The sequence below is a fragment of the Xiphophorus hellerii genome, chromosome 21 (assembly GCF_003331165.1).
Source record: "Xiphophorus hellerii strain 12219 chromosome 21, Xiphophorus_hellerii-4.1, whole genome shotgun sequence".
Taxonomy (NCBI): Eukaryota; Metazoa; Chordata; class Actinopteri; order Cyprinodontiformes; family Poeciliidae; genus Xiphophorus; species Xiphophorus hellerii.
Genome location: NC_045692.1, coordinates 23,787,915 through 23,918,367, shown reverse-complemented (window position 1 = coordinate 23,918,367; position 130,453 = coordinate 23,787,915). Strand labels below are relative to the sequence as shown.

General features: G+C 37.2%; 7 protein-coding genes and 1 non-coding gene across 9 annotated transcripts; 4 read left to right on the top strand and 4 right to left on the bottom strand.

The window, feature by feature from the left end:
- The first annotated feature begins 20,693 nt into the window (after positions 1-20,693).
- Positions 20,694-26,216, top strand: LOC116712281 (uncharacterized). Its single transcript, XM_032552161.1, has 5 exons — positions 20,694-20,898; positions 24,391-24,747; positions 24,795-25,124; positions 25,466-25,753; positions 25,856-26,216. Exons 1-5 carry the CDS (start codon positions 20,694-20,696, stop codon positions 25,978-25,980), a joined length of 1,305 nt encoding a protein of 434 aa, XP_032408052.1. The 3' UTR covers positions 25,981-26,216.
- A 5,651-nt stretch (positions 26,217-31,867) lies between these two features.
- On the top strand, positions 31,868-36,774 carry LOC116712123 (CD276 antigen-like). Its single transcript, XM_032551994.1, has 6 exons — positions 31,868-32,171; positions 32,282-32,548; positions 33,448-33,753; positions 33,888-34,166; positions 35,776-36,045; positions 36,148-36,774. Exons 1-6 carry the CDS (start codon positions 31,883-31,885, stop codon positions 36,270-36,272), a joined length of 1,536 nt encoding a protein of 511 aa, XP_032407885.1. The 5' UTR covers positions 31,868-31,882; the 3' UTR covers positions 36,273-36,774.
- Positions 36,775-40,883: 4,109 nt separating this feature from the next.
- On the top strand, positions 40,884-45,695 carry LOC116712280 (uncharacterized). The gene is made up of 4 exons (XM_032552160.1): positions 40,884-41,160; positions 41,208-41,534; positions 44,835-45,122; positions 45,225-45,695. Exons 1-4 carry the CDS (start codon positions 40,884-40,886, stop codon positions 45,347-45,349), a joined length of 1,017 nt encoding a protein of 338 aa, XP_032408051.1. The 3' UTR covers positions 45,350-45,695.
- A 155-nt stretch (positions 45,696-45,850) lies between these two features.
- On the bottom strand, positions 45,851-56,230 carry LOC116712152 (CD276 antigen-like). 2 transcript variants are annotated; one of them, XM_032552046.1, is made up of 8 exons: positions 55,607-56,209; positions 53,014-53,334; positions 52,664-52,927; positions 48,465-48,782; positions 48,124-48,387; positions 47,557-47,835; positions 47,246-47,460; positions 45,851-47,034 (listed from the first exon to the last, which is right to left on the bottom strand). In XM_032552046.1, exons 1-7 carry the CDS (start codon positions 55,677-55,679, stop codon positions 47,312-47,314), a joined length of 1,668 nt encoding a protein of 555 aa, XP_032407937.1. In that variant the 5' UTR covers positions 55,680-56,209; the 3' UTR covers positions 45,851-47,034; positions 47,246-47,311. The 2 variants fall into 2 exon arrangements, with proteins under 2 accessions (XP_032407937.1, XP_032407936.1); XM_032552045.1 differs by lacking the exons at positions 45,851-47,034; positions 47,246-47,460; positions 47,557-47,835; positions 48,124-48,387; positions 48,465-48,782 and adding exons at positions 50,694-51,745; positions 51,921-52,043; positions 52,180-52,264 and having other exon boundaries at positions 55,607-56,230.
- Positions 56,231-57,752: 1,522 nt separating this feature from the next.
- Positions 57,753-71,093, bottom strand: LOC116712279 (CD276 antigen-like). Its single transcript, XM_032552159.1, has 12 exons — positions 70,942-71,093; positions 67,460-67,777; positions 66,042-66,334; positions 65,701-65,964; positions 65,288-65,396; positions 65,110-65,169; positions 62,956-63,461; positions 59,609-59,926; positions 59,268-59,531; positions 58,880-58,988; positions 58,686-58,757; positions 57,753-58,249 (listed from the first exon to the last, which is right to left on the bottom strand). Exons 3-12 carry the CDS (start codon positions 66,322-66,324, stop codon positions 58,114-58,116), a joined length of 2,121 nt encoding a protein of 706 aa, XP_032408050.1. The 5' UTR covers positions 66,325-66,334; positions 67,460-67,777; positions 70,942-71,093; the 3' UTR covers positions 57,753-58,113.
- Positions 71,094-83,646: 12,553 nt separating this feature from the next.
- LOC116712159 (programmed cell death 1 ligand 1-like) lies at positions 83,647-87,889 on the bottom strand. Its single transcript, XM_032552054.1, has 6 exons — positions 87,774-87,889; positions 86,250-86,501; positions 85,585-85,842; positions 84,918-85,022; positions 84,772-84,820; positions 83,647-84,562 (listed from the first exon to the last, which is right to left on the bottom strand). The coding sequence occupies exons 1-6, from the start codon at positions 87,838-87,840 to the stop codon at positions 84,361-84,363; spliced, it is 933 nt and encodes a 310-aa protein (XP_032407945.1). The 5' UTR covers positions 87,841-87,889; the 3' UTR covers positions 83,647-84,360.
- Positions 87,890-92,623: 4,734 nt separating this feature from the next.
- LOC116712277 (uncharacterized) lies at positions 92,624-101,002 on the bottom strand. Its single transcript, XM_032552158.1, has 11 exons — positions 100,659-101,002; positions 99,452-99,769; positions 98,795-99,070; positions 98,613-98,704; positions 97,519-98,402; positions 95,925-96,055; positions 94,393-94,710; positions 94,053-94,316; positions 93,704-93,799; positions 93,189-93,228; positions 92,624-92,750 (listed from the first exon to the last, which is right to left on the bottom strand). Exons 1-10 carry the CDS (start codon positions 100,723-100,725, stop codon positions 93,191-93,193), a joined length of 2,484 nt encoding a protein of 827 aa, XP_032408049.1. The 5' UTR covers positions 100,726-101,002; the 3' UTR covers positions 92,624-92,750; positions 93,189-93,190.
- A 17,491-nt stretch (positions 101,003-118,493) lies between these two features.
- On the top strand, positions 118,494-118,565 carry trnat-ugu (transfer RNA threonine (anticodon UGU)). The gene has a single exon. It is a non-coding gene; the product is annotated as a tRNA-Thr (tRNA).
- Positions 118,566-130,453: the final 11,888 nt, after the last annotated feature.

Here is a 130,453-nt window from a genome sequence, read left to right as displayed (position 1 = left end):
TCGGTTAGGAATGTCGATGCTGGAGGTGGAGAAGGATGGGTGTCTGGAGAGCAGGGAGGGTGGAGAAGGGGAGGAGCCTGGTTGAGCGCGGATGGAAATGGATGCCATGGATGGAGGTTCTTATCAGCGGGAGCGTGGTCGGTGATCGGTCGGTGATTGGTCGGTGATTGGTCGGTGATCGGTCGGTGATTGGTCGGTGATTGGTCGGTGATCGGTCGGTGATTGGTCGGTGATTGGTCGGTGATCGGTCGGTGATTGGCCGTGACGTGGCTTGGAACGAGTCGCACCGATTGGATGATGCAGGTGAGGCTGGAGAATCTTCCGGTTTGAATTTTGGCCCAGGCTTCGTTTTACTACCAACCAGGCATGATGTCCAAACAGGAACTGGAGCCAAAAGAAACGAGAGAACAGATGAAGAAAAGTCAGGAACTGGTTTCATATCTGATTTTACCCTGAAGATCCGTTTGTTCATCAGATCAACATGTTGAAGCTGGAAATTCAGGAGAAGTTTTGTTTTGATTTGGTTTATTGTTTTTCTCACTAAAAGGAAACTTCTGCAGCTGCACACTGAAAAAAATGACTTCTGGTTATTATTCCAATTTTACAACAAATTATTATGTTAGCTCCTTTCTTTTAAAATGGCACATTATATTTATTGTGTTACTTTGAATTAGATTGTAATCTTAAAAAGACAAGCAAACTTCATCTATCATACCAAGTATTCTGCACTATTTTAATAAACTTCTAATTTAACAAATGCATGTAAAATGTAATTAGGTAACAGGAGTGAACCTTCATGTCCAACAAAGTTTTATTTGCAAAGTAAAAGTACATTTTGTGTAAATGTGCAAGTAAAATATAAAAACATCTTATTACTGAGTAAAATTAATTAAATTAAAACTGCAAAGAATTTCTAAGTGCAAAGTAAATTCACTTCAAATTAACTGGAGCAATTATTTTTAATGTTCATCTTATGGAGTAATTTATTCAATAATGTATCAAAAGTTAAGATTTATTGAATTAAATCATTGCATTTAGTTTTTAGATTCAGCTAATCAAAATAAATCTGCTTTAAAATGTAACTTAACAGACCAAATAAAGAGTTTATGAGTTGATGTTGTTTCTGGTGTGTTTGCAGAGCGACGGAGTAACGAGCGTCACGCAGCAGATGATTGTTGACACAACTCCAGTTTGTCCTCTATGGCTCCCATAAGGGAAAATTACACGCAAACATATCATATATTTGATATTGATCAGGAAAAACCAGTCCTCCAGAGACAAACTGTCTCTTCCCGTTGAATCTGGTCCATTTCTCCCAATCAGGTCTTTGTGTCGGATGAAATGTAGCAGGAAAATGTTGAGCTGCTCCGGATTTCTGCTGATTCTGCTGTTTCTGGGTCTGTGGGCCGTTTCCACTGGAGGTCAGTCAAAGTTTCACTGACGGAGGATAAATGTTACACAGATTATTAGAATAGTTCAACATCATGTTCTTTATTAGTATTAAAGTAACTTGTGATCTTAGCTCTCAATATATTTTTTAGTTAAATGTCCAAATGAGTTTCTGAGATATAAATTGAACTTAATCTAAATTTGTGACAAAAAACAGGAACAACAGATTTTATTTTAATGTTTGTTTATATTATTTTACTGTTTATTAATTTGACCCTGTCTAAGTTATTGTGTAATAATCTGGGGCAATAATTACAAATCTACACTACAGGCATCGACAAAAAGAGCAATATCAATAATCAATAAGGTCGGATATTTAGGAAACACCAACAGATTATTTGTAAAATCTAAGTTGTTCAAATTAATTTTCATAGTAAAACCACAGAAAACTCTAATTCTTCACAAAGCCAGAAATAAACAATAACCAGAAAATATTCAGGAGTTGTTTAATATGAAGGAGAATTTTTATGGGTTAAGAATTAAATCATGTTAAAATATTTAAATTCAGAATTACTAGAAAAGCTTCTGTGTATCAGTAAAGATGTGGATAATTTAACATAAACTGTTTATCATATGAACATCTGATTATTGCTGGATATGATTAATAATAATAGTAGTAAAATATTGTTGGTGTTTTTTATTTATGCTAGTTTTGTTTTTTGGTGAAATAATTGTTCATCCACTGAAACTAAAATTAAATAGATTTTATAAAATACAGATTTAGATGTTTTATGTCTGAATTTTACATGTAATAAATGTAATTTTATGTAAGAGGTTAAGAATTGGGAGCATTAATGTTTTTACTTCCACACTCAAATGAATATATAAAAATAAACATTTTGACGTTATGTAAGTATTTTATGTACATATTCAAAACATAAACAAACATTTGACTTATTACTGTCAGACCATGTTTAGTTCTTATTACTGTATTTATGAACCTGAATTAACTTCATTTTTAGTTAAAACCTGATATTATTTATTTCTTACAGCAGCTCTGCTTCCCTCTGGGAATAAAATCTTCCCAGTCGTGTCCAAACGTTCAGTTCATGAAGAAAAAATCTTCAACTTAGAATTAATTCTGCACCAAAATTAAATATTTTTATTAAAAATGTCCTGCTTAACAATAAACAAAGCATGCATTTATTTTTTAAGTAAAGTAGCCAGGTTTATTTTGTTAGCAGGACAGCTTTGTGTCTTTCTTAAACTGCAGTTGCGACCAAATCAAATCAGTCCAGGAGCCAGAATTGGCCCCCGAACCACACTTTGGACAACCCTGATCTAAACTAGAAGTAAAATTATAAAAATTTTATTTGTCCCTACAGAAATACAGCCAACATGTTGCACATTTATATTTAATCTCCTCATTATATCATGAAGAGATAAAAAAATAATTTTATTAATATGTTTATAATAACAGACCTTTGATTTTAAATGGGTTCTAACTTTAGACTTCTTGGTAGCTCCATATGAAACAACAATCAGGTTATTCTGTATGTTTAATCACTATTAATCACTATTAATCACTATTCGTCATGTCAGAATAAATAATCATCAGTTCTTGAGTAAATATGATCATTTTTCTGTTTCAGACGGTTATTGTTTCAGAACCGCCTCGGTTCGTCTCCAGAACAGATGAAATATTATCCTAAAGTCAGACATGCAACCAGTAAGAAAAGATTAAACACATTAAAATGAAACTGATGCTCTATTTAAGACTTGATTAAAAATGTCTTATTCTTCCCAAACTTATGAGGTGGTTCTTGAAACCAGCAGGTTATTTTCTCAGCCCTTCCTGGAACCTGAAGGTTCCTTTCAGGTGCTTAAAGATTCATTTCTCAGAACTCACTGGTTACTTCCTGAAACTTTTCTTTGTTTGAATTTCTCAGAGACTTACGACCTTCTGAAACCTGCATCTTGTTTGCTCAAAGATTAATTGGCCACTTTAACTTAAGTGCTGGAAACTTTGGAACTCGAAACATTTCATTTCATTGTGAAGCTCATATTTTTCACTCAAAGTCACAAGTTGCTGTTCAGAAATTACAAGTTACCTCTCATTCTGGAACTTACCTCTGCAGTAGCATTTCAGAACTTACAGATTACTTGATCAAATTTACTGGATCTTACGCTTGAAATCAGATTTTCACACAGAAACTTTGAGATTAAACTCCTGCTTCAGGTTCAAAATTATTTCTACAAGCTAACCAGCATGAGGAATGCTGATCTGAGCTTGTTGGAAGTCACAGCTCCATGTCCTCAGCCGGGCCAAGAGCCAAAGAACTTTAACTCTTGCCTTTAATAAACCTTTTTATTCTCTGTCTTTCTCGCCTGAGTGTAGCACTACTTAATGTAGTTAAGGGACTAGATGGCACATAACACCAGAAGACTAGATTCATCTACTGGAGCTGTTGTCAGTAATCAATAAAACAATACAAAAGAATAACTGCTTTCAATATTATGTATTTTAAAGAAAAAACTTAAGTGAGCACCACAAGACACAAACATACATGGAAACCAAAAAAAGAAATAAATACATACAATATATATATACAGTACTGCAGTAGATCTTCTATATAGATGTGCACAAAGTCCTAACTTTCCCCGCTGGTCAGCACATTGTCTGACCGACACACATTTAAAAGTCCATGTTTTAATTGTCCAGTTATTTGAGATGGAAAAATGTCCAAGTGCAATTTGTTTCCACCAGAAAAGAGATGAATAATGGATTATGTGTGTCTAGGTAGTGAGATGGAGGGGAAAATGTTATGGACCATCAGAATCCTACCAGACCAGTATGGAGTAAATTTCAGGTTCTCTTGGCTCCAGCCAGTGGTCAGAAACTCGCCATCCTTTAACCCTAACAGGGTCACCTGGCCTGTATTGGAATAAACAGGACCAGTAAATTACCAGCCTGCTAGTTAACTAGACTTGTTTCAGTTATTATATACAGAAATAAATGCAATTATATCCACAATCTAATCTTTCAGACAAATTAAAGATATCAGCATTCATCTCATTATCTTAAACACATATTGAATTTAAGAAGCTACAATTGATGATCAAACAATTAGCATTGGCTACCAAACAAACATTTGTGTTCACTACTCACCAATTCCATAAATAGTTCAGTGCATGACAACTTCATGGCTCCAAACTCACTGGATGTTCAGATCTACATGATTTTTTATATTATGAGTTTTAAAAGTGCATAATAAACAAAGAGATAAACTAATTGTTTGGAAGAACAAACCTGTGGCTCCTTTGTCTCCAGCTCTCCCCCTCACAGCTGACTGGGAAAGCTGGAGCAGGCCTGATTCAAGATGCAGTGATTGGCTGAATGCACTGTGTGACTGACTGTCACTCTAACCAATGGAGCACCAGAGGCGGGATTAAGATCAGTTTTTACCCTGGGTTACACGAGTCTCTCCAGATTGAAACTGTGTTGCAGTAAGAAAATCCTGCAGCGTAAAAAAATGATCTGTTTGATTGAAAGTGTAAATCCTGGAGCTGCTTCAGTGAAACTTTGTTTTCTGCTCCAAACTGAGCAGAAAACAAAGTTTGGTCTTTTTTTGATAAATGAATCACTGAACTGTAGTAGAAATGTGATCCTAAGGTTTGGTTGATAGAAGAATAAATGTAAATGTTTTAAAGTTAATTTGAAAAAGGAAAATGATTTAAGCATTTAGATCATGTTAGTTAAATTCTGCTGTCTGTACTTCAAAATCAAACTGAAAATTTTATTTTTATTGCTGTGAATAAAACAGCAGAGATGAAGAAAAATAAACTTTATTAAAAGACACATATTATATTACAAGTACAGGATAATAAAGCAAAAATATTTCCAGCTTTTGCATTTAAACTTCAAACAATCTTTGATGTGACAGATCTTTCCTCCAGAGTTGATTATTTCTTCTAAAATAAGGACAACATTCATCAAATCTTCAGTCACAGGACAAAATAAATCCACATTAAAAACACATTAATGAGAAAATAATCACAACATTTCAGGAAAAAATATAATTGAACAAATTATATAAACTTCAATTAGATTTTACAAAGATGTTTGTGGAGGTTTTCTAGGATTCAGCTGCTCTTGTAAAGGATAAAGCAAAACTGTGGAAAATGTTTTTTTTTTACATCTTTACATCGGAGCGCTGTGGAAGTTTTTATTTTCCTCTTCAAACAGACAGGAGTAAAATCAGCTAAATTAACCTTGTGGCAACAAAACGTTAATTGTGGTTTTGTGTATAAATTGAATTAGTGAATTTAATGTGTTGTTGCGCAACACCCCCCCCCTCCTTTCTCTATTCTCTTACTCTCTGCTTCCTCTTCTGAGAGGGGAGATGTGCTACCAGCTCTCCTTCTAACGGGTTAATTGAGTTTCCTAAATCTGCTGGGATTTACCCTGTCCAGGACTGAAGTAAACTCTGTTTAAGCTGGTTTCGAGAAACGATTCGCCTGGTTTTCTGACGGCCAACATCCAGGTGTCCCACCTTTCTTCCCCCTGTGAATTAGCCAGACTGAGCAGCCTACAGCCAGCTGGTTTCACAGAGCACACCTGTTAACGGTCGCTCGTTCTCTATTTTACAACTTGCATTTGTTATTGAACCAGGTAGGTTTTAGTGACTCGGGCGAGTCCCAAGGATGACGTTTTAAATTTGGACTACCAGCAACCTAAAAACATTTTCCACTTATTCAAACATCACAGCTATTTTACAACCATCAAAGAACTTTAAGGTGACTCATTAACTGAATGTCCACAACATCTTTTAGATTTTCTTTATGCTAAATATTTTATTAGTAAGGCAGTTTTGCAAGGGTCAGTACAGCTTAATTCAGTAGCAGAAATAATCAAATAAGTAAAATCAATCATCTAGTCTGTCTTTCCCTACTGCTGACACTGAGAACTAAAAAAGGGAACCTTTGAGAGAGACGGACGGAGTTTGGTGTTTCGAACCCCAGACCTGGCCTGATGATGAAGGTGCTGCAGCAGGAGGAAGATGTTGATCAGCGAAGGCAGGGATCTCTGTAGGTCTGATGAGCTTCTTCTCCGCATGGATGGTGAGGTCACACAGGACTTGGTGCTGGCAGGAAAAAAGGCACCAGTTCTTCTTCTTTGTCTTTGCCTTTGTCTTCATCTTTGTCTTTGGGGTCTGAACCCAGCCGATGAGAGAAGTGCGATTCAAAGCCACAGGTTGTGGGCCTGACGGGTTGGTCTCCATGAGCAGGACAGTCTTCAGCTCTGTGGCCCCGACTCTTCTTCAGCTGCAGAGTTCTTTGTCCATCTCGATCTTGGCTCGAAGCTGCCTGGAGGATCCAACTGAAGGTTCCTCTTTTGCTCCCACCTTTTATAGGGTTTATCCACCCATTTGGTGCGTTTGCATTGGCTGTCTGCTCAGACAGATGATCTCATATCCATCACTGTCTTACAGACATTTCCTGATGTCTGTGCTAATGTCAGGGTTGCTCAACCTCCTATGTCCCTTGCCTTTCACCTTTCACCTACCATCTACCTCCAACATATCAGTGATCTTTAATTGCAGTTACACCTTTTTTACACCATTTCAAGTTTAATGTCAAAATCACATTTATATCACATTTATTTTCTTTAGCTTCTCTGATTTAGCATTCATTTATAATTTTATAACCATAACTTATTAATTACTCGCATTATAATCCTAATGTGAGTTATTACAGATGTTTTTCTGAAAAGAAACCAAGAATAATCCATGATTCTAATTATTTGATACCAAAGTTACAGTTACTTGTTTTTCTTGTAAGTGTTCCCACAAATGTAACTGTAAGTATTATTACAAGTAAACCATTAATATAAGTATTTTACTTTGAATCTTATCAAATTACTCAAAATGTTTAGATTTAATTCTTTAAACTTTCATGCTTTAAAATAAGGAATAGTCTCAGCTATTTTTATAAATCTGCAGGCTGGAAACTTCCTCTTTTTCCAGGAAACCTGCTTTTCCTGTTTAATGACTCTCTCTGTCTGACTATGATTTCTTATGATTAGATAGAAAAAAGTAGAATTAAAGCAAAGTTTGTATGAGACAAAAACAACACACACAACCAGATTTATTTTATTGACACTTAAGTCTACTGTTGGGCCTTAATGTCACTTGAGTGATTCATTTTAAAGATAACTTTATTTATTATTACTGTTAAACTAAAATCTCCAGCATGGGGAAGTGGGATGAGCTCGGATTTTCTTGACAAATGCAACATTGTAAACCAAGTCTGAGCTGAGAATTTATTTTACTCACGATTTTGTGATATTTAAATGTTTTTAAAATATAAAACATGTTAAGTTTTCCTTCTTAAACCATAGTGGTTTAAAACTGACATGATATAAAGAAAACTTTAGTGCTAGGTTGGCAGTTCATCACAGGACAAACAACCACACACACACACACACACACACACACACACACCCCTACACACAACCACACACACACGCACACACACACCCACACACCACTACACACAACCACACACACACACACACACACACCCCGACACACACACACACACAGAGCAGTTAACAAAGCACCTCATGTTTTTGTACAGTGGAAGGAAACTGGAGAATTAAACCATACTGACTTCATGCATAAAGACTAAGGACTCAAACCCAGAACCTTCCTGCTGTGAGGCTGCAGTTCTACCCACTGCTCCACTGTGCAGCTTGTTCCTTTGACAGGAAACGTCGGGATTGTTCTGTCCAAAATACTAAATCTGTATTTTTATTGTGAGCCATGTAGCTTCTCTCATTGCTCCTTATTAGATTAATCACAAAAAAAGAGACAATTAAATTGTCAAAAATAATTTTCTTATTTTTACCAAAACGTCACTTATTGAAATCCAGGACTGCAGAGTTTTCATTCAGCTGCAGCTTCATGTGAACTTTCATGATTCTGAAGTTCAACGTCTCTGTGAAATTCAAGATTAAAATATTAAAATTATTCTCTGATCAATATCAAGTTTCCAAAAATTCATCTTAATTTTATTTACTTTATGAGTTTTAGCCTGAAAACATTTTTAGGACAAGAACTGTCCATCATCTGGTCATGAATGTGTAAAATCTTTACTCACTGTGCAGCTTGAGCTCCTCCTGCTGTGGAGATGAAAAAATAATGTTAATAATAAAATTATTAAAATACAGAAATCAATCAATTTGTTATTTTACCGTTTTTCCAGTATTTCTTATAAAATATTGTTGCTGCAATGATGATCAAAATGATCAAAACAACAACAACCACAGCGATGATGATGCCGTTATGACTCTCTGAAATACAAAACAGGAAAGTTTTACTGAATTAATATTTTTTATTAAAAAGTTAATGTTTGTAGTTTTCTGTCATTCAGAACATCATGACCTTTGACCTCACCTTGGTTTATCCTCACAGAGGTCTTTGTAATAATCGTCTCGTCTTGGTTGCTGAGTTGGCAGGTGTAGACCCCCTCCTGCTGTGATGTCATATCCTGTAAGGTGAGGCTTCCTGACCTTGACACGTCCTTCACATGTTTCCTCCAGGCCTCTGAGACTCTGGGGGAGACGCTGGGCTCCGTCTGACTCAGGATGCTCTGATTGTTGAACCTCCAGACCAGGCTGGCTGCAGACCAGTTGGAGTCAGAGCAGTGGATGGTTGTTGTCCTGTAGGGGGCGCTGGTCACTGCTGGAAGGAAGCAAACAGGTTGTAGAAGAAAGTTTAGAGTGAAAAGTTTTAATCCATCTCATTGCTGCATGTTTTGATACCATGAAAGGATTCTGGTAAAGTTTTATAAAGTAATCTTAATCTAAAATTAAAGTTAACAAGAAGCTTCATGACCAAAGAAAGTAAATACTCACATAGTTGCTTCACAGTAAATTTCTTCCTGTTGCTCCTGGTTCTGATGGTGCAGCTGTAGGACAAACCTGGATCTTCATCTGGAACCGTCAGAGAGCTGCTGATGTCATAAAGCTTCTCCTCAGTCTGATGGACTGTGGTTCTGTTCTGCAGAGTCGTGTTGGATGGAGGCTCAGTGGACCAGGTGAGTTCAGGTTGAGGGTAGATCCCCTCTGAGCTGCAGGTGATCCTGTTTCCATCCTGATGGATTCTGATGTCAGAGACTGGAGCTGCAGGAGAAACATTTGATTCAACCTCATCAGCCTTTTTCTTTGCATCTCAATGGATGAAGATACTTTCAGTAAATAATGCAGCTGCACTGCAAAAACACAAAATCTATCCAAGTATTTTTGGTTTGATTTCTAGTACAAATATCTTAAGACACTTGAAATAACATAAAACTAACTTACAAGAACATTTCAGCAAGAAATAGGAGCTTGTTTTAAGTCAATAATTTTTGAATATTGATTAAGTTCAATTCAACTGGCAGGTTATGTAACTTATTACAAGTTGTAGAGGGCGACACTGGGTTCCTAACTGTCTGACACCTGCTTCAATACACTCCAGGCCGCTTCTTGTAGTTGCAATCATCAATTTATTCCACTTTGACAGCCATACTTCAGATTTTACAAGGACTGACACATACTGGCCAGGCTAAACCATACAATGGTGCCAACAATAAAGCGACATTACAGCACAGTCAACAGAAATTACGACAACCACCGGCTCACCCGCTTCCTCATACATACAAAGCCAGCGCGCCAGTATGGCCCCCATTCATACCTTAGTAACAGTCACACCCACCATGACACTCCCACCACCCACGTGTCAAAGTCGTTTCTCCTGCCACTTCAGTTCAGGAAGTAATAAGCAAAATATTTGCTTATTTCAATCATATGGCTCTTACAACATTTTTACATGGTATAAGTGAAATAATCTGCCTGTGGAACTAGTACTTAAAAAATATTTATTAAGTTTTTATTGACTTAAAAAACCTCCTATCTTGCTGGAAAGTTACTTGTCATTTTGTTTTGTTTTATTTTAGCTCTACTGAGATTAGACAAAAACACTTGGTACAATTTACTATTTTTGCAGTGTTTAACATTTGGATCTCCATCTTAGCATCAACATTTCATCTCAGTAAATCTGAATCTGACCAAAAGGTTCATTTATTTCAGTCATTCAGGTCAAATTTCTAATTTGTATTTTGTATTCTTTTGCACTTTTGCTTACTGTGTGTTATCTTTGTTTTTTTGCCTGGGAGCTGCTGGTAACTTCAATTTCCTGAGGGAGTCTTCCCAAAGGATCAATAAACTACAAGTCTAAGTCTAAGTCTAAGTCTAAATAGGAAAATAACATTCAATTCATTAGAAACAGAAGCAGATGAATTAAAGCAGGGGTGTCAAACTCCAGTCCTCAAGGGCCGCTGTCCTGCAGTTTTTAGATGTGCCACAGGTACGAAACGCTGGAAGGAAATGGCTTAATTACCTCCTCCTTGTGTAGATCAGTTCTCCACAGCCTTGCTAATGACTTAATTATTCTATTCAGGTGTGGTGCAGCAGAGGCACATCTAAACGTTGCAGGACAGCGGCCCTTGAGGACTGGAGTTTGACACCTGTGAATTAAAGCATTAAATTCTGCTAGATAAATTCAGTTTAACCTACCATCAATGTTGAGGTTAATATTTGTCTCCTTGAATCCTTTGGTGGAGCTCTTGAAACATTTATATCTGCCTTCATCCTGAGGCTTCACTCCCGTTATTAGAAGTGAGAGGTTATTTCTGGGAAACTGGTCTTTGAATAGGAAGGTTCTGTTTCTATAGAGCAGGTTCTGGTTTCCCAGCTGGTCTTGGTTTTGGTAGAAGGAGTGAACATTTCGGTTTCCTCCTGTATAAAACCAGTGGAGAACTAATTCATCTCCATTCGTTAAAGTACAGGGGAGGATGCAGCTCTGCATGTAGAGACAGGACACGTCTGTATCTGTAAGACAGTAAAGATCAACATCAGAATGAAATCATGATTTATTCAGTTTGACTGAAGTGAATCAGATCATGAATAAAAACTGCTGTTGGTGCTAAATGTGTGAGTTTATTTGCCCTCTTAAATCTCTAAAAACAAAGAAAGAATCTCAGCTAAAATAACTTCACCAAATAAATAGAATATCTCAGCATGAACGAACGATGTTTGCATTTAAATTAAATGTAATAAACACATGTAGGGAAGGTCCAGATACGTTCTGTTTACCACTGCAGCCACATGGCGCCGTGCAGCTGAAACACCTTAATCCTTCACTGAGGATCAAACTCATCTAAAACTGGAAGCAGAACTGAAAACACTCACCTGCTGAGGAGAAAGTCGAGCAAAAAAACTTTGTGATCACAAGAATCACAAAGTTTTTCACTCCAGAATGTTTCCGCTGCATTTCATGAGCTGGTAGAGAAGAAATGTGCAGAAATCTCTTCCTGAAATCTCTGCTCTTCCTTCAGCATGTTGAGACTTGAATGGATTCAAACCTGTTAGGATGAAGTCCAACCCATTAAAAACCAGAAGGCATTATGGCTTTACTTTGTAAAAAAAATCAAATGTTACTCTATATTTAAAATAAGGGCCATTTTTATAGATCATTGTAATAAAACAGGAGAGATGATGAAAGAGAAACTTTATTTAAATCTACATAAAACAAACATTTTCAACATTTACATTAGAAACTGTAGTTTAAAACGCAGAATTGCATCCTGTGATTCAGACACTTTGGTTCTGAGCTTCAGTTCTTCTCTTAAAGTCCAGAACTGAATCATAAATGCAAATTATCTAAAGGTTTAATGAAAGCAAAAGGACAAAAAGAGTCCAGTATGGAAATTACATGAAAATCTGTATTTTGTTACAAATTTGCCCTTGCTGTACAGCATGTTATTCTTCATGCTTTATTTTTATATTTTAACACTTTATTTTTTTTGTGAAGCTACCTGCTTCATTTTCTTGTTCCTTTGCTGCTTTGTCACATGAGCATCACCTTCGGGACAACAAAAGATATGAGCTTGAAATAATCTGAACATGATGAAACCTGCAGACTGCATCCTGCTGCTGACTCAGCTGAAACTGAACACATGAAGGAAAAACTGTGACTTTTCTGTGCCATAATAAATCTATATGAGAGTTTATAACGTGGATTACAAAATATAAAACATTGAGTTATTTAAGTGTGTTTTTCCTTGTGTGTCCTCCACACATTTAGTTGATTTAAAGGATTTTAGTGTGGAATCCACTCTGGACAACGAGCTGCATCATCATTTCAATCATATTTACATCATTTCAACTGGCTGCTGTTTTTAAAGAGATGGTCAGTAACTAGGCAGTAAATATAAAGTTTAATGGCTCAGAGCTTTTAGTGTAACGTGTGAAGAAAGAGTTCAACTAAAACCAAACCTGATAAAGACCAAATGGACTCAGTGGTGCTGATTTTCTCTGTCCTGCCTGCTGGTTTTTTACAGGTTTAACAAAATCATAAAATCACTAAAAGTTTAAGTTAAATTATCTGGAAACGAGTTCTGCTATCATTTCCCATTATCTACTGAAAGCATCATCAAAAGCCTTATGCCTTATATAACACAGTTATATTTTAAAATGTATTTTTCTTTACTGTGAATTTATTTTTTTCACTATATCTTTTAAAATACCAGAATTTATTCATATTTATTCTCAAATTAAAAGCAAATGTTGTGATCAGTTTCTCATCATTCCAGACTTTTCACCAAATATCTTTAGATCCAAGAACTATTTTTGACTTTTACTCCAGTAAATATTGTAGTTTTATTCTAATCTTTATAGATTTTTAGCAGCTCCACCATCTTTTAAACACACCGTCTTCACTTTTTACAACAACCAACCTAAAGCAGAGATGTGTATCAATAATTCTTTCAAATCAGCATCTTTTTGTCCCACAACCTGTGAGGAGATATAAATTATCTCAGCAAAGCAGAAAAATTAATGTCCCAGATTTAGACAGATTAGTACAATGTCTAATGTAAAGTGCATTATGTATGTAGAAAATGTTTCTGATGTTTGAGTTCACTTCATAGCAAACTGGTATCAAAACAAAAAAACATTTGATTTCCACTTTTGGAAGTTTTTTCTTTTCTTTTTTAACCAAAGTGGTTTAATACTGATATGATTTAAAATAAATCGTGGTTTTAAAACGTCACTTATTGAAATCCAGGACTGCAGAGTCTTCATTCAGCTGCAGCTTCATTGGACCTTTCAGGAGTCTGAAGTTCAAGTCCTCTGTAAATTTAACAATAAAATATAAAGATTATTATCTGATCAATATCAGCTTTTCTTATTTTAGAGCTGACGTTTGTTCATGTTAATTGAGAGGAATATATTTATTCCTCTCAATTATTTATTATATTTATTGTTTTCATACCGTTTCTTATTATTACAATTCTCCCTCCGAAAGCAGGGGCTTTTTGGGGGCTTTATCATATTCAAAAACTCACCAAACTTGGCGGACGCATACAGCTTGTCTAAAATTGATGTATTTTAAGGTCGTTGCAATAATCGCAAAAGAAACGGCTCAACGGCGCCACCTAGCAACTCTCAAAAGATCCTCTGCTATTCCCTTACTTCATCCTAGAGACATGAAATTTTGTACGCTTGTAGAACTCACCAAGCCGCTCAGAATTTACAATTAATGTCATAGTGCAAGTATCACAGGAAGTCGGCCATTTTGCGCCCCCTAGAATATTTTAAATGATCAGCCCAGAGCCAAGCTTTAACCTAGAATTATGAAACTTGGTACACATATGTATTGTGTCAGGACGTTCAAAAAAGTCTCCGGGAGCCATGGTCTAAACCCAACAGGAAGTCGGCCATTTTGGATCAAAGCCGTCATTTTCTCTTTTTTATAGATGTCATATCTGATCGAACTCCTCCTACAGTTTTTCACATACAGACTTCACAATCACTTACCACAGTCTTGAGGGAGCAAAGGTCAAAAGTTATCAAAGTATTTCTCCTACATCAAAGCATGTGGGCGTGGCTAAGTGTCAAACTTTGACTTTTCGCTATGAAACATCAAGGCTCAATAACTTCCACATTGAAGCTGCATAAAACTTCATATGTCTCACTACAAACAAGTCCTGATCACAATGTCATGTTCAAATGATGACATCAGCTTAGCCCCGCCCACTTCCAACAGGAAGTCACCTGTATTTTCTGCTATATGTCTTACTATTACTGTATTATTTAAGTGGATTTAATCCTGTGCAAACTCACTTAAAATGATAAAATGATGAACTCCGTCAATGCTTTCTGAACTGTGTGGGCGTGGCCAAATGGCGACTACCAGTCCCTCGCCATATTCATACGATTGTCTTTAAATCACACATAGATCATCCGATTGGCAATAAACTCGATATGTAAGACCTTTGTTCACCTCTAAAGAGCCCAACAGTATTGAAATGTAATTTGACTCCACTGCGCCCCCTAGGTTAATACATCAGCTATATCTCCTCACTACATCGACCGATCTGCACCAGATTTTTTGTGAGTCGTTGGGGAGCGTTGCCGAACGCATTCATATGCATCGCCTGGTGGACGGGCGGGGAAAATGCGTGACAGCTTCTGAGGTGGCGAGCGGGCGGCCGTGCTGGAACCCCCGCGGTGGCCATTAGGGAGGAGTGGCACTGAGCTGCGAGGGCCATACGAGGCTGCTCGCAGCTTTAATTATGTTTATAATTGTACAGATTATCATTGCATTAAAACATTTTAGGATGAGAATCTCGTCATAAATGTGTAAAATCTTTACTCACAGGTTGGCTTGAGCTCCTCCTGCTGTGGAGAGGAAAAAATGATGTTAATAATAAGATTATTGAAATACAGGAAATCAATCTTCAGGCCATTTGTTATTTTACCGTTTTTCCAGTATTTCATCCGTAAGAATATTACTGCAACAATCAAAATAATCAAAATGATCAAAACAACAACCACAGCGATGATGATGCCGTTATGAACAACTCGATCAACTGAAATGCAAAAGAAAGTTTTACAGAATTAATATTTTTTATTAAAAAGTTAATGTTTGTAGTTTTCTAACTGTCATTCAGAACATCATGACCTTTGACCTCACCTTGGTTTATCCTCACAGAGGTCTTTGTAATAATCGTCTCGTCTTGGTTGCTGAGTTGGCAGGTGTAGACCCCCTCCTGCTGTGATGTCATATCCTGTAAGGTGAGGCTTCCTGACCTTGACACGTCCTTCACATGTTTCCTCCAGGCCTCTGAGACTCTGGGGGAGACGCTGGGCTCCGTCTGACTCAGGATGCTCTGATTGTTGAACCTCCAGACCAGGCTGGCTGCAGACCAGCTGGAGTCAGAGCAGTGGATGGTTGTTGTCCTGTAGGGGGCGCTGGTCACTGCTGGAAGGAAGCAAACAGGTTGTAGAAGAAAGTTTAGAGTGAAAGGTTTTAATCCAGCTCATCGCTGCATGTTTTGATACCATGAAAGGATTCTGGTAAAGTTTTATAAAGTAATCTTCATCTAAAATTAAAGTTAACAAGAAGCTTCATGACCAAAGAAAGTAAATACTCACATAGTTGCTTCACAGTAAATTTCTTCCTGTTGCTCCTGGTTCTGATGGTGCAGCTGTAGGACAAACCTGGATCTTCATCTGGAACCGTTAGAGAGCTGCTGATGTCATAAAGCTTCTCCTCAGTCTGATGGACTGTGGTTCTGTTCTGCAGAGTCGTGTTGGATGGAGGCTCAGTGGACCAGGTGAGTTCAGGTTGAGGGTAGATCCCCTCTGATCTGCAGGTGATCCTGTTTCCATCCTGATGGATTCTGATGTCAGAGACTGGAGCTGCAGGAGAAACATTTGATTCAACCTCATCAGCCTTTTTCTTTGCATCTCAATGGATGAAGATACTTTCAGTAAATAATGCAGCTGCACTGCAAAAACACAAAATCTATCCAAGTATTTTTGGTTTGATTTTATTATGAAGTTTTTATTGACTTAAAAAAGCTCCTATCTTGATGGAAAGTTATTTGTCATTTTGTTTTGTTTTATTTCAGCTCTACTAAGATTAGACAAAAACACTTGGTACAATTTAGTATTTTTGCAGTGTTTAACATTTGGATCTCCATCTTAGCATCAGCATTTCATCTCAGTAAATCTGAATCTGACCAAAAGGTTCATTTATTTCAGTCATTCAGGTCAAAAAGGAAAATAACATTCAATTCATTAGAAACAGAAGCAGAATTTAATGCTAGTTAAATTCAGTTTAACCTACCATCAATGTTGAGGTTAATATTTGTCTCCTTGAATCCTTTGGTGGAGCTCTTGAAACATTTATATCTGCCTTCATCCTGAGGCTTCACTCCCGTTATTAGAAGTGAGAGGTTATTTCTGGGAAACTGGTCTTTGAATAGGAAGGTTCTGTTTCTATAGAGCAGGTTCTGGTTTCCCAGCTGGTCTTGGTTTTGGTAGAAGGAGTGAACATTTCGGTTTCCTCCTGTATAAAACCAGTGGAGAACTAATTCATCTCCATTCGTTAAAGTACAGGGGAGGATGCAGCTCTGCATGTAGAGACAGGACACGTCTGTATCTGTAAGACAGTAAAGATCAACATCAGAATGAAATCATGATTTATTCAGTTTGACTGAAGTGAATCAGATCATGAATAAAAACTGCTGTTGGTGCTAAATGTGTGAGTTTATTTGCCCTCTTAAATCTCTAAAAACAAAGAAAGAATCTCAGCTAAAATAACTTCACCAAATAAATAGAATATCTCAGCATGAACGAACGATGTTTGCATTTAAATTAAATGTAATAAACACATGTAGGGAAGGTCCAGATACGTTCTGTTTACCACTGCAGCCACATGGCGCCGTGCAGCTGAAACACCTTAATCCTTCACTGAGGATCAAACTCATCTAAAACTGGAAGCAGAACTGAAAACACTCACCTGCTGAGGAGAAAGTCGAGCAAAAAAACTTTGTGATCACAAGAATCACAAAGATTTTCACTCCAGAATGTTTCCGCTGCATTTCGTGTGAAGCAGACGATTTCTAAAACTTTATCATCTGTTCTAGTTTCTGTTCTTCCTTTAATGAAACATGTTGAGACCTGAAAGGAATGAAAACAGTCTGTGGTTCACGTACCAATCAGGAGTCAGATTTCCTGAATCTCTCACTGACTTGGTTTTGCATGTTGACAGTAAAATATGTTTTGTTTTCACAAAAAAACAAAACATGTTTTATTGTGTTTTATCCTGGATTTCCAGGAAAAAACATGTTTATTACTGTTAGGTGAAATATGTATCTTTTCTGTGTTGTTCAACTTGTCTTTAATAGGTGTCAAACCTGACAATTACTCTACAAATGTTTTAAACAATAAAGCCCAGAATGACTGAATCCAATAAGTTGGATTCAGCTTAAATCCATTTTGTTGCAAACTCAGACGTCGGCACACCCACCCTGGACTGGTAGCTTTTCTGTTTTTTACCTCAGAGAGGCCAACTTTCTATTATTTCTTTCTCTATTTGATACAGAAGGGCCTCCCACACTTCCCAGATCTGTGCCTTCTGCCGATACAACAGTTTAATCCATCGCATGGCTGTAATATTCCTCAATTGATTTGATTACTTCGATTATTAAAAATTCCTCCAGGAAAATGTATCTGCCTCAAAGTTTCATTAAATTATGTTTTATTATTTACCGCATTGTGTTCCGCCCGGGTCGTTATTTGCCGTCACTTCATGAACCTAACTGAAGATTTGAGTAAAGAGCTGATATTTTAATATTTCAATAAATCCACATGTATAATAGTTAAGGTTCATTAGATGGTAAAAATCTCATATTCTAAACTACAAATGAGTCTTTAAGCTAAACTCCTGAACTTGTTTGGTTCCAGAGAATCTGGTGGTTCCTGAACTCATCAGACGGACGGTGGTTTGTGTTGTGATTGCAGCAGCAGCAGCTGGATTCATAATGTTCTACAAGAAGAAAATGGAGGAAAGTGAAGCTCTGCAGCTTTAACCCTTTCATTCACATTCAGAGAGTGGTTTTGTTTTAATGCCATTCTCACATTTTACCCGTCAAGATGATTCATGAGCTTTGATGTAGTTTCACAAAATGATCAGCTCTTCATGTTCTTCAGGTGATTCTCATGTTTGGAGACATTTCTGTTTTTATTTTTATGATGATTTCATCTCCTGCCCAGCAGGGGGCGCAGCTAAATATATTCTTTATATTCTACCAGCTAAACTTTCTCAGAACTTTATCAATAAAATGTTTATTTCTGTAGAAAATGAATTTTATTACATAAATAGCTGATATATGAGCTTTGATGTAGTTTAACAAAACAATTAGTTCTTCATGTTCTTTTGTTGTTTCTCACATTTGTAAATATTTGTTGTTTTTTTCCTAAATGTGATGATTTTATAGTTTCATCTCCTGCCCAGCAGGGGGCGCAGCTAAACATATTCTTTATATTCTACCAGTTTCTCATAAATGTATCAATAAAATGTTTATCTCTGAAGATTTTTTCTATTATTTCTTATGTTACATAAATTTTGTTCTTCAATAAACCAACTAAAAATTTAAATGTCTCATTTTTCTAACAATGTAACATCAATCATAAAAAGACATGAGGTTATAAAATTATAAAACGTTCATTATTTTGCTACAAAAAATCACTTGATCTATTTTTATTGAAACAGAAATATAAATCTTTCTCCTGTTATGAATAAATGAGGGAAACTTTAGATTCAACAACATCAGCAAACTCAGAAGAGAAACATTTAATTTAAAAGTGATGGAACAATAACAGATCACATCATAAATATGGAATAGTTAAAAACTGAAATGGTCATTAACATGAAAACATTATTTTTTTTGTCAGATTAAGTTTAGCTGTGAAATATTTCTCAACCTGCCAAATATTAATTTGACTGAAATTAATATTTGGTTCACAAAATGAAATAAATTAATTTTCCTGACTTTCTTCAGTGCAGCTCAGTTTGGTATATAACCATCAAACCAAAGAGAGATTATCTTCCAGATCCAGTCAAATCTGTTTGATTTAGATCTACAGTTTTATTTTAACTTTAAGAAAACAATCCTAACAGAACTATGGCTGGCATAGTTCCATGCCAGCCATACGCATACTATGTGTATGTGTACACACATATGCTAAATCATCAATCATCAATTGATGAGTTTGAAATCATCAATGATTGCAAACTCCAAACATTCACTATAAATGAGTATTTAGGGTTGGATCATTGATGATTTCAAATATAAATTTGGTTTCAGCTGTTGAGGGTTAACTGCATCACTTTAGTCCACTGGGAATAAAATGGAAAATATTCCTTAACAGTTTTCTTCATCACTGTTAAGGGAATCATAATGTTATAATTATCATTAACTTTAAATCTTAGACCAGCCTAAAATGGAAACTTCACCTCCAAACATCAACAACAGGTATGAGACCAGATCAACACAGCTGCCTCCCAAAGTGACCCAGAAACCAACATTTATGTCCAAAGTTTTAATAGTCATGAAATGAATGAATTGTTTGTTCAGTACAAACAGGATGAAAGTATCTGACTCAGTTATAAAGGCTCAGGTTTGCTGCTGCGCATCAACATGTCATGATGCTGCATGGTGCTGTTTGAACCTGAGGAGAGTAAGGGCGCCACCTGGTGGTGAGTTTTTGCCACATTAGGAGCTCCAGAGAAATGTGTTCCTGAGTGGTGCCAATGGTTTCACATGTTGTTGATGTGCGTTACTGACTTATAAAGTAATTCTTTACTATTCATTGTACTAAGGTAGTTTCTTCTTGTGTTGTGTTGATATTTATTAAACTGTTATTAGCATGCTATATAAAGCTTTCCACCCGTGAGCACATGTTGTGTAATTAGTGAAATATTTTGGTTATTTTACTTCTGTTTCTATGTGCTGTTATTAGTATTTTTTCTGCGTTGGTATGCCTGGTAAATATGACTTTAAGTCATTTAATCTGAGTAAACGCTTCCAGTTATCATTTGATGATAGTTAATGAGCGTGAAGTCAGTTTATGGCCAGCAGGTGTCGCTGCTGCAATTTGTATCTGATAATTACCCAATAGGTGAATTAAAATGTGCTTAATGCTGTTGAAGTTTAGACAAACACACCTTATTTTAATCTCTCCTTTTCTTCTGTACAACTGCTCTATCTGCTCAATAAAGATTAAAAGAATCACATTCATGTCCTGATCGACACCCAGTGCGAGTCCAATGCATCCAGCAGCTTTTTCTGTCGATCCTCATTTGTAGAGAACAACGTGAGCAGCAACATTGTTCCAAAACCACCCGATGAGCCGCTGGGTCCCAGGACTCCAGCTGGAAGCAGAGCTGGTGTGGCTTCATCTCCACTCCTCTTCCTCAACCCTCAACATCTACTGGGAGCTGAGATTGCTTACCAGAGCCCTCGCCTCCTCAAGGTCACGACGGCTCAGTAATTTTGAACTGAAGTTTCTGAGCTTCAGGCAGGAACTGGACCACTGCAGCATGTTCTACTGTAACAGAACCACCTGGTCCTTCAGGTCCACTCTGCTTATCTGAAGTCTGAGACGGGGGACCAGACGTTAGCTTAGCATCTGTGTTCCTCCAGAATGGGTCTGGCCCCCAGCAGTACAACACAGATCCCTATCAAAAACTAACAGAAGACAGAAAAGCTAAATGCAACGGCCTGAATTCAGATCTCAGATCGATCCGCTAACGCCGTCATTAACAGGAACATTGTTGGTTCAGTTCTTCACTGTCTGATAGGTATTTTGTGAAAGAACCACAGACAACGTTTATGAGTTTTCAACCAAGCTTCTGCAGAAGGAGGAAGCATAGCAGACCACTTCTCCAAGGCGTTTCCATGGAGATCTGATCCTGGAGCAGTGATGTCCGGTTCTTAAAGTTCTGGTTCTGTTGATCCAGATGAACTCAGAGTGAACCTCAGAGTTTCCAGCTGAAACTTTGATGATCAGAGTCAAACAGGAAGTGACAGAGAACCAAGCAGCTCTGTGGAAACACAGCAGACCTCTCTGTCTGCAACATGACAGCATCACATTAAAGACTTTTTTAAATGTTTCTAACATTTTTTATTTTTATGTGTTGCTGATGAAGTTCCATGTTTGTGTTTTTACTGAGATCCAGTTAAAGTGAAATGCAACCTGTAAAAAAACAAAGTGCTGCAAAATGCAACATGATTTGGTTTGTAATCAACATAAAACATTATAAACTGAGAAAAACAACAAATAGAAATAAACTCTGAGAAAAGAAACAGATAAAGCAGTAAAAGTTTTTATCTCCTCCATCAGACGGATCAGAAACACTCAGAACTTCATGTCAGATTTTATCTGCTGCTGAAAACATGAATCAACAAACTATCAGGAAACACAGAAACTTTATTTCTTCTTTTACCCAGAAAGTTTTACATTCAGATCACCTAAATTCATATAAAGCTAAAAGCTCCTTTAATCTGTTCAATTTGTGGGTTAGGACAGTTTATCAGTAGAACCAGCGCCATTAGAGGCGGTCCAAACTCCTCTGATCTGAATCTGTAAAACTTTGAGGTTTCAGCAGGAAGTCAGAGCTGCAGGTTGTTAAAATTTATCCTTAAACAAGAGAAAACATGCAGAGATGGTTACTTAGTAACTATAGAAAGGTGTAAATTGCTGTAATAAATAAAGATTTATCCACCACGTATTCAGAAAGGTCAGAATAATTTTAACGAACCAATTTGTTTGCCATCTGCCAATAAACACCAGAGAAGAGGAATCAGGAGTGGAAAAAAGGAGAACAATCAAAGCTTCCATGTTTTTGTCTGGAGGAAAACGAGACTGAGGAGGAAAAGTGTCTGTGATGTGACATTTTTCTGGCTTGCTAACGTTTAGCACAAAGCACAGTTTGTCTGTTAAAGTGTCATTGTGTGTGGATTAGGCTCAGGCTCGTTAATTAGATCTATAGATGATTTTAACATGTTAGATTTCAGGAAATGTCAAATTCTCTGAGTCTCACTTTCAACTTGTTTTAATGTGCAGGTTATAAATTACACAGCAGTTTTTAAATTACATAAATAGATAAAGTTGCAGTTATGCTAAAATAATTAAAATATTCTTTGTTCAGAAAATCAGAGAAATATTAAAATCTGACTATTCTGAGAATAAGAATGAGCTAAAAACACAACATTTGATCTCTGTGCTTCTGGACATTTCATATATTCCTCTAATAACTATGAGCTGCATTTTGTTTATTCAGGAACTTTGCTTTTGTTTCTGGTTTCTGGTACGTCCGTAAATCTGACGCACAAGCAGCGTCTGCTAACAGCGATGGAGGACAACGGCTCTTCTAGAAACGATCTGATTGGACGCTGGAATCAACTATTATGTTCAAGTTGTGCTAAAAGGAGTTAGCCTATCAGCAAAGCTGTTCAAGACTAAAATAGCATCTCAATGCTAACACTGTAGCAGCTAATGCTAATGTCAGCGTCCACAGGCCACATTTCTAAAGAAGTTCCTGAAGCTGTGGAAAGATGAATGGATAGAATAAAACTTTGCTCTGATCTGATGGTTAAAAAACCTGAAAAACAGATTAAAAACTATTAATATTTTTATTTTTGAGTTCTAATTTTTATTCATGATTTAGCAGGAAAAGGGGATTTTTGAATGGAAAATGTTGCTTATTTTGTCAATATATGGTTTTCAATTAAAACATGATAAACTAATTACAGCTCTGCAGAAACAAAAATTTTATCAAGTTTTCAAATATATTTTATGGTGAATTTGGGGAGAGAAATTAGCAGATTGATGTGCCTGAGGTCTTATTTTTAAGAGCGACAGAGAAAAGAAAATGTTGGAGGGAAAAAATTAACTCTTAATTTGTATTTGAAATTAAGAGTTAATAGATGAAATCAGAGCGATTATTTATCTATACATCTGTTTATTAAGTAAATCCACCAGGATAAATAATGCAGATTATTAATGAATATTTACTGAAATGATCTGACAGTTGAAAACTCCTCATCATCTCTAACTAATCTAAAACATTTCTTCCTCCTCCAGAGGTTTTATCATGAAAGCTGATCAGTACATTTATCAGAACAAACTTCCTCCTTCCAACCAGAAGAAACTCTGAGATTAATGAAGCTACATGTCATCAGAGTTATTCTGGATTAAAGACATTTTCTAAGAATAATTTACATTTTTAATAAAACTGAGGAGCAGGATCTATATATAGTTCAGTGTTTTAACAATCATTTGTTTCTTCATAGTTTTAGAGTAAACAACTGAACACTAGAACTAAAATGATCAGAACTACGATCTTCTTGTTTTTAGTTCTTCTACCTTTTGTGTGGGCTGGTATTGGAATAAGTGAGTAGAACATTTATTGTCAACTTTATTTTATTATTATTATTCAGATGCTAACAGTAATAACTCTGTGATCTCTGGTCTCATATTTTTGTGATAATTTACTCATCAAAATGTCTCATTCTGAGAAACTAAATCATGAAATTAAAATCTTGTTGTTTGTGAGAAGATTTAGCAAATTTAGAAACAGAAAAAACCTAAAACACGTTTCTGTTGGAAAAAACATAATTTTTCTTTTTCTTTCTTTTATCATATTCAAGAAATGAGACTTTTTTATTTGTTGCTTTTACAGATAAATTCAAAATTACTCACAGAACATTGAGGTTAAAACTAATATTTTATTTCAGCAAATGAGTTTTTTTCTTTCTGATAATAAAAAAGATTATATAGTATTTTTACATGTTATTATTAAACATAATATAAATAAACCAGGTATGTTTTTTTTACTGATTCTCCTTCTACATCAGAGTGATTCCTTCCTGTTTTCCTATCAGAACCAGAACTTTTGGTTCAGTGAACATAATCTGGATCATGGAGACTATTTGCTGAGATCTTGTTTCCAGGCAGGTTTTTCTATGATCCTTCAGAGGGATCTGGGTTTCCTCCTCAGCACCATTCAACTCAACTTTCATCTGTTTTTATTATTTCAGTGCCTGAGACCAGCATGTCCTGTGTTCTCAACCAGGACTGCATTTTACCATGTCGGATCGATGACAGGATTGATTCTGTACGTTGGTCGTATGAAAATCCACCGTCTGAGATTGTAAGTTATGACCAGGGTAACATCAGCTACTCTGAGAGCTTCAGATCCAGAGCGTCACTGTTTGAGGATCAGATCTCCAGAGGAAACGGCGACCTGCTGCTGAGAGGAGTGAAGGTTGATGATGAGGGAGGATATAAATGTATTCCTGTGATACCTAGGCAGCCCAGTGATCTGGAATTAGCTAAACTAGGAATAGATCCACCTGCCATGTATTATATAATTGTTGTTCACCTTGCAGTAGAAGGTAGGACATCTTCATTTAAAAACATTTTATTGAAATCATATTTTGAGAGATTTTATTTTTTGGTTCCTTCTTCTGCTTAATAATTCTTCATTTTCTCATATTGTCTGCAGCTCCAGTCTCTGACATCAGAATCCATCAGGATGGAAACAGGATCACCTGGAGCTCAGAGGGGATCTACCCTCAACCTGAACTCACCTGGTCCACTGAGCCTCCATCCAACACGACTCTGCAGAACAGAACCACAGTCCATCAGACTGAGGAGAAGCTTTATGACATCAGCAGCTCTCTGACGGTTCCAGACAATGAGACTGATCGGACCTACAGCTGCACCATCAGAACCAGGAGGAACCAGAGGAGAGCAACTTTAAATATTCCAGGTCCAGAAAGTTCTGATACCATTTAATAAACTTAATTTGACTTTTAATTGAAACCTCAACATGAAACATGCAGATTACTGCAATATTTACAAAAAGCTGCTTCATGAAATCATAATTTAATATCTTTCAATATTATTTATTGATGGAAACATTTTTAAATTGTTGCTGATTTATATAAAATTTGTAGTTAATGGCTCTGCAGATGATTTTATTGTTGATGTTTGTGCAACATTTTATTTATTAAAGATTTCGCTGATAATTTCTCCCTAAAAGCTGTTAAAGTTTCAAACTTTAAGTCTAAAATAACTCAGTAACTTTGAGCTTTTTGTTTTCCATTTCAGCCTCTGTTGATTTCTCAGGAGCTGAAGTTACAATCTGCTGCACATCTTCAGATTATTATGGAACCAGTTTGGTCTGGAGGTTCAACCACCATCAGATCATCCTGACCAAGACTGACAGAAACATCTCCAACATCTCAGAGGAGTGGAGGAAACATGTGAGGAATGTTTCAGCGTCCGGCAGCCTCACCTTACAGGATGTGACCTCAGATCAGGAGGGAGTTTACAGCTGTGAGCTCAGTGGTGATGAGGAGACGATTATAACTCACCTCTATCTGAAGAGGACTGGAGGTAACAGGATTCAGGATTTAAGGTTCATTAGATGGTAAAAATCTCATATTCTAAACTACAAATGAGTCTTTAAGCTAAACTCCTGAACTTGTTTGGTTCCAGAGAATCTGGTGGTTCCTGAACTCATCAGACGGACGGTGGTTTGTGTTGTGATTGCAGCAGCAGCAGCTGGATTCATAATGTTCTACAAGAAGAAAATGGAGGAAAGTGAAGCTCTGCAGCTTTAACCCTTTCATTCACATTCAGAGAGTGGTTTTGTTTTAATGCCATTCTCACATTTTACCCGTCAAGATGATTCATGAGCTTTGATGTAGTTTCACAAAATGATCAGCTCTTCATGTTCTTCAGGTGATTCTCATGTTTGGAGACATTTCTGTTTTTATTTTTATGATGATTTCATCTCCTGCCCAGCAGGGGGCGCAGCTAAATATATTCTTTATATTCTACCAGTTTCTCATAAATGTATCAATAAAATGTTTGAAGATGTTTTTCCATTGTTTCTTTTGTTGCATAAATATTTTGTTCTTCAATAAACCAACTAAATATTAAAATGTCTCATTTTTCCAAAAGTGTAACTGAAAATGAAATCCTGCAAAATGCAGCATGATTTGGTTTGTAATCAACATAAAACGTCTTGGATGAAACTAACAAAATGTAACATTTTCTTTAACATGTGAATAAAACATTATAAACTGAGAAAAAATAGAGTTAATACATTACAAGTTTTTATCTCCTCCATCAGTCAGAAACACTCAGAACTTCATGTCAGATTTTATCTGCTGCTGAAAATGTGAATCATCAAAATGTCAGGAAAAATAGAAACTTTATTTCTTCTTTTACCCAGAAAGTTTTCCATTCTAAGATATCAACCAAATTCATATAAAGCTAAAAGCTCCTTTAATCTGTTCAATTTGTGGGTTAGGACAGTTTATCAGTAGAACCAGCGTCATTAGAGGCGGTCCAAACTCCTCTGATCTGAATCTGTAAAACTTTGAGGTTTCAGCAGGAAGTCAGAGCTGCAGGTTGTTCAAATTTATCCTTTAACAAGAGAAAACATGCAGAGATGGTTACTTAGCAACTATAGAAAGCTGTAAATTGCTGTAATAAATAAAGATTTATCCACCACGTATTCAGAAAGGTCAGAATAATTTTAACGAACCAATTTGTTTGCCATCTGCCAATAAACACCAGAGAAGAGGAATCAGGAGTGGAAAAAAGGAGAACAATCAAAGCTTCCATGTTTTTGTCTGGAGGAAAACGAGACTGAGGAGGAAAAGTGTCTGTGATGTGATATTTTTCTGGCTTGCTAACGTTTAGCACAAAGCACAGTTTGTCTGTTAAAGTGTCATTGTGTGTGGATTAGGCTCAGGCTCGTTAATTAGATCTATAGATGATTTTAACATGTTAGATTTCAGGAAATGTCAAATTCTCTGAGTCTCACTTTCAATTTGTTTTAATGTGCAGGTTATAAATTACACAGCAGTTTTTAAATTACATAAATAGATAAAGTTGCAGTTATGCTAAAATAATTAAAATATTCTTTGTTCGGAAAATCAGAGAAATATTAAAATCTGACTATTCTGAGAATAAGAATGAGCTAAAAACACAACATTTGATCTCTGTGCTTCTGGACATTTCATATATTCCTCTAATAACTATGAGCTGCATTTTGTTTATTCAGGAACTTTGCTTTTGTTTCTGGTTTCTGGTACGTCCGTAAATCTGACGCACAAGCGGCGTCTGCTAACAGCGATGGAGGACAACGGCTCTTCTAGAAACGATCTGATTGGACGCTGGAAACAACTATGATGTTCAAGTTGTGCTAAAAGGAGTTAGCCTATCAGCAAAGCTGTTCAAGACTAAAATAGCATCTCAATGCTAACACTGTAGCAGCTAATGCTAATGTCAGCGTCCACAGGCCACATTTCTAAAGAAGTTCCTGAAGCTGTGGAAAGATGAATGGATAGAATAAAACTTTGCTCTGATCTGATGGTTAAAAAACCTGAAAAACAGATTAAAAACTATTAATATTTTTATTTTTGAGTTCTAATTTTTATTCATGATTTAGCAGGAAAAGGGAATTTTTGAATGGAAAATGTTGCTTATTTTGTCAATATTTGGTTTTCAATTAAAACATGATAAACTAATTACAGCTCTGCAGAAACAAAAATTTTATCAAGTTTTTAAATATATTTTATGGTGAATTTGGGGAGAGAAATTAGCAGATTGATGTGCCTGAGGCCTTATTTTTAAGAGTGACAGAGAAAAGAAAATGTTGGAGGGAAAAAATTAACTCTTAATTTTTATTTGAAATTAAGAGTTAATAGATAAAATCAGAGCGATTATTTATCTATACATCTGTTTATTAAGTAAATCCACCAGGATAAATAATGCAGATTATTAATGAATATTTACTGAAATGATCTGACAGTTGAAAACTCCTCATCATCTCTAACTAATCTAAAACATTTCTTCCTCCTCCAGAGGTTTTATCATGAAAGCTGATCAGTACATTTATCAGAACAAACTTCCTCCTTCCAACCAGAAGAAACTCTGAGATTAATGAAGCTACATGTCATCAGAGTTATTCTGGATTAAAGACATTTTCTAAGAATAATTTACATTTTTAATAAAACTGAGGAGCAGGATCTATATATAGTTCAGTGTTTTAACAATCATTTGTTTCTTCATAGTTTTGCAGCAAATGTTTGATAATTAGCAGTAAAATGATCAGAACCAGGAGATTCTTGTTTTTATTATTTTTACCGTTTGTGTGGGCTTATTATGAAGGTGAGTAAAACATTTATTGCTGCCTTTATTTTATTATCATTCAGATGTTAACAGATTATTGCTTTCAAAGTGAGGATGAAACAGGAAATGAAGTGAAAATATTAATACTGAAGAGATTTCCTAAGTCAAACCTAGTGGAATAATAACACTAAGTTTATTATTCCACTAGGAGTAAATTTTTTATTCACAAAAAATTTGGTGAGTTCTTTTTTTGTGGAAATTTACTCACCAACATTTCTCACTCTGAGTAATAATTATTATTGAAATGTATTGTTTGTGAGAAGATTTAGAAAACGAAAACACAGTAAACACATTTTCTGACATCATTTTTTTTAATTTTTTGACATATTCAAGAAATGTGACATTTTCACATGTTATTCAGTGAATTCACTGATACATTCAAAATTACTAATAATAGATTGAGGTTAAAACTAATATTTTATTTCTATAAACAAGTTTTTTCTATCTCACAGTAATATTTATATTTTATAGCAGAGCAGCAATAATCCAAACTAGAAGGTGATAAATGAAGGAGCTAAAGATTAGGGTGATGGCAAAGAGCCTCCGAGGTTTGGATTTCATCACTAAAGATAAATAATCAATACCAGCAGGAGCAACAGAAAACTGATCAATAAGAGTTTTATTGATGGAATGTCAAGAAATATTTTTTCATTATTATTGGGAAGATTATAGTACATCTCCTTGTATATATTTTTATTTTAATGATTCTCCTTCTACATCAGAGTGATTCCTCCCTGTTTTCCTATCAGAACCAGAACTTTTGGTTCAGTGAACATAATCTGGATCATGGAGACTATTTGCTGAGATCTTGTTTCCAGGCAGGTTTTTCTATGATCCTTCAGAGGGATCTGGGTTTCCTCCTCAGCACCATTCAACTCAACTTTCATCTGTTTTTATTTCTTATTTCAGACACTGAAACCAGCGTGTCCTGTGTTCTCAACCAGGACTGCATTTTACCATGTCAGTTCAAGAAGAGGATTGTCTACATGGAATGGTCTCTAGATAAAAGATCACATGTGATTGTACGATATGACCAAAGTGGCTCCAGATACTCTGAGAGCTTCAGATCCAGAGCGTCACTGTTTGAGGATCAGATCTCCAGAGGAAACGGCGACCTGCTGCTGAGAGGAGTGAAGGTTGATGATGAGGGAGGATATCGGTGTTATACACACATAAACCGCAGCTATTATTGTAATCTTATTAACCTTATAGTGGAAGGTAAGACGCCTTCATTTGAAAACATTTGACTCAAATTATAAGATTTTGATGGATTGTATTTTGCTGTTATAGGATGTCTCTTATGTGAAATTCTTCATTTTCTCATATTGTCTGCAGCTCCAGTCTCTGACATCAGAATCCATCAGGATGGAAACAGGATCACCTGCAGCTCAGAGGGGATCTACCCTCAACCTGAACTCACCTGGTCCACTGAGCCTCCATCCAACACGACTCTGCAGAACAGAACCACAGTCCATCAGACTGAGGAGAAGCTTTATGACATCAGCAGCTCTCTGATGGTTCCAGATGAAGCCCCAGATTTGGTCTACACCTGTAATATCAGGACTCGGAGGAACTGGAGAAGAGAAACTTTAAATAGACCAGGTCAGCACAGAAAGTTCTGATGTGATTTAATAAACTGGTATTTTTGTTTCTTGCTTACATTTAATTTGACTTTTTTATGAAACTTCATCATGAAATCTGCAGAGGTTTCTTGATGCTTCATTCACATTGAGATAGTGATTTTATCTTAATGCCATTTTTCTAAATCCCATTTTACTTATAAAGATGACAAAATAGACAAAGCTTAATGAGAAAAAATACATTCCCCTGTATAGTTACAAGTCAAATTGGAGTGTAAAGTATTTGTCCTAACATTAACACCGATGGTATACAGTGATCTAAAAGGCCTTAATTTTATTATTGAAATGTTAGCAGACTAATGTTTTTAATGTGAGGATGAAACAAGACAGGAAGAAAATATTCAGTTATGAAAAGTCACAATAACACCTATCATCTCTGGTCACAGAATTTGGAGATAATTTACTGAACAGATCTCACTTTAAGAAATAGTCATAAAACTGGATTGTGTTTTGGGAGGTGGGGGTGAGATTTAGAAAACTAAAACAATGAAAACACTGACCTCTGTAGGCAAAACCTTTATTTTTCTTTGCTGCTGCCATATTCAAGAAATGTGACTTTTCTACATGTCATTTGGTTCAGATAAATCCTAAATCATCCACAGATCTGGCAGATTAAGGCTAAAACTAATTCTATCTGTAAGTAATATTTACATTTCGGAGCAGAGCAGCAATGTTCCTAACTGGGATGTGATTAATGGTGGAAGGAGCTAAAGATTAGGGTAATGGCAAAGAGACCTTCTGTGAGGGACAGAGCTGGTCAGACATGATGACACAGTAGTAGATTTTCAAAGAACATGAATTTTATTGCTAAAAATAAAATTCAGACAATTATTATGGGGTCCTTAAAAGAAGTCAAATACAGAAAACTAGATTCAAACCAAAATCCACAATTTAACAACAAAACCTTCAAGCTAACTGTTCAAACAAAATAAACTGACCTGACACACAACCTACAAAGGGGATTTAAATACCTGGCTGATCGGACCAGACTGACACACCTGGTGAGAGGGAAAGGAAACATCGACTCACAAATGTAAAGATCCAATGCTATGCTTCTTTGAACAAGCTAGAATATGTTTGTGGCCTATGCAAAACATGTTCATTACATTTAATACATCAAATCATTCTCAGATATTGAGATTTCACCCAGTCAGTTCTGCCTGTTTTAGCAAAATGAAGCAATTGAGCTGCTGGTGGCCACGCCCCCTAAATCAGTGTTTACATTATTTGCCTCTCAGACAGTAGGCGCTAACAGTGAAAATGACGGCAAAGAGACACACAGTGGTACAAACATACATCTTTGATCCAGAAGCAACTAGTGGAGCCTCCTGAACATCCTTCAAACCTTTAACTTCTGAAAGATGAAACGCTGCGGATCTGACGCACAGTTACATCGTTATTACTTCACACTGAGGACTCTGCTTCATTTCAGCGCAGTGCGACATGATGTGAAGACAAGCAGCTGAAACCAGCACAATAATCCAGCAAAAAGACAGTTTTCACCACAAATCCAGCCTTTTTTTACAATATGTATTTACAAGGTTGGAGGTTTTGCTCTTGGACTGTTTCTAGAGATCCCTCTGATCTGAAACCCAGATCAGAGGGATCTGGGTTTCCTCCTCAGCACCATTCAACTCAACTTTCATCTGTTTTTATTATTTCAGAGTCTGAGACCAGCATGTCCTGTGTTCTCAACCAGGACTGCATTTTACCATGTCAGTTCAGGAATCGGGTCACCAACATGACATGGGAGCGTGAAAAATCTCTGATTGTAAGTTATGACCAGGGTAACATCACATACTCTGAGAGCTTCAGATCCAGAGCGTCACTGTTTGAGGATCAGATCTCCAGAGGAAACGGCGACCTGCTGCTGAGAGGAGTGAAGGTTGATGATGAGGGAGGATATCTGTGCACTGCAAAGATAAATGGCAGCTATTATAGACATTATGTTGACCTTACAGTAGAAGGTAGGACATCTTTATTTGAAAACATTTTATTCAAATCATCTTTTGAGAGATTTTATTTTTTGGTTCCTTCTTCTGCTTAATAATTCTTCATTTTCTCATATTGTTTGCAGCTCCAGTCTCTGACATCAGAATCCATCAGGATGGAAACAGGATCACCTGCAGCTCAGAGGGGATCTACCCTCAACCTGAACTCACCTGGTCCACTGAGCCTCCATCCAACACGACTCTGCAGAACAGAACCACAGTCCATCAGACTGAGGAGAAGCTTTATGACATCAGCAGCTCTCTGACGGTTCCAGATGAAAATCCAGGTTTGGTCTACACCTGTAATATCAGGACTCGGAGGAACTGGAGAAGAGAAACTTTAAATAGACCAGGTCAGCAGATGTACAGAAAGTTCTGATATGATTTAATAAGTTGGTATTTTTGTTTCTTGCTTACATTTAATTTGACTTTTTCATGAAACTTCATCATGAAACATGCAGAGGTCTCATAATGTTTGATTCAATCATATTCAAAGAGTGATTTTATTTTATTGCCGTTCTTCTGCGTTCAGACCATCAGGAGCTCAAATTGCTGAGCTCCTGTCATAAACTCTGAATGGCTTACATTCAGAGTTTATGTGGACCCGGGCCGGCCCAAGGCATAAGCAAACTAAGCAGCTGCTTTGGGCTCCTGGGCCACTAAGGGGCCCACACAGTGGAGCTGATTTATTTTTTTTTTTTATAATAATAATTTCTTTGTCATAATATCAAAAACACACAATTTCACTATGAAGTGATTAGTTTTTACAATAATATATGTAGAAATTATTATTTTATGGATAAAAATAAAATAAATAACTAAAATGCTCTTGGGCCCCCTGGTGGCCGCGGTAGGAACTGCACACTTCACAATATGAGCTGCTGTGCAGAGAAAATCCAAACGTCCAAAACTCCAGTCAGAAGATAAATAAGCAAAATAATGTCTCAAAAAAAGGATTAAAGGAGAAAAGAAAGAGGAAGAATATACATATACATTTCCTTGCTGTATGTTTTTTTAAAATAAATAAGCCAGCTGTGTTTTTTTATGTTTTTATTTCGACATCAGAGTGATTCCTCCCTGTTTTCCTATCAGAACCAGAACTTTTGGTTCAGTGAACATAATCTGGATCATGGAGACTATTTGCTGAGATCTTGTTTCCAGGCAGGTTTTTCTATGATCCTTCAGAGGGATCTGGGTTTCCTCCTCAGCACCATTCAACTCAACTTTCATCTGTTTTTATTTCTTATTGCAGATGTTCTAACTGGGGTCTGTATTCTCAATAAGGCCTGCATTATACCATTTCGGTTCAAGAACAGTATCACCTCCATCACATGGGAACGTGTGTATCCACCATCTCTGCTTGTAAAGTCTAACCAGACTAACTTCAGCTACTCTAAGAGCTTCAGAGGCAGAGCGTCACTGTTTGAGGATCAGATGATTACAGGAAACGGCTCACTGCTGCTGAGTGGAGTGAAGCTTGATGATAAGGGAGAATATAAGTATTCTGCACAGATAAACGGGATCCATTATTCTATTTATTATCTCATTGGAGTACATGGTAGGACATCTTCATTCGAAGAAAAAAAAAAAAACATTTTATATGAATAAGATCATAAAAGTTGTATTTTTATTTTGTGGTTCTAGGATATTTCTTCTGAAAAATTGTTCATTTGTTTAATATTTCTCTTGCAGCTCCAGTCTCTACATTCAGAATCCATCAGGATGGAAACAGGATCACCTGCAGCTCAGAGGGGATCTACCCTCAACCTGAACTCACCTGGTCCACTGAGCCTCCATCCAACACGACTATGAATGAAAGTACCAGGATCCAGAAAACTAAAGATCAGCTTTATGACATCAGCAGCTCTCTGACGGTTCCAGACGGTTCTGATCCGATCTACAGCTGCACCATCAGAGCTCATTTGGAGTTTGTCGGGACAAGATGGTGGAGAGCAACTTTAGCTGAACCAGGTCAGCAGATGTACAGAAAGTTCTGATATTTAAAATCTTTGGTACTTTTGTTTCTTTTTACCTTTAATTTTAATTTTATTTTAAGCTTCATCATGAAACATGCAAATAACTTTAATTTTCACTAAAAAGCTACTTTATGCCATGATAGTTTTCATAGTGAGGCATTACATCAAGAGCATCACAAACTGAACGTCTGCAGAATGGCAGCTGATTGGTTGGATGCATTTCCTGTTTTATGAAAATGAAACATCTGGTCCATGGATGAAGGTTTCCTGTCCTGGATGGAAACAGCTGGCAGATTTTAGTCCCTCAAATGTTTTTATCATCATATTGATGGAAACCAGAGATGATTGAGGAAAATATTTATTAACTGCAGCCAGTGTTGTGATCATTTTATTTGTTTTAATTAAAGCTGAATTTTTCTCAAATATTGAGCAGCTGTGACTTTTTTTTTCTTTAAACAACTTTTTAAATATATTAACCCTCCTGTTATGTTCCGGGTCAAATTGACCCATTTTAAAGTTTAATTTTTTTTTTAAATAGTTGGAAGTATTTTTTTTGCATGAAAATTTTTCTATTTGTCTTAATATGTGCACTCTACATAGAAATTGAAAATGTATTCATTTTACACATTTGTCCCAACCCCTCTACTTTTTACATAGTTCCTGTTCGGGTCAATTTGACCCGGCAGTCAAGTTAAAGTGCAAAAAAAGATTAAAAAATGTCCTATTCTAGGTTTCCATGCAGCTATGAACCATATTTCACCACACAAACACAACACATCACACACATACATGCACATGTGCACACACACAAGACCACTTTCTCACTACTCTCTATGCTTTACTAGGAAACTGCGAGAAAGCAGGTCTTCACACAACTTTTGACGGAAATCTTTTCTGTTCCCGTGGATAAACTCCACCCACACTGAGATTGAGGAAAACATAAATACTCTCTACATGATTCATTTATCTTGATTTTAATCAGCGGGTCAATTTGACCCTGAACAGTATGTGTGTCTCAAATTCAATTATAAAGATCACCCATTGAAAGAAAAAAGTGTAATATAAAAAAATTTACCAAAGATCAATTTCAAGGAAATTATAGTTTTTTTGTGTCTAGGTTTTTTTCAGTGGACATAAAAAATGTAAATTGCATTTTTTATGTCCAAATGAGTAAATGAGCAGGTTGTCGTCATTGATCCTTAATTTATGAGAAATAGTAAAACATCATTGCACAAATATTGATTGAAATGGTTAGTATTGGAGTTAATAATCAGATACAAAAATGGTTTGGAGGAACTTTTTGGTTTCTGACACTACACTCCACAGGTCAAATTGACCCGGGGAGTCACAAACATTATTGATGTACCCTAGAAACGAACATAACAGGAGAGTTAAATGGAAAATTTATAACCATCTCGTTTCATTCAACAACTTAGAAGCTTTCAATATAATTGTTTGACAGAAACTTGTTCAAACTATTTGCAGGTTCCGTTGGTTTCTAAATGTTTCTAAATGTTGTTAAAGCTTCAAACTTTCCATTTAATGCCTGGAAATTATTAATTTGGACATTTTTGTTTTCCATTTAATTTCTGTGCATTTCTCAGGAGCTGAAGTTACAATCTGCTGCACTTCCTTAAACATTTCTACGTCCAGTTTGGTCTGGAGGTTCAACCACCATCAGATCATCCTGACCAAGACTGACAGAAACATCTCCAACATCTCAGAGGAGTGGAGGAAACATGTGAGGAATGTTTCAGCGTCCGGCAGCCTCACCTTACAGGATGTGACCTCAGATCAGGAGGGAGTTTACAGCTGTGAGCTCAGTGATGATGAGGAGACGATTATAACTCACCTCTATCTGAGGAGGACTGGAGGTAACAGGATTCAGGATTTAAGGTTCATTAGATGGTAAAAATCTCATATTCTAAACTACAAATGAGTCTTTAAGCTAAACTCCTGAACTTGTTTGGTTCCAGAGAATCTGGTGGTTCCTGAACTCATCAGACGGACGGTGGTTTGTGTTGTGATTGCAGCAGCAGCAGCTGGATTCATAATGTTCTACAAGAAGAAAATGGAGGAAAGTGAAGCTCTGCAGCTTTAACCCTTTCATTCACATTCAGAGAGTGGTTTTGTTTTAATGCCATTCTCACATTTTACCCGTCAAGATGATTCATGAGCTTTGATGTAGTTTCACAAAATGATCAGCTCTTCATGTTCTTCAGGTGATTCTCATGTTTGGAGACATTTCTGTTTTTATTTTTATGATGATTTCATCTCCTGCCCAGCAGGGGGCGCAGCTAAATATATTCTTTATATTCTACCAGCTAAACTTTCTCAGAACTTTATCAATAAAATGTTTATTTCTGTATAAAATGAATTTTATTACATTAATAGCTGATATATGAGCTTTGATGTAGTTTAACAAAACAATTAGTTCTTCATGTTCTTTTGTTGTTTCTCACATTTGTAAATATTTGTTGTTTTTTTCCTAAATGTGATGATTTTATAGTTTCATCTCCTGCCCAGCAGGGGGCGCAGCTAAATATATTCTTTATATTCTACCAGTTTCTCATAGATGTATCAATAAAATGTTTATCTCTGAAGATGCTCTCTGTTCCTGTTGACGTTCCCTTTTCACAATTGAAATTTGGTGTCTCTATTTTATTTATTTTTGTTGATTCTGTTGGTGCCACATACATTGCTTTTACTGCTTGGACTTGACCTACTTTACTTTTGGAGGGTAAAACTATGTCATGAGCAGTATCATTGTTCACTGGGATTCTGAAGCAGGACCAGGAGCTCTGTTGTAGGCACACTAATCCTTCTTTAACCCTTAGCTGTGACTGTGACAGAGGTTCAAACAGGACTCCTTGCTGACCTGCAAGTGGACCAGCTCGTGTACTGCACTTCACCATCTTCATCTGGCCAGATGATGATGATGAGGTTTTCTCTCGGTGCTTTAACAGTACTAATGCCCTGTTCCTCATTCATATTTCTCATGACTTTTAGAAATACCTCTGCCTGCTTACTTTCAATAGAAAATGCTGTACTAACAGCTTCTGTAATGATGGGGGAGGATCTAGACCCATTTTTAATAGGTACTCAATCACATTGTAACCAATGATTGGTTCTTCTCCCACCGCATCCTCTTCAGCAACTAGAACTGGCACCCAGAGCTCTAGCTGTGTTTGACTCACAGATGGTCATTTAAATTTGACCAATAAAAGGGATTGGTGTCTTATTCACTGCTCTTCCATCCAATATTCCAGGTCCAATAATTTCAGTAAGACTTCTGATAGTAACATGAGGGAGATTCTGCTTTCTCCATTTTTCACTCATGAGGCAGACCTGTGATCCAGTATCCCATAGAGCTCTGGCTTCCACTGCATCCAGCAGACAGATAATGGTACACTTCTTTCCAATCAAGTTGAGCAGTTTGTCTCTTTGTGATGGAGAGAGGAGGTTGATACTAACACTCTCATTCAACTCAGGTGCTGCGTGTCTCACTCCTTCCATACTCTTAGGTTCTGAATGGTGTGTGAGGTCACCGGTAAGCTTGTGTCCATTTCCTGTTTGGTCATTTTCCTTTTTATCATCTCCGGTTGCTGGTACAGATGTCACACTGCTCATAGACATATCTGCTTCTCCGGGCCTGTCTGATGTGTTTTTAACAAATCTACACCCATGTGATAGATGCCCACCTTGTCCACATTTGAAGCAATGGTCACAAAACTCTCTTCTATTGTTTTCCTGGCAATGTTTACATCCACGTCTCCGACTTGGTTTTGATTTGGAAACAGGTAAACGACAGTCATTAACCAGTCTCCTGATGTCTTGCATCTCACTTGGAAGTTGTCTGATGGCGTTTAGGAGCTCGGTTTCTGTGTGAGAGGCAGATGATTGCACTTTTCCAGTTTTATTTTTTATCCCGGTGGAAGATGACTGTTCTTGCTGCTGGTATTTAACATTATCATTAATAAGTCCTGTTCCTACTGCTCTCAGAAACTTCTTCTGAATCAGTTCTGGACCATAATCCTCTTCTGAACCAGGTTCTCTAGATGCAGAGAGCAATCTTTCTTTTAACTCTATTGCTCTAACAAGAAATTTAGTGGAGACTCATTACTATCCTGTGTAATGTTAATTAGACGATGGTACAGGTCAGTGCAGCTGTCTTCCTTGTAATGTCCCTTTAATATTGCATGCAGCTGTGCAATAGTAAGGTCTGTTTTGATCTCTAGCATATCACAGAGGGGTAAACCTGGGCTAATAGCTCTGACCACAGCCTCTATGATCTCCACATTTCAATCTGATGGATCAGGTTTGAATAGGACAGTTTGTCTCTCTGACCTCATTCTCCAATTTGGCCATTAATTTTAAACTCTCTTCTTATTGTAACTTCTGGTGGACGTGCTGCAAAGGGGTTGGCAGGTTGTGTTGGAAGTGGTGATGTTTCCTGTTTTCTCACTTTGTTTTCCAATTTTGCCATTTCTCCCTGTAATTTCTTTGTTGCAGCCTGGAAACTTAGCTGTAATGCTGCATATTGTTCTTGCAAACCTATAAGAGCAGCATTATCCTATAGAGCATCATCAACCATCTGTGACATCTCATATTCGCTCACTTCTTTAGCTTTTGATATTAATCTGCTGAGGAATTCACAAGCCACATCCTCTTCCTCACTCTCTATAGCTGTATCTACAGCTGCATTTATTAGACTGATCAGCTTGTGCTTCCTGGTCTGATTTTCTGCTGAGACTTTTCCATATAAACACACCTCTGGTAGCTGGTCCACTTTCAACTGAACCAGGGCCTCACTTGGTCCTGCAGTTGCTCCAACTCCATCGCTGGTGGGCCACAGTCTCTCTCTTTACTGAAGCACCGCTGATCCCCGTACGGGGAACCAATTTTTGTTGCGCACTCAATAATTAATCAGTGATGTTTCTTTTATTCAATGAACGCTGTAAACAAACAAGGGCGACAGTGAGCGCCTCCGCTGACCTCTGTTACTGCGCTATATTGCCTTGGCTAGCAGGGTCAGGAGTGCTCACCGTGCTCAATGTGCCAACTGGTGGTGAACTGCTGTAACTGCAGTTTAATGCTTCTCTCAGTTCAAGTAGAAGTGCAGCTTAAGAGTATAGTAAACAGTCTTTAAATAAAGTAAAAAAAGGGACGGGGTGTAATTATTTCTAATGTCCGTTCTGTCACACAGTGATCCATTATCAGTAGAACCAGCGTCATTAGAGGCGGTCCAAACTCCTCTGATCTGAATCTGTAAAACTTTGAGGTTTCAGCAGGAAGTCAGAGCTGCAGGTTGTTAAAATTTATCCTTAAACAAGAGAAAACATGCAGAGATAGAGTTACTTAACAACTATAGAAAGGTGTAAATTGCTGTAATAAATAAAGATTTATCCACCACGTATTCAGAAACGTCTCAATAATCTGTAACACTATATTTCTGAGGCAGTGTGTGTGCGGTCGTCTCTTCTTTGTGTCTCTGTGAAGGACTGGTGAACGGTCTGGGATGGACCCAGCTTCTCACACTGACCCCTGGGATCCACCTGTGAAATCTGTCAGAACCTTAAGTCAGACCAGAACCAGCCTCAGCTCAGGGTTTCAAGTTCCACCACCATCATCGTTGTTTGACCTGTCAGCCCTCCATCAGCTAAACGTGTTTTTCTTCATCCTCTTTTTCTATCATGAAAGCTGATCATTACATTTATCAGAACAAACTTCCTCCTTCCAACCAGAAGAAACTCTGAGATTAATGAAGCTACATGTCATCAGAGTTATTCTGGATTAAAGACATTTTCTAAGAATAATTTACATTTTTAATAAAACTGAGGAGCAGGATCTATATATAGTTCATTGTTTTAACAATAATTTCTTTCTTCCTAGTTTTAGAGTAAATAAGTGAAAACTAGAACTAAAATGATCAGAACTACGATCTTCTTGTTTTTAGTTCTTTTACCTTTTGTGTGGGCTGGTATTGTAAAACGTGAGTAGAACATTTATTGTCAACTTTATTTTATTATTATTATTCAGATGCTAACAGTAATAACTCTGTGATCTCTGGTCTCATATTTTTGTGATAATTTACTCATCAAAATGTCTCATTCTGAGAAACTAAATCATGAAATTAAAATCTTGTTGTTTGTGAGAAGATTTAGCAAATTTAGAAACAGAAAAAACCTAAAACACGTTTCTGTTGGATAAAACATAATTTTTATTTCTTTCTTTTATCATATTCAAGAAATGAGACGTTTTTATTTGCTGCTTTTACAGATAAATTCAAAATTACTCACAGAACATTGAGGTTAAAACTAATATTTTATTTCAGCAAATGAGTTTTTTTCTTTCTGATAATAAAAAAGATTATATAGTATTTTTACATGTTATTATTAAACATAATATAAATAAACCAGGTATGTTTTTTAATGATTCTCCTTCTACATCAGAGTGATTCCTCCCTGTTTTCCTATCAGAACCAGAACTTTTGGTTCAGTGAACATAATCTGGATCATGGAGACTATTTGCTGAGATCTTGTTTCCAGGCAGGTTTTTCTATGATCCTTCAGAGGGATCTGGGTTTCCTCCTCAGCACCATTCAACTCAACTTTCATCTGTTTTTATTATTTCAGAGTCTGAAACCAACGTGTCCTGTGTTCTCAACCAGGACTGCATTTTACCATGTCGGATCAAGAACAGGATTATCAGAATGACATGTGTTCTACATGTAAAATCTGTGATTTTATGGTATAACACGGGTACCATCACATACTCTGAGAGCTTCAGATCCAGAGCGTCACTGTTTGAAGATCAGATCTCCAGAGGAAATTTCTCACTGCTGCTGAGAGGAGTGAAGGTTGATGATGAGGGAGAATATCAGTGCACTGCATATGTAGTTGTGCAGCAAAGTGATATGGAAATAGGTCGAATAGGAATAGTTCCACTTCGCACCTATTATATAATTGTTGTTCACCTTGCAGTAGAAGGTAGGACATCTTCATTTAAAAACATTTTATTTAAATCATATTTTGAGACTTTTTATTTTTTGGTTCCTTCTTCTGCTTAATAATTCTTCATTTTCTCATATTGTCTGCAGCTCCAGTCTCTGACATCAGAATCCATCAGGATGGAAACAGGATCACCTGCAGCTCAGAGGGGATCTACCCTCAACCTGAACTCACCTGGTCCACTGAGCCTCCATCCAACACGACTCTGCAGAACAGAACCACAGTCCATCAGACTGAGGAGAAGCTTTATGACATCAGCAGCTCTCTGACGGTTCCAGACGGTTCTGATCGGATCTACAGCTGCACCATCAGAACCAGGAGGAACCAGAGGAGAGCAACTTTAAATATTCCAGGTCCAGAAAGTTCTGATACCATTTAATAAACTTAATTTGACTTTTAATTGAAACCTCAACATGAAACATGCAGATTACTGCAATATTTACAAAAAGCTGCTTCATGAAATCATACTTTAATCCATCCATCCATCCATCCATCCATCCATCTTCTTCCGCTTATCCGAGGTCGGGTCGCGGGGGTAGCAGCTTCAGAAGGGAGGCCCAGACTTCCCTCTCCCCGGCCACTTCTTCTAGCTCCTCCGGGGGAATCCCGAGGCGTTCCCAGGCCAGCCGAGAGACATAGTCCCTCCAGCGTGTCCTGGGTCTTCCCGGGGGCCTCCTCCCGGTGGGACGTGCCCGGAACACCTCACCAGGGAGGCGTCCAGGAGGCATCCTGACCAGATGCCCGAGCCACCTCAACTGGCTCCTCTCGATGTGAAGGAGCAGCGGCTCTACTCTGAGTCCCTCCCGGATGACTGAGCTCCTCACCCTATCTCTAAGGGAGAGCCCAGCCACCCTACGGAGAAAACCCATTTCGGCCGCTTGTATCCGCGATCTCGTTCTTTCAGTCATGACCCAAAGCTCATGACCATAGATGAGGGTGGGAACGTAGATCGACCGGTAAATCGAGAGCTTCGCTTTTTGGCTCAGCTCTCTCTTCACCACGACGGACCGGTACAGCGCCCGCTTGACAGCAGACGCTGCGCCAATCCGCCTGTCGATCTCCCGCTCCCTTCTTCCCTCATTCGTGAACAAGATCCCGAGATACTTGAACTCCTCCACCTGGGGCAGGACACCCCCCTTGACCCGCAGAAGGCACTCTACCCTTTTCCGGCTCAAGACCATGGCCTCGGATTTGGAGGCACTGATCCCCATCCCGGCCGCTTCACACTCGGCTGCGAACCGCTCCAGCGAGAGCTGCAGATCATGACCTGATGAGGCCAGTAGGACCACATCGTCTGCGAAAAGCAGAGATGAGATCCTAAGGCCACCAAATCGGATCCCCTCAACACCTTGGCTGCGCCTAGAAATTCTGTCCATGAAAGTAATGAACAGAATCGGTGACAAAGGGCAGCCCTGGCGGAGTCCAACTCTCACCGGAAACGAGCCCGACTTACTGCCGGCAATGCGGACCAGACTCTGACACCGGTCATACAGGGACCTGACAGCCCGTATCAAAGGGCCCGGTACCCCATACTCCCGGAGAACCCCCCACAGGGCTCCCCGAGGGACACGGTCGAACGCCTTCTCCAAGTCCACAAAACACATGTAGACTGGTTGGGCGAACTCCCATGCACCCTCCAGGACCCTGCCGAGGGTGTAGAGCTGGTCCACTGTTCCACGACCAGGACGAAAACCACACTGCTCTTCCTGGATCCGAGGTTCGACTATCCGACGGACCCTCCTCTCCAGGACCCCTGAATAGACCTTGCCAGGGAGGCTTAAGAGTGTGACCCCTCTGTAATTGGAGCACACCCTCCGGTCCCCCTTTTTGAACAGGGGGACCACCACCCCGGTCTGCCAGTCCAGGGGAACTGCCCCCGATGTCAATGCGATATTGCAGAGTCGCGTCAGCCAACACAACCCTACAACATCCAGAGCCTTAAGGAACTCCGGGCGGATCTCATCCACCCCCGGAGCCTTGCCACCGAGGAGCTTCTCAACCACCTCGGCGACCTCGTCCACAGAGATTGGAGAGCCCAACCCAGAGTCCCCAGGCTCCGCTTCCTCAGTGGAAGGCATGTTGGTGGGATTGAGGAGGTCTTCGAAGTACTCTGCCCACCGACCCACAACGTCCCGAGTAGAGGTCAGCAGCACAACATCCCCACTATAAACAGTGTTGGTGCCGTACTGCTTCCCCCCCCTGAGACGCCGGATGGTGGACCAGAATCGCTTCGAAGCCGTACGGAAGTCTTTCTCCATGGCCTCTCCAAACTCCTCCCACGCCCGAGTTTTTGCCTCAGCAACCACCCGAGCCGCATGCCGCTTCGCCTGCCGGTACCCATCAGCTGCTTCCGGAGTCCCACACGCCAAAAAGGCCCGGTAGGACTCTTTCTTCAGCCTGACGGCATCCCTCACCGAAGGTGTCCACCAACGGGTACGAGGGTTGCCGCCGCGACAGGCACCGACAACCTTGCGGCCACAGCTCCGACCGGCCGCCTCGACAATGGAGGCACGGAACACGGTCCACTCAGACTCCATGTCCCCCACCTCCCCCGGGACGTGTTCAAAGTTTTGCCGGAGATGGGAGTTAAAGCTCCGTCTCACAGGGGATTCCGCCAGACGTTCCCAGCAGACCCTCACAACACGTTTGGGCCTGCCAGGTCTGACCGGCTTCCTCCCCCACCACCGGAGCCAACTCACCACCAGGTAGTGGTCAGTGGACAGCTCCGCACCTCTCTTCACCCGAGTGTCCAAGACATACGGCCGCAGATCCGATGAAACGACGACAAAGTCGATCATCGAACTGCGGCCTAGGGTGTCCTGGTGCCAAGTGCACATATGAACACCCTTATGCCTGAACATGGTGTTCGATATGGACAATCCATGACGAGCACAGAAGTCCAACAACAGAACACCATTCGAGTTCAGATCGGGGGGGCCGTTCCTCCCAACCACGCCCCTCCAGGTCTCACTGTCATTGCCCACGTGAGCGTTGAAGTCCCCCAGTAGAACAAGGGAGTCCCCAGGAGGAGCACTCTCCAGTACCCCCTCTAAGGACTCCAAAAAGGGTGGGTAGTCTGAACTGTCGTTCGGCCCGTAAGCACAAACTACAGTCAGGACCCGTCCCCCCACCCGTAGGCGGAGGGATGCTACCCTCTCGTTCACCGGAGTAAACCCCAACGTACAGGCGCCGAGATGGGGAGCAACAAGTATGCCCACTCCTGCCCGACGCCTCTCACCTTGGGCAACTCCAGAGTGGAAGTATGTCCAGCCCCTCTCAAGGAGACTGGTTCCAGAACCAGAGCCGTGCGTCGAGGTGAGACCGACTATTTCTAGCCGGAACCTCTCAACCTCACACACTAGCTCCGGCTCCTTCCCCACCAGAGAGGTGACATTCCACGTCCCAAGAGCCAGTTTCTGCAACCCCCTTTAATATCTTTCAATATTATTTATTGATGGAAACATTTTTAAATTGTTCCTGATTTATATAAAATTAGTAGTTAATGGCTCTGCAGATGATTTTATTGTTGATGTTTGTGCAACATTTTATTTATTAAAGATTTCACTGATAATTTCTCTCTAAAAGCTGTTAAAGTTTCAAACTTTAAGTCTAAAATAACTCAGTAACTTTGACCTTTTTGTTTTCCATTTCAGCCTCTGTTGATTTCTCAGGAGCTGAAGTTACAATCTGCTGCACATCTTCAGATTATTATGGAACCAGTTTGGTCTGGAGGTTCAACCACAGTCAGATCATCCTGACCAAGACTGACAGAAACATCTCCAACATCTCAGAGGAGTGGAGGAAACATGTGAGGAATGTTTCAGCGTCCGGCAGCCTCACCTTACAGGATGTGACCTCAGATCAGGAGGGAGTTTACAGCTGTGAGCTCAGTGGTGATGAGGAGACGATTATAACTCACCTCTATCTGAGGAGGACTGGAGGTAACAGGATTCAGGATTTAAGGTTCATTAGATGGTAAAAATCTCATATTCTAAACTTCAAATGAGTCTTTAAGCTAAACTCCTGAACTTGTTTGGTTCCAGAGAATCTGGTGGTTCCTGAACTCATCAGACGGACGGTGGTTTGTGTTGTGATTGCAGCAGCAGCAGCTGGATTCATAATGTTCTACAAGAAGAAAATGGAGGAAAGTGAAGCTCTGCAGCTTTAACCCTTTCATTCACATTCAGAGAGTGGTTTTGTTTTAATGCCATTCTCACATTTTACCCGTCAAGATGATTCATGAGCTTTGATGTAGTTTTATGCTCATGTTTTTTTTTAATTCTTTGTCACATTTGCATATATTTCAGATCTTTTTCCTAAATGAAGATTTTACTGTATGTTTAACTTCTGCCCAGCAGGGGGCGCAGCTAAACATATCATTTATATCCAACCAGCTAAACTTTCTCAGAGCTTTATTAATGCCATGATGTTCATTTCTGTAGAAAGATTTCTACATAATTTTTTGTTATTGTATAAATACTTTGTTCTTTAAATAAAGCAACTAAAATTTTAAATGCCTCCTTCATCTTTCTAACATTGATCACCAAAATACATGATGTTGGTTTTTGTTTCTGTTTAGACAAAAAAAAATAAAACTTGTTACGTTGTACAATATTTTGCTTCAGAAATTTCCATGTCAGTAGGATTCATCAGACTTGTTTAAGATGAATAAATGAGAGAAACTTTAGAGTTTATTCATAACTCATGTAACAACACATTACATCATAAATATGGAACTGTGCAGAAAACAAAACATCATGATATAAAGTGCTGTATTCAAATTATATGTACAGACAGTAAGACGTAGGTAATAGATTTTTTTAGATAAGTAAATCAATGACATTCAAAATATAAAAGTTGCTTCATTTGTTGAAGGTTCACAGTTTTACTTTAATCAACTGAGAATAAGATGATAAACTTTTATTTTTAACAGTTTTCTTCGTCACTGTGTGTCTGAAGGGAGTCATAATGTTGTAATGACTGGTATCATCCTTAAATATTAGATTCCAACTGTACATTTATTTATAAACATATTTAAAGTTAAATAAAATACAGTCAAGAGTGTTGAAATTAGTTTTGAAATGTTGCCAGTTCAGTCCCACATTAACACAAAGGAATGAATGTTTTTATGATTTTCCTCAGACACATCTCCACAGAAAGGTTTCCTTTCCTTTTCCTTTTCTCCTTTCCACAGAAACTAATTTCTGTGGAAAGAAATGAGTTTCTGTAGGGAAACAGTTTGGGAGGGAAGATTTTCATCTGGAAATGTTCATCATGTGAAAAATGTTTGGACGTCCTGATTGTGTTTTTTCTACCATATTTAGAAATTTGAACATGTAATAAAAATTTTAGCAGGACTGAACACATAACTGAATAAAATACATTTTAAAAAAGTGTGAAACAAAGTCTCACAATATAACATCAAACACTGATGGATCCTTCAAGCCAAGTTTTTACACTGTAAAATATTAACTATTCATGCTTCAGATTAATCTATTTATGTTTTATTCCATTGATTGTAACTCAAAATTATGTAGATATTTTTGTAGATCATATTTTAAATAATCTAAAGTAAATGTTGTTTGTAAAACCTAAATACTCAGGAACAATTTTACTTGACACTTTTGACTGGAGTTTGTAAAGCAGGAGATTCAGCTGTGGGTATTAGTGCATGTAAAGGTCTGATTGATTATGAATGATCAAAAATAATCAGCTAAAAGCATTTTAAATTGGGTCTCCAGCATTTACAGACTGTAGCTGTTTTCTCTAACCCAGAGAAATCCTTTGGTCCGATGGGCTCATCAGCAGAACAACATGAAGCTTCACAGGTCAGAACCTTCATTTCTCTCCTTCCTGAACAAAAGATAAAACAAATACAGATACAGACTTTATTAGTTTAAATAAATCATTGAACAACAATCATTTCATGTTTTATTGAACTTTTCCTGATCAGTTAAAAAATGTTTGCTTTGAGACAAAATGTATCTTTTATCAGACAGGAAAGTCTTGGTTCACTTTCTGACACCAGAATTTGTTTTTCATATGAAAATAAAATCATACTTACATGACATTTATAATCCTTCTTGTTTTAAATCATAGCAGCCCTGAAATGTGTGTTTAGAGGAAACCATCAGTACAAAGCAAAATGTAACCATTCAGAAGTTGTTGCTGGCTGATTTTTACCTTTTCTTCTTTTACAGCAGAAATAAAGCAGAGAAGAAAATATCACTATCATAAAAATGATTCCAATCACCAACCAAATTATCCAGGATGGTTTATCTGAAATGAAAAAACTCATCAGAATTAAACTGTCTGGATGTATTTTAAAGTTTCCTCAGTATTTGTGTATATTTAATGTTTTCTTTGTCTCCTTACCGTCTCTCCTCACAGTGATCTGGGTTACCATGGTTTCGTCTTTGTCGCTGGTCTCACAGCTGTAGTTTCCCTCCAGATCAGGATCTAGTCCCTGCAGACTGAGGTCTCCATGCTCTGAAACATCCTTCACATGTTTCCTCCACCTCTCTGACACGGACCGGTTCCTTCCCGTCTGGTTCAGGACCGTCTGATGGTCGAACCTCCAGACTACAGTCATCACTGAACCGCTCAGCCCCGAGCAGGGAAGCGTTGTTTCATCTGTTGTCACGGTAACTGATGCTGAAAATCAGAAATGGGTATTAACTGGTTACCTTTTCTTGAGTGAGTCTCAATTTGTTGGTCGGCTAATTTGAACTTTTTCTTCAGTAAAAATATGTTGAAGCAGTTCTACTCTTAGTTCATTATGACGTTTGTCTGTCCGGCTGATAATATATTCAAAAGAAAACTGAAAAATGATCCCAGATTCTGTTACTCAAACTTCTGTCTCCTCCAGTGGAAAAGAAATAAATAACCAACATGAAGCAGAGGAAAGTCTCAGTGTGATCTCTTGTGGAATCAAATACTCACATTGTTTCCTGAACGTTGCTCTCCTCTGGTTCCTCCTGGTTCTGATGGTGCAGCTGTAGATCCGATCAGAACCGTCTGGAACCGTCAGAGAGCTGCTGATGTCATAAAGCTTCTCCTCAGTCTGATGGACTGTGGTTCTGGTCTGAAGAGTCGTGTTGGATGGAGGCTCAGTGGACCAGGTGAGTTCAGGTGGAGGGTAGATCCCCTCTGAGCTGCAGGTGATCCTGTTTCCATCCTGATGGATTCTGATGTCAGAGACTGGAGCTGTGAAAAGATAAATGGAGAAGTTAAAGTACAAATCTCCAAGGTTTTTATTTTATTTATTCATCCGTAGCTCATACCATCCACACTCAGTCTTATTATTGACTCTTCATGTCCTTTAATGGTGCTGATGTAGCAGTTGTATCTTCCCTGATCCTGAAGCTGATCTTCTCTCAGCAGCAGGGAGGCGTTTCCTCTGGAGATCTGATCCTGAAACAGAGACGTTCTGCTTCTGAAGTTCTGGTTCTGGAGACCCAGTTGGTCCTGGTTGTCATAATAAGAATGAACTCTCAGCTCTGAGGATTCCAGCTGAGTCCAGTGGAGGATGGGTTCACCGTAGCTCTGGAAGCTGCAGGGTAAGATGCAGCTCTGCTTGAAGTTGCAGGAAATTTCTGCATCTGACAGTAGAGCTGTACAGAAACAGATCCAAGATCAGATCAGAGAAATGCTAATAATGTTGTGCAAAAGTTTAAAGTTGAATTTAATTTAAAATCATGTCAGATTGTAAGATTTTAATCCATCGTCTGAACCTGGACACCATGGACAACAACCTGAAGTTATTCAAAAGGTTGTTGGAGACGAGATCATTGGCTAAACTTAATTAATTAAGAAATGCCTTTAAATAAGATTTTTACCAGCAGCTTGTGCAACTCGGTGATAAAATCCCACTCATAAGTCAAGATAAACTTGTGAGTTTATCCTAACTTATGAGTTGATCTTTCAGAAAAACTAAACAATGTCACATTCTTGTTTATTTTCTGTTTTTTAAGCAAATCCAACCTGCAGGCAGAGCAGATCTGGTGATCTGATATAACTGAACTGATCACAGAAAACTGATCAACTTTGATTTTAAACAGAATATAAATATTTTAAGAAAAACTCACCAACCTGTTGCTGTTATTCTATAAATCTGTTCTCACTGTATTCATGTTATGAGGTTTACATTTACAGCATAACAAGACAATAAGACTGTTTCAACATCTCATCCTATCAATAAATAACAAAAATGTACTAATAAATAAAAAAAGAATAAAACATAGAGAAAAAAGAGAAAAACACATTACAAAAACTCACCTATTTTCCAGAAACTCATGAAAACCAGAAAAGTCAGAGACCAGATTGTTTTTATCTTCATGTTAACCGATTGAGTAGCAGGATGTGAAAAACTGAACCAACGTTATTAAGAGAGTGAGGAGAAATGAAAAGCAAGACGTGTTGGAGCAGAACCTCGGGAATGAAATATTTCCTCCTAGATTCTCAGGGCAGATTAACGTCTGCAGGATCTACATGAATGAACATGAATCACAGCATCAAGTTCAAACCTGTAAAGTGACTGAAGTTTTATTTTCCTGAATCTGTGGGGAGTTTTTGTTGTGAACTTAGCAGAACTTTTCCAACTAGGTGTGTAACTTTTATAAAAACTATTTTGTTTGTTCATTTTTCCATATTTGTTAAAACTGTGACTATGTTGTGACAGAATGAGACCAGCTATCGATTATTTTAGGGCAACCAGGCAGAGGAACAAACATCTACATTTCAGTTTCATCCAAATGTTCTGCAGTTTTATATTACAGGGACCAAATGTGGATAATAAACTATTTATTTGAACAAACAAAACTCATGGATCTGTTTAGGGTGCAGAGCTATAAGCAGTAGATGTGTTTGTCACAGAGGCTGGGAACTGTTTGGACCTCACAGGCTCCCGTCCTGCTCCGCATGTTTACACATCATCTACCTGGAAATAAAACATTTTTATATCTCAGACATATGGATGGACCATCAATAAATCTAAACTCAACAATAATAAACCCACACAAACACCTGCAGTGGAACAAAAGAAGCATCTTTACACATTTAGCTTTAGATTATAATTTCATCATTTTATTTCAAAGCAACTTGTTTCATTTGTGCAAATTAAATTCATGAACTGAGATCAGTTTTCAACACAATTGAAGAAAAGTAAAATATTTGACATAAATGTTGACAATAACTGCTGAACAATTTTTACATCTAGAAAGTTGTTGTTACTTTGAGTAAAACAAAAATTAAACATGAAACACATGAGAAAAAAAACATGTTTTTGTTTGTCAATACAATGACTATTAACTCAAAACTTTACTGTTTTATTGTGACTAACTAGAAAAAAGAACAAAATTTCATATTAATATTATTTTGAAAAATAAAAATTAAACTTCACAAAATAAACCAGTTTATAGCAAACAATTAGAAACTTAAAGCTGAAGTAACAGAATAAACATCTCGTCTTGTTGCTGCAATAAATGAATAGAAAAAAAGGCAAAAGTGAGAAATTTCAATTCAACAAACCAGGTTTTATTAGACTTTTCCTTTAGTTGAACTATTTAATAGTTTTAGAGCCTAAAATATATTTAACCAATATTACTCGACCATATCTTTATTGGTAGTTAGTATTTTATGATTCCCATCTTTAAAAGGCCTTTAAAGTGATAAACAAGACTTTTGTTTTTTTTACCTAACTAAAAGATGTGAGGAGTTTTCTATTTTCCTGTTTTTCTTTGCATCAGTAGGAACATCAAATAATAAATATTTGGTTCATAAAAAGTTATTAACTGTTGTGTGACTGAGACAAAAATAAGATTAATGTTTCATTTTCTTCTCTAAAGCATAAAATAATCTTACTATTTCTGATAAATATTAGCATAATTCCAGATTTATATCTGATCTGCCTGCAGGGATTAATGATGAAAAAGGTTTCTAAACTGTGAAACTAAAAATAACTCCTCTGAAATAATTAGTGAGTTTAGTAAGAAATAATAAAACACTTTATCATAAAATAATGATCTATAGTTTAATTCCTGCTAACAGCTTTTATCTTGTTTTTTTATTTCAAACCAGATGAAGTTTAACCTGAACTGTTGATTCATCCTGATACGGAGAAAAAACGTTTCGTTTCAGTTCTGTGTCGTTTTGTGTTGGTTTTTTATTTCAGTGGATTCTTTATGTTCTGGGTCGTTGTTGTGTTTTCTGTGGATTCGTATCATTTTCCTCTCATTCAGCTTCCTTTAGGCTCCGCCCCCTCACAGCTGCAGCTCATCTGTTAGGCTCCGCCCCCTCACAGCTGCAGCTCATCTGTTAGGCTCCGCCCCTTCACAGCTGCAGCTCATCTGTTAGGCTCCGCCCCCTCACAGCTGCAGCTCATCTGTTAGGCTCCGCCCCTTCACAGCTGCAGCTCATCTGTAATGGCTGCAGTTTTCCAGGACTCTGTGTAGACTCTCTCTCTGGGTCATGCATGGTCAGGCTCATCTTTATGTTTCTCATTTCTTCTTTTACTTCATCCTTCATCTTCTGTCGTATTTCTTCCAAAGGCTTAATGTTACCTGAGCTGCAATAAAATCCATCATAGACAGTTTTAGAAAAAAGTAATTATTCCTAAAACTACAATCTTTTTTCTCATCTTACTTTCTTTCTGTCTTTATTTAAGTGAGAATTAAACATTCACTTTAAGCATGCAAAGAAAATGTTTCATCTACTGTCAGAGTTTTTGATGCTTTACTTACTCTATCTCTTCACTAAAATGTCCAAATGATTCTGATTCTCCTTTTTTTGAGTCCTTCTCCTTCTTTTTGTCCTTCTTTGTGTCCTTCTCCTCATCCTTCTCTTTGTCCTTCTTCTTATTACACCTGTAGCAATAAAACAAGGACAGGAAATGAATGCATGAATCGGTTTCTTTGGGACAAGAGAAATATTTAGCTTATGAAGAAGCGTCAACAGAAGCAGAGTTTATGCAGGAAACTGAAAAGAGAACAATAGTTTTACTTTTTCTTTAAAAAAGCGGCTGCTGCTGCTCCTGCTGGTCCAGTCAGACCCAGAATCACCTTCCAGGCTAAACCTCCTGCCGATTCTGCAGAGGAAGAGGAGAAACACTGACTGTCTGCATCGTTTATAACTCACTTTAATTCATAAACAACAAAAAAAGGTTCCAGCAGTTTAAACTTCGTTCTGCAGCAGCTCAGAGAAATGATTTCAGTTTCAGTAATATTTCAGTAATATTAACAGACTCTGAATAAACCTGTATTCATTTATCATTTAGGTTGTTTCTTCATCTGCATTCCTGCAACATAAAACTCATCCCTCCACTTTTTAAACTAGTTTCTACTAACAGAGAAAGTTAATTAAATGTTTTAGTCTGAAGTAAAATGGAGGAATTCATGAAAATTATGGGTTTAATTTACTTTTTAAATGAATGAAAATATTATTTTATTCCTCAAACATATTTTGTGATTTTCTGTGATTTTCTCACCTTTGTGTTTTAGGGTTTCCATCCTGATGTTCCTCCTGGTTCTGACGGTGCAGCTGTAGATCCGATCAGAACCGTCTGGAACCGTCAGAGAGCTGCTGATGTCATAAAGCTTCTCCTCAGTCTGATGGACTGTGGTTCTGGTCTGCAGAGCCGTGTTGGATGGAGGCTCAGTGGACCAGGTGAGTTCAGGTTGAGGGTAGATCCCCTCTGAGCTGCAGGTGATCCTGTTTCCATCCTGATAGATTCTGATTGTAGAAACTGGAGCTGAAAACAACAAAATGCGTTAAAAACTGAAAAACCAAAGAAAAGCAGCTGGAAAATATTAAATATATTTAATAAAACATTTCTACCGTCTATTTTCAGGTTTATAAATGATTCTTTATGTCCTGTGCTGGTGCTGGTGTTGCATTTATATCTCCCCTCATCCTGGATCTTCACCTCCTTCAGCAGCAGGGAGGCGTTTCCTCTGGAGATCTGATCCTGGATCAGTGATGTCCGGTCCTTAAAGTTCTGGTTCTGCTGACCCAGCTGGTCCTGGCCGTCATAGTAGGAGTGAACCACAGAGTCTCCAGCTGACGACGCGTTGGACCAGTGGATCACCAGATCAGAGTTGAACTGGATCTGACAGGGCAGCAGGCAGTTCTGTCTGAAAACACAGGAAACCTCCGGATCTGCAACAGGAAACAGGAAATGAATAAGAAACTCTTTCAAATTAAATGTTATTATTGTTTTAGGTTATACGTTCATCAAATCATTTTCACAATCATTAAATCAAGATGGTGCTGAACGCTGAGTTCTTAAATCAACAGTTTTCCCCTGGGGGATTGGTTGCTTTAACTAGGCCACTCCTCTAAAGAAAACGCTTTTGTACAAAAGACTGTTAATTATTTGTTTTCAGCCCTCTAGTTTAGGTTTTCTTCATCAAAGTATTTTAGGTGCAGTATTTTATTTCAGCCACTGGGTGGCTTCATGTTCATATTTGTTGCATCTTGTTTATGGATCTGAATATTGAGTGATGCGGTTCTGAAGGCTGACTTGGTTCATAACCTCTTTCTATTGTCTGCGTCCATTGAATGAAAATACTGTTGCTGATTTAGTTCGGTTTCGTAAATGTCTCAGAGCTGTAGTTGTGCTTTGTCCCGTTGAATATTATGGTCGTTTGCTGTATTTTATTTGTATTGTTGAGAGCTAAAGTTAGCCGTTTAGCATTAAGTTATTAAACTCAGTTAATTAGTTGCAGCTGTTATTTGTGTTACCATTTCCAATTGAAATGTACGGAAGAGTACGGAGCCCTCTAGGGGACATGGGGAATTTTTTTTCTTTTGCGTTCCCTCGCAATACTGTACTGGTCAGTTATGCAGCATAATTTAACACTGTAAGCCTTTCTTACGGTGGGCGCCGTACTTTCTGCTTTAATATAAGGTTATGTGAGGTTTTTCCATGAATGTTAGAAACTTTTTGTGAAATATCTGAAGTTTTATATCTTTCTTTAGGATAGAAAGGCGCCACAAACCTACGATATAAACAGAAACTTTCCGTAAGTAGGAAAGAAATAAAAATACATGATAATTTGGACTATTTCTGAGTTATTATCGCGGGTAATAAATCATCTGACAGTTTTGATTGTGTCTCTGTTGTGTTCTAGTCTGAATGGTTTAAAGAGCTGCTTTCAGTGCCGCTCCATCTTAGCCTTAACAGACATAAACATGCAGTAAAAAATAAATCCATTTTCAATCAGTGTTTTGCACCAAACAGTTTTTATTATTAAGTTTTTATTATTAAAAACACGACAAACTAATGATGGTAAAGGGCCGCACTGGGTTAACTCTGGAATCTCATCTGTCTGTGTATCAATCAACTCCAAACCTTTTCTTTGTTCTGTCACAATTATTGATTTATTCCATTTTGATGATCAGGCTCCAAACTTTGCCAGGACTGACCGCCCCGCTCACCGCTTCCTAAAACACACAAAGCCAGTATCCTTCCATTCATACCTGGTGACGTCACTCCCACGTCGACACACCTAAGTGTCAAAGCCTCCTGCTGCTGTCATATCAATAATTACTTATTTCATTCATATGGCTCCTACAGAGCCTCAGTGAAAACTTGTTTATTATTATTAACTGTTTGGTGCAAACAGTCGATTTATTTTTTCCTGCATGTTTATGTCTGTTAAGGCTAAGATGGAGCGGCACTGAAAGCAGCTCTTTAAACCATTCAGACTAGAACACAACAGAGACACAATCAAAACTGTCAGATGATTTATTACCCGCGATAATAACTCAGAAATAGTCCAAATTATAATGTATTTTTATTTCTTTCCTACTTACGGAAAGTTTCTGTTTATATCGTAGGTTTGTGGTGCCTTTCTATCCTAAAGAAAGATATAAAACTTCAGATATTTCACAAAAAGATACTAACATTCATGGAAAAACCTCACATAACCTTATATTAAAGCATAAAGTATGGCGCCCACCGTAAGAAAGGCTTACAGTGTTAAATTATGCTGCATAACTGACCAGTACAGTGTTGCGAGGGAACGCAAAAGAAAATAAATTCCCCATGTCCCCTAGAGGGCTCCGTATATAGAAAACCATAAAGTGCAGGGTTTGATTTTTTTATTCTGGTGAAAAAGATTTGAATTAAAACCCAACATGATCTGAAACAGATGAATAAATATCAGAACCTCCAGCTGATGAAACACTGTAATTTATTTAATCTGTTTTCTGAAACCAATCAGCTTTACTTTATAAAGTTTTTCTAGTTTAAATCTCTTCAGTCTGAATTCAGTAACTAAGGAGTGATGAGAGAAATCCTGATTTCACTTGGCTCAGTCAGTGAAACATCGTCAGTGTTTGTTCAGAAAAACACAACGAACTATGATCATGTTCATGTTCATGTTCATATTGACATCAGAATAAGAAGCTGAATATTTTGACTCACCTGCTTCAGAAACGGCCAGCAGAGGAACCAGAACCAGAACCAGGAGGGTTTTAAGGACAGATTTCTCTGCCATGTCGTCGTTCAGGATCAGCTGTTTACTGATCAGGAGTTCCTCAGAAGAGCTTGATGAGGGTCACGGTTAATAACAGCCGCATGCAGAATGTTGAGACGCCACATTGGATGAATTCCCTGTAATTCGCCGTCACTGCGGCTGCAAGGCGGCAACAGGAGGTTCTGTTCGTTAGTCAGAGAAAATTCCTAACTAATCGAGAATCTGCCAGAAGGTTTAAAATAAGTTCAAGATCCTCTCAGCTGATCTGCATGTCCTGATGTGGATCATTTGGATCTGAAATGTTCTGCTCAGAACTGAAATCCTGATAACTGAGGAGTTCTGGAGAACAAAACGGGTCGGCTTGTTCTGATGAAGGTTCTCCTGATCCGATTAGCATCTGAAGGGACGAGCCGGATGAATTCAAACCTTCAACATTTGAGTCTGTTTTCATGTACAGAAGTGAAGACAGAATAAATGAGAATCCTGCAGACAGGTTGGCTGATTTCACTGGAAGAGGATCTGAAGCTGCGTTACAAGCAAACCGGTTCTGAAGAAAACCAGAACCGGTTTGCTTTAGAGGTGATCTCAGTCAACATGGAGGTTCTGGCTGCAGGTTTGGACAACTTCATCCCATCAACACACATTTAAAAGTTTCTCTGATCAAAAACCTGCTGAAATACATTCAGGAATTAAAAATCAGGAGAATAATTATAATCTAATCTGGAATAAAAGATCCTGGGGTTTCATAACTGAGGAAGAGGAGTTAGATTCTTTCACAGGTTATCTGTTTTATACTATACTGTCACAACATATTGACAGATTTCACAAATATGTAAAACACTTTTTTTTCTTATATATTTTTTAGATAAAAGTTACAAACTGTAGCTAAAGCAGGAGAAACTGGAAATCGAGTTAATAAACTCGGATATTTTTAGCAATTTCATTTCCAGATGAATTTCTGCTGGATGTTGTGAAGCTGTGATGAATGTTCAGTTCATCTCCAGCTGATTCTGGTTCTGTTTTCCACAGATTCTCTAACGTTTTTTTGGTTTTTCAGCTGATTTATAATCGGACTCTGTTTCCATGGCGACCAGAGATTAAACAAACACAAGAAAAAAATTTATCCTGCCTGAATTATAAATTCACAGGTGGAGGTAAAGAAATTAAAAGCATGGCCACTGATATGACTGACAGCGGCCCCTAGTGGACACATTTAAAACTACCATGATAAATGAAGAGCAGAACAGTTTTGGACCTCACAGGCTGCCGTCCAGCTCTGAAGGCACAGAGTTGATGCATCGTGTTGTTTACACATCATTAATGGCAATAAAACATTATTATCTCAGATATATTCAATTCAATTTGAATTTATTTTATTAAATCTAGCACATCAAACAACAATATATGTTTTAAAGTAACAGGAAATGTTGCTTGTTACATATGAATGTAAAAACTCAATAATAAATCCAATCAAACATTCATAATGAAACAACTGTTGCATATTTACACATGTAATTTTAGATTATCATTTCATTTCAAAGCAACTTGTTGTAAATTAAAAAAACACTATAAAACTGTAGTAACAGAATAAGAAGCACCTATTATTATATTTAGCTGCAATAAATGTTCAGAAAGTAAATTACCCATAATCCAGTTCAGCACCGTCTTTATACAGCAAATACATTTTATTAGACATTTCCTTCATCATTAACATTTAATCTATAAAACTTCTATTTTAGGACTTTCTGTATGTGAAAGTTATGAGATCAATATTACCTTTTATTTTCTTTTTTTATCCTATTTTGTCTCATAATTCCCATTTTTAAAAGGCAGCTAAAGTGATAAATATGACTTTTATCTCATTAAAACATGTCAGGATTTTTTGAAACTTCTTTGAATAATTATTAACATTAAACAATAAAAATATTTGGTTCATAAACATCATTAATGACCTTTGCCTGTCTGAGACAAATCTGAGATTAATGTTTCACTTTTTCTCCTAAACATAATAAAATCTTACTGGCTGATAAATATTAATATCTGATCAGATTTATAGCTGATTTTCTGCAGGGATCAATTATGAAAATGGTTCCTAAACTGTGCAAGTAAAAATAAAGCAGTTTAATACTTTGTTATTAAAAATATATATATTCAAGGCAGAAAAAATAAAGCACTTCAACATGAAATAATGATCTTAATTTGCAGTTTTTGTCTCTTTTCCTTCAAATGAGATGAAATTCTTGAAGTTCTGAAAGTTTTATTAAGGTCCAACTTTCTGCTGTCATGAACTTCAGTTCTGTGTCATTTTGTGTTCAGTTGATTCTGCATGTTTTGGATCTTTGTTGTGTTTTCTAGTTTTTCTGTCTCCTGTTTGTCTGGTTTTCTTGTTTCCAGTCATTTTTCTCCTTTCTCTCCCTTTAGGCTCCTCCCCCTCACAGCTGCAGCACATCTGGAATCACTTCTGTGTTTCCAAGATGTCCGTCTCTCTGGGTTCCTCAATGACAGAATCTTCTATATTTTCCTGTTGTCTTAATTCTTGTTTACTGTCAGATTCTTCTGTGTTACCGTTTAAAAGGACCATCTCCGTCTCCCTGCAACAAAATTCATCATCATACACAGTTTAGTTTATATTAACTTGTTTTCTTTAGAACAAAGTCATATTTTTAAAAACCAAATAAAAATGTGATTTTCACCTTTTCTATTCACCCCCATCACCTTCATCATTATCTGAATAAGTTAAACTTTTTTTGTTTTTGTGTTTTTTTACATTTTAATTTGCTTTGTGAATTTAAAGGAGATTAAATTATGTTAGTTTTCCCTCCTGGTCTTGTTACAAGAGAAAAGAAAAACAATGTTTTTGAGATAAAATAAATAAAGATTGATCAAAATATTATTTTCACTTGATAGCTAAATGTATAATGTTAATGAAAATCCTGGTTTCTCAGTCAGTAAATGACAAACATTCACTTTAAACATTTAAAAAAGTTTTTCATCCACAACACTGAGAGTTTTTGATTGTTTACTTACTCTTTGTTTTCAGGTTTTCCACCTGATGCTGATTGTGATTCTGGTCCACTTTTACTCTTTTTACTTTTACATCTATAAGAATAAATCAAACATAGAAAATGAATAAATGGCTTGTTTTGTTTAGGACAAGTTAATTATTTAGTTCAGAGAAAAACAGCAGTGAATTTAAAAGAGAAGATAGAATTTAGTTTTACCTTTTACATAAACACCCGACTACCACTCCTATAATCAGTCCAGCCACTGCTGCTGCAACCAAACCACCAATCAGCCACCAGGGTGAATCTTTTTCTTTATGTGAACGTCCTGCATAAAAGAGATGGAAAAGTTTAATGTTCCTGTGTGATTTAGTCATTCTGCAGGTTATTAGACTGTTTCACAGATGAGAAGATAATATTTATTATATAAAGGAAAGCCATCATTGTACTGTATTCTGATTCAGTTGTTTCTGTTATGTTTGGAAATAAAATGTATTCCTGCTCCTCATTCTAACCAGTTTTTACTGTCAGAGAAGAGAAAATAAAGATTTAATCTTCTTCTGAAAATTGAAACAAACATAAGTTGTTGTTCTCCATGGTTTTTCACCTGTTTTGTTTAAAGTTGCTGTTTTGTTGTTGCTCCTGGTTCTGATGGTGCAGCTGTAGATCCAATCAGAACCGTCTGGAACCGTCAGAGAGCTGCTGATGTCATAAAGCTGATCTTCAGTTTTCTGGATCCTGGTACTTTCATTCAGAGTCGTGTTGGATGGAGGCTCAGTGGACCAGGTGAGTTCAGGTTGAGGGTAGATCCCCTCTGAGCTGCAGGTGATCCTGTTTCCATCCTGATGGATTCTGATGTCAGAGACTGGAGCTGAAAATAGAAGAAAATGCATCAAAAACCAAAGAAAAGCAGCTGGAAATAAATGGATGATATTAATTCAGTCCCACCTTCTGTTTTCAGGTTTATAAATAATTCTTTATATCCTGTTCTGATGCTGGTGTAACATTTATATCTTCCCTCATCCTGGATCTTCACCTCCTTCAGCAGCAGGGAGGCGTTTCCTCTATAGATCTGATCCTGGATCAGTGATGTCCGGTTCTGAAAGTTCTGGTTCTGGTAACCCAGCTGATCTCTGCCTTCATAGTAGGAGTGAACCAGAACATCTCCAGCTGAATCTTGGTACCAGTGGATGAGCGGATCAGAGCCAAGCTGGATCCGACAGGGTAACATGCAGCTCTGTCTGAAAACACAGGAAACCTCTGGATCTGCAACAGGAAGTTAATTATTTAACTTCGGTTCATGTTTAGGTTTTTCTGTCACTAAATCAGTTTCATAATCATTAAATAATTAAGATGCTTCTCGTTCAGTCAGTCCAGATTCTCAGGCTGTTCATACTGTAAATGGTTACTAAAGGGTTAAAATGCTCCTGGTTGTTCGTTGGTCCAATAGTGACACCTTGTGGTCATTGGGGCTTTTATTTTGAAGAGCGGCTTGTTTCTTCTTCGTGTGTTTTGGCCATAATGCGCTTCCTGTTTGTGTTTTGTGATAAGATCATTTGTTTATTTCAGAAAGTATGAAACATAATTGGTTTATTTGTTTAAAAAGGAAAACTGCTGAAAGGTTAAAGACACAACATATTTTTAATGAACATTAATCTGTTTTATTATTATTTAACATAAACTTGTTGTAGGAACCATTTATCTGGTTTTCCTGTGTTTGTCTCCTCTAGGGGGCGTATTCTGTCTTGTGTACTGAGTATACCGGAAGTGGGATGGGTTGCTAAAGGTCAAAGGTGATTCTGTTAGGCGTTGCTAAGAGGAGAACTGTTTTCTACTGAGCTTGGTTTTGAGTTATGTTGATTTGTTTTGGTCTAAATGGAAATAGCAAAATGCAGGACATTGTGAAGAAAGTAGATTTTGTGATTGAAGTAAAAATGAAAAACCAAAGTCTTCCAGGAACATCAGCTGCCAGAAGCATAAAATATAAGATTTTAGCCACTAAACATGTGATGCATTGTTTTCTTTTATATTTGTTTTAAAAAACTCGCAATGAATTTGAGGCAAAACTAACAAAATGAACTTAAGCAAAAACATTTCCATCAATCCACCATATTGTGAATTATAAAAAATCACATTAATTCAGTGAAATAATTAAGAACATTTTCAAAAACTACAAACTGGAATAACGTCAGATGATTAAAATAATCAGAAAACAATTTAATTTTAAAGTTAAAACACTGAACTACTTTCCCAAACAGAAAGAGTTTGTAGATTAAATAGTTTAGATTTATGTGAGGAAACTGGTTCTGTTGCTTCAGTTCCTTTGATAGAAAGAAAAAATGTCTTCAATCATGTTTGATAAAATTTCACTGAAGAGCTCAAACTTTAATCTTTGACTTTGATGCTGAAGATCTGAATTAGTTAACGACACATTTCTAAGTGGATCTTCCTGAATCCACAGAGTTTGATTTTATTTCAGGATTTTAATCCAAAATAAAATATATTTGGCCTTTTTCTGTTTAAAGTGAAAGTATAGAGAAAATGTATGAATGCTTTTGTTTATAGCAGATTGTAAAATGATATATATTTGTGTAGGAAACCTGACATCTGGTTCCCCATATTCAGTATTAATTAATAAATAGGAAACCTAAACTAAAAACCTGTATTTATTAAGAAAAATAAAAAATATAATTATTATCTTGTTTCTATGGAGCTTGAATGTTTTATGTCATGATTAGAATTAGAAACACACATAATCACATGTAGTGTTATATATTTTATAACATAATTTAAATGAAACTTGTTGAGCAGAAAAAGTTTCTTTTGAGTAAAACTTTAATATTATCGTCACTATGAGCAGCTGAATGAAAATCAGATCCAACAGCTGGAGAAACTTTGTGTCTTTATTTAGTCGATTCTGAAATAAATCAGGTTTATTTTATAAAGCAAACATTTTCTTTCAGTCTGAATGAAGAAAGTCTTGGTAAGAAGCTGAGAAATAAATCCTTCTTCAGTAATCTCATTATTTCACAGTAATATGTTGTGAAACATCGTCAGTGATTTTGTTTTCATTCAGTTCTCAGATTGAAAAGCAGAAGAAAATCACAACAAACCGTCTTCATGATGACATCAGAGGAACAAAGAACAATAAATGTTTAACTCACCGGATCCAGAAACAGGCAGAAGAAAAAACATAAATAATTTAAAGTAAAATGTTTCTGCCATGTTGTTGTTGATGATCCGAAGTTAACTAGAAGTATTTACTGGGAGAGTCACAGTGACTAAAGAAACTGATGATTCACAAAGACGTGCAGAACGTAGCAGAACCACATTCCATGAAGTCCTGTAAACTTTAGGAGACACAACCAGGCGTGTTTCTCCTAAAGAACCAATCAGAAAGTTGGAGTTGGAGTCAAAATAAATTTCTACCTAATCAAGCGACTGCTGAAAGTCTTAAAACTTTTACCTGCAGCTCTTCTTTTCATGATAAAAGCTTTTTGCTTCTGTTCAAGTTCTTGATGTTCATGAGAAAATAAACATTTTCACAAAGACAGAAAATGTTCAATTGTTCGCCTAAAAAATCCAAACAGTTTATAAAAAACTAGATTAACATGCAAAATATGAACTGTTTCGAACTCTGAACATAAAATCCACAACTAAGAATTAAATGATATCATTCTGATGGTTGTGGAGCAGAGAAGTTTCTCCCTGATGCATAAAGGAAACTTATATTTATTAATAATGTTAAATAGCTACTTGGGCCATTTTACTGTTTCTGCTACTTTCTCCTACTACTCTCCATTTATGCATTAGTTACAACTATTTCTTCTAACATTTATATGCTGCCTCTGTTTTATGTTTCTGTAGAACCGGCCGAACCAACCAGCTGCTTGTGAGTCTAATTCTTTGCTTTGGGCGTCATCAGCTGAAAGAGCTGCTAACAGTTTCATTTTCTCTGTCAGTAGGTGGAATATCTGGTTCTGTATTTATTTGTTCAGCTGTTTTCCTCCTGAACAAGCTACTGAAGGAGCAGCAGAATTTATTAAGTTGTTGTCTCGTTGTTTTTCCAACCAGTAGACAGTACTACTGCCTACTCCACCCTAATTTTACATTTTTTATTATTTCTTTTTATGATTTAACTCTATTTTCCATCTGAGCAGCTTTCTAGGTGAAGAAACAGATCATGGAGCATGATGCTGCCACCACCACATGTCACTGTGGAGGATGGGAAGCATTATATTTCTGAACATATTTGTGTTTTGCTGAAATGTTTATGTCTGCGATGGACCAGCGACCTGTCCAGGTTAACCTGTCCTGGTTGACCTTTCCAGGTTGACCTGTCCTGGTGACCTGTCCAGGTTGACCTGTCCAGGTTGACCTGTCCAGGTTGACCTGTCCTGGTGACCTGTCCTGGTTGACCTGTCCAGGTTGACCTGTCCTGGTGACCTTTCCAGGTTGACTTGTCCAGGTTGACCTGTCCTGGTGACCTGTCCAGGTTGACCTGTCCTGGTTGACCTGTCCAGGTTGACCTTTCCATGTTGACCTGTCCTGGTGACCTTTCCTGGTGACCTGTCCTGGTGACCTTTCCTGGTGACCTTTCCTAGTTGACCTGTCCCCGTTGACCTGTCCTGGTGACCCCGCCTCTCGTCCGTTGACAGTTGGATTTTGGCCCCAGCTCCCCTCAGGCCCCCGATGGTTTAATGGTGGATAAAATGGACGGATGGATGAAATGTTTGGGTTTTTTCTCTTATGAGGAAACATTCTGCACTTTCTTCCACATCCATCTCCATCCATCTCACAACTGAGGAAAACAACCACCACAGCATGATGCTGCCACCACCATGTGTTAACATTTAGGCCCAGTCTCCATGGAAACAGCAAATAAAATAAAAATGCGACAGCTACACTGTTGCACAGTTTAAGATCAGTTTGTAACATTTACCTGCTGCTCTTCTCTCAGGTGGATCTCACCCACCGAGTCCATCTGCTCCTGGACTTCTGTCCCTCTATCGGATCGCTCCTCACTCCTCCTCACAAGAACTTACCTGTCCACCTTCCACCGCAAGCCTCTTCCATCTGCCTCCAAAGAAATCTCCGTCAAAACCAGACCTGAACCTGGATCATCTCAAGGACCCCCTGCTGAGAGACCGCAGTGCTTCTCCTGCTGCTGGAAACTCATCGCTTCACCAAGTAAGATCCTCCATTTCCCCAGTTCAACCTGTCCAGTTTACCATCAACTCACCGTCTCTCTCCCACAGCCTCCAGAGTTCTGACGACCCGGCTTCCCGTCCAACAGGACAAGAACCACACAGTGTTAAAATAAACTTTATTTATCTGATTTCCTGTTCTCCTCATTGTGTTCTGCATGTGGGTAAAAAGACGTGACAGTTTCATTTTTCTCCTAAACATAATAAAATCTTACTGATTGATAAATATTAATATGTGATCAGATTTATAGCTGATTTTCTGCAGGGATTTAATATGAAAATGGTTCTAAAACTGTGCAAGTAAAAAACTTCTCTGAGTCAATAAAGCAGTTTAATACTTTATCATTAAAAATTTATATATACAAGGCAGAACAAATAAAGCACTTCAACATGAAGTAATGATCTTAATTTGCAGTTTTTGTCTCTGTTCCTTCAAATGAGATGAAGTTCTTGAAGTTCTGAAAGTTTTATTAAGGTCCAACTTTCTGCTGTCATGAACTTCAGTTCTGTGTCATTTTGTGTTCAGTTGATTCTTCATGTTTTGGATCTTTGTTGTGTTTTCTAGTTTTTCTGTCTCCTGTTTGTCTGGTTTTCTTGTTTCCAGTCATTTTTCTCCTTTCTCTCCCTTTAGGCTCCTCCCCCTCACAGCTGCAGCACATCTGGAATCACTTCTGTGTTTCCAAGATGTCCGTCTCTCTGGGTTCCTCAATGACAGAATCTTCTTTATTTTCCTGTTGTCTTAATTCTTGTTTACTGTCAGATTCTTCTGTGTTATCTTTTAAAAGGACCATCTCCGTCTCCTTGCAACAAAATTCATCATCATACACAGTTTAGTTTATATTAACTTGTTTTCTTTAGAACAAAGTCATATTTCTAAAAACCAAATAAAAATGTGATTTTTACCTTTCCTATATTCCCCCATGATTTTCTGAACAAATTAAATGTTTTTTACATTTTTATTTACTTTGTTAATTAATGGAGGTTAAATTAGGATGCAGAAATCCTGATGCACAATTTAAAGCTGAGTAATTTGTTAAAATAGAAAACTTCTCTTTGTTTTTGTAGAAATGTTTTTGACATAAAATGAATTAAAATGGATCAAAATATTATTTTCACTCGATAGTAAAGTGTATAATGTTGATGAAAATCCTGGTTTCTCAGTCAGTAAATGACAAACATTCACTTTAAACATTTAAAAGGTTTTTCATCCACAACACTGAGAGTTTTTGATTGTTTACTTACTCTTTGTTTTCAGGTTTTCCATCTGATTCTGATCCATTTTTACTCTTTTTACTTTTACATCTATAAGAATAAAGCAAACATAGAAAATGAATAAATGGATTGAGAATTATTATAAAGAGAATTATTTAGTTCAGAGAAAAACAGTAAATCTAAAAGAGAAGCTAGAATTTAGTTTTACCTTTCATATAAATACCCGACTACCACTCCTATAATCAGTCCAGCCACTGCTGCTGCAACCAAACCACCAATCAGCCACCAGGGTGAATCTTCTTCTTTATGTGAACGTCCTGCATAAAAGAGATGGAAAAGTTTAATGTTCCTGTGTGATTTAGTCATTCTGCAGCTGGACAATGAGGTTATTAGACTGTTTCACAGATGAGAAAATAATATTTATTATATAAAGGAATGCCATCATTGTACTGTATTCTGATTCAGTTGTTTCTGTTATGTTTGGAAATAAAATGTATTCCTGCTCCTCATTCTAACCAGTTTTTACTGTCAGAGAAGAGAAAATAAAGATTTAATCTTCTTCTGAAAATAATGAAAATAAAATAAACAAACATCAGTAGTTCTTCTAGAAAATTTTCTCACCTATTGTATAAGTTTCTATCATGTTGTTGCTCCTGGTTCTGACGGTGCAGCTGTAGATCACATCATTATCTTCATCTGGACCCGTCAGAGAGCTGCTGATGTCATAAAGCTGATCTTCAGTTTTCTGGATCCTGGTACTTTCATTCAGAGCCGTGTTGGATGGAGGCTCAGTGGACCAGGTGAGTTCAGGTTGAGGGTAGATCCCCTCTGAGCTGCAGGTGATCCTGTTTCCATCCTGATGGATTCTGATGTCAGAGACTGGAGCTGAAAATAGAAGAAAATGCATCAAAAACCAAAGAAAAGCAGCTGGAAATAAATGGATGATATTAATTCAGTCCCACCTTCTGTTTTCAGGTTTATAAATAATTCTTTATATCCTGTTCTGATGCTGGTGTAACATTTATATCTTCCCTCATCCTGGATCTTCACCTCCTTCAGCAGCAGGGAGGCGTTTCCTCTGGAGATCTGATCCTGGAACAGTGATGTCCGGTTCTGAAAGTTCTGGTTCTGGTAACCCAGCTGATCTCTGCCATCATAGTAGGAGTGAACCACAACATCTCCAGCTGAATCTTGGTACCAGTGGATGAGCGGATCAGAGCCAAGCTCGATCCGACAGGGTAACATGCAGCTCTGTCTGAAAACACAGGAAACATCTGGATCTGCAACAGGAAGTTAATCATTTAACTTCGGTTCATGTTTAGGTTTTTCTGTCACTAAATCAGTTTCATAATCATTAAATAATTAAGATGCTTCTCGTTCAGTCAGTCCAGATTCTCAGGCTGTTCATACTGTAAATGGTTACTAAAGGGTTAAAATGCTCCTGGTTGTTCGTTGGTCCAATAGTGACACCTTGTGGTCATTGGGGCTTTTATTTTGAAGAGCGGCTTGTTTCTTCTTCGTGTGTTTTGGCCATAATGCGCTTCCTGTTTGTGTTTTGTGATAAGATCATTTGTTTATTTCAGAAATTATGAAACATAATTGGTTTATTTGTTTAAAAAGGAAAACTGCTGAAAGGTTAAAGACACAACATATTTTTAATGAACATTAATCTGTTTTATTATTATTTAACATAAACTTGTTGTAGGAACCATTTATCTGGTCTTCCTGTGTTTGTCTCCAATAGGGGGCGTATTCTGTCTTGTGTACTGAGTATACCGGAAGTGGGATGGGTTACTAAAGGTCAAAGGTGATTCTGTTAGGCGTTGCTAAGAGAACTGTTTTCTACTGAGCTTGGTTTTGAGTTATGTTGATTTGTTTTGGTCTAAATGGAAATGGCAAAATGCAGGACATTGTGAAGAAAGTAGATTTTGTGATTGAAGTAAAAAATTAAAAACAATAAATAAAAAGAACAATAAATGTTTAACTCACTGGATCCAGAAACATTCAGAAGAAAAAACATAAACAGTAATAATTTAAAGTGAAATGTTTCTGTCATGTTGTTGTTTATGATCAGCTGTTTACTGATCAGAAGTTAATCAGAAGTACAAACTGGGAAAGTCACAGCTCTCCAGCAGCGAGGCACCAACTAAACCCTGTTGTACTGGATTTTATAGGATCACATTCCTGTTAGTTGAGCTCACATTTGTAACCACACATTTGGTGTGGCTCAGTCACCCATTATCTGAGACAGTGAAGAGCGAGTTTATTAAAGGACAACACTGTGGAATTCCCAGTACCAGAGTGGTTGTGAGTTTTTGACGGCCCTGACAAGTCTGCCGCCTCCTCTCCTCCCTTAAATACAACCCAAGAGTTAGTCTACCTTCAACCTTTAGCTGAATGAATGTTTTCTTGCTTCCTCTCTCTGTGCTGCTGTAGCATCTGTATCTCCCTTCATCCTGGATCTTCACTCCTGTCAGTTTTAAGGAGGCGTTTCCTCTGGAGATCAGATCCTTAAACAGAGACGTCCGACCTTTGAACTGCTGGTCCTGGCGTCCCAGCTGGTCCTCACTATCATAGTATGAGTGGACATTATGCTCTCCTGATGTTAAATGGTCCCAGTGGATCACTGTATCAGAACTGGGATCAACATTACAGGGTAAAATGCAGCTCTGTCTGAAAACACAGGTCACTGTGGGATCTACAGGAAGAGATGAAAGGAAACCAGATATTTACATATTTACAATTGTTATAAATTTGCATTCAAATAAAAGGAAATTTGCAAGACATTTAAATATGTTATCATGGATATGTGAGCTGTTTCAGGTTTTGTTTTTTCTTTCACTCCTGCACAGAACAAAACTGTTCTTTATTTTAACTCTGACAGTAACAGCAGGAACAAAAAACAAAGAACTGTCTTCATCCTTCACAGGTTTAAAAACAAGATGACGTCTTTCTGTTCTTCAAGTTGTGGTTTGGGAGATCTTGACAATTTTTTCTGATGTTTGATCTTGTTTAATGCCCAAAAAATAATTTTGCAGCTCTTGCAAATTATTAATATTAATATTATAATATTTCTGAATAATCTTTGTGAGTGTTGAACAAACTGCTAACAGAATAACTGAAGAATGAAGCTGCCTTCACAAGTTTTAATCTGTGGAATCATTTTAGTTTTAATAAAGCTCAGGTATCATTTACACCATTTTTTTCCTGTAAACTATGATTAACTAAATAATTCCTAACTTTTTAAATATACAGTGAACCCTCGCTATAACGCGGTTCACCTTTCACTGCTTCGCTGAGTTTTTTGTTGTTTTTTTTCACAGTGCATTGTGTTCTGCGTCCTGATTGGCTAAACAGTCTCCGCGCTTCTTCTCTACCTGCGTGCCAATAACGTTACAATATTTAAATATACATAATACAGCTTGGCAAATTTTGGCAAATATTTTTGCCCAGAAGAAAAAAGAGCGACAACAACTACCGATAACTATGTTGTTCTCTTGAAAAATCACACCTGCACCACAGGCTTCAGAAGAAAAAGACACTAGAGAGCGGAGTCAGGTCGCGGCGTCACAGTCAGAGGAACAGTGAAATATGCGAGTCACAATTTGTCCTACTGTACTTCTTATTGATGATTAAAATGATTATTTTACTGTAGTTATTTGTAAGAAAGCGTTCTATTTGTTAAAAAAAATGCTTAGGCCTGAAAACAGGTTTTGTTCTTTGGTTTCAATGTAGAGCAGGGGTCACCAACATGGTGGCCCGCGGGCACCCTGTCAATCTCGGAGCAGGTTCTAAAAATAGTCATTGTCATTAGGGAGCACTGCCAAAGAAATTATTTAATTTAATGTTTTTATATTGAAGTAATAACATTTGTTTATATTTAGAGTTTTTAAAAAGGAAATGATAAAAACGTTTAAAATAAATTGCTTTATGTATAAAACTCTTTCCTACGGTTAAAGTTCAGAACTGCGCAGACGCCTGCAGGATTTTATCGGAGGGCAGCGGCGCCTGCAGCTGTACGGCTGTACATACTCTGCGTACTTTAAGTAAAAAAAGAAAAGAATAATTTCTGAATTTTTTATTATTTAACCCTCTTTACTATTAACAAAATTGTGGAGAAAAAAAAGATTTTTGTGCCAGAACATCTTGTACATAGAGCTCATCTGTGTGAGTCTCTGGGGGTCAAAGGGCACCCAAAGCCTAAATCTTATTGGTCAGTTTACTTTTGTTTATTTGGCGCTTTTTCTGATAAAAATGAATGACGGAAGTTTGAACCTCCCGTAGTTCTAAGAGGGTCGTTTGGACCCCAGCAGAGCTTTTTACTGTGTCGGTTCTGGCAGGTTGTCGGTTTATGAGGCTCTTTGATGTTTCCTGAACTGGAGAGCTGATGGGTCACCTGTTAACTGACATCTGCTGCTCTTCCTGAGCGTCGCGCTAACACTGCGGGTTAAACAATTTAATCTAGTCGAATTTAATCTAGCTAAAGTAGAATAGAAATTAAGAAAATATTGTTGCTTCACCTTCTCGTCGTCTGGACGTCTGACACCACCTGAACCTGCCATCAACACTTTCCTCTTTCCATGAACCACAAGGATAGGCTTCGCTTCCATGTCTTTATTATCTAGCATCAGCTGAAAAAAAAAGTCTCTTGTGGTTTAGGTTTGTGCTGATTTTTGAGAATTGGGGAAGTGGTTGTGCTCTTGCAGGTCAGGTGCAGTGATAGTTTTGTGCTACCCTCTGATCTGTCGGACCTTTTTATTTCAACATCTGGTGGTGTCAGCCAGCTGGTGACCCGTCAGCTGTTCAGTTCGCAAAATCACAAAAAAAGCTAATAAACCAGCGACCCACCAGAACCGCACTGTAAAAAGCTCAGGCAAGATCTTAGAACCACGGGAGGTTCAAACTCCACTCATTCATTTTTAACTTACAGAAAATCGCAACCCGTGAAATAAACAAAAGCAAACTGACCAATCAGATTTAGGCTTTGTGCCCCACCTCACCCCTCACAGACAGTACACAGCTGTGTGTACAATATCTTTTGACACAAAATATTTTCTTTCTCCACAATTTTACTAGTAGTAAAGAGGGTTAGATAATAAAACAATAACTATTCTTTTCTTTTTTTATTTAAAGGAAATTTTCAAGGTACTCAATACATACAGCTGTTCAGCTGCAGCTGCAACAATCCAGACTCTCAGTCACTTGTGGGCAATTTAGAATCACACAGAAAAGCTCCAAAAGGGAATCAAACTTAAAACCCTGAACTATAAGAACTTCTGATCACATAATAGTAATTAACTATATCTGTCCTTACTGATAGGTATTGTCAGTAGTCCCTAACATTAATATGATCAGGCAGTATGTAATCATATATACATATGTGTATTATTGTTATAAAGGCTGAGCCAAGAATATTTATGTCTGTATCAAACAAGTAGCCCTTTGTGTTACTCTGCACCCTTGAAGTAGCTCCCAGTCTCAAAAAGGTTGATGACCCATGATGTAGAGTATTTAATTATGCTGTATAATAATTGTAAAAAATAAAGATAACTACTTCACGGATTTCGCCTATCACGGGTTCTCTTTGGAACGCAACCCGCGCGAAAAACAAAGGCTCAATGTACACTTTAGTAAATAAAACTCAAACTTGTCCCACCAAATTCACATTTTTATATTTAATATTTACATTGAGAGCAAAGTCAAATTATTTGTGTAAATAAACTTGGCTAAATAATTATTACATACCTCAAACTTTAAGTATAATAATATTTCTTTATGTTCTTGTTTTGTCCACCATTTAAAAACTAACACTGTTGTTGATAAATAAGATCAAACTGAGAATACAGGAAATATTTGACTTACCTCCATTTGCACCAGGCCAAATTAATGTTTGGATCACCAAAAACAGGAAGAACAAAATCTCAACCATAACTCAAGTTATTACAAAAACATGTATCATAAACCATCCTGCCTGTTATAAGTCAAGAGTAATGTACTTTCTATTTCGTTCTTTCCACCACTGAGCACCACCAGACTGGTCTGACCAGTTTATAAGTGGGAGAGGTAAACTGCTGTCAGGGAACTGGGCGGTTCTGTGGAGCTGCAGCTTCCCCACAGCCACAGATAATCAACTATTACTGATCATTCTGATTGATCCTACACGGTACGTCTAACCCTCTGTGTTCACCATGTTTCCATGTGCTTCAGTTTCCTCACCAACCGTTTCCTGTGTTTCCTCTTACTGACGGTGAAATGAAGAAATGAATCTTTCCAGCTCACTGCTTCGTTCACAGGTTCATCATCAGATGCTTCATTCTTTACTCACTAGTGACATCTGCTGCTGAAACTGAAACTGTGACGCTTTGTCCTCAAAATGTACTTCAACAAATATTACAACAAATATTAGAACAAATATTACAACAAATATTACAACAAATATTACAACAAATATTAGAACAAATATTAGAATAAATATTAGAATAAATATTAGAACACAGTCCGTATGCAATATTATTGCTACGAAGCTTTTGTCAGATTGATGTTTAGTAATATTAAGGTCTATTGATCCCTACTTAACTGTGTATTCTCTTATTAGTTATTAAAATGATTTGTAACTAACAGGTTGACTCAGCTGTCTTTGTGTTTTATTTGATGTCCTGATTAAACTATAAACACATTTGATGTTTTAGTGTCTAGTTGAGTGATTGTTGCAGCTGACAGTTTTCTTTGTGTTTGTGATTTGCTTCCTGAAAAACTAAAATTCTTCTAAATATGTCGGGTTCTAATCCATTATATTATATTTCATTATACCAGATTACATTAGATTTCACTCTTCCTATTGCTTCCTGTCTCTTTCTGCTGTGTGAGACTGACGATAAAACATCAAATCAACAGTCGGTGGGTCATTATTTTATTTATGAACAGAACTTTTTTCACTGTTTCTGATGTTAGCAGTTTCTTCGTTGGCTGATGACCTTCACAGGAAAACAGTTTTTAACAAGGAACTGCAGATGAAAAAGAATCTCTTCACATGAACCAACAGCCAACATGATTCATCTTACTTTTATTTTGAAAACCGACACACAAAATGAAGTGAAAACTTGTCCAATGTAATAATGCGAGACATTGTTTGTCATGTGGTTTTCAGTAAGATGACACAAACACCAACAAGCTTCATCTCACACAACTAAGTTACCTTCAAAAACAACTTTATTTGACTTTGCATCTTAGCATCACCTGATGTAATGAAATTGGCCTCTGTCTCTTTAAGAAGCTTGAACCCTTTCCAACACTCCATCTTTAGCACATCGTTTAGCATGTATTTATTCTAAAATTGAAAATATTCAACACACATCACATAATCTGCCAGAGTTTCTTTCAAAACAACAGAATAATAATGATAAATAAAAAGTCTTTTTTAAATTAAAAAGAACACATTAAGTTGAAAATTTTAAAAGTATAAAATGCCACATAGCACAAAAGTTCACCACAATGCAAACAACACAAAAACAAATCACATGATCAATTCCTACATATTTGATTATCTAAGAGTTTTAACTTTCAGTCAGTAGGAAATGATTTAAAAGAGTAAAAAGTCGCTGGATCTTTGCTGTCCTAACTACTTTTGTTTTTTATGTACTGAACATTTTCCATTTCAGAAAATAAAAATTTGTTCATGTTTTGTCCATCAATCTTTTTGCAGTCATGAACTGGGGCCACACAAAATGATCCCAAGGGCTGAAAATGGCCCTCAGACCGCACTTTGGACCCCCTGGTATAAATCATTTACAGGAATGAAGAAAGTAAAAACTTTTTTTTTGTCAAGTGTGAAGTTTGAGATGTCATGGGAAAAAATATTAGTAATAAATGCACCACAGAAATCATTTGTAGCAGCTTAAACATAATTTTATTCATCAGTTTACCAAAAAAATTACAGTTTTTGGATTTACAATAGAAACATTTTACTGCTGTTGGTCTGACAGTGCTGAATAATAAAATACTGCCAACTGAAACACAAGAAAAAAAAGATAATTAATTGTTGTGCTAGAAGAAAAAGAAATTTAAAAAAGTATGAATAAATTGAACACTTTAAATGCCACATTCATACAAAAAACAAAAAGAAACAATTTATTTTACAGAAGATTAAAACATGTAATCTCATCAAAGCAGCAAAAATTAAGAAAAAGGAATCTGGTAGCACAAAATACTGAAACCATATTGAAGGCGAGCGAGTCTCCAATGAAACGATTTTAGTGACACTTTGAGCAGGTTGAGTTAAATTTGTCACCAAAGGTTGGGAATCCTCTTCCTGGCATTTAGTGAAGTTTTATAAAATCACCTTAGCTTTATATTTACATTTATTGACACCAGATTTCACAAAATTAACACAAAAACATTCCTAGAAGAGCATGATCTGTATAAAGGGACAGACGCTTCACTTGCTTGTTTTGGTTTTATTATGTTTAATAAAAGAGAAGTTCATTTTCTACTGGAATCATTTGTAATTTAACAGTAAAACATTGTTGTTGTTGCTTCTTCACTGAATTACCATTTTTATGTGGAAAAAATATATCTTACAAACAATACTTCAAGCTTATTTTAAAGAAACTTTGACAAATAAAGAAATAAATGAAATATTTAGGCAAAACTGTAAACTGTGGTTTAATTTAAGAAAAAAAGTGCTGAAGTGATTCTTTTGAGAAAAAAATTTGTTCAAGTGGTAAAAAGTAAAGTTGAGCTGAATAAAGATTTTTCAAGGAAATAATAATAAAATGATTTCTCCCAAAAAAATTTCGACTTCTGAGGTTCATCTTCAGTTCTTCAGATTCTCCCGTTTTTTTTTTTGTTTTTTTTTTTATTTGACATTAAATAGTTAAAGTACATAAACTCCACCATCCTGCTGGTCTGGACTGGGACACTGGGAACCTGAACTGGTTTGTCCTGAAGATTCTCTGATTCTCCTGCAGAGCAGAAATAAATAAATAAAGAGTTCAAAAATAACAAATTTATTTAAAAACTAAATGTCAGCCTGCTGAATGAAGCTGTTTTTACTGCATTAATTAACATCATTTATATGAGCAGTAATTATTTTGCGACTCTGTTTATAAAACATGAATCTTAATAGACAGGAAATGAGCTCATAACTTAATATTTGTGTTTGTGTTTTAAAATGTGAGCATAACAAAGATCTAAATATGAAGTTTATTGAAGTCATTCAGTGTTTTTAACATCTTTGTTGTGACAAATGAAAGTTTTAAAACATAAATCTCCAGACTTTCCTCCAGATTTATCTTCCATAAAACACGTCAGAGTTTTCCCTCCTGCTGCTCGTCTTTTATCACTTTATGATGCAAAAAATGTCAAATATGTTGCATTTTATTGGAAATGAATTGACTCACCATTAGTTTGCTTTATTCTTCCACCGACGACTCATAATTTCTAGGAAATAGAAAAAATGTTCTTAGATAACAACATTAACAAAATGTGTAAAATATCACAAATTTATCTTTTTACCTGTATTGTTGAATGTAACTAACATTTCCTTAGAATACAGATTATATACAGTAATTATCTTTCTTTCTATGCCAGAAATGTTGCTGCAGATGTTTGATTAATGCAGCAGAAAATGTTTTAGGAAATGAAGAAGCTGCAGCTTCATCACTGCTAAACTATAAATTTACATTTGGAGGGAAAGAAATTTAAAGCATGGCCCCTTTTGACAGCGGCCCCCTAGTGGACACATTTAAAACTACCATAATATATGAAGAGAAGAACAGTTTTGGACCTTACAGGCTGCCATCCAGCTCTGTAGACACACAGAACTGATCCAGCATGTTGTTTACACATCATTAATGGCAATAAAACATTATTATCTCAAATATATTCAATTCAATCTGAAATGTTGCTTTTTACATATGACAGCACCATCAATACAAAACGTTCATAATTTAAAAACCAAAGTCAGAGTTTTATCTTACCTCCTATAATTACGAATATCAGTATCCACAGAAGGAATCCTCCAATTATTATTGCAATTGCTTTACTTTCATCCATAACTTCCTCTGGGAAGAAAAAGGTCAGATTAAACTAATGTACCTGTGGATGGACTTTGATTGCTTCTACTATTAAACAAACATAAAGTTGTGGTATTAATCTGCCTGTTACTGAAATGTAGTGCAGTAATAAAATATTATCTTTGAACCAAGTCAAAAAAAAATAATGTGATGCTACATTTACTCTTTGATTTACACCAGATGCGCTTACTTCATTTGCTTTACTCGCCTTAATTTAAATTTAAAGATGTAGTCTAAAAGATAAAGATGCAGCTGAATGAAGATAATATTTAGGAAATGCTAAAAATATCAGAGTAAAGTTACTTACTTCTTTTATGGAAAGACGCTCTTGTCCTTTTTCTGCCGCTGCTGATGGTGCACCTGTACATCTGTTCTTTAAAACTGTCTGAGACCAGCAGGGAGCTGCTGATGCTGTAAAGCTGCTCTTCAGTCTGATGGACTGTGGTTGGGCTGTGGAGCTTCAGTTCAGATGGAGGATAGATGAACCAGGTGAGTTCAGGTTTAGGGTAGATATCCTCTGAGCTGCAGATGATCCTGTTTTCTATCTGCTTTATAATGACTTCTGTTATTAGAGCTGCAAACCAAGCAAATAAATACATCAATAATAGTAAAGAAATATTACACTAACTAAATTGACCACAATAAAGCCAGTCTACCTTCAACCTTTAGCTGAATGAATGTTTTCTTGCTTCCTCTCTCTGTGCTGCTGTAGCATCTGTATCTCCCTTCATCCTGGATCTTCACTCCTGTCAGTTTTAAGGAGGCGTTTCCTCTGGAGATCAGATCCTTAAACAGAGACGTCCGACCTTTGAACTGCTGGTCCTGCCGTCCCAGCTGGTCCTCACTATCATAGTATGAGTGGACGTTATGCTCTCCGGATGTTAAATGGTCCCAGAGGATCACTGTATTAGAACTGGGATCAACATTACAGGGTAAAATGCAGCTCTGTCTGAAAACACAGGTCACTGTGGGATCTACAGGAAGAGATGAGAGGAAACCAGATACATATTTACAATTGTTATAAATTTGCATTCAAATAAAAGGAAATTTGCAAGACATTTAAATATTTATCATGGATATGTGAGCTGTTTCAGGTTTTAGTTTCTCTTTCACTCCTGCACAGAACAAAACTGTTCTTTATTTTAACTCTGACAGTAACAGCAGGAACAAAAAACAAAGAACTGTCTTCATCCTTCACAGGTTTAAAAACAAGATGACGTCTTTCTGTTCTTCAAGTTGTGGTTTGGGAGATCTTGACAATTTTTTCTGATGTTTGATCTTGTTTAATGCCCAAAAAATAATTTTGCAGCTCTTGCAAATTATTAATATTAATATTATAATATTTCTGAATAATCTTTGTGAGGGTTGAACAAACTGCTAACAGAATAACTGAAGAATGAAGCTGCCTTCACAAGTTTTAATCTGTGGAATCATTTTAGTTTTAATAAAGCTCAGGTATCATTTACACCATTTTATTTCTGTAAACTATGATTAACTAAATAATTCCTAACTTTTTAAATTTACACTTTAGTAAATAAAACTCAAGCTCGTCCCACCAAATTCACATTTTTATATTTAATATTTACATTGAGAGCAAAGTCAAATTATTGGTGTAAATAAACTTGGATAAATAATTATTACATACCTCAAACTTTAAGTATAATAATATTTCTTTATGTTCTTGTTTTGTCCACCATTTAAAAACTAACACTGTTGTTGATAAATAAGATCAAACTGAGAATACAGGAAATATTTGACTTACCTCCATTTGCACCAGGCCAAATTAATGTTTGGATCACCAAAAACAGGAAGAACAAAATCTCAACCATAACGCAAGTGATTTCAAAAACATGTATCATAAACCATCCTGCCTGTTATAAGTCAAGAGTAATTTATTTTCTATTTCACTCTTTCCACCACTGAGCACCACCAGACTGGTCTGACCAGTTTATAAGTGGGAGAGGTAAACTGCTGTCAGGGAACTGGGCGGTTCTGTGGAGCTGCAGCTTCCCCACAGCCACAGATAATCAACTATTACTGATCATTCTGATTGATCCTACACGGTACGTCTAACCCTCTGTGTTCACCATGTTTCCATGTGCTTCAGTTTCCTCACCAACCGTTTCCTGTGTTTCCTCTTACTGACGGTGAAATGAAGAAATGAATCTTTGCTTCGTTCACAGGTTCATCATCAGATGCTTCATTCTTTACTCACTAGTGACATCTGCTGCTGAAACTGAAACTGTGACGCTTTGTCCTCAAAATGTACTTCAACAAATATTAGAACAAATATTAGAACAAATATTACAACAAATATTACAACAAATATTACAACAAATATTAGAACAAATATTAGAACACAGTCCGTATGCAATATTATTGCTACAAAGATTTTGCCAGATTGATGTTTAGTAATATTAAGGTCTATTGATCCCTACTTAACTGTGTATTCTCTTATTAGTTATTAAAATGATTTGTAACTAACAGGCTGACTCAGCTGTCTTTGTGTTTTATTTGATGTCCTGATTAAATTATAAACACATTTGATGTTTTAGTGTCTAGTTGAGTGATTGTTGCAGCTGACAGTTTTCTTTGTGTTTGTGATTTTTACTGCTGTTGGTCTGACAGTGGATGTTGGAGGATCACATTCCAGTTACCTGTTAGTTGAGCTCACATTCAGTCCACAAAAACCAGTCTGACTGGTTTGTGAGCAAACTTTCACTTTCTGTTTAATGGGACACAACAAAGTGACGAAGAGAAACAAAATACTCCGTTAAAAACATCAGATTTTTAATTTTCTTCTCTGATTTTTGTCTGGAGATGAGCTCAGTGGACCAACAAATAATATCCATGAATTAATAGACATAAAGACAATTAAATTATGGTTGATAAATCATTTAAAACTTGAATGAATAATGGTGGCGTACTGTATGATGCTCCACATTCTGGTTGGTTTCTAAAATCAGCGATGGACTGAATCCTGTATAAAACCTGCCAGGTTGATTGGGCCAGTTTGCCACACCTACAAGAAGGAGGATTCTTACACAACACTGGACTTTCATGTAATAAACCAGAACAGTTTTCATTGAGCACCTGTCTACAGGTAAAACTAAGAGTAGTTTTTTAGGTGACAGGATTTTTAGTCAGTTTTGTCATGGTGAAAATGTTCTGCTCCATGTTTTTAATATTCCAGTCTTTGCTTTGGCTCCTGTCAAGAGGAGGTGAGTAAATGATTTAGGATTTAGCTCTAATAACAATAATCCAGTATTATGTGAATGTGATGTTTTCAGCAAACATGCCCAGAAATGCAACAAGTTACAGTGTGCAACAGTAATTAGGTGTGTAACTAAAGATTAATGTTTTCTTTAGTCAGTTTACATATTGAGTTTTATCCAGATTTATTAAAAGCACAAACTGAAACCATCTTGTTTAAAAGGGCAGAAATATCTTGAAAGATTTTTTAAATATCTGTTCAATAATATAAACACAAAATTTCTTGTTTAACTTTTATCTGCTGCTTCATGTTCACAATAACAACTTTGTGTTTAAAGTGAAACATAAACAATCATTTTATAAAACCTGATCATCCAGCTGGGCTTTGTTTCTGTAACTACATGCAAATCTAAAATAAAATCACTGTTGTCTTTTAGTTTTTCTGTTTTACAAAGAAAAGCCCAGTATTAAGTCTGGGGAACTCATTCAATAACTAAACTTTTCTTGACAAAAATGTGAAGATTTTTTTTTATGTGATGAAATATATGTATTTTTTCCTAAGCAAAAATTTTGTGAGCTACATTTGCAAATAAAAGTTAATATATTGTGTATTTTTATATATTTTATAGCTCAGTCAAGAAAATATGTCAACTTCAGTTGTTATAGAAATGCTGTAAACATGAAATATGAGTTAAATGAAGTTTTATTTTGTAATTTAACAAACTTAAATTGGGCCTCGGTTTGTTGCTGCTCTTTCCGGTACTCAACCTTCAGCAGGTCATCACAGCGTTTCTAAATTAAGCCTTTAATAATGTTCATGAGAGTGTTGACCTGTGGAGTGATGATGAGGTCAGGAGATGCTCAGTCTCCTGACCAGGTGTTTCCTGACATGATGTCACTGAAAGGTGCTTCACTCCCAGGAACTACAGTGAACCTGACAAACAAACAGCTGTGAGGTGAAGTTAGTGGATCTCACTGAGAAATAATAGAAATAATTTGGGTAATTCTAACTAAGCTAAAACAAGACAAAAAGTTCAGAAACATGCAAACATGTCTTTATATTTCTGTATGTAAATATCTGGTTTCCTTTCATCTCTTCCTGTAGATCCCACAGTGACCTGTGTTTTCAGACAGAGCTGCATTTTACCCTGTAATGTTGATCCCAGTTCTGATACGATCCTCCGCTGGGACCATTTAACATCAGGAGAGCATAACGTCCACTCATACTATGATAGTGAGGACCAACTGGGACGGCAGGACCAGCAGTTCAAAGGTCGGACGTCTCTGTTTAAGGATCTGATCTCCAGAGGAAACGCCTCCTTAAAACTGACAGGAGTGAAGATCCAGGATGAAGGGAGATACAGATGCTACAGCAGCACAGAGAGAGGAAGCAAGAAAACATTCATTCAGCTAAAGGTTGAAGGTAGACTGGCTTTATTGTGGTCATTTTAGTTAGTGTAATATTTCTTTACTATTATTGATGTATTTATTTGCTTGATTTGCAGCTTTAATAACAAAAGTCAATATAAAGGAGGTAGAAAACAGGATCATCTGCAGCTCAGAGGATATCTACCCTAAACCTGAACTCACCTGGTTCGTTTATCCTCCATCTGAACTGGAGCTCCACAACAGAACCACAGTCCATCAGACTGAAGAGCAGCTTTACAGCATCAACAGCTCCCTGCTGGTCTCAGACAGTTTTAAAGAACAGACATACAGATGCACCGTCAGCAGCGGCAGAAAAAGGACAAGAGCGTCTTTCCGTAAAATAAGTAAGTAACTTTCCTCTGATATTTTTAGCATTTCCTAAATATTATCTTCATTCAGCTTTAAATTTAAATTAAGGCGAGTAAAGCAAATGAAGTAAGCGCATCTGGCGTAAATCAAAGAGTAAATGTAGCATCACATGATTTTCTTTTGACTTGGTTCAAAGATAATATTTTATTACTGCACTACATTTCAGTAACAGGCAGATTAATACCACAACTTTATGTTTGTTTAATAGTAGAAGCAATCAAAGTCCATCCACAGGTACATTAGTTTAATCTGACCTTTTTCTTCCCAGAGGAAGTTATGGATGCAAGTAAAGCAATTGGAATAATAATTGGAGGATTCCTTCTGTGGATACTGATATTTGTAATTATAGGAGGTAAGATAAAACTCTGACTTTGGTTTTTAAATTATTTATGAACATGTTTTGTGTTCATGGTGCCGTTAACTGATTCAAAATATTTTCTTGGTGTTTGTTACTCAGTAATCACAAAACACAGGTACAAAACAGCAACACATCAACAGTAAGTGACTAAATAAATAAATTATGTAGTTAATATTTATCTTGGAAGATAAGTAAATGCATAAAAAATAACTGTTAATGTAAAACATTTTGTTACATGTTACATTTGTTCATTTCTTTTCTCAGGTCAAACAAAGCTGCAAACCAACAGTAAGTAAATCCTCAAGAAATGCTGATTTGCACTTAAATTTTAAATCTAATTTCTTTTATTAAATAATACAGGACCATACATTTTATAAAGCAAACAAATGAACTTTTTCCTTCATTAGTAGTTGTGTTTATTTTCATGTGTCATAAACCCTTAATCACGCCGAGGCCACATGGACAAACAAGACACAATAAAACACACAAACAGACAGAGCAGATTAATTATTTAACAATTCTAGTTCTGAGATTGTGCCGCAGCATGTTGCCGCATCTATGTTAGATTTATGTGATTTGGCGCCTCATGTTCATTTGTTTGGTCGATAGTTCACTCTGGTTCTGGATGCTGCGCCAGGATTTTTGTTCTCATTTTTCTACCTTTAAACAGTTGCTATGACAACAAAGTATTGTTTTTACAACTGGGAGCAAATAATTAGCTCCTCAAAACAGTTTTGGATTTGGGATAGATCCGGGATCCTAAATCCCAAACAGTTTTGAGGAGCTGCTTCCTGCATCATGATTCACAGCAACGTTCTGAAGAGACATGGATGAAATGAGTTGCATAAAGTGACACAAGTTTGGATAAATAAAGTATTTTTGATTTGGTTCATTAGAAACAGTCAGGTTACAAAAGTATTTTCACCAAAATCATACAATTAAATACAGCACCATGTTTCTACAATAGGCCTGTTTAATATAGATAAATGAAAACCAAAATAAATAAATTAGGAAAAGCACTTTAAGATCAAAGCAATCAGTGAATTTCATTAAACTCCAGATAAAACCAGATGAGTATAAAATTGCTTTAGATTGCTCTGCAGAAATCATATTTATATCTAAACATAAATAAATTTTGTGTTGTTCTGATTAAACATTTTCTGTTTGTTTGAATTGCAGGAACTCGGCTGAATCTCAGTGTCTTCAGATCAGAGCAGGTTAGCTGTTCTGGTACAGGATGATTTGGATGGACAACATGAAGAAGGAAACAAGAAACAAGAACTGAAGCAACTAAGAAATTATTTGTTGATATATATATATATATATATATATTTTTTTTAGAAAGCATCCTAAAGATGATCCATATATATTATTAAAAGTCATTTTTTCAGTTGTTTCATGTTTTATATGAGATTTTCAGCCACTGAAACAAAAACTTAAGCAGATTAATGTGAGGAGGAAAAACAATAACTGAAGTTTTTTATGTTAGAGCAACAAACTAAATAACCTGAAAAACTAGAGAGATAAGACAAACCAATAACAGGTTGTTTCTGGCAGCCATGACACCAGACTGTGATAAAATACCAGATCCTCTTGATTGTTCAGGTTGATTGTTTCCTTAAAGCCGAAGGTGCAGCAGAAACATGAGGCAGGAGGAACTTCATGGTGAATAGAAAGTTTGTTCAAAAACACAAAACAAAGTCAGAGCAGATTTTCCTTTAAATCAAAACTGAAAACATTTCTGCTTGCTGCAGGTCAACAGTAAAGGTCAACATTTGTTATTGAGATCTATCATGACTGTTGTGCCAACAACATCTTCTCATCCTCTCTATTCTGTTCCAAATTAAAATGTCTGATTGTAAAACTGGGTGGAGAAGGAAAACCTGAGAGTTTGGGATAAACGGTGTGGAGGAGCCTGATGTGGACGATGTTAAAGGAAAGTAAAGACACAGAGAAAAAACATCCATATTGCAACTAATCTAGACTCCTTGTGTATTATTTGAAATTGTTGATCAATGTGTTTACAATGATTAACTCTAATTCAATGATCTACAGGCACAACTTAATATTACTTTAATTTAATCGTTTCTGTCCATGTGAAAGTCTTGTGCTGTTTCCTGTTTAACTGCAAACAACCAGATAAAATAAAAAGTTAACAAAGTGCAAATGTTGGTGATCCACTGGTTGAATCTGAGTTTTGATCTTAATAGTAAGTTTCCCCTGAAATGAAAGTCTGCTATGCAACCAATTTAACTATAGATTAACTATAGATTAACTATATTTAACGTTTTGGACCAGAACAGCAGAGCTGAAAGTGACAGCAGGTTGGAGACTTTGTGTTTGGTTTCTGGTCAAACCCTGAGGAAGAGATTAGAGGTTTATGACCTTTGCTTCATGTTTTCCTCTCTGTCTGTCTGCTGTCAGATTAAAGCTGCCTGAGCCAAACGTCCCTTTAAAGAGAGATTATTTATTATTAGTTTACTTCTTTATTTGAGTTAACTAAATGATTTTAGTAAGACTGACTTAAACTTGTCAAGTTAAACCAACTTAATGAATTCAGTTAAAAAACTTAATAAATCGAGTTGAATAAACTTTATTGATTTACTTGTTACCAACTGAAGCAAGTCAGTTAATTTGGTTCAACTCATTTCTTTTTAGAGTGTACATGATGTACATTATTACATCATATAAAATGTCTATGCAGTTAAAAAAATGTATAAAATGTTTTAATATTTTTTATTTATATTTTGAATTAAATCATTTTAATGGTGAGTTTGATATACACATTTCAATCACTGTACAAAATACAATAAAAAATGAGGCTGTTAAATAAAATAAAAGGTGATTTTAAGGCACTTTATTATATTAAACTACTTTCTAATAACAAAAAAGTGAATTTATCCTACAGAGTTCAGATGTTCAAACCTTCATAACTTCAGAAAACAGGATTAGAAAAATCATCTTAACTTCTTCATGTAGCCAGTGAGAAATGACAGAAATAATTTTTAGTAAATTAAGATTAATGAACAAAATCTCTGCTGATTATTAGCAACACTGGAAAAATGATTCTGTAAAGTAAATTTAACAAATGAATCTGTGAAATCAACAATAAAAATTAAGTTAGTATCTTTACGCAGATTTATTTAGTAATCAGGTCAAACATTGTTCAAGATACAAGATTTTGTCATTTTTTCAGAAAATCAATTGTTCCTGTAGTATCTGTAAGTTCATCCATACAACAAAAAACAATCTTGTTATCTTTACTGTGTTTCACTGGATATTTTTAAAACACCAAATATTACCCATAAGCCATCAGGGTTTCTGAACACCAGCAGTGATTGGAAGTAAAGGCAGTTTTGAGCTAGAAGTCATTAAGGTGGCTGTTTAGTACAGCTAAGCAAAATTTATCAACTTATTTTAGGTTTAAATCAAACAACATAACTTCATTTGTTTTCATGTAATAATTGATTTTTTTAGGACATTGTTTGCATTGGGCCACCAGCAGCAGCAACTAATTAAACCACTTTTTTATTTCATAAAATTAGTTTTAAGATGTTTAAGGCGAAAATATAGATTTTAGAGCTTCATCAAGAATGAGGCTTGAGGCGGGTTGAGCGCAGCTGGAAGATGCCACTGATGGAGGTCCTTATGAGCTGGAGCGTGGTCGGTGATTGGCCGTGACGTGGCTTGGTCCGGCGCTGATAGGTCGATGATGATGAACGAGTCTCACCGATTGGATGATGCAGGTGGGGCTGGAGATTCTTCCAGTTTGAATTTACGCCAAGGCTTCGTTATAATTATTATCAATTTAATGGAAGAAATAGACTTTAGAAAAGTATTTTAACATCTTAAAATGTTAAGATAGTAACTTTCTTGAGGACATTGTTGTTGTGCTCGTGGAAACATTGCCTGGTATGTGAGACTTTTTTGGGAAAGATAAGGGGATAAAAGATGTGCAGTGGACGTTATAGTATCTAGATTCTTTTGTTCTACAACAGCAGTGTTTGATTCATTCAGGCAGTCCACAGATTTCAATGAGTTCCTGCAACAGAAATCAAATCATTTCAAATTAGAACAATGATTTTTTTTATTATTCTCTTGAACAAAATATAAAAAAACTGGGAAAAAAATTTCCAGTTTTATTTCCATAAAACTGGAAATTATGCAGTCATTTTTATGCTTATTACAATATTGTTATAATCATAGAGTGCAGAAATTATTTAATATATTTAGTCTATGTACTGTACTTACTCATGAACTTCAGGATTGCTCCGTGTCCTTGTGTTGTTTTTTGTGCAGCCTAAGAAAAGTTTGAGTTCAGAAAACATTAATTAAAAAAGCTAAAAAAAAACTAAATCAGAAAATCAACGTAAGAGAAAATCACAAGAGTCATTTACCTTTTATCGTTAAAATTATAAAAATCACAGCCACCACTACGATCGTTACTGCAAGTAGAACCCCAATCACCATTCCAGAGATCTTTCCAACATTATTTGAAATTTCTGTGGAGGAAGAAGAATCGGTTGTCAAGAGACGTTTCTGGATGGATGCAGATTGGAGAGGAAAACATTTTTACTATTTGTTATGTATTCAAGAATTACAGGGAAAGATTTAACTTTAGCAATTTTATTAAGCATAAGTCCAAACAAGACAAATCAGGTTTAGCATTGTCTGTGAGAAATGTACATATTTTATATTAAAATATAAAATTTCTCTCAATTTGTCCAAGAAGGAGCAGCTGGACTGTAAATCATTTCTGATTTCCTGACCCCGTCATACACACAGTACAACATAACCCTGAACCACTTCTGCTAAACTACAGGCACATTTCCTGCTTTACACTGAAACTTCACTTCTAAAACACACTTTTTTCAAAACACTGCACACAATTTTCCAACATTTATCATAATTTTCATGAACAAAATCTCTTGTTTTCAAGAGGAAAAAACTCCCCAAAGTCTGTCCTAATGGTGCAGGTGGAGACACAGCAGTTGATGCGTCAGGAAAAGTAAATCCAGCCATGAAATGGAGAAAAATCTCTTTTTAAATTTAACTTGTTCTTACCAGGTTTAACCAAACCTGTCTTCTGGTTTGTCTGAGTTTTGACGGTGCAGTAGTAGGTCAAATTAGGGTCATGGTCCATCAGACAGCTGGTGATGTTGTAAAGCTGCTCATCAGTCTGTTGGACCATTGTCTTGTTCTGAAGAGTTGTTTTGCACGGAGGCTCAGTGGACCAGGTGAGTTCAGGTTGAGGGTAGATCCCCTCTGAGCTGCAGGTGATCCTGTTTCCATCCTGATGGATTCTGATTGCAGAGACTGGAGCTGCAAACACAAGAACATGGAAGAAACTAATGGTTAAACTAATAACAATACATATGTCATATTTAAGAATAAATAAGACACATGAAAAAAGTTTCATGCTTTTTTATTTATACCCGTCTCCTGTTCCAGGGGAGGCCTGGTGTCTTTGTCTGGTGGTTAACCAATCAGAAGCAGCGTTCTCCCTGTACTGCTTCCTGGCCCACCACAGGACGTCATAGAAGAATCATGCATACATGATTTAGAATCATCAGTTAACCTAACATGCATGTTTTTTATGGTGGGTTTAACCCATGTATGCACTGGGAGAATCTGCAAACTCCTCCCAGAGAGGCTCCACTGGGATTTGAACCCATGACCTTCTCACTCAACAGTACTGGCAACTTTGCTATAGTGTAGAATAAATTTACCTTCTATTTTTAGATCAACAAATGCTTTTATGTTGCCTTCTGAGGTACTTGTGCGGCACACGTATCGTCCTTCATCTTGGATCTTCACCGCTGTGAGCAGCAGAGAGGCGTTTCTTCTGGGGATCTGATCTGTGAACAGAGACGTTCTGCCTCTAAACCGTTGGACCTGGTATCCCAACTGGGTTTGGTTATTGTAGAAGGAAAGGACATAATGTGCCCTGGTTGACACGTGAATCCAGTGGATGACAGGATCTGAGCCAGCATGGAGCTCACAAGGTAAAATGCAGCTCTCATTAAAAACACAGGTCACCTGAGTATCTGCAATGTGGAAAAAATAAACATTAAACCCATAAATAATTTATTTCTGAAGAAAAGAAAATCACTGTGTCAGGCAAAACATTTCAGCAGCAAAGCAGTTCAAAGTCTTTACATGATAAAAATAAAACCATATTAAATTATTGTTTCTCTTTCGTTTTTATAATTTGGCCTTTGAATCAAGTTAAATCAGTCAGAAATGTCCAGCAACAGCTACTGTCATCACTGAAGCCTTTAACTCTCACAAAGAAAACTAACCACACTCCTCTAATACAATATTACTTTAATTCACATTTTCATTTTAGTAAAAATTCACATTGTTTTTATTTATAAAAAAATGATGAGCAACAAGAACAACTGTGTAATAGAACTGAACAGGAATGAGTTAAATATTGTTCAAAACTACATTTTCATTTCTGAAGCTGATTCTTTCAAACTGAATTTAATTTGGATTAAATCAGAATTTTTATGTCTATAAATTATAACAGGACTGTAGAGAAGTTGTTGCTTAATCTGTCAGTTTTGGGTGTCAACTGTTTAGTAATTTGCTTTTGAAATGTTTTGTAAATAAAATCTCCTGCCTCCTCGTGTCCCTGTAGTTTATTTTGTTCACAATCAGCTGAGCTTTTCTCTGTCCTTGAATTTGTTCCTGTGGTTCTGGTTCTACCTGCTTTTTATTTACCAGTAAATCTTTTCTGATGTCTCTGTCAATTTCATGCTTCTATTTAAATTTTAAGTTTTAGTTTTTCCTTCCCTGCCTCTGCTTGTTAAATGTCCTGTTTATTAGCCTTGTTTAAAATGGTTTCATCCAGTCTTATAATACAACATATTTTCATAATTCAACATATTTCCATAATTCAACACATTACATAGTTTGCCAAGACAAAACGAGGTGTGTTATCTTTTTTGATTATAACTCACTGTTAATAATCCAGAACAATAATTTATAATATCATTTCCTGAGAAAGAATTATTACTTAATAAAAAGTTGACAATAAATTAATCATTTCTATTTTCACTTTAAATAACTGAGAACAACAAAAATGTTAAAAGCTTAATTAAAAAATAATTGTGACTGTTGAGATCTTTTTATAGACTATTGTATGGTTATATTTTGTGGGCTTGAAAGTGCCATAAAATAAAATGTAATATATTGTAGTTGATATTAAAATACATCAAACTGAAGGTTCAGTCATTTTTGTTACTCACCTCCTTCTGAGAGAGTCAGTAGGAAACTCAGGACAGCCAGGAACCTGAAGCACTGGATGTTGATCATGCTCAGTTCCCTGCTCTCAGGCAAGAGCAGAGAATTTGTTCCTTCCACTTGTAAATAACCTGGAGGCTATTAATCCACGCCCGTGTCCAAAGCATGTCCATGAGCTTTGGACACGCCCATGAAGAACTGAGGGAATTTTCTTGACAATCTTAAACCTTCATTTTAATATTTTTAGCTTATTGAAAGCTGGTTTCAGATCAATAATTATTAAAAAAGAGGAAAGTAGCAGCTCTGCAAACACAGTTACTTTGAAAACAGAGCTCACTACATGTGTGTAGTTTCCTAAATAATGAAGCCATAAGCTTGACTCTCTCCCTCTTTCCCATTCGGTTCACTTGATGACGAAAACGACAAAACAAAAAAAAGGAACTAGATCCTCTTAATATAGTTTAATGGTTTACTTCAGAAATAAACAAAAAATGGTACAAAGGTTACCTTTCCACGAAAAATAAAGAGAAACAAGAAAATCTAAAAAGAAAGAGAGTGAGGTCAAAAAACTGTGTGGCTCCACTCCAACTGCCCAACTGACTCTGGCTAGCCACACCCTAAAATCCTTAATTCCAATTAAATATGCAAATTTTCAAGACTTTAGTGTAGTCAAATATAGTAAATTACTATGCAATAGATCCAACTAGTTATCATTTTTATCCAAATAAACAAATTATAATAAGAAATATGAACATAACTTATCCTAAAGTCTGAATGAACAAAAACTGAATTTAAGCTTCTACAATGTGGTTAGACCAAGCACTTTACTGAATCTCCATCTCGGCGAAAACGTGCAGAGCCCTTTGGTCTGGGACCCGAGGCAATCCACCGGATAAAATAAAAAAATATTAAGTTAACAAGAAATATAAAAGTATTACTGGGTAATTATGTTACTGGGAGACATTGCTGACCATCTCTAAACCCAAAACGATGTAATCTTAAAAACAGCAAATCAAAAACATACAATAAAAATAAATATCAATTATTTGCACTTCTGTTGAATCCAAATTAAATCATCAGACTTTCATGGGCCCCATGAATGTTAATATTTTAATACAGACCATAGATATAGAAATGTAACATTTGCTGATTTAAAATATCAATGCTGCTAAATTTGATTTTGTAGTTCAAACTGTTAAGATTAAATGATTCTGTTTCCTCTCTCTCTTTTAGCTGCTTTTGTGTTCATATAAAGGGCATGACCTTTTAGGGGGCAGTCTCTGTAGGCGGAGCTTAGAATCTAAAACTTAGATAAGCCTGGAAAAGGAAGCAAAATGTTTTTAGACACCATTTGATGTTTTCTCTCATAAGGGGAGAAATGACTTAATAAAGTCATTTATTGACTTTATTAAGTCAATAAATGACTTAATAAATAAAGTCATTTATTAAGACTTTATTTTAGTCTTAATAAATGCAATTCATGATTTCAACTCACTGACTTTTCTTCACCACTAACTCAACATCAGAGCAGCTGAGCAGCACTTTGCAGTTTTTGTCTCTGTGATTATTGTCACAGTATTCCTGTTGTCCTATCATCTTGGTGAATTTAGATTCAGTATAAAGTAGTTCACAACCAGGAGCTGGAATTCAATGTGTTCATTCAAAGTTTGCTTAAGCTTGTTTTAATCTTTAATTGCCAGTTCAGTTGTCTGCTCCCCTAAAGCCTGCTAGTTCTGCATTTGCACCCATATGAATATTTTAAATATGTTACCAGAAGAAGAACAGCTGACGCCAGAATCAAAGCAAATAATGACTCAGTAACCAAGAACATAAAGACTTTGGCTGTTTTCCATTTTGGCTTAACAGCTGCTGCTTCATACTGCTTAACCTGACAATGAGGAAAAACCCAAAAGAGTAGAAGTTGGTGTTGCAGCTCCACCTGGTGGACAGACTAAAGAAAGGCATGAGTAAACTGGACAGATCAACCAATCCCTCACTCTGCATTTTACCAGTTGAGATTGATTCTGAGAAATAAACTCAAAATATCTTTAAAACAACTGCAAAGAGTCACTGGGATACACAAACATGGGGGCGACTGCTGACTGGACAGAAGGCAGTCAAAAGCCCCAAAAAGTGACTGATAATTCAGTGTCCCAACACGTTCATAGAAAGTTGAGTGGATGGAAAAAGTGTGGTTAAAAAAGCTGCAGTAGTAACAGGAAGATCTGCAGCTTTGAGAGTCAAGCAGAATCCATTCACGAATTTGGGGAAACTTCACAAGGAGAGAACTGAGGCCGGAGTCAGAGAATCCAGATCCATGACCCACAGATGGGCTCTACACATCGATCATGAGCATCGCATTCCTCATGAGAAACAACTTCTGAACCAGAGACAGCATCAGTAAATCTTACCCAATGAAACCCAGAACCAGGCTGTTCCTCAGTGGTCCAAAGTCCTCACTGGAAAAACATAAAATCTTACCATGTTTGTTTAATTCTTAGTGATAATATATAGTGAGCTTGAAATAAGACAAAACTAACTAACTAGTAACTTTTCAGCAAATATAGGAGCTTGTTTTAAGTCAGTAATTCCGTACTATTAATAAAAAATATAGTAGTTTTATTGAGGAAGATGGAATAATAATGAAACTAAAATCAAAACTCCAAACCAACCTGGACCCAAACAAAACCAGAACCACAGAAATCATTTAAAGCAGCTTACACTGAATTTTATTGATCAGTTGGTCCAAAATGACAGTGTTTGATTTACAATAGAAGTTGTTAGTTTTACAGTGTTGACCATCTACTGGACTAGATAATAACAATATATTGCAAACTGTAAACACAGGAAGTAAAAGATTGTTATTAAAATCAGTAACATCCTGCTGGCAGCAAACAGTTTACAGCAAATAAAGTATCAACAAAATGGATATTATGACTCAGGCATTCATAGAAAAAACAAAAAGAAATTTCATTTAATAGAAAACTAATACAGTAAAAAAATAATTTCCATTTCATCAAAGATGAAGAAAAGCTCAAAATACTGAATCCATATTGAAGCAGAGAATTTCTGCTGTTGAAATGTTTTTAGTGCCACTTTGAGCAGCTTGAGAGAAATATTACAGCAAAAGGTTGAGATTCTTCTTCCTAAATCACTTTATTACTTACAGCTCATTTACAGCAGATTATGATAAATTAACAAATAAAAACAAAATATTCCTAATGATGGATATCACAGAGGGACAGACGCTTCACTTCACTTGTTTTAGTTTTATTCTGTTTTAACTGCATTTTCAGCTGGAATCATTTTGTAGTTTAACAGTAAAACATTGTGTAGCCCAGTTATACCAGTCTGAAGTAGGTAAGGGCCCCTGAGTTCATTAAACCCTTTAAATTACAAATAATAACACTCTCGTGTTTAACCCTTTGTTAAGTTTCACTTTAGAGTAATAATACACCAGTACTTTTCTATTCTTTTCATCCAATAATATAGCTTTGAGCAAGAAAAATATTCTCCAAATACTATTCTACAAAAAATCAAACACACACCTGTATGAGATTTTGAACATATATTGAACACAATAATAAATTCACAGAAATGGTAAATGTTTCAGTCTTTTGGTTTCACAAACCTATGTTAATTAATGTGGGCCCACACTTCAATGTTCACCTAAGCCGGCAATAATTAACTAAAATATAATTCAAAAAAAAAAACTTTGCAGGCCTGATGTGATGACGAAGCGTGGAATTTGGTACCTTACTCCAAAGGAAAATCTTGAACCTTCCTGTCCTTAGTCCCAGTTGGCAAGATGTCTTCAGCTCCTTCACCAGTCCCTCGGTCCACAGGATTCAGGAAACAGCAGGAAAATCCAACGCAGACACAAAACTCTCAGTTTAAGCTCATCTCTCTGCACTAAGCTCAACTCTGGACGCTCCCACGACGGAAACTTTAGTGAAGTCTTCTGTTAGCTGAGTTAGCTCACAGTACTCAATGTCCATTCACTGTGCTAATGAATGCTAATGCGTTAGCGAGCATTACATATGACTTTCCACCTACTGTACAGTGAATTCCGGTCTGAAATTATCACAGTAGCTGTAAACAGAAGTGTAGAGTCGATATCTATTAACAGACTGTCGAGTTGAAAGACTAAATATCTGCTAAAACACTCGTTTATTAATAACTCCGCCATGTTTTTTCATCTCTTTCTTTCTCCTTTTCTTCTTCTCTTACTTCCTGTCTCTCCTTGACCCTCAGCCAATCACGGACCAGTGAAGTTCCTTTGTTCTACCTCACTTCCTCTTACAAACATAAGCCCTTCAAAATAAAATACGTGAAGATTACTTTCCTATAAAACGGTTTTAAATACATTTCTTATTGTTAACACTTATTTATAACAATTTTAACATATTTAAGCAAACATGCTTAACACATTCTAACTTATTATTCCTTCCACGAACTTAACTCAATACAAAATGCCCTTATTTTGGACTGGGTTACAATTGTCTTTGTTTTTTCATTGAAATACTTTTTTAAAGGGGGGAACAAATATCTTACAAATAATACTTTTAATCTTACTATAAAGAAACTTTGATGAGCAAAGAAATAAATGAAATATTTAGACAAAAATATAAACTGTGGCAATTTAAGAAAAACTAAATAGATCAGCAGAATAAGAAATTTGTTTTGCAGAAATTACAGTACAGATGATAAAATACAGAAAAAATATGTCCAGCTTGTAAAAAGTAAAGTTGAGATGAATGAAGATTTTTCACAGAAATAATTATGACAAAATAATTTCTCCCAAAACACTAATTTTCGATTTCCAAAGTTCATCTTCAGCTCTTCAAAATGTCTCTTTTTTTGTTTGTCTGTTTTTTTATTTGACATTAAATAGTTAAAGTACATAAACTCCACCATCCTGCTGGTCTGGACTGGGACATTGGGAACCTGAACTGGTTTGTCCTGAAGATTCTCTGATTCTCCTGCAGAGCAGAAAAAAAGAAATACAGAGTTCAAAAATAACAAATTTATTTAAAAACTAAATGTCAGCCTGCTGAATGAAGCTGTTTTTACTGCATTAATTAACATCATTTATATGAGCAGTAATTATTTTGCGACTCTGTTTATAAAACATGAATCTTAATAGACAGGAAATGAGCTCATAACTTAATATTTGTGTTTGTGTTTTAAAATGTGAGCATAACAAAGATCTAAATATGAAGTTTATTGAAATCATTCAGTGTTTTTAACATCTTTGTTGTGACAAATGAAAGTTTTAAAACATAAATCTCCAGACTTTCCTCCAGATTTATCTTCCATAAAACAAGTCAGAGTTTTCCCTCCTGCTGCTCGTCTTTTATCACTTTATGATGCAAAAAATGTCAAATATGTTGCATTTTATTGGAAATGAATTGACTCACCATTAGTTTGCTTTATTCTTCCAACGACGACTCATAATTTCTAGGAAACAGAAAAAATGTTCTTAGATAACAACATTAATAAAATGTGTAAAATATCACAAATTTATCTTTTTACCTGTATTGTTGAATGTAACTAACATTTCCTTAGAATATAGATAATATACAGTAATTATCTTTCTTTCTATGCCAGAAATGTTGCTGCAGATGTTTGATTAATGAGGCAGAAAATGCTTTAGGAAATCAAGAAGCTGCAGCTTCATCACTGCTGAAAACAGCAGATGATTTTTTTTCTTAATAAAATTATATTCAGATGAATTTAATTTCTCTCCAGTAGCTAAACAGACTCAAAATATTAATACTGTCAAGTAAATACTGGGATAAAGAGGAAATCCTTACAGAAACATAGAACTCTTTATTAATCTATTACCATTATGTTGTTTACATTATTATTTATCACATATTCTCCTGGTATCATTCAGCATAACAAATTAAAAAGTAAAGCAGAATTATTTTACCTGCCATCACTGTGCAGATTACAGGTGATAATCCAGTCACAGCCATCAGGATATTCAGTATAATCTGCCAGTTCTGATCAGCAACCTGGGAATTTCCTGGAAAGAAAAAAGACCAACTTCTTTATTATTATTATTATTATTATTATTATTATTATTATTATTATTATTATAAATAAAATTGGCTGCATGCACGTTTCCCTTGTCTTGGTTTAACAACAAACTGCATTTATTTGCTAATTTGCCGCTAAATAAAAACCCAGTAGAATAATTTGCTGATCATTTTCTGTTGAGGTTCATCTGGATAGTTGAGACCCGTTCTGAACCAGAACCATCTGGTTCTGATTCTTACTCAGTTTCTGAAGCGTTGCTCTCCTCTGGTTCCTCCTGGTTCTGATGGTGCAGCTGTAGATCCGATCAGAACCGTCTGGAACCGTCAGAGAGCTGCTGATGTCATAAAGCTTCTCCTCAGTCTGATGGACTGTGGTTCTGTTCTGCAGAGTCGTGTTGGATGGAGGCTCAGTGGACCAGGTGAGTTCAGGTGGAGGGTAGATCCCCTCTGAGCTGCAGGTGATCCTGTTTCCATCCTGATGGATTCTGATGTCAGAGACTGGAGCTGCAATAAAACACTGATCTATTCAGACTGTTAAAAATATCAACATAATTAATAATTAAATTGTTTTAAATCCCACCTTCAACTCTCAGGTGAATAAAAACCAGTTTATTTCCACTGGTGTTGCTGGTGTTGCACCTGTAGGTTCCTTCGTCCTGAACTTTGACCCCCGTCAGCAGCAGGGAGGCGTTTCCTCTGGAGACCTGATCCGTGAACAGAGAGGTTCTGCCTCTGAAGTTCTGGCTCTGGTGACCCAGCTGGTCCTGGTTGTCATAGTAACAGTGAGCGGTGCCGTCTGCGGGTGTCAGGCGGCTCCAGTTGATGATGACGTCAGAGCCGCTGGAGACGCTGCAGGGCAAAACGCAGCTCTGGCTGAAAACACACGTCACCCGGGTGACTGCAAAAAAATAATACAAATAATATTTTATAAAAATGATTCACACTTTATTACAAAAGAAACAATTTGATTTTAAGTCCTGAGTTCACTGGAAAAATTTAATTAAATTAAATCAAGTGTTGGTTTAGATTCTAGTGCAAAAATATTAGTTAAAAAACTTACTAGTAACTTTTCTGCAGAGGAGCTTGTTTTAGTAAATAATTCTTTAATTATATAAAAGGATGTTTTCGGTTTTGACTGTTTTCCTCTTATTGTTCCACTGCAGATTATTTCACTGATAACATGGAAAAATGTAACCTGATAGAGGAACTAGAGCTATTTTTTATCAATATTAATAAATTATTGACTCAAAACAATCTCCTGTGGATTTCAGCTCCACCTTTAAGAAAGTTTGTCTTAGTTAAAACTGTCACAACAGCGCCCTCTAGAGGTGAGGCAGCAACATCCCAGAATATTGAACTGCTTTAAAAAGTAAAACTTCTGAATCAAATTAACATTTTTCCAAGTGAGATTATAAAAAATGTTTTCACATCTGGATGGAAACAAATCTGAGCTCATTATTGATAAACACCAATTCATTTGATTTATGAAGTTTGGTTTGTTTGGTTTTACTGAGATCATGAATAATGAATAATCAGACATGCATATATTATTATACTGGCTTTTGATCGATTCATAATCTGTTAAATGACAGATTTCATCAGCCTGCCTGCAGGTGGAAATCTGAGTTTTTCTATAACCTGAAACTATCCTTCTCTCCTTTAATAATTATTTTTTTCTCTGAATGTTTATCAGTCTAAATAGATGTTTGTTGTTTTGCTTGATCCAGGTTCTGCTTCGTGTTTTTATTTCCTTTATGTTTATATTCCAATAATAAATGCAGATTTTTATAGTGCTAAAGTAAAAAATATCTGTTTCCTCTGTATGTTAATGTTTTTATATATATATACAATTAATAGAGGCTGGTAGATTATTTCTTGCTTCTCATCAGGAAACTGAAAGTGTGCAGCTAAATATTGTTTCATAAACTAAGACATGTTTATAAACATTAAACTGAAAAATGTCTGAAATTCATAATTCGACTGAAACAGAGAAGAAAACTGTTAAACTGTCAGATGAGTTGAAGTTTTCTGACTCAAGTTTGAGCAGAAACATTTCAAACCGTCTGGTTTTTGTTTTTATTCTCAGACCAACATGATGAACGTTTCACTCACCTCTTTTTGAAGAAATCCACTGGAAGCTCAGAACCAGCAGAACCATGAAGCTCCTGATGCTGCCCATGGTCCAACTGGTCCCAGTGACTGGTCCCAGTTCATGCTGCCTGCCCTCCCTGCTGGGATTATGACTTCATGGAAACGGATCAGATTAGAGAAACTGCTCCACCCACTTTGTTTATTAGTTTCACTTTTTATTTGACTGCAGCCTTCAGTGCAGCACAGAGTTGAATTATCATCGTCACATTTCCTGAGTCTGTTTTTGTTTTTGTCTCAGATTTAAAACAAGAAAAAGAAAATATATTTATCACAATAAATTACTGGAGGTTCTTCTCTTCTGCAGCGACTGACCCACCGTTTGGATCTGCAGTAAAACATTCTGCACTTTGCAACAAAAATCAGGTTTTTCACAGTAAAAGAGCTGCAGCTCATTTCTCAGGTTTTCACTGTTTGTTTCTGCATTTTTTTACATTTTAATGTTTCAGCATCGTGGCTGAGAGACTCAGGGTTCAGGATCTGGTTTCTGTCTCACAGCTGCAAAAACACAAAATCATACCAAGAGTGTTTGTCTTGTTTCTAGTGTAAACGTTTCTGTACAGTTTAAATAAGGCAAAAATACCTTTAAAGTAACTCTAACAAGATAAACCAGCTTGTTTTAAGCCAATAATTATTGACTATAGATACCAAAGCACATGTTCCACTGGCAGATTATTTCACTTAAAACCTGGAAAATATTTTACATGTTTAAAAAAATCACCAATAGAATCAAGTTAATAATTCAACAAGCTCTAATATCTTGTTGAAAGGTAATTTGTAAGATTTGATTTTATTTCAGATGTCCTAAGATATTTACACTGGAAACTAGAACAAAAATACTTTTGTGTTTTTGCAGCGTCATGATGATGAAACTATGCAAACTTAAATAAATTTGCACATAAAATGATGAAGGAAAAGAAGCTGAAACCAAACAGAACCTGCTGCCGGCAGAACTTTATCCAGTTTATGGAGAATATTCCTCCTTCCTGTCTTTCCACCGTCTTCCTTGTTTCAGGCTCACTCAAAGTCCGGTTAGCAGCTCCCTGAAGGCCGGAGTGATGTGTGAATAACTTTCATTTTACTGAGGTAACAAACTAAGAAAAACTAAATGATCTTAACATGTTGATGGAACAAAAATGGAGCAGATTTACCTAAAAACAGCAAGAAAACCTCAAATATATAAATTCAGAAGAAATAAGTGCAATAACATAAAGTGCCTCATCTTAACATCAGTTCAACGTTTTTACAGCCGTCTGCTGGTTCTGTTTGTCTGGTAGCAGCGGGTCAGAATCTCCTCAGAGTTCTGGTTCAGACGGACCAGTTTGGTTCTGGTTCTGGTCGGTGTGCTGATCCTTCTGGCTCTCAGGACACCATCAGGTCCATTATTCCTGAGAGGTCAGCTCGTTTCCAGCTCCACCCAGGTGCAGTTTAGCCTGTCTGGTTTTCCTGTGGGTGGAGACTCTGAGTTTCCTCCAGGATCCTGTGAAAAGAAATAAGAGATTTTAGTCCTGCAAAACACTGAACACAACACAAAGAGTTTACAGTGCAGCTGGTTTACCGCTGACTGCTGATTGGTCCATTCTCTACTTGTTCTTCTTCTAGCTGACTGCTGATTAGTCCATTCTGTGCTTGTTCTTCTAGCTGACTGCTGATTAGTCCATTCTGTGCTTGTTCTTCTAGCTGACTGCTGATTGGTCCATTCTGTGGTTGTTCTTCTAGCTGACTGCTGATTGGTCCATTCTCTGGTTGTTCTTCTTCTAGCTGACTGCTGATTGGTCCATTCTGTGGTTGTTCTTCTTCTAGCTGACTGCTGATTGGTCCATTCTGTGGTTGTTCTTCTTCTAGCTGACTGCTGATTGGTCCATTCTCTGGTTGTTCTTCTTCTAGCTGACTGCTGATTGGTCCATTCTGTGGTTGTTCTTCTAGCTGACTGCTGATTGGTCCATTCTGTGATCGTTCTTCTAGGTGACTGCTGATTGGTCCATTCTGTGATCGTTCTTCTAGCTGACTGCTGATTGGTCCATTCTCTGGTCGTTCTTCTTCTAGCTGATTGCTGATTGGTCCATTCTCTGGTTGTTCTTCTAGCTGACTGCTGATTGGTCCATTCTCTGCTTGTTCTTTTAGCTGACTGCTGATTGGTCCATTATCTGCTTGTTCTTTTAGCTGACTGCTGATTGGTCCATTCGCTGCTTGTTCTTTTAGCTGACTGCTGATTGGTCCATTCTCTGCCTGTTCTTTTAGCTGACTGCTGATTGGTCCATTCTCTGCTTGTTCTTCTTCTAGCTGACTGCTGATTGGTCCATTCTGTGGTTGTTCTTCTAGCTGACTGCTGATTGGTCCATTCTCTGGTCGTTCTTCTTCTAGCTGACTGCTGATTAGTCCATTTGCTGCTTGTTCTTCGTCTTCTATGTTCTGCTGCCGGGATCGTTTGGACTTCCTGGACTGAAGGGACACAGAAACATCCATCAACATTTCCACGGACCAGAATCAGTTTTAGTTACAAAGTTTGTTCAAACAAATGAAGAATTTAACTTCTAAAAGTCTCTATTTGCTCTTAAGAGACATTTAAACATAAATATATAAATATTGATAGATATAGTCTATAATTATGCATTTATTCGCTGCTTCAACAAAAGAATAACTCAGGCTTACCTTCATACATTTTTCAACAAAGACCGGAACCGCGATCGTTGACACCGACACCAAAATGACTCCAGCAACTATCCCCATCCCCTGAACTCGACCTGAACACACAGCATGTTCACACCGAGACGTTTGGGTTTAATTTAAACTCTGCTGGGTTTAAAACGACCGGATGACTTCACACCAATCACCTGCTGCTTCCGGGTTCTCCAGCCTGTTGGCCTCGTGGTTCCTGCGGGTTCTGACGGTGCAGACGTAGGTCAGGTCGGTGTCGTTGTCCGGAACCTTCAGGGAGCTGCTGATGTTGAACAGCTGCTGCTCGGTCAGCTGCACCAGAGTCGAGCTCTGCAGGACCAGTTCGGACGGCGGCTCGGTGGACCAGGTGAGGTTCGGTTCGGGGTAGATCCCGTCCGAGCTGCAGATGAGCCGGTTCTCTGCTTGTCGGAGGTTGACCGTCTTCACCGGAGCTGCGAGGACATTTTGTTACTAAAACAAGAATTTCTTTATTTTCTAGTGTAAATATCTCAGCGCTGTTGAAATGAGACAAAATTAATTTATAATTAACTTTTCAGCAAGACGTGGGAATTTGTTTAATGTCAATAATTGACCAAAACTTCCAGATCCACTGGTGGATTATTTACCTTATAAAAGACATTTTCTTCATGTTACAAGAGAAATAATCTGCCAGGATTTTTTTCTCAATCTGACTTTAAACGAGCTCATGTTACTGAAAAGTTACTTTTAAGTTAGTTTGTCTTATTTCAAGTTTACTAAGAAATTTGCAGAAGAAACTAGATGAAGATAAAGAAGTGATGGTTCTGATGGCAGGTTCTTGGGTTCGTTCCCACCGTCCACTGAGACTCTGATGAATGCCAGCCTGGTTCCTGCTGAGCTGCTGCAGTTGCAAACATATCTGCCCTGATCCTGGACCTTCACTCCGGTCAGCAGCAGAGAGGCGTTTCCTGAGGAGACCCAGTCCACAAACAGAGACGTCCGGCCTCTGAAGTTCTGGTTCTGGTGTTGGACCCTGTCTCTGCCGTCATAGTAAGAATGAACCGCAGGTTCTGCTGCTGCCAGCTGAGTCCAGTGGACCGCCGGTCCGTCGGCCGGCTGGAAGCTGCATGGCAGGATGCAGACCTGACTGAACACACAGGAGACGTCTCTGTCTGCAGCAGAGAGAAGAAATTACATTAATATATTCATCATGGAAATGTAACTTTATATGAAAACCTAAACTTTTTGCTTTTCTAGTTTTATACGAATGTAAAAATGTACAAGCAGCATCTAAAAAATACTGATTTATTACTGCAAAACTATGAAATGTTCTAGTTCAAATATCTTATTGCTCCTGAAATAAAACAAAACTAGCAAACAACCTTTCAACAACATGAAAGAGTTTATTTTAAGTCAATAGCTTCTGAATATTGATGAAAAATTATCAGCTCCTCTTATAACAAAACATTTTTCACGTGTTAGAAGTGAAATAATCTACCAGGATTTTATTAAAATCAATATTAAAGAATTACTGACTTAAAACAAGTTCCTGTAAAGTTACTGCCAGTTAGTTTTGTCTTGTTTAAAGCGTAATAAGATATTTATACAGGGAACTAAAGGAAACGGCTCGGTAAGATTTTGTGTTTTTGCAGTGAGTTGTGTTTGCAACCCAGCAAAGACAAATGTAATTCAATAATTGAACACTAGGTGGCAGCGTCGCACCTGCGTTTTTAAGCATATGCACTGACTGATGGCACCTTTTAAATTTCACTGTCCTTGTGACAATAAAGATTTATCTTATCTGTATTAATCTGGGGTTCATGTTAAAGCACTTACGTTTAAGTTGTGATGCATATTTTTTTATTTAAAATAATTGTCTTAAAAGTTACGACAAGTCACACAGTCAGTGGAAATGATTATAATATCAGTAAAATCCTTTAATCTGGTCTGTTTCCTGCTTGGTGTCTCTAACTGCTCTGGTTTCAATTATCCAACATCCCAATAAAAGCAGGTGAAGCTGGATTAAAATAAATCTGAATAATCTGTAAATGTGTCACTCACCTCCTCCACAGAGGGTCCAGAAAAACGTCACGACGCCCCAAAACACGACACACTTCATCTCCGTCATCGTCCGGTCGGGTTTCAGCCGACTGGCGGCGGAGCTGATGGGAAGGAAAAGGCGTGACGGAGATTTAAAACATCTCACCAAACTGGAATCGTGAGCCAGCTCCCATGTTGTTCTTCAGAGACAAACCAAGGAAACAGTAACTATCAGGCAGCTGCAGCCTACAGCAGCACAGGAAGAACATTTTATTCAAATCAGCAAAGCTATGTTTTAAATAAAAGTAGTAGAACTGGATACCAGTCAGTATCTATTTCTCACTGAATAAAGGCTGACTGTAGATCAGTCACAAACTGTAACGTTCCTAATCATAACCTGTTAATACGCTTTATCATGAAGCCATAATGACATTAAATGTTGAACAAAATGCAGGTTGGAGGTAAACGAGTTATCAGGTTAACTTTGTTTTAGATTTATAAAGTTTTCATATTCAGGCCATAAAGTTCATGAAAAGTCCAACTTTTGTCAGGTTTTTGTCATTACTTTTATATTTTAATATTTCACTCCAATGTTGCAGCTTTTTGTTCATGGGTTCAAAGGTCAACAGCTCTAATCGGTGTGAACTATCCCTCATTTTTCTGAAATTTAGGAAATAGAAATATTTTTTGCTAAATTTAACTGACCTAGAACTGAGCAGGTTTAGTCTGATTTAAGGTCAGTAAAAGACGATGTGAGTCGTTTTAATGCAGTGAGTAACGATGAGCAGCGCCACAAAGTTTAAATGTGTTTAAATGTTACATGTGTAACATTTAAACACACGCCTTAGGATTTAAATCGATCCTAAGGCCACCGATTTGGTGGCCTTAGGATCTCGTCTCTGCTTTTCGCAGACGATGTGGTCCTACTGGCCTCATCAGGTCATGATCTGCAGCTCTCGCTGGAGCGGTTCGCAGCCGAGTGTGAAGCGGCCGGGATGGGGATCAGTGCCTCCAAATCCGAGGCCATGGTCTTGAGCCGGAAAAGGGTAGAGTGCCTTCTCCGGGTCAAGGGGGGTGTCCTGCCCCAGGTGGAGGAGTTCAAGTATCACGGGATCTTGTTCACGAATGAGGGAAGAAGGGAGCGGGAGACCGACAGGTGGATTGGCGCAGCGTCTGCTGTCAAGCGGGCGCTGTACCGGTCCGTCGTGGTGAAGAGAGAGCTGAGCCAAAAAGCGAAGCTCTCGATTTACCGGTCGATCTACGTTCCCACCCTCATCTATGGTCATGAGCTTTGGGTCATGACCGAAAGAACGAGATCACGGATACAAGCGGCCGAAATGGGTTTTCTCCGTAGGGTGGCTGGGCTCTCCCTTAGAGATAGGGTGAGAAGCTCAGTCATCCGGGAGGGACTCAGAGTAGAGCCGCTGCTCCTTCACATGGAGAGGAGCCAGTTGAGGCTCGGGCATCTGGTCAGGATGCCTCCTGGACGCCTCCCTGGTGAGGCGTTCCGGGCACGTCCCACCGGGAGGAGGCCCCGGGGAAGACCCAGGACACGCTGGAGGGACTATGTCTCTCGGCTGGCCTGGGAACGCCTCGGGATTCCCCCGGAAGAGCTAGAAGAAGTGGCCGGGGAGAGGGAAGTCTGGGCCTCCCTTCTGAAGCTGCTACCCCCGCGACCCGACTTCGGATAAGCGGAAGAAGATGGATGGATGGATGGATGTTACGTGTGTGAATGTTACACTATGTAGGTTATTTTAAACTCCCACTGGCAGCTGTGGGTATTTTTAGAAGTGTGACTGAGTGTCCAGAGTTTTGTTCACATATAACTTTGTCCAAATTTGGAAGAAGGCCGACTTCCTCCAAACAACTCATCTCAGTGACATCCTTTCTTTTTGTTTTCATGTCAATAGATGAATCTCATCAGCGACGTATAAACACCAAACATACATTTTCCATGAGTAGGAAACATGAGCAGGTCGAAAACTTGGAGAAATATTAATTACTAATATCAATAACTTCATTTTAACTTTAATTTCCCAAGTAATGATTTAATACTTTACTTTTAAGTTAACAGTGAATGAATAAATAGACTATATTGCAACTTATCTGTTTTCAAACATAAAAAAAACTTTGGACCAAACATTAAATCTGTTTTAATTTTCTGAATTCAGTCTGAATCATGTGATCTGTGAATCATGTGATCTGTGAATCATGACAGTTTCCTGTGTCTTTAGGAAGCGTTCAGTTGAGGATCTCTGTCTGGAGAGATCATGTGTGAGCCAGGTTACCTGAGATTTATCTGCTGAGCAGAGAAAGGTTCGGGTGCGCTTGATTCTCTGAGAGGTGCATGCCAGTTGGGTGGAGGCAGTGAGTACATTCAAAAGTTCTGGATTTACTGATTTCACTTCCATCCATTTTCTAAAACCCTTGTCCCTAATGGGGTCAGGAGGCAGCAGCTCTCCGTTATCTGGAAAACTGCTGCCTCTCCCGATAACGTTCTGGGCGAGAGGCGGGGTCACCTGGACAGGTCACCAGGCTGTCGCAGGGCAACACATAGACAGACAGAACCACACACACACACACACCTAGGGAGAATTTGGAGAGACCAACTAACCTGACAGTCGTGTTTTTGGACTGAGGGAGGAACCCGGAGAACCCGGAGAGAACCCACCATGCAGGGAGAACATGCAGACTCTGTGCAGAAAGACCCGGCCGGGAATCAAACTCAGTACCTACTTGGTACCGACTGCACCACTGTGCAGCCCCTGATTTAACTTGACAATGAGAATATTACTAAGGCATGACCTTTGACCTCCAGACAGCAGTGAAATTGATCTTTGCAGAGTCCATGAAGCTTGAATTTTATGAGGATTTTTTAAAAAGTGTTTCAAAGTGTAGCCATTATTGATATTAAGTGATATATAATTAAAATTGAAATGTAATATATGCAAAAATAAACTGAAGTGAAACATTTCCATATCTGTTTATTTAAACCGCATAATTAAAGCTAAAGACCATGTGGAGATTAAAGCTGCTCTTAAAGGGCCAGTGTCATGTATTTTCCAGGCATAGAGCCATTTTATATTTATATTTTTATTTTATTTATTTGTTGTTTAAAACATTCAGCTTTCAGATAACAATAAATAAAATGCTATGTGGCGAGGAAGATCATTTAAAAACTGTAATTAAGGCAGCATCACACAAGTAAGTAAAATTATTTAGGATTAAGGAAATTTTAATGGTAAGATTCTGTCCAACCTCTGAGACTCATAAGAAATATTAATATTTAAAATCAAACATCTGCAAAGAGAAAACAGGATTAAACATTATAGCTGAAACAATTAGCAAAACAGAGATTTAAAGTACAAAACAGAAAAATCTCAAAGTGTATAAAGACATGAAATAATAAAGATGTCATGAATTCGTGTGGATGAGACGCGATGGAACCAGGTTAGATTAATAATGGTGGTTTAATGATGAAAAAGGCCAAAACCAGGCAGCACTGCAGAGAGACCAGGGCTAAACACAGGTAGCACTGGCTATACGAATGGACATGAAGACAGAGACGGCACGCACTAACGACTAACGACCAGGACCCAACAGAGACACAGAGACATTAAATACACAGGAAAAAAAAACAACACAGGAGGTAATCAGGGAACGAGACAAACCTGGAAACAATCAAGGGGAGACGGGACAACATGGAGACTCAGAGACACAGAAAACTCAAAATAAACACACAGAAAATCATAGAGCCTAATAAAAGCATACAGAGACAGAAACATTTAACAATCAGTCAGATTATCTTCATTTCATTTTACAGAATTTTACATAAATTCTGTGTATTTATGTAAAACTTTAAAGTATTGCACGTTTCTGGTACAGTAGTAAATATTGGATTACAGCTGTTTGACTTTTAAAACTTCTACATTTAACAGATATTTTCATCTCTTTCACATCAGATGGATAAATGTTTTAACTTCAGAAAGTGCAAATTTTACCAATTAGGTCAATTTACAAGTAGCAACTGTGGTTTTTAAACTGATATTTTTAAACATTCTTAGAATTTGTTCTTCCGGCTTAAAGACAGAAAATAATGTTTATTCTTCATAATGTTTTTTAAAAAATGAGGTAGATAACAACTTAATACAATCCCTTCATTATTTATCGTGCAAAAAACAGTTTTAGACATTTATATTATTAAATCCAGTCTCAGCTGAGCTTCATCTCAGGGTTCTGCCGTCGTGTCTCGTTCTGCCGTCGTGTCTCGTTCTGCCGTCGTGTCTCGTTCTGCCGTCGTGTCTCGTTCTGCCGTCGTGTCTCGTTCTGCCGTCGTGTCTCGTTCTGCCATCGTGTCTCGTTCTGCCGTCGTGTCTCGTTCTGCATCTGTTCCTTCTTCCTCCCAGGGTTCAGTTCAGGTTCAGTTCAGGTAGCAGATCTTTGACGGTCCAGGGTCTCCAGGCAGCTGGACGCTGAAGAGCTCAAACACACAGGAAGCGCCGAGGTTGAAATCTCCCTACAGTCTGTTCTCAGCGTTCTGTGAAGGTCGGCGGCGGAGCAGAGCAACGCAGCCGAAACTATTGATGTTCAATGTTTCTGAAGGTTTTCAAGTCTTTACTTTAGAAAGACAACAAGGCAGAATGATTGGGAGTCACATCAGGTGAAACATGATGCTGGATTTCTTCTCTTGCTCCTTTAAAACTTGTCATTGGAAGGTCGTATCCTAATTTTAATTTTTTCCCCCAATTATTCAGGGATTCACTGCAAACCTTGCTGGAGGTTTTTAATGTATGAATGATTCATAGATCAGAGCTGAATGGCGTTTCTCTGAAAAAAGTTAAGAGACTGAATTATAAAGCAGCCAGAGTCCAAAGAAAACCTTCCCAAAACCTCCAGTTACAGTTTGTACATTATTGCTGCCTTGACTTCTGATTCTGTGGAGTTGAGGTTGTTCGTCGAGCCTCAATCTGAGGCCATAAAAATAGTTCTTGGATCCACTCTGAGTCCAAACCGGACCCAAACGTAGAACCGGTTCTGATCTCTCAGAGACTTAAAAGATTCACCTAGCTGTCATATCATCACCTTGGGGAGCAGGATGGTATTTCTGAAAGCAAAGCAAAATTCCTCAGTTAGTCTTCATGAACTTTTTGGAGAAAACATTTAACAGTAATAAATAAATTATTTTAATATCTGCTTCAGTCTGGTTAAATGCTACTGTTTATCAAAGTCAGAACAAATGAGCTTAGCATGTAATTTAATCTATTTTCATATCATAAATAAGAAACAAACAATAACAGATACAGAAAATAGGAGAAATAATCCTACCTGCTTTATCCGTATATAAATCACAGCTGCAAATATGACAGTTATTATGAGGATTACTGCAGTCACTACAGCAACAACGACTGAAGTGCTTCCATCTACAGTAGAGAAGAAAAAATAACAAAGAGAAACATTTGCAAATTTTACACAAATTCTGTTTAATACAGAGACATAAAACATAAAACCAAAAGTGAAAATATGTTTTAGTTGTGGTTGCCTGCTACATCTATAGAAACAAACTACAGATGATGATTTTCTCTGTTTTCTACTGGCTCAGAATCTGTTTCCTGTTTCCTGTTTTCCATCTGGTTCTCCACTCCAGACATATTTAGATGGCACCTGGTTTTAATGGCAGGTTCTGGATGAACCACAGGTGTGAAAACGGATTTAAAATCTTTTCTTCTTGTTTCTAATTATAAACCAGAGATTAGGAGCAATAATCTGGACGTTCCTGGATCTTACCTTCTACTAAATGTAGCGGTGTGGTTGCTATGGCGGTTTCCTTGGTGTTAACGGATTCACACGTGTACGTTCCCTCATGTTCCAGCTTTAGATCTATCAGTGTCAGGGCTCCTTGTGATGAAACCTCCTTCACATGCTTCTTCCACCCCGCTGTCGCCTCAAACGCTTCACCTCGGCGCCGTGTCAGGATGAGGTCGACATGGTTGAATCTCCAGACGATCCGATCCGGAGGAGCGTCCAAACTCTGACACTCAACTGTTGTTTCTGTGGCTGAACAGTTTCTTAGAGCTAAAAGTAAATAAACACACAAGATTAAAAGGCTAAACGCGTATATTCACCAGAAACATGAACTCCATCTTCTAGAAGGAACATTTCCGCCTACCCTCCTCCAGTAAAGTCGCTTTCTTCTGGTCTTTCGTTGTGGTGATGCTGCAGGTTGCAGCATTATGATGGGCGTTGAGGTTATAAGGTATAGAGCTGCTGATGCTGTAAAGTTGAGACTCAGTCCTCGATATGTTGGGTTTTTCCGGTGGATCATATGGGGAGCCGATGGTCCAGGTGAGTTTGGGTTCTGGGTAGATCCCGTCTGAACTGCAGGTGAGATTATTCTCCAACTTCTTGATGGTGACGTCTTTAATCGGAGCTGAAACGAAACACATTTAAACCTGAGTGAATAGTTGCAGGTCTATTTATGGAAACATTAACCTGTGATGGTGATGTGCTTCCCTGATGCAACATTTTGTCTTTATCAGGTCAGGTGTTGCCATATTCAGTTCTCTGTATTTTATGCAGTTTAACTCATATTTTCTCTGTTCTGGTTTGAACCGGTACATGGAGGAAATCTCCATCATTGTTTCTTTCCCATCCTTTACTTCCTGGTTTCTTAAATAAATGTTTTCAGTCTTTTTTAAAGTTTTTCCACATGTATGAGTCCTACTCATCGCTCTCAGAGCGTCTCAGACTGTGACTTCGTTTCCAGTCACTCTGTCGAAGGAAGTAAATAATTTGGCGTTTGGAAAAAAAAAATCACATTTGGACCGAACTTGGTTTCCATGGAAACCACTAAAGAGATAGTTTGAGTTACATCCAATATATTTTTCTGTGGTTTAGATTGATTTACTGACGGTTTATTATTTATTTTGATGCCATATTGTCTGGGTATTATTTATAATTATTTACCCAGAAACTTAACAAATTGACAAAGAAAATGACATTTTAATAAATTACAAGAATAAAATCACAGACATAACTACAGTTTTTTTATCTATAATGTCAACATTATAGATATGGAGAATGAAAAGTAGTAAAGATGGAGCCTGATGAACACCATCAGCTGCAGATCATAACTGGAAGTGAAAGAATCTTCTCACCTGAGTTACCTGAAATATTTCAGATGGCCTGACATTACGCAGGAGTTTTGTCATAGTTTCAGGAAAGAATTACTTTCTGTTTTATTCCTGAAATACATTTTAACCATTTAAGCTTAATCTTTGTTTTGTTTTGTTTTTTTGGTTTATTAGTAATGAAGGACGGGACACACAGGAGGAGTTTTCTTAAGTAATTGTGAAATGACTGATCTCTGGCCAGAACAGGGAGTTTTCCTCTGATGTTAAAAGTTTTCTTCTTTCACTTTAAGGCCTGAGGAGAAACCTGAGGAATTTAAAAAGTTGTAATCCCACATTCTTCATGTGCCATCCTTCACCCAGATAAAATTTTAACTCTGTTGCGTGTTTTACTCCTAAATTTCGGCCTCATGTTGTTTCCTGCTTTCGTTCTGAATTATTAATCACACTTGGAGTTTTATTTGGTCTATCAGTTTATTTCTTTTATTCCTGTGTCAATTGTTGTTTTAATAAAACCTCTCAGTTTTTGTAAGATTAGCAACTTTCCACAGACTTCAGGGTTTTGCAGTATCAGCTCTAAAGTTCACATCCTTGAACAAAACTATCAGTCTCTTCTGGCAGCGTTTCTGTCCAGGTGCTGACCGAGGTCACAACAATCTGAACACAAACATTTTTATCTCAAATCCAAACCTATTTTGTAACATGAAGTTTCAAACTTGTTGCTGTTCTCACCAGTTACTGACTAAAAAATGCCGAACCTCTGATTCTTCAGCTGCTCACTGAGCTCAATGAGGTGTCAGCAGTTTGAAAGTTAATTAACTTTACAACATAATGAAATGGGATTTTGAGCTAATTATTGTTGATTTAGACAGAAATGCAGCCATTTCAAAAACTGTCTCAACGAAAATCTAATTCTGGTGGCCATTTTTTATTTCCTTCTGAATCTGGAGAAAATATCAAACCCAGTGAAACCAGCGACACCCAGAGGGAAAAGCTAATTATTCCATCCAATCCGACTTTACCTATGAAATACTTTAAAACAACTCACAGGAACAAGTGAAAACATCTTTAAAAATACATGCATGTATACATCAGTGTCAACTGTAAGCAGAGTAATTTGTGTGCTTGCTAACAAGTTAGCTTCTATTAGCAATGTCAGCTAGTAAAATATTTTCCTTGGATTTTATGTATTTAGTCTCCAAAGAAGCATGTTTAATTACAGACGTGTTGGAATATCTGTTCGAAATGATTTAATGAGAAACAAACTGTCAGAAGTGTAAACAGTTTGTTTCAGACACGCAGCAGCCATGTTGGATTTTGAGTGAGAGCTGAGCGAGGAACCTCCATGTTTTCACTGAATTTCTGACAAACAATTTACCTTTTTTGGATTTTTTCTACTTGGAAATGATAATTATGACTCCTAAGTGAAAATCAAATCATTAAACTACAGCCTTTAACTAAACACCAACTTTCTCTTTCTGTTTCTATGAAAACGTAATAGCTAAAAATATTGACTTTTTATTGTACTAATGCTTCATAGAAGTGCTGTACTGGACTCATCTGCCTCCATTTTTCCTTTTTCAGTCTTATTTTAAATAGGACCTATTATAAAAAAAATTCACATTTTGCACGTTTTTATGATTCCATTCGGGTCTCTGCTGCTTCTAAAAACAGCCCAAGCTCTTTTTTGGCAATAAGTTATTATAATGTTTCTTAGTGTCTGGAAAATGAGCCCTTTCAAAAATCTCCAAGATATTAAGTCACATGTAGTAGGCACTGCAGCGTTACCTAGCAACCCCAGCCGAGCCCAGCCCGTTACCTAGCAACACAAGTGGCACAACAGCACATTTGGTCAGCTGGTTCTACCGCTGCATAATGGCTGCTGGACAAACAAGTGTTTTGTTGTTGATTTACCATCCAGAATAGAGCAACTATTTGGGGCCAGTTTCACAAAGTGACTGTAAAGGTTAGGATGGGGGCGTGGCCAGCAGCTTATATGGATTTAAAGTGACAGACGCCCTAAAACAGCTCATTCTGAAACTAAAGTCTCATTATCTAAGAATGAGTTTGTGCAAAAATATGGAATGAACGTGTTTTGTATAGGCCATAGATGTGCCTTACCCTGTAAAAGGAAGTATAATAGATCACCTTTAAAGGACTTAAACTACACCTAACTATGTTAGAAATGTAGACGAGCAGCTTTTAAGGTGTGTCACAGATTATCATGATGATGGACTTTAGTCTTTGAGTCAGAGTCACTCTGCATTAGGAAAGACAAGTTTAAATGCAGCTGAGTGTAGAGAGAAGAGAGTGTTTGAATGTTTTCGTACCATAAACCTTTAACTGGATGTATGTCTCCTTGTTTCCGTTGACGGTGCTGGTGTAGCATTGATATCTGCCTTCGTCCTCAACGCTCACGTTGCTCAGCCGCAGCGAGGCGTTGCCCCTACCCAACTGCTCAGGGTACAGCGAAGTCCGGCCTTCATACCGCGGGTTCTGCAGACCCAGCTGATCCTTGTTGTAGTAGTAGGAATGTACTTGGATATCTCCTGGCTTAAGGATCCAGTGGATGACGACCTCATTGCCAATATTAAAGGAGCAGGGCAGGATGCAATCGGTTCTGAACTGGCAGGAGACATCAGTATCTGAAAGACACGAAGGAGAAGATGGTGGGGCTGGTCACTGTAAAACATCAACTTTTTTTAAGGCTGAGTAACATCAAACAGTCAGATAAATGTCTGTTTCTACTTGTTCGCTGTAGTTAGTTCACCCCAAGGTTTGTAGATGCTATAGATGCTATAGATCAGGGGTCTCAAACTCCAGTCCTCAAGGGCCGCAGTCCTGATGTTTTTAGATGTGCCACAGGTACAAAACACTGGAATGAAATGACTTAATGACCTCCTCCTTGTGTAGATCAGTTCTCCAGAGCCTTAATGACCTAATTATTCTGTTCAGGTGGTGCAGCAGAGGCACATCTAAACGTTGCAGGACAGCGGCCCTCGAGGACTGGAGTTTGAGAGCCCTGCTGTAGATGCTATAGATGCTGTAGATGCAATAGATTCTATAGATGCTGTAGATGCAATAGATTCTATAGATGCTGTAGATGCTGTAGATGCTATAGATGCTGTATGTGTTGTTGAAGAAAAGCTTCTCCAGTTCAGGTTGAGCATAAGTAGGAATTCAAGAAATGTCAGTTAAGGTTTGGAAGGTTCTGAAATCCCCTGGTTTGTCACTTTTCTTTTCATTTTTAAGATTCACGGCCTTCAAACTGGCAGTGAGAGACCTGGAGGAAGACATGCAGCAAACATCCCGAGGAAGGGAATCGAACCGAGGACTGATCCAATTTCTGCAGTTTCACTGATCACATATGCTCCCTCCCCCACCTGTTGCTGGTCAACACTGATTAGCTGCCTTCTGCTCTCGAGGAAACAGTAAGAGCTGCAGGATTCTGGTCCTGGACGGCTGCAGCTTGAGACCTCTGGTTTAGATGAATGAATGAATCAGTGATTTCTTAAGATGTGTGTTGATACTTGAAACAGTTGATGTTTCCAAATGTACTTTGTTCAATCTGACTGAACTGGAGTTATTTTGTAAAGAAACATTAGAAGAGTTTTTAATCTCTAAATGTGCAGAACTGGTAGAAAAAAACCCATTATGTTTCTGCAAATACACATCATGATATTTAGATATTCAATTGATTAATCATTACATATTAATGATTCTGGGTTTTATATGACAGAATAAAGAAAGAAATGGCTGTAAAGAAAGACACATTTGAAGTAATTATTGAGTATTTACCATGCACATCCAGAGCCAATAAGAAAACAAAAGTAAAGATTGACAGATAGATAGATGATGAAGCAAAACTTCATATGAGAATGTTACTCATCCAGTAAGACAAGAAAAAAAACAGAAACTAAGCCTCCACCTTTGATACAACAAAACTAGTTTTAACATTTTAAAGTTAGTTTTTCTTTAAACTTCTTGTCCCAGACAGCTGTCAAATATTTACAGAGATTAGATACGTGGACATTTCCAGGTCAAAGTTTCATGTGTCCAGCGTATGAAAGTTATTTTTAAAATGTCCAAAACTTTTTGCTTCTCTACAGTTTCTTAGCATCTGAAGGCTAAAAGCATTTTATTTAAACACCTTGGGGTGAATAAAAACAGAGATTTAGTCACATTACTTATTGGTTTTACTTTGCTTTTCTCCTTTTTAAAGTGAAATCTACCACAACAACATGAGGATAAAAATATCATATCAAGAAAAGAAAGAGTGTAAAAGTGACGCTCACCTGCTGATGTAAAAGTCCAGTTAAAAAACCCAAAAATCAAGAAAATGAACGCGAACATGTTGGCTCGTCTCCGCTCTCTGACCTTGTCAGACTGGAATAAATTACTCAACAGCTGACAGGGCAGGACTTCTCCTCCCACAAATATTTTTTAAACTGGAGCTAAACTGATTCATTATATTTTATTTTCCTCACAAACTAAAATCTTGAGTTTATTTCGGTCACTATTGGCACTATTGACTGTGTTGGGACCATTTGCAACTGTGAAGTTATATTTAGACTGGTTGGAATGATCAGTATGGCATGGCAGTAATCTGACCCTCACCCTAACGCTTACAGCCTGATCAAACTGTAAACAAGGAAAACAGAAGTATGGATAGTAAACTTTATTAAATATAGAGGTTTAGGTAAATTGTTCAACATATTTATTTATTGTAGATATTGTAGTGGCATCCAATGACCAGCTGATTCAATCATTTCATTTATTACAGGTTGTAAATGAACAACTAAAAGTTGTTCATTTACAACCTGTAACAGTGTTTCATCCTCTAACACTTCTATGGAGCAGAAATACGTCCAAAAGTTTCCCTTGCAGCCTGCAGTTTCAGACTCCTGTGTTTTAAAAGGTTAATATCCGGTGGACTCGGTTCTATTGAAGACCAAACCTGCAACTTCTGCTCCACCTCCAGCTGCTGTGGTTCTGAGTTAAACCAGCCTGTTCCCCTCCTGGCCTGAGGGGGCGCTGCACCAAGAACCACTGAAGGAAACGACAGTGGTTCTTCCTGCATCAAACGTTTCACAAAACTGCATCAAACGTCCTTCTTCACCAAATATAAAGAAAAATGTAGTTACATCATGTTTCAGAGGATTTCTGTTTTGTCTTTGGTAAAAGACAACAAGACATTTCTACCGCTAGAGCTACACTAGAGTGTTTGTTTTGGTTGTATTTACCCAGAATGCCCTGCGCTGTGGTCCACTTCCTGCTTTTGGAACAGTCTCCGGTCCACTAGATGTTACTCCTCTCGAGTTTAATCAAGGCTTAACGCAGTTCTTGGTTTCAACAGCCATTTATTGTGGACACGTTTTACAAAGTCCCCAAAAAATGCCGTCAGAACAAAAAACAAAAGGTAACACAAACCCAAATCAGTTCACAATAAATGGAGGATTTACATAAATAAAAGATACAAGTAAACAAAACCGTACCTCATTAGCCGCATTGACTCCAGAGGAATAAAGTTTCAGCTTCTTCAGCTTGAATCCCCATGTGGCTCTCAGTGCGCCGGCTAATGCTTCCCCAGGCAACACATGGTCCGCGGAACGAAATAAAAGGTTCCCCCACATTTGAATGTACACTTAACCGAACTTAATGAGCATCAACACACATTTACTAAAACTACCACACATTTAAACTTAATGTTTAATATTAAATAAACTTTAACTACTGCCACCTTAAATCAAACATCAACAAACAATAAACCTGATGCAGTTGTCATGACAGCAGCTACACTTGGCGTTCACATGTGCTTTTAATCCAAACCAGAGTTCACTTCAACCAGGCCAAGTCTGAGGTTTGGAGGACCAGAGTTCACATTTATTGCTCTGATTGCACATTCACAATTCTCTAAACATATATATATTTATATTTATATGTATATTTATAGTGAGCTATGACATCACCGCATTGTTTTATTCTCAAATTTGTTCCTTTTGTTGCTGTACATTAGTATTCCTCATGTGTTTCTTTGTCTTTACTTGCTCTGTTGAATGTTACCAGCCTAATTAAAGATTTTGTTGTTTTCTAAGCTGGCAGTTGAAATATTTTGTGAATAAATCATGTTCTAGAAATAAGTTGTTTTTGTTTATTCCGTATTTGTGTGAAAGTTTTCCTGTATGAGAACACCAGAGATCAAATTCACCCTTTCATCTATAATACCACACCTCACCAGCCTGGGGTTCAGAAAACAATAATGAACAGAGACTGAGAGGTCAAAGGTCAATAACAAATTTAGTTCCAGAGTCCAATTTCAAACCATGACAAACAGAAAAAAGCAAGAAAACCAGCAGAAGATTTAGCAGCAGGCAGTTTAAACTGGAGGAGCAGAAACCGAGAAGAGACATGAAAAAAATAAAACCAGGAGAGACGAACATGTGACAGTCAGATGAGTCCAAACCATAAAACTGGAAAATCATTAAACAAAACATGAAACCTGGCAAGATGACTCAAAATGCCGAACCCAGAAGTAATAATAATGAAACTCAGGTGGAGGTGAATCTGCATCATGAGCTCATCTTATGCACAGATTAAAAAAATCTGTTCCTAAAAACCAATGAAGTCACAACAAAACTGATTCTGTTTGTTTTAATAAAAACTTTATTCATGACACGTTTAAAAGGCAGGTTACACCTTCAGTATAAAATATATATCTCCTCTGTTAAAGATGAAAAATGTAGAAAATCTGTAGATTTAATCAGGTGGGGTAAAAATCCCACAAAACATTTTAGAATGTATGATGGGATTAATTTTACTGGCCTGAAAATCAAAGCAAACGAAGTGATTTTTATTTATTCGTGTGTTTTTTTAGATGATCAGTGCTGAGGGGCATTTCTAACCTCATTTTGCCCCAAAGGCACTAAAATAAAAACACACAAAGGCATTTCTGAGAAAACGTCTTCCTGCCGAACTCAGAGGGACGTTAAAGTTTAAAACCAGCGGCAAACCGGACCTGAGTTCCTGTTGCTGCCAGGCGCAGTGAGGAAGAGTAAAATGTTAAAGACTCTGGTAGAGAACCGCAGCAAACGGAGGATCAATGAACATCAACTTATGACATTTTCACTGCGTCTGTGTGGTTTAATCAGCAAACGCTCCCTGTGGCTCCTGTCTGGCACGGTGGAGGACCTGTGATGCTGCGATGCTTCATCATCAGATTTCATCTTTCACCAGGTCAGTGATCCAAAACGATCTTCTTCCATGTTTCTGTTGTCTTTAGACTCAGTAAATGAACATAATAATCCTCTACAGTCTGAGTCTGACTTTTATTTTAGCTTTTATCTTCAATAGCGGATAAAATCTAGATTTATTCAGGGTGAAGATGTTTAGAGAGTTATTTGCTGTTGATGCACTGCAAAAACATACAAATCTTACCCAGTATTTTTGGTTTAATTTTAATGTAAATATTTAGTAAAAATGAAATAAAACAAAACTAAACTTTACAGCAGGATGTAGGAGTTTGTCTTAAGTCAGTATTTTTTTTTTATTTTGACATAAAGATCTAGCTCCACTGACAGATTATTCTACTGATAACATTGGAAAAGTGAAATAATCTGCCAGTGGAACTGGTACTTTTTATCAATATTAAAGAATTATTGTCTTAAAACAAGCTGCTATATATGGAAAGTTACTTATTGTTTAGATTTGACTTATTTCTTTGAGATATTTGCACTAGAAACTGAACCAAAAGGCTTAATGAGATTTTGTGTTTTTGCAGTGTATGATACTGACTACTTATTTCCTCTCCACAGAACCCCAGTTTAACCTCTAAACCATCATTTTTAGGGCTCCTGGTTTTCTTTACACCAGTAAATTCCCCCTACAGCTGCAGCAGAGCCAGGACTCGCTGCAGCAACATCCAGAGATTAGAGAAAAATAAATCCAGGAACTTCATTCAAAGATTCTCCAAAACTCCTGATGAGAAACTAAAAAGCAGCTTTTAGGGACTTTACTGTCCAGTTTGAGCCTCAGCAGGATGAAGAGCAGCTCATCTTCTTCTGAAGGCAGAGAAAAGTTTAAAATAAGCAGAAAGTTTCAGTCCAGTGATGCTTCGGTCAGGCGGCTGGTTACTGGGACGCGTCTCCATCTGAAACACATCAAAACGCTAAAATTAATTTAAAAAACATCATTCTAATTTAAATTATCTGCTTGGTTTTGGTCGTTTTTCCATTTTTAAGAACTACGCACTGCAAAAACACAAAATCCTACCAAGTGTTTTATTGTTTCTTAAGACACTTAAAATTAGAAAAAACTGACTTACAAGTAACTTTCAGCAAAACATTGGAGCGTGTTTTAAGTTAATAATTCATTTTTTAAAATCAAATTAAAGACTAGTTCCACTGACAGATTATTTAACTTAAGACATTTTTCCCATAACTGTAATAATCTGCCAGTGGAAATAAAACTTATTCATCAACACTAAGGTGTTATTGATTAAAACAAGCTCTTATTTATTGCAGAAAAGTTATTTATGAAATAGTTTTGTTTTGCACTAAGATATTTGCTCTAGAAACCAAATCAAAAATACTTGATAAGATTTTGTGGTTTTGCAGAAGAAATCTTTATAAAAGATTGATTTAAGCCTTTATTTTAGAACATTGTACATTTATTCTATTAATGTTTTAATAGTTTTCATAAAACCTAAATAATTCTGGTTTAATCTCACCACTTTATTAAAAAATAAATGACTGAAAATAATCTGTTTAAATTGATGTTTGTTCATCTTTGCATCAAGCTACATTTGTTTTCTTAATGTACAGAAATGGATGATGACATCAGAAGAAGATGATGTTAATGTAAAACTTTATAAAGTGTAAAAAGCTACTTTTAAGTCATAATTTCTCCATAATTAAATAACAAACCACGTGATTAGAGGCTTTCAGCGCAGATTACAGCAGATGTCCTCTGGCGCCATCTGGTGGAGGTTTTCTTAAATACGTGTTCAGTTTGTGTTTATGGAGACTGACCTTTGACCCTGTTCAGCTCCGTCTCTTCATCAGCATGGCCTCTGGGCTTCTTGTCTCTTCCTGGAAGTCGACGACACACACACACACACACGCACGCACGCACACGCACGCACACGCACACACACACACACACACACACACACACACACACAGGTTTTATTTCAGCATCCAGTTAAATCTTAATAATTTAACTAAAATCAATTCATTGTTGTTTCATTGCCTTCAACGTTAGAAAATAATGTGAAGAATTTAAAAAACAAACTTTTTATTAGTGACCCTAAAATCAGTTAAAGTTAAAAGATTCATTTGATCAAATTTAAAAATCAGAAAATGCTCCTCTCGTTTTTGAAAATGTGTTTTTTTATTTTCTTCTGTACCTTTGACCTTTACTGATTCAGTCACTCTGACATGAACCAATTCAAGTTTCATGTAACGAAAATGGAGAAATTATAAAATACAAAGTAAAAATACATAAAGAATACAACTGATGGAGAAAATAAAAGTTTAAAAGTAGAACTAAAATAAAATTGTCTTCTTTCTATTATCTGTATTTTTTCATCATTCAGTCGTTTTAATTTCTGTATGAATGAAAGTTTTCAGCCCAGAACTGAATATCTGCAGTGAAGTTCTGCAGAGTTCTGTGTCATTTTCACATTTTCTCTGCTGCACCAGACAAACTTATGAAAAGCTGCTTTTACCAAAATTACATGTCTGCCGAGACCAAAGCTGGTTTTTCCTCTAAACTGTGCAGCTGGCTGAATGTTCTGGTGTTTTCGGTTAATTTGCTGTCTCACCTTTGAGCTTCAGGAAGGCCAGTAATCCTGCCAGAACCAGAACCAGACCAGCAGCCACCACACCCAGGATCCACCAGTAGGACGGCTTCTGCTCCACGCTGCGCTGCCCTGCGACGCAACAGAAGCAGCAACGCTTAGCAACACAACGGCCAGCAGGACGGACATGATTTATCATTTGTACTTTCAGCCCATCCAGGAACAGAGCAGACAGGTCAGGGAGAAAGCTGCACAGAAGATCAGAAAACAACATCCCAAGTTTTAAAGACTCATTAAAATGGAAACAGTAGAAGAAACGGCAACGACGCAACAGGGACGTTGGCAAGATGGATGGAGATAAATCCTGGAAAAATGTCTAGAGAATCATTTCTGCTTCTAAAAAACCTTAAAATGTACAAAATCTACAGCAGGATGCTTTACATTAAAGCAAATTGATGTGGTAGAATGGCCTAGTCAAAGTCCAGACATGAATCCAATTGAGAATGTGACGTAAAACTGTATCATTTTTGTTTTCTGAAGCTCTCCATCCAATCTGGCAACATGGTCACTAATGGGGGCTAAATACAAGTGCATGCCACACTTTTCAGGTTTTTATTTTCAATGGGAACTTCAGCTAAGAGCAACTTTCTGTCAGATAAAAGGTTTTATAGTAAATTGCTTTTACGAGCTCTGAATATGTCAGTGATTCCTCTGAACAAATATTTTAAGTAAAATTTCTGTCTTCTCAACATTCTGAACCAAAATATTTAAAGTCTTAAATATTTACTGACAAAATGAAACTTTTACATGATTTTTATGCATTTTATTTCCTTAAGAGTTCTACATTTTATTAATTTCTTTATTTTTGAACAACCCGATTCATTATTCTGAGGAGATTCTGTCAGCAGTGAGTTCTGGTGTAGAGGCTGTCAGGGTGTGGTGGCCAAGCGGTAAGGCGTTGGTCTTGTAAACCAAAGATCGTGGGTTCGATTCCCATCCATACCTGGAACAGCTGCTTCAGTTTCTCTGGCTGGTTGAGGAAACTTTAATAAGCAACTTGATGAGGTCAAGGTTTATTTAACCCTGGGACAAGAACAACGTTGGCAGTTTTTAGTAATAAATGGAACATTGATCAACCTGCCTGATGTGTATTGATTATGTTTATTTCTTGTTTCATAATCAGAAACTGATATTTACACTTTGAACTTCCTTGCTGCTGAAATGTCCTATGCAAGTAAACGTAACTCTTTAACTCTGTAGGTTGGAGAAAATCCATAATAAGTTCAGACCAGTTCTCCTAAATCTAGTTTTTAATTCGATTTAAATGAATGTTGAGAGAATTGGACCATCTCTCCTTATTTTCTCTAATTGTTTAAAACATTTTTCCATCCAATAGTTGCAGTTAACCTGCTGGTTTGGTAAATTTCAGGCTATTGTTAAAAGAAAGAGTTATTTTGATTTTTTTTTTTTTATATTTCCATTTTAAATCTTCTAAAATAAACACAAACCTTCTACCAGTTTGTTCTGGAATCATGTTTTAGTTTTGCTGCAGGATGCAGCAGGCTGCTCATTTACCATGAGAGTCTCTGATGCTGATGGTGACTTGGCTGCGTTCGACGTGTCTGCTGAACTTCTCGGAGAACTCGCAGGCGTAGCTGCCGCTGTGCTCCGAGCGTCTGGGGTCCATCAGGCGCAGAGAGCCGTCTCCGAACTTGGCCTTGTAGATGTCCAGCTCCAGGTGGCCGTCCCAGGACGGCGCAGAGACCTGGCGGTCCGACTGGCTGTTGTAGCTGAGGATGAGGGTGGAGTTGTCCCCTCTGGAGAAGGTCCAGTAAAGGGACGGGTTCTTCAGGTAAGTGGGAGCCGCGCAGAGAATGGTCAGGTCTCGTCCCTCAGTTCCTGCTATTTCTGTAAAACAGAGATTAAAGCAGCGATAAATGTTTCAAACTATCAGGTCTGCCATTATTTCTTTCTGTTTCATGAATACAGAAGCTTTTTGGAGCCATGATCTGTTTGACTGAAAAACTTATATTATTGTCGACTTAAAGTCTGTCAGATAAGCCGAGAAACAGGTTGGAGTTGTCCAGCTTAATGTATTTATAAAGCTGTGTTCATCAGTGTTATGTTTCCTGAAACTTTTAGAAAGAAACAGAATAAAACTGGACCAGGACAGAACCTTGTGGAACACCATAACAACCTGGTGAATGAGGACAACCTGAAGTCTGCTGGGTATGATTTGAACCTTAAGATTTTAAATAACTTAATAATAAACTTTGAGAATTCATCTCGTTTAGTGCTTTTATATCCGAACTAAAAGTTCTTGAATCCGATTCATGTTCCTGATGTTTCACAGCTTGTCATTTTATGTTGTATTTGTTGCTGCCTCTTACAGAAGAGGATTTTAATCTCAGTGTTTTGTGTACTTTTTACGTGAAAAAGTTATAAGTTTGTACTTGTCTTTGCTCCTTCTACCTCTCTCCCTGAGCGATGCGGTCCACGTCGACCGGCTGTAGGAAGTCGTCATTTTGCAGATGTAGATGAGGTCGGGTCGGCCCTTCAGCTTCGTCAGCCGGCTGTCCACAGAGAACAAACCGTTCTCTTTGGCGTGCTTGCGGGTGACGGGCCGCAGGTCTTCGAAGGTGGGCGGTTCCGTCGCCCAGGTCACGCGCGGAGCCGGGAACACGTCCGGCACGAAGCATTTGATCTCCTCGTAGCCGCTGAGGCGGGACTGCTCCAGAAACAGGCCTCGGATCGGAGCTGCAGCACAAACAGGACGGCCATCAGAGGTCCTGCTGATAGGCGCTAAAGGTCAGGGCCTGATATAGCCTGACAGCTACATGAGATTATTGTCATGAAGCTAATTTTAGACACAGAGCCTCTGTAGTTACTGGAACATTGTTGCTCTGCAGCCCTGAAACCACCGACAGGGGAACAAACTGAAGGTCTCGATTGGACTAACTAGATCCATGATTAGGGTAAAATAGACAGTTACTATTTACTCTACACATAATTTATGTTTCTTAACATTTAGGTAAAACGCAGCCAGATTTATTATCATTTGCACTGCAAAAACAGAAAACCTTACAAAGTATTTTTGTTTGGTTATAGTGCAAATATCTTAGTACACTTAAAACAAAACAAAACTAACTTAACGTAACTTTTAAGTCAAATATAGCTGCTTGTTTTAAGTCAATAATTTCTCAATATTGATTTTAGAAAGTACTCGTTCCACTGTCTGATTATTTCTCCCATGTTGTGACGTTTTAGTTTCATTTTCTGTCGTTTTATTGAAACCTCTGTCCAGTTTTATCCTGTTTGTAAAAATGCTACATAAATAAACTTGACACAGATATTGACATGTTTTAGGAGTGAAACTAGTCATTTTCCATCAATATTAAGAAATTCTTGACTTCAAAAAGGCTCCTATATGTTTCTAAAAAGTTACTTCTAAGTTATTTTTGTCTTATTTCAGGTGCAGTAATTTATTTGCATTAGAAACTAGATGAAAATACTTGACAAGATTTTGTGTTTTTGAATCTGGATGAGAACTACATCCAGATTCTCTCTCTTCCCTACATTTAACATCAGGCTAAGAAATATAAAGTGAGCAGAGAAAATGCCATCACAACTTAAAAACATATTTATTCTCTAATTAAAATCAAATCTTGTGATCGCTGCTGTTTAAAGTTTTGCAGATCTTTGCAGGAACCAAACAATCCGCATCCTGGATTCATCCAGCAGGAATATTTCATCATTTCTTCCTCTGACTGACCTTCGACCTTGAGGATGACCTTGGTGGTGTGTTGCCCTGCGGAGGTCTGGACGTGGCAGCTGTACATGCCCCTGTCCTGCGGGGCGCTGCGCCTCAGGATCAGGGTGGCGTTCCCGTTGGAAATCTGCTGCGCAGAGACGAAGACCCGATCGGCCAGCTGCGGCGCCTTGAACGTCTCCTTGCTGCCGTTTCGGTTGAACCTGTAGACCAGCGCCCCCTGTCGGAACCACTCCACCGTCTCGTTCTGGCCGGGCCGGAAGGAGCAGGGCAGCACGCAGTCCTCCGAGTTAAAGCAGATCACCGCAACATCTGGAACACAACATGGTAAAATAATTTACTTTACTTTAAAAGGGACAACGTGCCACGACTCGATGCGCTGCGCCAGATTATAGAAAAAGTTCATTCAACTCTTCAATCCATAAATCCATAAAGGACCGAGTACAGGCTGCTTCAGATTTAAGTTTCTCAAATGTAATGCTGGTTTATGAAGAAGGAATGAAAATCTTCTTTTAAGAGTTAATTTTTTTTTTTTAAGTCTTCCGGCCACCAGATGTCAACGTTGGGCCAGATCAGAACTGAACTCTCCTAGTTTAATTTCTTCTAATTCAGAACCAGCCTTTAGTAGAACAAACACCAATTCAATTCAGTTCAAACTGTCAATGTTTGCCACCAAAACCAGAAAGAAATTCAACATTATAAGAAGTAGACATTAATTCTGAAGATGTAAAAAATAAAATTTTAAAAATCTCAAAATCTTTAACTTGTCCTTGGATGAATAATGTTCAGAATACCTGAAATATATTATTTTTATACCAGGAAGAATTGATACACTGATATTTAGCTTAAAAATGCTAATTTTTTACTATTATATGTTAAAAGGGCCTGCCATAAGCAAATGTTTACTCAGTCCAGTGACGAAAACTTTTTAAAAATATCACTGCGCCTCTCGATCTATTTGTGTTTTTGTTCTGTTTTCTCATAATTATTTTGTGATTATTATTGTCAGTAATGTCATGTTGTTAATTCCTCTGTTATTTATTATTTGTAGGTTTTTCCTGCAGATTTCCCCTGATGTGTCTTTTTTTATCACTGCTGTTTAACTCTGATGATTACCCAGAATGCCCCTGGGCACGTGGCCTTTTCCTCCAGGACGAGATCACTCAGAAAAACTTTGCTCTCAAATGCAATAACCTTCCTGTTAGAGGAGAAGTGGACCGGGCCGAGCCGGCAGAGTTCAGCTTTCTGTCCGGTCAGATATTCCCGACTCGAGAATGCGTTGGCGTCACGTCAGGATGACAAATCAATCATCCAACCGTGACGCTGCCTCCACGCTACTCCAGCTGCAGATTAATCCTTCTGGGGCAAAAAACTGAAAACACCAGAGAACAAAAATCACTCCAGATATGTTTCTTTTTTCCAAAGTGCCAGGATTTCTTGCCAACCTTAGTCCGCTTTAATCAAACTTCAGTCTGTTTATCTAGAAAGTCCGGTTCATTTGGGGAGATGTGAACGCTAATCAAACCAATGAAACAAACTCTGCTGCGCCTACAAACCTCTACCTGTTTGGTTGAAGTGAACTCTGGTGCAGTTTGAATGCATATGTGAACGCCAAGCGGACCAGAGACCGCTCCAGGAGCAGGAAGTGGACTATAGTACAGGGCATTCTGGGTAAATACAACCAAAACAAATGAGCTAGCCTAGCGCTAACAGGAGAAATGGCTCGTTGTCTTTTACCAAACACTGTTTTTGAAATCCTCAACCTCTAAAATCTGATGCCACTCCATCTTTGTTTACATGTCAGAAGAAGGAAGTTGTGCTCAGTGTTTTCTCCAGAGGTTTTTGTGTCATTTCCTTCAGTGGTTGTTGGTGCAGCGCCCCCACAGGCGAGGAGGGGAACAGGTTTTTCAAAGGCTTTGGCTGGTTTGACTCAGAGCAGAGAAAAAGAAACTGAAAACAAATGATCCAGTTTTGGTCTCCAATGGAACCGGGTCTACAGAACTATCAGGTGTGAAAACAACCTCAATGTTTCTTAAGTCTCTTAATGTTTACAGACAAATGGTGATTTAAAGCTTTGGTCAAACAGTATTTATGACCTATGGGTCAACAGTTATCAGTATGTCCTCCTAAACTCTAGTTTTGGATTTTGTGGCTCTATATTTTCGGTATCTATAGTAAATAGATCTGGAAGTACTTGGTTTCATAATGACCTAAACAGGATAAATAACGGTGCCCACACTGTCAGGATTGCCTAATAGTTCATGAGAAAAGCGGAAACCATCCGTGGATCTGAACTCCTTCAGGAGGAATTTCCAGGAATCAGGAAACCAGTTCAACCTTCTTCTACCTGGAAAAGGTTGGAATGTCGGTTTATTATGTTGATCATTCTACGAATCGTAGCACCAAACAAACCTCTCAGAAAACATCCATGTTATTATGAAACCACATTTTATTGAGCATAAACAACACAGAGTCTCTAAAACATGGAGACTATGAAAGAACAAGTTTCCTACATAACTGGCAGCTTTATGGCCCAATGAAAAGTATTATTGCTCAGCATGAAGTCAACACATCCAGCTGCTGTTAACTGGGATTTAATCATTTATCCTTGGAAATGTAAACTAACAGTCCATGAAAAACCAGGCACTGAATTATCAGATATGAATTTAACTTTCAGTTCAAATAAATCCCCAAATTCATCAATTAAAGACAAACCAGATGTGTTACGACCTTTAACTTTCCTCTAATTATTGTAGTTTAACAAACTAAAACAAAGCAGTGAATAATTATAATATGAGCAGGGCCGTATTTAGAAGGATAAAGGCCCCTGGGCTAGAGACAATTTTGGTGCTCAATCAAAACAAAAAGTATTTTAATAATAGTTAATACATTAACTGTACGTGTCACTAGATTTAAAATGCAGGTTTTGTTTTAATGTGACGAAATATGTGGAAGCTGAAGGTTGTGAAACTTTTTCACAGCAGTGAGAATATTTTCTCTCTCTCTCTCTTGTTGCGGAGGTTCAGGTCGGATCCAGAAACGACACGTTGAGCAGGACGGGACTCGTCAGGAAGCGTTTCTTCCTCTCCCAACGTTTTCAATCTGAAGACGAGCCTCTGACTGAATGACACCAAATCAAACAACGTTTCACTGACTGGCCTTGACTTACGGTGTGAAGTTTAAAGGATTAACGTGTTGCTCACTGGTCTGAACTTGTGTCAGCAGGTTTTTTCCACTATGAAGCGTTTGAAGGCACAAGTGATTTAAACGGTTCATTAAAAAAAAAACCACAAACTTGTTGTTGACTTTTGTCTGAGGGAAAGTTGAATCTGCAGTTGCTTTGATTTGGGTCTGAGTTAACGCATCTTTTACTTAATAAAGCTAAATATTTCATGATCATCTGCAGGTCGAGTTCAGTTTACGTTGAGTGATAAACGCTCAACAAACGACAGCAGACCAGTTTGGCTGAAGGTGTGGTCAAAACACGCTTCACTCCAAAAACACAAAGTATTACGGAGGATTTCTGTCTTTTAAAATATCTTCTGTCACCAGAAATAAAACTAAACTAACTGAAAACAGGTTTTCATCAAGATACAGGGGTTTGTTTTCAGTCAATAATTGATTAAAAATATTAGTTATGAGTGAAATGCCAGGAAAACAAAACATTTTTCCCATATTATACTTTACAAAATACTCATAACTGATACTTTCTGATCAATATTAAGGAATTATTGACTTAGATATTAAACTAAGATATTTGCACTAGAAACTAATTTAAATATTCTTGGTATATTTTCTGTTTTTGCTGTGAAATCACTAGGAGAAGGAAGATCGATCTGTTCACAGATTATCTCTCATAAACTGACAATTTTAACAAAAATAAAATAAACATATTATTTTTTAAATAACTGCAGCTCTAAGTTGGTGTCATTCTTCACTGTTTGTGTTTTACTGAACTATTAATTAGATCATCCTGAACCTGGTTCCTCTCTGACTCGTTTATCTGGTTTTCCTACAGATTCCTTCAGGGAGAAATAATCTGTCCCTGTTGTGTCTGCCGGGTTTATAATCTGAAGTCAGATTTTGGTTATGAAGAAAGTAGAACTGTAACGGTTTAAAACTCTCAGACTTCCTTAACTCGACGGTATCTTTGCACCAGCATATCTTTAGTGCCATTCACTTTGTGAATCAGACACAGACGATGGCGGATGCAGAATCAGAAGCCATTCAGGTTTTTAATAATCTCTGGTCTGCGGTTTATTTCCTGTATTTTCACTCTGGACACACTGTAGCACAGATTCGTCTGAAAGCTGGGCCTCAGCTGCAGAACCTGGTTTTTCCAGCATGGCTGCAGTGCGTGTTCATACAGGAGCGACTCGTTTCCCTCTCCCAGTTTTACTGCCGGCTCTTGTTCTCTGCTCTGCTCTCATTCTTCCTTTTCTTGTAAACTCCAGCTGTGGCTGCCAGCATTTCTGACTCACAGCTCAATTAGACCTGCAGCGCAGCTGTTAGCACCACCTGTGACGCTGCGCTGTGAAATGCTTTCAACTTTGAATCGCAGTAAAAGAGTTTGGCAGCCAGACATGGCTCCAATACGCCGGTGATTTAACAGGGTTAACATTAGAAAATTTAACCTTTTAATCTTAGAAACAGAATAACAGAGATCTGTTTCCTTCCAGATGTTTCAGAGAAGGTTAGGTCGGGTTTATGAAGCCTCATCTACACAGGATAGGTTCAACCTACTCTGAATTAATAAAAAATACTGAGAATAATAATGACAGCTTCTGGTTTTTCTGTTTTAACTGCAAAAAACTCAAAACCTTACCAAGAACTTTTGTCTAGTTTCTGGCGCAAATATCTCAGACACCTGAAATACGACAAAACTAACTTATAAGTAACTGCTCAGCAAGAAATAGGAGCTTGTTTTAAGTCAATAATTCCTTAATATTTACGTAAAATGTACTAGTTTCAGTGGGAGGTAATTTCTTAATGTCTTGTTGTGCTGCAAAGTTGTTTTATTTCAAATGTAATAAGATATTTGCAGCAGAAACTAGACCAAAACCCTGTTTCTGCAGTGTAGTGTATTATACGCCTGTCCTTCGGTTTCTCCTGCTTGTAATTATTGCAATCTGCTTAGCGAATCCGGTGCAGAAACAGGAGGAAAGTTTTGTAAAGTCTCCTGAGGTTTCAGGTTGTTGCAGAATTCAGCTTCTTGTTGCAGTAAAAGCCAGAAACAAAGATCTGCCACCTGATCCCGGTGCAGACGTCTGAGATCAAGATGGCTGTTGGTTTTATGGACGGAGAAACGAGCTGGTATACGATACTGGAAAAGAAACGCTTAAACCGCGAGTCATTTCATATGTGGTTCAGACATGCTTTTATGCACGTGCGTTTGGTTCGAATGAAGACGGGAGCTGAACAGTTTTATTTCATTTTCCAGGACCAGAGGCAGCAGCTTCCAGGAAAAACACATAAAAGGAAACTTTAGGTTCTTATTAAAGCTGAAAAACTAAATAATGTGCATTTTAGAGTGGGAAATATTTGAAGAATGATTTGTTTGAGTTCCAGGATGTTTCCCTGTGAGCTGCTGGTGAGTCAGCATCCTGATCAGCGCATGTGGAAACCAGCCGGTTCTGCCACGTTTTTCCTTTTATTACCACAGAAATTAGTTACTTTCAGCCTCGCTGCACTGCAAAAGCACAAAGTCACAGAATAAAATAAAACTAACTTACAAGTAAGTTTTCAGCAAGATGTAGAAGTTTATTTTACGACAATAATTCCTTCATATTGATGAAACTTGGCAGATTATTTCATTATAATAAGACATTTTTCCATGTTATAAGTGAAATAATACTTATTGACTTAAAACAAGCTTCTACATCTTGCTGAAAACTTGTAAGTTATTTTATTTAAAGTGTACTAAGGTATTTGCACCAGAAAAACTAGTTAAAAATGATAAAAGTTTGTGTTTTTTCATCGTGCAACGTCTGAAAAGTATTAGGTTTGACAGAAGAAATATATTTTCTCCTCAAATCTTGTTTTGTTTATATAAATTGTGACAGAAATCTAAAATAAAGACATGAACAGAGATTCCTTCACATTGGAAAGCTTGTCCTCACCCGTCTGTTTCTCCTCCCATTTTTTACATTTCTTTTCAGATTAATAATCCCAGGCTGCAGCAGAGCGGATGTCAGCAGTGGGATCGTTTTTCCAACCTGGTGTCAGAGTTTGACCCAACTCAAAAGGGACTTTGCTGTGCTACAGGAGAGCTGAATGGTTGTGTTGTTGTTGTTCTGCAGAGTATCGGGTTCTGCTCAGAAAGCTTTTCCTAACGTTTCCCTGCCGCCGGACGGACTCGGCCTGCGGGACAAAGAGGCGTTGTGTGTCTCACCGGGAGTTTTGTCCTGCGCGGCCGAGCCGATCCACAGCAGCAGGCAGGCCCAGGTGAACATCGCTGACATGGCGTCCGTTCAGCTGCAGGCGTTTAGACGCTCTGCCTCCACTCTGACGTCCCTCCTGTGGCAGGCTTGTCCTTGGATCTCTCTGGGTGGGTCGGCATCACAGACACAGAAGGAACAAGGAGTAATTACAGACATCCTCCATCATATTGACAAAAGAAAACATGCAATTTGAGCAGCTTTTCTGAAGTAAATCCCTTGATGAGTGAGAACGATTACAAGTTTCTGTCTTGAAACTTATTTTTACCACTTTTGTTGAGTCTTCTCCCCAAAATAAACGGCTCTTTTTTGTCCCCAGACATTTATTTCACTCTAATCTCGTGTATTATCCTTTAATCCAAGCCTCCCTTTCATCCCCTTGTCTTCTCTGTTTGTCATGCTCCATAAAGACTCAGACTATCTTGACACGATCTTCAGTCTTCAGACCAAACGAAGCTGAACCAGAGGGCAGCTCCGCACTCCGTCAGCTTCTCTGACTTCATCAGGACTGTGTGACGCTTAACGGTTTCTACATGTTTACCCTGAATCCTTCCTGCAGCACAGCTGAAGACAATGGCCTCTTAAAGTGTAATGAGCTGCTGAAGAATCCCATTATGTCCCATTATCATCCTGTAATTTATGATGGGAGAAATTCACCATTTATGTCCTGTTGAGAAGAAGTGCAGAATCTGCAGACTGCAGCAAGTTTTACTGGGATTTTATTGTGCAGAGCAGTGGAAGGAAAATGATGCATTTTTAAAAAAAATCTCTGCACAGAAAGCTGAAAAGTGTGGTGTGCATTTGCATTCACCTTCCTTTGTTCTTTTCTGTGAAGACCTTGTTAAAAAACCATCAGAGAACAGAGAAGTGCTTACAAAAATTAAAATAAACCAAATTCAATTATTCTAAGACATTTTCACATCTTATAAGTGAAATAATCTTCCAATCGAACTAGAACTTTTTCATGAATATTAAAGAATTATTGACTCCAAACAAAATCCTATGTCATGCAGAAAAGTTACTCATGAGTTACTTTTGTTATATTTCAAGTGTTTTAAGACATTTGCACCAAAACACTTGGTAATATTTGATGTTTTTGCAGTGAAATCCAAACATGGAGGACAAATGCAACGTGCATCAGCTCCGGTGGACGATTATCAGGGTGATTATTGGTTATAAATCTGAGGAGCAGCAGGATGAAACTGTTGTTTAAAGGAAGTTAAACTTCCCTCATCCACACAGTAAAGCACGGCTTTGGCAGCATGATGCTGTGGGAACACGTCACTTTAGTCCAGTTAGACAACCTGGTTGAGCAGATCGATACAGAATATCGATATTATCAGCACAAAGTCTGTATTGGTATCAGATCAATACTTCAGTTTCAGATTCCATCTTGATAATTTATTTTATTTTTGTTTTGTAGTTTCAAAAATCGACCTCAATTTTTTATTATTTTGATTTACTCTTGAAAAATGCATCAAATGTTTCTGTTTATCATGTTAATATGTAATTAAAATATCTTATAAGAAAATTATTTTAAAAAACAAAAAGAACACCAGAAGGTTGGCAGTTTGATGTAATCAGAAAATAAGAAAGAGTTTCAGTATTGGTATTGGTGATATTGGCTCTGGATTTATTATCGATCAAAACCAAAACATGCATAAAACTGAGGAGGAAAACTTTTCATATGCAGCAGAAGATCTGAGTTCAGCTGAAAACCACCTGAGCTTCCAGCTGAGGCCAGAAGTTTACATACACCAAATAAAAAGACACTTTTTATTTCTGACTGAAGGTCAATCAGAACAAACGTCTCTGTTTCTGTTAGAATCACCAAAATCATATTCACAGATTAAATTAATCTGCAGCTCAGCTTCAAGCTCGGTGTTTTTCTCACTGTCTGGATTCCTGCATGTGTTTTAGATTCACCAGTTGCTCAATCTGGAGTTGCAGCGTCAGAGTTTTTACTCAGTGATCTCATCTTCGGTTCTCTGGTATTTAAAACCTTTTAAAATCTCAAACTGCTCTGTGGAAATCAAGTTCATTCACCTCCAATTCACTAAACTGCTAAATTATTACAAACATTTTACTTTGAATGGAAAACGTTGGGAACAAAACGGGTTTTTCTTCCTCTGAGATTTATAACAACATGTATCCAGTAACTTTATAGAAGAAAACTTTACTACTTTATTAGTACAAATGCGATTTTTCTTAACTAAATACAGCAGATCTTTACAAGTAAAGAGTCATTCCATTGGTGGATTATTTCACTTATAACACGAGAAAATTACTTATTATCCATTAAATAATCAATATTAATGATTAAAACATTCTTGCTAAAAAGTTACTTGTAAGTTAGTTTTGTCTTATTTCAAGTGTAGATATTTGTAATAGAAACTATAAGATTTTATTTTTTTGTAGCGTTTCATATTTTTAAAGAAGAGAAAAACTGATTATAATATATTTCATGGTAATTTATTGATCCTTACTGACTGTTATCATGTTTCAATCACAATGAAGAAACTTCTATTGAAATGCCGAACATCAATGAAAACCTTAAACTCATAAAATGATTCATTTAATCCCATGTTGATCTATTATAATCCCCACTTCATATCTTATCTCATAAGTATCATAAACTTTTATTACACTTCCAAGGATTCAGCCGAGCTGCTAATTATTTCCATGAC

What these genes read in the sequence shown, in the direction of transcription:
- LOC116712281 (XM_032552161.1), top strand. Translation starts at nt 20,694, where the DNA reads ATGAGCCGCTGGGTCCCAGGACTCCAGCTGGAAGCAGAGCTGGTGTGG. An exon ending in CCACTGCAGCATGTTCTACT is followed by an intron (nt 20,899 to 24,390) that starts GTAACAGAACCA and finishes TTATTATTTCAG; the next exon opens with TGCCTGAGACCAGCATGTCC. An exon ending in AGCAACTTTAAATATTCCAG is followed by an intron (nt 25,125 to 25,465) that starts GTCCAGAAAGTT and finishes TTTCCATTTCAG; the next exon opens with CCTCTGTTGATTTCTCAGGA.
- LOC116712123 (XM_032551994.1), top strand. Translation starts at nt 31,883, where the DNA reads ATGTCCTGTGTTCTCAACCAGGACTGCATTTTACCATGTCAGTTCAGG. An exon ending in AGAAACTTTAAATAGACCAG is followed by an intron (nt 32,549 to 33,447) that starts GTCAGCAGATGT and finishes TTCTTATTGCAG; the next exon opens with ATGTTCTAACTGGGGTCTGT. An exon ending in AGCAACTTTAGCTGAACCAG is followed by an intron (nt 34,167 to 35,775) that starts GTCAGCAGATGT and finishes TGCATTTCTCAG; the next exon opens with GAGCTGAAGTTACAATCTGC.
- LOC116712280 (XM_032552160.1), top strand. Translation starts at nt 40,884, where the DNA reads ATGACATGTGTTCTACATGTAAAATCTGTGATTTTATGGTATAACACG. An exon ending in TGTTCACCTTGCAGTAGAAG is followed by an intron (nt 41,161 to 41,207) that starts GTAGGACATCTT and finishes TCATATTTTGAG; the next exon opens with ACTTTTTATTTTTTGGTTCC. An exon ending in CTATCTGAGGAGGACTGGAG is followed by an intron (nt 45,123 to 45,224) that starts GTAACAGGATTC and finishes GTTTGGTTCCAG; the next exon opens with AGAATCTGGTGGTTCCTGAA.
- LOC116712152 (XM_032552046.1), bottom strand. Translation starts at nt 55,679, where the DNA reads ATGGCAGAGAAATCTGTCCTTAAAACCCTCCTGGTTCTGGTTCTGGTT. An exon ending in GCTGGCCGTTTCTGAAGCAG is followed by an intron (nt 53,335 to 55,606) that starts GTGAGTCAAAAT and finishes TTCCTGTTGCAG; the next exon opens with ATCCGGAGGTTTCCTGTGTT. An exon ending in GATCACTGTGAGGAGAGACG is followed by an intron (nt 47,461 to 47,556) that starts GTAAGGAGACAA and finishes TTTTCATTTCAG; the next exon opens with ATAAACCATCCTGGATAATT.
- LOC116712279 (XM_032552159.1), bottom strand. Translation starts at nt 66,324, where the DNA reads ATGTTACCCTGTCGGATCGAGCTTGGCTCTGATCCGCTCATCCACTGG. An exon ending in TATAAACCTGAAAACAGAAG is followed by an intron (nt 59,532 to 59,608) that starts GTGGGACTGAAT and finishes TTCTATTTTCAG; the next exon opens with CTCCAGTCTCTGACATCAGA. An exon ending in GGAAAACCTGAAAACAAAGA is followed by an intron (nt 58,250 to 58,685) that starts GTAAGTAAACAA and finishes ATTTTGTTGCAG; the next exon opens with GGAGACGGAGATGGTCCTTT.
- LOC116712159 (XM_032552054.1), bottom strand. Translation starts at nt 87,840, where the DNA reads ATGATCAACATCCAGTGCTTCAGGTTCCTGGCTGTCCTGAGTTTCCTA. An exon ending in GACAGGTTTGGTTAAACCTG is followed by an intron (nt 85,023 to 85,584) that starts GTAAGAACAAGT and finishes CTTCCTCCACAG; the next exon opens with AAATTTCAAATAATGTTGGA. An exon ending in TATAATTTTAACGATAAAAG is followed by an intron (nt 84,821 to 84,917) that starts GTAAATGACTCT and finishes AACTTTTCTTAG; the next exon opens with GCTGCACAAAAAACAACACA.
- LOC116712277 (XM_032552158.1), bottom strand. Translation starts at nt 100,725, where the DNA reads ATGACGGAGATGAAGTGTGTCGTGTTTTGGGGCGTCGTGACGTTTTTC. An exon ending in GTGGATTTCTTCAAAAAGAG is followed by an intron (nt 94,711 to 95,924) that starts GTGAGTGAAACG and finishes ATTTTTTTGCAG; the next exon opens with TCACCCGGGTGACGTGTGTT. An exon ending in AGCAACGCTTCAGAAACTGA is followed by an intron (nt 93,800 to 94,052) that starts GTAAGAATCAGA and finishes TTTTCTTTCCAG; the next exon opens with GAAATTCCCAGGTTGCTGAT.